The sequence below is a fragment of the Elephas maximus genome, chromosome 9 (assembly GCF_024166365.1).
Source record: "Elephas maximus indicus isolate mEleMax1 chromosome 9, mEleMax1 primary haplotype, whole genome shotgun sequence".
NCBI classification, from domain to species: domain Eukaryota; kingdom Metazoa; phylum Chordata; class Mammalia; order Proboscidea; family Elephantidae; genus Elephas; species Elephas maximus.
The window spans coordinates 78991660-79092648 of NC_064827.1; the positions used below are offsets into that span (position 1 = coordinate 78991660).

Below are 100989 nucleotides of genomic sequence, written 5' to 3' on the forward strand. Positions count from 1 at the left end.
GTAGTCCCTTACTCAGGGGTTCACCCAGGCACTGCTGATCACTAACTAGTACAGCCCAGAGAGAGGGCCACCTATTTCAGGCAGTATGTATCAAAATCTACATGTCCATCATCTGTGTCCTTTGACCCTCCACTCTGGGAGTGGACCCTGCGCACATTGTGCAAGGTTGAGCAGCACAGTGGTTGGGAGTGTGGCTTAGAGCGCCCTGCTTGGATTCAAGTCCAGCTTTGCCACCTACTAGCTGTGTGGCCTTGGCACATTACTGACCCACTCACTGCCTCTGGAAAATGGGGAGAAGAGCAACCTCATAGGGTTGTAAAGATGAAAAAAGTTTGTTCTTATAATTACTAGGCTATTCATTACATGGAAACCCTGGTGGCGTAGTGGTTAAGTGCTAAGGCTGCTAACCACAGTGGGGCAGTTCTACTCTATCCTATGGGTCGCTATGAGTAGGAATCGACTCGAGGGCAGTGGGTTTGTTTGTTTGTTTTTGGAAACCAAAAACTCAAAGAAGAAACTAGTGTACAGGACTAATAGCTCACATGAAACATGGCCTTGTTTATCCCAAGACCAGAAGAACTAGATGGTGCCCCACTACCACTAACAACTGTTCTGACCAGGGACACGATAGATGGTCTTGGATAGAATGGGAGAAAAATGTAGAACAAACCTCAAATTCCTAAAAAAGCCCAGACTTGCTGGACCGGTAGAGACTAGAGGATCGCCCAAGACTATGGTCCTAAGATACCCTTTAAACTTGGAGCTGAATCCACTCCCAGAGATCACGTTTCAGCCAAATAATAGATTGGCTCATATAACAAACAGTATCACCCGTGAGTACTGGGCTCCTTTAAATAATCATCTATATGAGACCAACAGTCAATATTTACCCTAAAGCAGATGAGAAGGGCAGGGCGAGGTGGGGGTGGGGAAGGGACCAGGGAACCAAGATTAATGGAAACAGAACAACCAGAATGGAAATAATGAAAATGCTGACACATTCTGAAAAATGTAACCAATGTCACTGAACAATAAGTGTAGAAATTGTTATATGGGAATCTAATTTGCTGTGTAAGCTTTCACCAAAATACAATTAAAAAAAAAAGTAAAATGAAATAATAAAAAAAAGATAGGTGACTGGTTAAGTAAACAAACACACAGTCCTGCCAAAGTGCACTGTGAGGCTGTTCAAACTAGTGATGTCAATCAGTATGCACCCAAAGGAAAAGGTGCCCAGGATATTTAAATGAACAAAACAAGTGAAAACCACATCTCGTATAACCACTTTGGAAAACAAAGTTATAAAAATGTGTATTCCAGTCCTGGGTATATTCTCCGGAGAAATTCTTACAAACGTACACAACGCTGTTCATAGCAGCATTGCTTGAGTTAATACAAAGCTGGAAACAGCCCAAACAGCCATCAACGGGAGAATGATTTTACATTGTGGTACATTCCCATTATGGAATATTATACAGCAGAGGATATTGAATGAGTTATAATATAATTACATGTGATTACCGGAATGACACTTAGAAACTTGAGGAGTAAAAAAAAAGAAAAAAAACAAGACAAATAAAACCACACAATACGTTGTTTAACCATATAGCTGGTGGTAGACAATTATGATACATACAGCCTTTCGTATGTAGCACAGTATTTAAAAAAGAAAGGTGAAAAAGGAGAAAAGATAAATAAAAATAAGGAGGTACCTTCTAGCCTATCATAGTAATTCTACCACCTGTCTGTCAGTTTCTCGTACTGCGGTGGCTTACATGTTGCTGTGATGCTGGAAGCTATGCCACTAGGATTTCAGATACCAGCAGGGTCACCCATGGTGGGCAGGGTTCAGCAGAGCTTCCAGAGCTTCCAGACTAAGACAGAGTAGGAAAAAAGACCTGGAGATTTACTTCTGAAAATTAGCCAATGAAAACCTTACAGGTTACAACAGAATATTGTCCAATATTGTGCTGGAAGAGAGCCCCCTAGGTTGGAAGGCACTGCAGAATAGCCAATGGACTCAAACATACCAATGATCATGAAGATGGCACAGGACCGGGTGACATTTCATTCTGTTCCCATAAGATTGCCATGAGTTGGAGCTGACATGATGGCAACTAACATCATCATAGTGACTAAAGTGTTAATTGTGGTTATTTCTGGACTAATGGGACTTTGGTCCATTCTTTTTTCTTTTGACTTAACTGTATTTTTCAAAAGTTTTAAGACAACGAACATACAATGTTTTAAATATTTAAAAACTTAGCTTTAATTTATAAAAAATGAACTGCATATATAGCATGACTCATTTTTTTGTTGTTGCTGTTTATTTTAAAATAAAACTATCTATGCATATATGTTTGCAAAAGCACACAAAAGGTGTCCAGAAGAATCCATGGAACCATTGGCACTACCTCCCCTAAAGGGTAGAGTTGGCCTGGGAGAGGTGGGTACTACTTCCACTTTTTGTTTTATAAACATCCAGGTTGTTTGCTTTGTACTAACTTGGTAATTTAACACTATTTTGTTTTTAATTAAAAGTCAGCAGCCGCCAAGGTCCAGCCTCCAGGCTGTGAAGACACTACCCTACTGCGCAGTCTGGGGCCCCAAGCGTGGATGTGAGGCCTCTCGCCCACCCCCTGGTGTCCAGATCCATCACTTCCTGAGACTCAGCCCCCACCCCACCCGCCTTGGGCAGCCTGACCTTGACAGAATACCATTGAGCTGGGGCAGGGCAGCAGGCTAGAAACCCGATGAACTTGGCTGCTGTGGGCACAGAGCAGGGAAGTCTCTTGCTCAAGGTCACAGGCTGAGTTGGAGGCTACACCAGGGATGCAAGTGTCCTGTCTCCAGCCCTGGCCCCTGTCCCAGGCCAGGGGTGCAGACTCCCTGAACGGGAGGGCTCACCAGCCCAGCCCAGGCTCACTCCAGGAGTTTCTGCTTTTTTAGGACTGGCTTCCCTTCCTGGGCCCCAAGAACAATAACCACCACCTTGATAAAAATAAGGGTAAGAAAAATAGTAGCTCCCATTTTTGGGGCACTTGCTTCTATGCCAAATGCTTTGCAAAGATACCTCATTGAATCCTTCAAATAACCTGAGATGGGTACTATTGTTACCCCCACTTTCCAGAGGGAGAAACTGAGGCTCAGAGAGCACACAGGTGGCTAGTGACAGAGCTGGGATTCCACCCAGCCTGTTTAATTAACCATAGGGCTGTTCTGTTCCAAGGTCCTAGGCCTGTTAATGGGTGTGCCCACGGCGGGACTGCCCATGCCAACACCAGGACGGTCATGGATGGGTGGCTGTGCCCAGTCCTGGCACTACTCCCTCACTTCGGTGTGATGGATCACTTCTGTATGGCCTTTCTTGCCATGGTCTTGTAACTCCCACCAAATGATTGGGTGAACCTATGCAAATAAGGTGTTTGTGACCCACCGAGGGGATCGAACAGTTTGTTAATAATACAAATAAGGTGCATGGCACCCTTGTGGGGGTGGGACCATGCAAATAAGGTGTATGGAACCCTAACGAGGGGATCAGTCAGTTTTACCATCCTGCTAGGCTTATAAGAGAGCCACTCCCAGAGTAGAGAGGGGACCTAACCACCACCAAGAAAGAAGAGCTAGGAGTGGAGCTCATCCTTTGAACCCAGGATCCCTGTGCTGAGAACCTCCTAGACCCAGGAGACAGAAAGTTGTAACAAAGGAGATGGTTTGAGATGGTGAGAAACTGCAGTAGAGAAATGGTGGCAGCAGCAACAGGTGACCAGGATGAGACGGTGCAGTGGGCTTCTTGGCCCACAGAGCAAGGCGGTTACAGTGGATGTGCTGACCCAGGGAGCAAGAAAGTTGAGCACCTTGAGGCAGGAGGCTTCCTGGTGGAGTAAGTTGCCCCCAGGCACTTGTCTGTCAACAGAGCTAGGAAGCTAATGGCCTCCGGGTGGAGGCTTACCTGTGGAATGGGGTGCCTCCCGGCACTTACTGGTGGAGCTAAAGAGCTTTGTCACCCTTGCCTCAGCAGGGCAGAGGCCGGGCCAAGGAGCTGAGGGCCAGAAAGAGGTCTGCCTGCCCGCATGGCTGAGAACAGGCTGTCCCAATCAAAAACCTGTATCCTGAATTGTAACCTGTTACTTCTCTAATAAACCCCATAGCTCTAAGTACAGTTTGTGAGTTCTGTGTGGCCATTGCAATGAATCACTGAACCCAGAAGAAAAGTAGAGAGTGCCGTGGGAGGGACAGCTGATGTCAAAATTGGTAAAAAAAAAGGACGGAAGAGGTATGTCTGACCTCCGCCTCATAGCAGTCTGCCTGGCGCTGTTGATCTTGAGTCTCCTTTCCCCTTGTGAAGTTAGGTTAGGAGGTCTAACTCCCTGCCACCTGAGCGAAGCAGGGTCCCCTCCACCCGCGGAATCCCTAGTCCATGATCTGAGTGAGCTAGCCTCTGCTCCAGTCCTTCCCAGGGGTCCTGGGTGTGACCACCCTTTCTGCCCCTTAGTGAACCTTCTTTGCACTGTTACGATTTTTCCCTTCCACCAAGCCCTGGAAAGAACCCTTAGACACCTCACCTGCTGCCACCCCAGCTCCCAATTTACAGAAACTGAAACCAAGGCCCAGAGGGGACACAGGACTTGCCCAAGACTCCCCAGCAGGTCCCGGACAGAGTTGGGATGGGGGTCAGCCTGGGGATTCCTGCCTCTCTGCCTCTGGGCAGAGGAGCCCAGGGAGAGCAGCTAGCAGGTAAGGGTACTAACACAGTAGGTCCTCCATAAGCATAAACCCCCAAGACCTGAGCGCTCTCTTGGCAGAGGTACAAGGGACCCGGAACCAGGAAGTGCCTGGCTCTTCATGGACAGAGGCTGGAATACTCAGACTGACCTAGGCGACAGCCTGGGACCAGCAAGCCATCTTGCTTGGGCCTGCCAGATGGGGCCTGGGGTCCACAGAGGACACCAGTGCTCCAGTATCCAGAAGGCCTAAATTTTCTTTCCCCACCTGGTGATTAGGTTTGAGCATGAATAACTAGCTCCCAGCCTTGCTTAAGGCCCTTCTGAATAAACCGTTAAGACCCCTCTAAGGAGCCCTGGTGGCACGATGGTGAAAGCACTCAGCTGCTAACCAAAAGGTCAAACCCACCAGCTTCTCCATAGGAGGAAGATGTGGTGGTCTGCTTCCTTATGATTTTAGCCTTGGAAACCCTAAGGGGAAGTTCTACTCTATCCTGTAGGATTGCTATAAGTCGGAACCGACTTGACGGCAATGGTAAGACACCTCCAGGCTGAGAGGGTCACCTGGCTTCCCCTCCAGCCTCTGGTCCCCACAGATGGGAGGCAGTGAGGTGATCGCCAGCAGACCAGGGCACGGACAGGGAAACAGAGGCCCAAAAAGGGGCTGTATGACAAGGTGTTGCCCCAACTCCTCAGGGCTGGTCAGGAGGCTCCTGTACCCACTCACCTCACGGCAGCCACTGAGCGAGAAGCAGCAGCAGAAGAGAGGGGTCCTCAGTTTGCTCATAGGGAGAGCCCTTTGTAAGCCCCTAACTAGTCACCAGGCCAGTCCGCGGTCACTTGCATCTGCCTGGAGGAAGTGACTGGAGGATCACTGCTGCTCGGTCACCACCCCAGTAAGACATTATTTGGCCAACCCAGCAATAAACCCCACCCTCAGGCAGGGCCAGGACAGAGGCACCTCTGTGTGGTGGGCCTAAAGGCGGGGCCGGCATTTCCCAGGGGACGGAGGGGTAAAGGAGCCCTGGTGGCGCAGTGGTTAAGAGCTCGGCTGCTAAACAAAAGGTCAGAAGTTCGAATCCACCAGCCACTCCCTGGAAACCCTATGGGACAGCTCTACTCTGTCCTGTGTTGTTGTTGTTGTTGTTAGGTGCCATGAAGCCAGTTCTGACTCAGGGAAGTGATCCTATGCACAACAGAACGAAATGCCACCCGGTCCTGCGCCACCCTCATAATTGTTGTTATGCTTGAGACTATTGTTGCAGCCACTGTGTCAATCCATCTCGTTGAGGGTCTTCCTTATTTTCGCTATCCCTCTACTTTACCAAGCGTGACGACCTTCTTCAGTGACTCGTCCCACCTGATAACAGGTCCTATAGAGTTGCTGTAAGTTGGAATCAAACGGACGGCATCAGATTTGGAGGTAGAAAAGGAGACAGTCTCCAGCAAGGAGGTTGAGTTTGAATCTCATCAGGACCAGCAGATCCTTGGCCTTGGAGGTTGAGGATGCTTCTGCAACCAGGGAGGCAACTGATGTGGGGGCGGGAGATCTTCCTACCCATCTGTCACCAGATAAGGAAGGGCCAGTGGAAGGTGATCCCATATATAGCAAGTCTACCCCCTGTCATTTTGTCATACCATGGTGGCTTGTGTGTTGCTGTGATACGGTAAGCTATGCTACCAATATTTCAAATACCAGCAGGGACACGCATCATGGCAGGTTTCAGCGGAGGCTAAGACAGACTAGGAAGAATGGCATGGTGATCTACTTCCAAAAATTTGCCAATGAAAACCCTACGGATTGCAACAAAATACTGTTCAATATAGTGCTGGAAGATAAGCCTCCTAGGCTGGAAGGCACTCAAAATACGCACTGGTCACAACCACAACGATGAACTCAAACATACTAACAATAGTGAAGATGGAACAGGACCAGGCAACGTTTCTTTCTATTACGTGGGGTTGCCATGATTGGGCAGCAACTAACAACCACACATCAAGTGTCAACTATGTTCTAAGCCCTGGGGCCAGGCACTTTACATGTGCCATCTCTCTGAACTCCTACAATTCCAAGAGGTAGGGACTATTTTAAAACCTTTTATAGATGACGAAAATGAGGCACAGAGAACCACAGCACGAAATGGAGCCAGAATGAGGCCAGGTCTGACTCCAGAGAGCTCCCTCTGAGCCTGGAAGTTATCCCTGCCTACCCCCACCCAGCTGCCAGATTGCACCCCACCCTTACCTCTACGCACCACATGCTCCTAGGCCCTGGCTGCTACTGCTGGGCCAGCATACGCAGTTAGGCTGCCAGCCTGCTCCCTCCCACCGCAGCGCTCCCTGCTCCTTAGCTCAGGGCTCTCCTCCCTCCTTCCTAAGAGCCTTCTGGGTCTCCTGGCCCTGGGTAGGGAGAGGCAGGGCACAAAAGGCAGTGCTGTGGGCCAGATGCCAGGTTGCCAGCCTCTGCTTGGAAGGCTGGGGTGGGAGGGGAATGTAGCGAGTCACCCAGAGCCCCGTGCACAACTCACTATGTAATTTGCAGGGCCCAGCGCAAAAGGAAAATGTGAAGCCCTTGTTAAGAAATTAAGAGTTTCAGGAAAGGCAATACACAATATGGGGGAAGTCAGTAAAGCATGACTGAGGCAAGAGGGAAAAAAAAAAAAAGAAATTAAGAATCTGAGGTCAGCCACCACACAGCATTAAACTAATGGGGGGCCCTCCTGAGTGTGGGAGGTAACTCCACAGTTCACACAGCCATGACGTGGGCCTGACCCCTGGAGCTGGGAGCTAGAACCCTAAGGCTCCAGCCCATATGACAGCCTGAGGCCTTGCAGCCCTATTCCTTCATTAGTCTCCAGGTGAAGGAAGGAAGGAAGGAAGACGAAGGCAGGGAGGGAAGAAAAGAGGAAAGTAGAGAAGAAGGGAGGGACAGAAGGAAAGAAGGAACAGTTACTATCCTGACCCTTGTGAGCTCTTTCAGAGCCCCTGGTGCAGAACCCAGGCGCTTAACGCTCTGCTCTCAGACAGACCTGGGACTGCTCCTGGCTCAACCACTCAGTGGCTGACTTCACCTAGTAGTTTCAACTCATCTGTAAAATGGAGCAAACTACCAGTCACCCTGGCTTGCCCAAGGTGGCTGTGCGCCCTCCCTAACTCCTAACAGGTAGGTGTTAGGTTTTCCCACTTCACAGGTACAGAAACTGAAACTCAGAGAAGGAAACCCTCAACCTGAGGTCCATGCTGGGAGCCCAACCCAAGCAGGGCTTGGAACTGGTTTGTTACGGTTTGTACCCCTGCTAAGAATTTGCCTTTCCACCCTAGATATACTGAATCCAAATCTACATTTAAACAACTCAAAAGATGAGACAGGGACCTTAGAGGGACAGTCAGTTTCTATTAATGGGGGAAGGAACAATTTGAAAAAGGAGAGTGAGAATGGTTGCACACCTTGAAAAATGCAATCAATGTTAATGAATTGTACATGTAGAGATTGTTGAAATGGTGTATGTTCTGTGTGCATATTTTCAACAACAAAAAATAAATTATTAAAAAAAAAGCGCCCAGAAGCCCCGCTGGTCACCAGCCTGGGGAGAGGACCATAAGCCTCAGCCTGGCCTCAAGTCAACAGGTTACGGGATTGCGGCAGGGAGGGGAGCCTCAACCCCCACCCCAGACACATGACCACACAGAGGCAGGTATGAGAAAATCATTTACCCGTACACTCTTGAGATGACCCTGGCAGTCACATTTCAAAGGCCCCTTTGCTCAACAAACTCTAAGCAAGCTCTCGGCCGCCCCAACCAGGGCACTGGCAGCAGGACAACCAGCTTGTGAGGTGTGGCACCAAAGGTGGGTGGGGGCAGAGAGGAAGGACCAGGGCTGGTGCAAGGTCGAAGGTCATGATGCTGGTGAGTGGGGGCCATCAGCCCCAGAGGCAAAGGCCACTTGACAAACCTGGAGGTGCTATGAACCCCAAAATGAAGATTCAGATCACTCAGGGGGCTGGGAGGGGAAGAGGGTGCAAAGGCCAGCATGGCTCCCTTCAACTCCCTCTAAAGTTGTGAAGCTAGAGATGGCTCCAAGAGTCTCCAGTGTTGGGCAGGAAGGGACCCTCTGTCTGCCCTGCATCTGGCAGGAGGTAGGATCCATAAATTAAAAGTTTTTGGTGGAGTGTGGTGGCTTCAATGGAATGGAGGCCTGATGAAGGCATGGTGACCAGCAGGGCTATTGGGCCCGCCAAGATGGGTGGGCGAAAACGATGGGCCTCTTCTTGGCCCAGCGGGAGAAAATGGCCTTCTCGGTGATGAAGCGGTGGGCGCTGCGGGGCGCCCGCTCGTGCGCCAGGTACATCTGACACTCGTCCAACCGGCCCTTCTCAAAGTAGTGGTAAGGCACCGAGGGGCGGCTCTCCTCTCTGCAGGGTGGGAACAGAGCTGAGGGAGTCAGGCACCAGATCCCACCCACCTCTCCCCAGACCCCATCCCCGAACCTGACCACCCCTCAACAGGTACTCTGGGCCCACAGTGCGTGGTGCCTGGGCCTGGGGGAGGCGAGGACAGGTAGGGGAGGAGCAAGCAGCCTACAGATCCAAAAGAACAGAGTTCGAGCCCCAGCTCTGCCTCTTGCAAGCTGGATGACTCTGGGCAGAAGATGTACTCCCTGTGAGCCCCAATAGTCCATCTGCAAAATGGGGATGGTGATAACCTGCTTCCAGGGTGAGTGTGTAAGTCAAAAAGATGAGAAATGCAAAGCACCTTGCTGGTGAGGGAGCCCCTCACGCCCACAGCACGGAGTGGCCAGCCCTGCACACCCACCTATCTATCAGACCATGCATGCCAGCCGTCTGGCCAGCACCATGCAGCGGTACACAGGCTCCTGCCATCACACCCACATGCTCAACAAACAAGTTCCAGAAAGAACAGAGGGTAAAAACATGGGACATTTTCTGAACTTGTTAGTTACAATAATATTGAAGTATAATAATGTAACAATATTACAATAATTTGAACTAGTCTGAAATATAATGAAATTAAGTGATATTTAAAAGGATAATAGCAAATATTAATAGACAGTATTTAGTGTAAATATTAAAAAGGAACAATAATATTAAAAGTCATAACTTACAAGTAATCTATAACTGATAAATATATAGGTCCCGGTGCTGGTGCTGTGCCAAGCACTTTGGTAGATTATTCATTGTCTAATAAATGTTTCGAGAGGTCCCTGGATGGTAGAAACAGTTAAGGTGGGCAGCTTCTAACCAAAAGGCTGGAGGTTGAGTCCACCCAGAGGTACCTTGGAAAAAAGCCCTGGCGATCTACTTCTGAAAAATCAGCCACTGGAAACCCCAGGAGCACAGTTCTACTCTGACACACATAGGGTCGCCATGAGTTGGAATCAACTGGTTAAATGTTTCGACAACCTTCTAAGGAAGGTGCTATTCTTTTCTCTATTTTACATATGAGGAAATTGAGGCTCAGAGGGTGGGTGATCAGACCAAGATCACACACGGCAGAGCTGGGATTGGTATCTGAGCCTGTTCCAGAGGCTGAGCTCTTTCCTGCTGCCCCAGGCCCCACACCCTGGCCGCCCGCCGGGAAGCCCACATAGCCTGCACCCCCAAAGCTCCTTGCTCCTGCAGCTTGAGGCCCAGGCTGGGGCCCCCGGTCCTGACCACCCTGCCCCCTCTCCTGGCCAGCCAGCCTGACCTGCAGTAGCTGTCGCTGACCATTCCGTAGACCACAATCTCCTCGCACAGCTCCAGGGCGAGGATCATGGTGAACCAGCCGGTGCTGAGAAAGGAGCCTGATTGCCTCCTGCAGGAGAGGGCACACTGTCAGCCGCCCATACAACACGGAGCAAGGGCCCTGCCTCAGCTCACTCAAGACCCAGGGTCACTCACCTTGACCTCTATGGAAGGGACCCTGAGGAAGCTGGGAGGGGGCAGAGTCAGCCCAAGGCCACCAACAGGCAAGAGTTGAAGCTGGAAGCAAACCAAGGTCTGTTCAACTCCTCCCCACCCAAGCAGGGCTTAAGCCAAGCTATGCCTTCAGTGAACCCCCAGGATGATGGGTATGGGGGCCCTGGCCACACCCTCTCCACATCAAAGGGATGGGCTAGCCAGGCAGAGCTTCTCTGAGGAGGTGACATTTCATCCAGACCTCAACGGCAAAAAAGAACCAGCCATGGAAAGATGTGGGGGAAAAACATTCCAGGCAAAGGGAATGGCATGTACAGAGGCCCACAGGTGGGGACAAGCAGGGTCATCGGAGGAAGCCCCAATGGCCAGTATGGCTGAAGCAGAGTGAGTGAAAGGGGGACAAGGTCCCAGGGCCAGGCAGGGCCCAATCATGCAGGGCTTGTAGGCTAGGGGAGGGGGAGCAAGGGGAGTCCACGCTTTATTCTCCAAGTGATGAGAAGCTGCTGTAGGTCTGAGGGCAGCTGGAGGAGCTCAGTCTGCAGGGACAAGAGCAGCAACTGGGTGACCAGAGAGGGAACTGCTGCAGGGGCATGGAGAGACTCAAGAGCCACTAGGATGACTACAGTGACAGGTGATGGAACAAGGGGAGTCAGGGGCAAAGTCCAGGTTTTTGGCTGAAAACCTGGAAACTGACCATTCTATCTCCTGAGCTGAGGAGGCTGAGGGAGGAGCAGGTGTGTGGAAGAGGGGGATGATGGGAGTTACGAGTGTTCTTTGGGGTGTGAAATAAAGTGAAATCCTGAGTGCAGAGCACTTAACCCAGTGCCTGGAGCATGAAGAAGGCTGCTATTATTGTTACTTCCATGATCTGGAAGGGACATCAGATATCAAGAGCATCCCCTCGTGTTCTCTGACACCCCCCCGCCCCCACCAATCATATGCCCACAGGCTGAATATCCCATGCCGCCATTTGGGATTCAAGATCTGTGCGATAACTTCGTGAATGACAGCTGCTCAGTCTCCTGCTCTCCAAGAGAGGGCAGGACCACACCGCCTCCATTACAGCTGTCCCCCAAGCCCAGATTCTTTGCTACACAAGAAGCTTCTGGAGAAGGCTGGGCCCCAGCTGCCCCAGACTCACCGGTTCTTGCCTGTCTCGTCCTGGAAGACCTGGTCACAGTATGCCATCATGCGCTCGGTGAAGGTGTACACCTGCAGGCCTGGGTACATCTGGGTGAGCTGCAGCAGCGTGCGGTAGGTGCGGCCACCAAGCACCCGGTCCATATGCCTGCCCTGGCCCCACACCACGTAGAGCGTGTCTCGGGCCTGCTGAAAGTAGTGTGAGTAATTGCGCAGGAGCAGCGGCACGCTCGTGTGCGAGATCACACGCAGGGTGCTGCGCCGGCCCACATCCGCCTCGAAGCCCACTGTGGGCGCCTGGTTCATGCGCAGCACGCACTCGGCTCCGTCGATCTCTATGCCCAGGCCTGAGCCCAGCATCTGGCCAGAGCTGGACACCACTGCACAGCTGCGGCAGGGTTCCCGGACCAGTGGCTGCAGGGAGTGGTAGAGAGAGATACATGGACACATAGCTTCCACCCACCTGCCCCTCCACCCAGGAACACCAACTGACTCCCTGAATCCTCATTATCAGCTCTAAGTATTGTTATCAACTAATTTTCCAAACAAGAAAATGGAGACTGGGCAGGTAGACTGACTTTCCCAAAGTCATGCTGATATCAAGATAAGATTCCATACTCAGAGCCTATGCTTCCTCATCAGCCATGTTCCGTGCCCTTGTCTGTTGCTGTCTCCTGGAGTGGACACTGAGGCCCTACCAGTACTCATGGGTTCCTGATGAGGGTTACATGAGCAAATATGTATAAAGTACTCAGAACAGTGCCTGGCATAGAACGGATGTCATAAAAGTGTTTACTAAGTAAGCATGAACCTCAGCTCCTCAGAACCACCCACAGGTCACTACTTTCCCAGCCCAAGCCCACCCACTCTGTGCTCAGTTTATAAGCAGAGCAGCGTCTTCAGTGCCTACAACAGGGTTGGAAACCTCTAGTTCTGAGCTTGAATACTGACTCTGCCTCTTCCTAGCCGTGTGCTCTGGGACAAGTCACTTTGCCTCTCTGAGCCTCAATTCCCTCATATGTAAAGTGGGGATGAAAGCAGCAACTCCTTGATCAGGTTGCGAGGATTAAATAAAAAATGCCTGAAGGGTCAACAGCACAGACCTAGGGTACAGTGAGGGCCACCACCCCTCCCCCCTCATTATTCCCTGAGAAGCAGAAACAGGGTCAGCGAGCCTCGACTATCCACTGGGGGTGAGTGGTCAGGGCTCCCAGGGAAAGACTTGCTCCCATCTCATGTCCCCATAGTCTTTTGGGGGAACGTGGGTTTAAGGAGGCCCCATAAAGGATGTGGGGACATTAATCCAATTAATAAAAGAATCACTGTCACATCCCACTCAGGGACATTTCATATCTGACCTAATGTTGATTTAAGGACATGTAGGCCCTGGTAGCAAAAAGGTTAGGCACTCGGCTGCTAACTGGAAGGTTGGTGGTTCCAACCCACTCAGCAGCTCCACAGGAGAAAGGACTTGACAATCTGTTCCCATAAAGATTAAAAAAAAAAATTGCAGCCTAGGAAATCCCACAGGGCAGTTCTACGCTGTCATATAGGGTCGCTATGAGTTGGACTCTACTCAACGGCACCTAACAACAGGCCCATTTTCCGCGCTCCAGCAATAAAGAACAAGACTTCCTCACCCTGCCCTCAGTTTGAGCCTGTCCTGACAACTGAGGGTCACCACCAGCCCCCAAGAGGTGTTCTGCTTGTACTTCACAAGGCCTTTAAATTTTATAATTAGTTACCAACTATAAAATTGGTCCTGACGTTCAAAACCTAGATTTCCATCTTCTCTTTAAAAAAAAAACAGAGGATCTGGTCATCCCAAGCCCTCATTCCCATGAGGCCCCGAGCATCTGAGATGAATATCAGCCGTCCCCACGGTAGATGGGACAGGGTCCACCCAGTCTACCGAGCTGTGCTTCCCACCTGACCAGTCCTGTGGACACTGGAGTTTGTACCTCCCCCACCCCGCTGATTTGTTTCTTCATCGATTATTTATACAGCACCTGTTCTGAACACTGTATAAGAATTACCCAGTTGAATCTTCACAGCACCTCTATAGAGGCAGGAACCATAATGAACTGAGATGCAGAGGGATGAAAACCCAAAATACATCTCCTCCCTCTGAGCCATTCAACTCAGACTGGGAGCTTTCTGCACTGTGTGTCCACATGGGATGCCTCTGAGGGCGCTCACTGAATAAACCCATTATGTGGGGCTGCTGAAATCAGCGTGAGGGAGTAAAGTGCTCCCTACCAGGCAGGGCAGAGCAAGTATGGAGAGGTGGGTGCCATGAGGCCAGGAGCCATATCTGAGTCGTCACCGCTAGGTCCAGTATCCCTATCTCCCCATGAGACAGAGAACTCTGGGGTTGAATGTGGCTTTTATCTATGTCATCTTTCTATCCCCAGCAGCTTGCAGCATACGGCCCGATACATCGCAGGTGCCACACACTTGCCTGTTGAATGCATAGATTACGTGTGTAGACAGACAAATCTAAAGATGCGGAGAAGGGCACATATCACACCACGATATGACTGTCTGTCTCCCCCACTAGGCTGGGAATTCCAAGCAGGCAGCCATGCTGTCTGACCCCCTTTTCATCCCCAGCCCCCAGCTGAGAGCAGCCAGGCAACATTTGTTAAGGACCTTGAGGCTCAGAGAAGTGAAGTGACAGCCAAGGTCACAGAGCTGGTAAGCCAAGGAGCCATGCCTAGGGTCTGGGTCTGCCTGGCACAAGCCTGGCTCTGATAGTCCCCCAGAGCTGGAGGATGAACAGCGCCCTTGACCAGGCCTGCCCCCAACACATTCCCTGGCTGACTCACCTTCCCATCTGGCACACTGCTATATCCACTGAAGTGCAGGGGTCCCGGCACGGTAGGCCTGGAGCCGGTGGGGAGGTGGGGTTCCAGGCAGGTGGCCAGGCAGAGGGGCAGGCAGGCCCAGCCACACATTAGGATGTAGACAGCGGAGAAGACCAAGGAGCACAGGACGACGAGAAGGAGCCGACCCTGGGGGAGACAGCAGTCATGGCTAGTCCTCGGGGATCCTAGAAGCCTTGGCAGTGCGCTGCACCCCAGCCTCCTGAGTCCAGACCCCAGCTCAGCAGAATCCACGGCCTCTGTTTACCTGGCCTTACTCTGGGCTGCCAAGGTCTGGGCACATGAGGCCCAGGAGATCAGCTCCATCATTTTCCCGAGTTCTGGATAAGGAAACAGACTTGGGGTGAGGTGTGTGGTTAGGCCACAAAATAAGGAAGTGGCAGCATGAGGCCCCAAATTCAGGCTGCAGAGCCCATGCTCTTAACTCAAAGCCTGGGTGTGTTGTGCACCCCTGAGTGTGACTCTCCTCCTCTCTGGGCCTATCCCCTCCTCCACTAAGTGAGGGCAAAATCACCACAGTGCAGACTTACTGTGAGAATGGTGGTTGTCTTAGTTACCTAGTGCTGCTATAACAGAAATATCACAAATGGGTGGCTTTAACAAACAGAAATTTATTTTCTCATAGTTTAGGAGGCTAGAAGTCTGAAATCAGGAGAAAGCTTTCTCTCCCTGTTGCCCCTGGAGGAAAGTCCTTGTCTCTTCAGCTTGTTTCCTGATTCCTAGGAGATATTCCTGTGGGTTGGGCATCAATCATCCCCCACTTCTGCTTCTTTTGCTTGCTTATTTAATCTCTTTTAAAAGAGGCTGACTGGAGACACATCCTACACTAATCCGTCTCATTAACATAACAAAAACGACCCATCCTCAAATGGGATTATAACCACAGGCATAAAGTTTAGGATTTACAGCACATATTTTGCAGGGACACAATTCAATCCATAACATTGCACCCTTTGGCCCTCAAAAATTCATGTCCTTGCTACACGTACAACACATTCATCCAATTACATCATCCCCAAAGCCTTAAATCAACTCTAAATTCAAATTCTATAAAAAAAAAAATTCTATACTGGGGAAAAATTCCTCTTTATCTGTGAACCTATGAAATCTAGAATACAAATTAGTGCTTCCAAAGTACAATGGTGGAACAGGTACAAGGTAGATATTTCCAGTAGGAATAGGAGAGAGAGGAGGGAAAGAAGGCACAGGCTTAATCTCTTTATCAAAAGATTATGTAGAAACAACCTACATGCCCATCAACAGATGGAAAAACAAACTGTGGTACCAACACAATGGAATACTACTCAACAATAAAGAATAATGATGAATCCTTGAAACATCTCCCAACGTGGATGAATTTGGAGGACATTATGCTGAGTGAAATAAGCAATCACGGAAGGACAAATATCGTATGAGACCGCTATTATAAAAAGTCAAGAATAGGTTTACACACAGAAAGAAACATTCTTTGATGATTACCAGGGATGGGAGGGGGAGAGAGGGAGAATCACTAACTAGGTAGTACACAAGTGTTAATTCTGGTGAAGGGAAAGGCAGTACACAATATGGGGGAAGTCAGCACGAGGTGACCAAGGCAAAGGAAGACACTGGGAGGTACGCAAGAATAAAGGGCAACTGTGGTAAATGCCCTGCTGGCACGGTGGTTAATTATTTGGGCTGCTAACCGAAAGGCTGGTAGTTCACATCCACCAGCTGCTCCTTAGAAACCCTATGGGGCAGTTCTACTCTGCCCTATAGGGTCGCTATGAATCGGAATTGACTCGATGGCAACAGGTTTGGGTCATGGTAAATGCTGTAACACATACAACCCTGCAACAACAGTACAATAGTACAAACAATAACTTGGAAGTAGATACATAAGCTAGTATGTATCCTGAATAGGTGAGGTGGGCCCTACAGAAGTACACCCATGTACGTATATAGGTGCAATTGTTGATATTTCTACATATGTATCTGTAAATGCTGCATGTATACGCATATATATTACAGAGCATATAAGGGGCACAGTTATACAAACTACTTAGACATCAGGATTGAACTACTGGACACGAAGGCTACAGACCACTCTCAGGGGACATCTAGGTCACCTGGCAAAACATAGTTCATAAAGATAATGTTCTACATTCTAGCCTTCTCTGGGGTCTTAAAAGCCTGCCAGTAGCCATCTAAGAAGTAACTTTCGGTCTCTTTCTGCCTAGAGCAAAGGAGAATGAAGAAAACGAAAGACTCAAGGGAGCAATTAGTCCAAAGGACTAATGGCCCACATGAACCACAGCCTCCACTAGACTGAGACCAGAAGAACACTAGCCTGAAACCAGGAGAACTGGATGGTGCCTGGCTACCGCTACCGACCACTCTGACCAGGTCCACAATAGAAGGTTACAGTTCAAATGGATAAAAAACGCAGAACAAAATTCAAACTAAAAAAAAAAAAAAGACCAGACTTATAAACACTCCCCGAGGCCACCTTTCAGCCAAATAATAGACAGGGCTAGAGAATAAACAATAACAGCCACGAAGAATGTGCTTCTTAGAACAATCAACTATACAAGACCAAAAGGGCACATCTGCCCCAAACTAAAAGTAAGAAGACATGGAGGGACAGGGAGACCCGACTTATGCAAACAGGAAACTCAGACAGGAAATGGGGAGTGCTGACACAATGCAACCAAGATCATGAAACAATCCGCCTAAGAATTATTAACTGGAAAATTAATTTGCTACATAAACTTTCACCTAAAGCACAATAAGATGCGAATTAAAAAAAAAAAAAAAAAGATTACGTAGCTATGTCCTTGGTCTGTAGAACGGAATTTTCCAAATCTTGAAGTTCTGTTTCATTTTTGCACAGTTCATTTTTAAGTCCATTTTTTTCCTCTTGCATTTTACTATAAGCAGCAAGGAAATACCATGTGGCACCTTTAAGATCTTGCTTAGAAATCTCACCAGTCAGATACTCAAGTTCATCACTTACAAGTTCTACCTTCCACCAAACATTTGAACATAATTCAGACAAGTTCTTCGCCACTGCATAAAAAGCTTTGCCCTTCTTCCATTGTCCAAACACGTTCATCATTTTCTTTTAAAGCCTCACCAGAAGCATATTTAACGTACACATTTCTAGCAACATTCTGTGGCTGGCGCCCTATGTATTCCCTAAGACAAAACTTTCTTTATAGTTCTCCTCACTTCCTTTTGAGGTCTCATCAGAACTGTCTTTGACACCCATAATTCTACCAACAGTCTTTTCAAAGCAACCTAGGCTTTTTTTTTACTATTAGGTTCTTTAAAACTCTTTCACCCTCTACCCATTACCCAATTCCAAAACCACTTCCACAGCTGAGGTATCTGTTACAGCAGCACCCCACTCGCTGGTACCAAATTCTGTCTTGGTTACCTAGTGCTGCTATAACAGAAATACCACAAATGGATGGCTTTAACAAACGGAAATTTATTTTCTCACAGTTTAGGAGGAAAGTAGTCCGAATTAGGGTGCCGGCTCTAGGGGAAGGCTTTCTCTCTCCGTTGGCTCCTGGAGGAAGGTCCTTGTCTCTCCAGCTTGTTTCCTAGTTCCTTGGAGATCTCCACGTGGCTTGGCATCAATCTCGCCCCATCTCTGCTTCTTTCTCTTGCATGTTTAATCTCTTTTTATATCTCAAGAGATTGACTCAAAACATACCCTACACTAATCCTGTTCACTAACAAAACAAAGACAACTCATTGTCAAATGGCTTTACAACCACAGGCATAGAGGTTAAGACTTACAATGCATTTTAGGGGGACACAATTCAATCCGTAACAGTGGTGAAAATGCTCAGTATACTGTAAAGCGCAGTGCACATCCGGTCAAGGGAGCAGCATGTCCAAAGATCTACCAGCTCCTTCAGTGTGGGCCCCCTCACACTTACCCCACCCCCCCAGCCAACTCGGTGTTGTCCCCTTAGTCGGTGATGATGATCTGGGTCAGCTGCTCGGTTGAGGAAAGAGGATGGTGGAAGAAATGCCAGGGAAACATCATTCAAGAAATGGTTCCAATAATTGAAAAGCTGTTGCTCAAAGGCCCCTGCCTCCAGAAACCATGTGCCAAAGGCTGTTTGAACCAGGAAGCCCTCCTACCCTGGGGCTGGCCCTGTTGGCCAATTTAGGGAATGCCCTCCATCAACCGTATGAGGAGGAGGGGCCACCTGGTGGGGAACAGCACCCTGGGTGGGCTGGCATGCCCCGGTCACCACCACGTATGCCTCTCTGGGCTCTATGTTTCTCCCAAGACTGTCCAAGGCACAGGTCCTTAAGCAATCCCTCAGAAACCACCTAGCAGCTGGTTGGTGCTCTATGAAAATCAGAGGTGGGAAAGCAACCCCCACCTTAGGCACACCCTGCCAGAGGCCCACCCTTTTCTGCCATAAGCCACATCAGCTTCTAAAAATAAGTCCCTTCCGTGTGTGGCCAGCTGTGCAGGGGGAGGGAGTTCAGGCCCTGGGGCTTCAGGCCCCCGGCCTATGAGGAACCCAGAGACCTCGGCTCAGGCAGTCAGGGTTGACTCCCCCCTTCCCCCAACACCCAGGGCTTGCTCCCACCTCGACCAGGGGCCCCTGAGTAAAGACAGGAGCAGCTGCATCACTGAACTCTCAGGCCATATCCAGCTCCCATGGTCACCTCGCCTGGGTGACCTGGGGAACGCACACAGGTGATGGGTACTATCACCCCCATTTTATGCGGGGTAGGGCACTGAAGCCAGAGAGGGGACACCACTTGCCTGGGACCACAGAGCCAGCCAGTGCAGGGCTCGGCTGTGAAGGCCAGTCCAGCTTTATCTGTTCAAGAGGGAAAGGCTATGGGGGGACATTCAGTCCTGGATGGCAGAGGCTACTGAGGCTGCTCGGTTTGAAGGCGTCCCCGAGTCCCCTGCGAGCCCTGCTCTTCTGCCACTTACCGGAGCCTTCATGCTGCTGCTACCGCTCAGCAACCCAGGGGCTGCCGTCTCCAAGGCTCGGGACGGAAAGAGATGGTAGCCGGGCACCTGCCAAGACCCAAAGACTCAGAGCCCAGGCGGGGGAGGGGAGGCCAGGTCCCAGCCTATCCGGAAAACTAAGACAGGGGAGAGTTGAGGCCAGAGTCCAACGCAGGCGGCGCCTCGGAATGAAATGCCTCAGAGCCCCCAAACAGCCGGCAGCACCGCCCCCATCCTAAAAGGGCTGGAATCGGCGACCTTTAGACCACTCGCCAACCCGACCCCCATTGTGCAGATGGGGAAAGAGAGGCAGAGAAGGAGAACCCTCAGCTCAAGGTCATACATCAAGTCTGGGGCAAACAAAGCCAGGAACGAGGGCGCCGGACTCCCACGCCATCCCTCCTAACCCCCTACCCGCGGGATGCGAGGAGAGGCCTGGGGCGGGGCGGGACTTCTAACCCCGCCCCCCCAAACTCCCCCGGCCAGGAGCTAACCAGGCAAGTAGGTTGGGGTTCGCCTGTTGTCGACGATTCGCTGCTTGGAGCTCCATGACCCGCAGGCCGGGCGGGCCAGGCTGGAAGCCGTAGCCCCTGGGCGGAGGCGGCGCTGCGGCCACAGCGTCGGGAGACCGAAAGCCGAACCAGTGCTGCCTGGGTCTGTGGCCCGCTCCGCGAGGCTGGGGCGGAGCCTGTACGCCTGAAAGCAGTTCAGCTACAGCTTGGTTTGCGCGGCTGGGGGCAGGACGTGCGTGGCTGGCGGCAAGGCCTCCAGGCTGGAGGCGGGCCCTGCAGGTCGGGGGCGGGTGCTCCAGCACCTCCCTGTTTTTGGCCTTCCGCTATTTCTCCCTGGGGGACTGCGGAGGAAAGTGTTGGAAGGTGTTGGGGCCGCGGCCCAGTAGCTGTCAGGCCATCAGTACTTGAGTTTCTCCATCTCAGAAATCGGGGGCTGGGTAGAGAAATCAAGCAGTGGCTTGGCATTAGGCAAGGTCCCTGGGTGGCCTAAAAGGTTCGCCTTCGACTACTGACTTCAAGGTCAGCAGTTCAAACCCACGCAGTAGTGGTGCAGAAGAAAGGCCTGCTGATCTGCTCCCATGATTACAGCCAAGAGAAGCCTGTGGGGCAGGTCTGCTCTGTCACACACAGCAGCCCAGAGGCTGCCGTCTCCAGGGTCGCTGTGAGTAGAAACCAAGTGGAGGACGTTTCTTTTTGTTTTTTAAGTGGGCATAATAATAGCATCTGCCCCATAGGAGGAGCAGCTTGTGGCAGTCCGGATTCAAACCCTGGTCAGGGCTCTTAACTACCTGCTTTCACCTCCCAAAGGCCGTTTGCCAGAGTGTCCACAAAATCCACACCAGTCCAGACCAGGGCCCTGGCAAATGCTGAAATGTGTCCCATTCGAAGGCTCAGACAGGGTCCCTCAGGGATCTCAAACTCAGTGCCTTCAGGGACCAGGCTGGTAGCAGAAAGAATTGAAAAGCATAGATGTAGGGCAATAGGGAGGGGTGGGTCCGATGGTGAAGTGGGGAGCACATACCCCACCTAAAAGGTTTTTTTAACAGAATGCTGTATGGACCAGAGAAGCTCATCCAACTACCCCTGCCACACCCACCTCCCTCTGCAGGGCCCTGGCCTGGGAAACCAGGCTACATCCATTCAAGTCTCACCTAATCTGCACCCGCTCTCATTTCAAACTCCATTTTCCTTTTTTTTTTTTGCAGAGGCTTAGGTATGGGCACAATGCTAGAGCACCCATCCATGGCTCGGCAGCCTTCCAAGGCTCCCCTGCTCCAGGTCCAAAGCCAAACCCTCCAGCCCAGTGTCCAGGCTGCGCTCTTCTCCCCACCCTGTGCAAAGCAGGGGAGGGGCCCTGCTGCAGCAAACTTGCTCCTGGGGCCTCCTTTGAACACAAACCCTCCACGTCCTCTGAGCCCCAGCCTGGTGCACCTCAGAGGCAGTGGTCCAAGCTCACGCTTTGTCTGTGACTCATCACTCACACAAGGCAAGACAGACAGTGGGTCCCCAAGCCAGGGTCCCTCTAGCCTCATCCAAGTTCTCATCCTTCAAATTTCTCTCCTTATAGGCTAAGCCCCAAGGGGACAACAGATTCATTCATCATCCACAATGGCTGGTAAGGTGATGATTCTTTTCCCAGAGAAAAAACTCCTTCCTTGCTAGGGTCACTCGAAGACAAGAGCATGCCAAAATGGCCTGGTCTCCCAGAGCAGATGACAATCATACATCCACAGTAGAACCGAGTGGGAAGACCTGCAGCCCCAGACAAAGCCCACACTTCAACAACTATTGGCTTCTACTCATCTGGAGCAAGCAAAAGAGAATGAAGGAAACCAAAGACTCAAAGAAGAAACTAGTCCACAGGACTAATAGCCCACACAAACCACAGCTTTTCTAACCTGAGACCAGAAGAACTAGATGGTGCTTGACTACCACTATGGACCATTCTAACCAGAGATATGATAGAAAGTCCTGGATAGAATGGGAGAAAAATGTAGAACAAAACTCAAATTCCTGAAAAAGGCTAGACCTACTGGACTGACAGAGACTAGAGGAACTCACAAGATTATTGCCCTAAGCTCTTCTTTGAATTTGGAACTGAAGCCACTCCTGGAGATCACCTTTTAATCCAAATAATAGATTGGCCTATAAAGTAAACAATATTGCCAGTGAGTAATGTGCTGCCTTAAACAATCAAATATATGAGACCAAATGGTCAACATTTTTCCAAAAGCAAAGATGAGACGGCAAGGAGAGGAAGGGAAGCTAGATCAATGGAAACAGAACAAAATGGAAATAATGAGAATGCTGAGACATTGTGAAAATTGTAACCAATGTCATGGAATAATTTGCATAAAATGTTAAATGTAAACCTAACTTGTGTAAAATTTCACCTAAAATACAAAAAAAAAAAAAAAAGCCTGCACTTCTTACTCCAGCATACAAAGCCCTGTAAAGTCTGAGCCCTGCCTTCCTCTCCATCACCTTCCACCCATCTTGGCTGCCCTTCTGACCTCTGAAGCACACTGAATTCATTCCCACCCCAGGACCTTTGTTCTTTCTGTTTACCTGGACAGCTCTACTCACATGTCTTGCTCCTCCTTGTCATTCAGCTGTCAGCTCAAATGTCATCTCCTTCAAGAGGCTCTTGCCAACTACCCTGTCCAACACTACATCCTCCATTTATTTTCTTCATTGCATTTGTCAACCTGCGTATTCATTGGTTTCCTTGTTTATGATCCACCCACCACTAGACTCTAAGTTCCACATGGTAAAAAGCAGACCAGACATGTTCTCACGGGCACCTCCAATACCTGCACAGTGCCTGGCACACACAAGGTGCTAGGTAATGTCTGTTGAATGAAGGATTTAGGAAAGTCAGAAGTCCTATGCCCATGAGGTCTTGGATAAGTCATTTCCCTTTCTAGCCTCAGGCTCTGCCTAGTCCCACTGCTAGAGAGGCAAAGGGGGGAGACAGGCCTGAGTCATCCCCGTCTATGAGAACAGGACTCTGGGGCTCTGACTCAGCCTGTCCAATCCAGACCACAGGGACATCTGAGGCCCCACCCAAGTCCCTGCCTTGAGGCACAGCCACCCCTGAGTTTCCATGGAACCTACCACGCAGAGTGATGAGCTTAATGCACTTGGTGTTTCAACTTCCTGCTGCGCCAGAACAAGAAATTTTCCCTTTTGTTGTGTCAGCTCAGAGAGGTTAATTGCCCAAGGTCACCCAGACAATAGGAAATCCCAGCAGCCTACAGCATAAGCCTTCCCTCTCCGCCCCCTTACCCATCAGCCATTTTTCTTTGGGGGTAACTCAAGGCCAATGGCATGGCAGCATTTGGTATGACTAAGTGGCTTTCCCAAGTTTCTGAGTTGTCCAGTCCGGGGCGAGGGGGCAGCTCTCAGCTGACACAGCCCCCACCCACACCACACTGTCCCCTCCCACTCTGCACACTGGCCGCAGTGAAATTCTTTCTCTCCAATGCCACGCTTTCTCTCACCCCAGGCATTGGCTCTGCCCTCAACCTGGAACCCTCCCAGGGATGTCTGACTCTTCTGGTCTCAGTTTACAGATGAGAGCCCCTTTCCCCAACACCACCCAGCAAAGCTTCATGAGGCATTGTCATGCCAGGTTGTTTTCATCACTGTCACCCCAGATAACGAGTTCTGAGAAGGTGGAGTCTGTCCATCTTGTTCAACAACATGTCGCATTGCCCTGCAGAGGGCCCGCCATGTGACAGGTGTTCAATATATATTTAATGAGCTAATGAGGTTCGTTTTCATCCTTTCCATTTTACAGATTAGAACAGTGATGCACAGAGAGGTTTAGCACCTTGCCCTGGTCACACAGCCGGGCCTCAGAGCAGCTTTGGAGGAAGAGCCCACTTGGGTGTGGTCAGACTAGATGGGGTCAGAGGCTGGGCTGGAGTTCCCTGGAGAAGGGGAAAATGAGTAATCAGGGCCTTCGCAGGCACTTCATGCTTATACTCCCTGTGATATCTGTTGGCCAGGGCACTTGGTCTGACCACCAACTCCTGCCCCATTTCACACATGAGAAAAGTGAGGCTCCCAGCTCCTCTGGGTTCAGTGTCCCCTGCACAGAGTTGGGGCAGATCGGAGGGTGAGACCAGTAGCTCTCACTTAAGATCAAGGGGACTCTAACAGAACGCTCCCCAGAACCCCAAGACTCTCTCCACCCCCACTACGCTACCTTCTCCCCGCTGCATTCCTAGAGCTGGAGTGAAGTGAGCCATTCAATAGGGGGGATTGATCCGGGGCAGGGGGGCAGGAGGCCTGGGTTCTTGGTTGGCTTGCAGCTTATCCACGGGTAAGCCCCTTAAAGTCTCTGGGCCTCAGTTTCCCCATCTGGACAAGGAGTTTGGAGCCTCTGGCCTCCCCTCTTCCCCAGAGCATGAGGACAGGGTTTGGGGAGCTGGTGGTTAAGAATACAGGCTCCTGAATTCAAAAGGCCTGGCTGGGTTCAAGTCCTGGCTCCAGCATTTATTGCTGAATGATCTTGCTCAGGTTCTTCAGCCCCGAGCCTCCATTTCATGGTCTGTAAAAAGAGAATAATAATAGCATTTTTTGAGGATTAAATGAGCTAGTGTAGGGGAGTTCTTGGCACAATGCCTGGCACAGCATCACCATCAAATGGGGTGGTGTTGTTATAGTATTAGTTAGGGGATGCTGCTCTCTGGTGGCCATCAGGAGGGAGGGACAGCAGGCAAGGCGAGCCAGCCCTGCTGCCCGCCCTGGCTGGAATCAGCGCTCCTGGCTTGCTCCCATTGTCCAGATAGGGAGAGTGTGGCCGGGCTCTGGTCACTCAGTGTGCGCCTCTACCCACTGACAGAGACGACGGGCGTAGCGAGTTGGGCTGACGGTGGAGAAGGTCCGTCCTGGGTAGCGCAGCGTCTTCCACAGGTGCTCCAGCCGCTTGCGGAGCCCGTAGACTGTGGCAAGGTCCACGAGGCCCAGAAAATAGCGTTGCTCAGGCCCGTCTAGTATGTGTAGGGCGTTGGGGGCGTCAGGCAGCAGCCGGCGATTCTGGGCTCTCAGCTCCTCTGGGCTCGGTGTCCCCTGCACAGACCTGGGGGCAGACCAGAGGGTGAAGCTGCCGCCTCCTCTAGGTGGCCTCAACCAATTGTAAGCCTGGCCAGGCTGCCTCTGGGCGGCGCTCTGGGCTGACCCTGCTTTTGAGTCACTCATTCACACACCAGATACTGGAGGCTGATGGTCTAGAACTTCACTGTGCAATGCGTGCCACTAGTTACATGTCACCATTGAGCACTTGAAATGTGGCGAGTCCCTACTGAGATGTACGGTGTAAACACACCGGAATTTCAAAGATAGTATGGAAAAAGAATGTAGAATATCTCATAAATTTTTATATTGATTACATGTTGAAATGATAAAATTTCAGCTATGTTGGTTAAATAATATATTATTAAAATTAACATTATCTTTTAGAAAATAAGGATACTAAACCCACTGCTGTCAAATTGATTCTGACTCATAGCAACCTTAGACAACAGGGTAGAACTGCCCCATTGGGTTTACCAAGGAGCACCTGGTGGATTTGAACTGCTGACCTTTTGGTTAGCAGCCATAGCTCTTAACCACTACTCCACTAGGGTTTCTGAAGGCTACTAGAAAATTTGAAATTACATGCGTGGCTCACATTATATTCTATTGGGTAGAATTGAGCTAGAGCATTTGGGTCATGGAGACTGTAGTCTGCACGTATGTGCCAGGTGAGTTTGAGTAAGTCGGTTATTTGGGTATTTCCTAAACTTCTGTTCAGGATCATCCAACCCTCCCTGTAGCAGAGCCGAAGCCTTAAAAACAAAGTCCAACCCCAGTCTGAAGATGTTTCATGTCTTTTCGCCTCAAAACATATCATAAATCAGAAGATGCATTTGGCCAGACCTCCAGGCCCAGCTGGAAGCAGGTTAAATCCCCTAACTTGTCCTCCAGTGGTGAGTGGCTGAGGGGCTTTATTCCTGCTCTACTTGGGTGGTGCAAATGGGTTGCACTTGACTACTAACCAAAAGGCTGGAGGTTCTAACTCACTCAGCAGTGCTGCAGAAAAATTGTCTGACGATCTACTTCCATAGGAATAATTCGTTGCTGTTGAGTCGATTCCAATTCATGGTGACTCCATGAGTTACAAAGTAGAATTTCTCCACAGAATTTTCTTGGCGGTAATCTTTATGGAAGCAGACTGCTGGGCCTTCCTCCTGTAGCACTGCTGGGTGGGTTCAAGCTGCAGCCTTTAGGTAAGTAGTCTAGCGCAAACTGTTCACATCACCAAGGCACTTTTGTGTGTGTGTGCATGTAAGATTACAGCCATTGAAAACCCTATGGAGTGCAGTTCTACTCAAACACATGGGGTCACCGTGAGTCAGAATCGACTTGAAGGCAAGGTCTTTACCCAGGTCTTGGGGGAAAATAGGCCAATGAGAGACAAACCCTCCCAAGCACCAACCAATGAAAACCCAGTGATCTGAGGGCCTGAGAGGAGGGGCAGAACCCTGGTAGTCTGCCCTGCAGGTGTTAACCAGCTAGCTGCTGGCAGATACGGGGCAGAGTTATTCTGAGCGAGGGGCTGGGAACTCTGGCGGAGATGGGGCTAGAGCAGTGGCTATTTACCAATATGTTCCAATATATTAACAACCACCATGTGTGAATCAGTGCCTACAGGTCAAATGATGACTCTGACCTAAGCCCCAGCCTGAGGGTAGAGGGTAGGAGAGAAGCTGACTTAGCTTGGATGGACAGACTTGGTTCTGCCCCCTGTGGATGGCATTCTAGTACCCCACTAGAAAGTGCCCAGCCCAGTCCCAGGCTACATGGAGCCATTATTCTAGATTCTACCTAGGCCTCACCCATCCCAAGGTCTTCCTCAGGGGGTTGGGGTAGGGTGCGGATGGAGAGCTGGGTGAGTGGACCTCACCTTTCAATTCTTTTGTCCACCCACCTGATAAATGGGATTCTTTCCTTTAAAGTGTCTGCCTTAACTCCTATGTAATTCTGTTCAACCACCAGGGCAGACCTTGGAGAACTGAAATCCAAGTAACATACTAACATGAGTGATAACATAAGCAACTTCACTTCCTATCTCTGAATCTCAGTTTTCACATCTCTAAAATGAGAATGGGCCCACCATCTCAATGATGCTCGTGGTCAGCCTGAAAAGAGGGATAGTTAAAACTACAAAGATGAGAACAACACAGTGACAACCTCGCGGTCCTAGAAGTTGCATGACTGTGTTAAAGGACAAGGGCTCTTTCTAAAGTTCCAAAAGGTCTAGTGGCTCCACATCCCCTGCTAAAAAGTGGGCTGATTCTTCAAATCAGCACCAAAATCCTTGTCCACTGAACCTCTCTTGTCCTGTCTCCTGCTGTGGCCCACCTGTGCCCACTGTCCTCAACAGCCAGGCTTTTCCAGCTCAACACTGTTCACACACACACGGACTCACATGTACACACAAGTGCTCTGCACTTTCCAGCCTTCAAGTCTTTGCCTATGCTGTTCCCCACACAAGGAAGGCACTCCCTCCCCACCTCACCAGTTGTCCTTCCCATGATCTCATCACCTCATTCTTGCCTCTGCCCCAGGGGGGCCCACCTGGCCATGCGGAAGACGAGACTGCTGCCCAGGCCCCTCTCATCCTCGTGGAGACCCTGGAAGGCCATCAGGAGGCTGTAATCCAGCACATTGAGCTCCCGGAGGAAGGCGGTGTCCAGTTCCATCTGGCGGAGGAACCAGCTCCGCTGGGACCCTGCCAGAGCAGCAATGCCCCCACCTGAGTGCCCATTACTTGCCAGGCACAGTACTGAGGGCTTCACATGCATCTGCCCCAGTAGGGCAGGTGTCATTATTGTCCCCATTTCACAGATGAAGAAACTCATCTATAATCTGCCTCAGTTGCCGAGCTAGTAAGTCATGGAACTAGGATTAGAGCCCTGTTCTTCCTGACTCTAGAATCTAGGCTCTTGACCACTAGGGCAGAGGGCAGAGCAAGGAACACCCTTCTAAAGGCTCACCCAGGTCGATGGTCTTGCCCTGAAAGTTGAGGTCCTTCAGCACCAGGACGACAGAGCTGCCCTCGGGGGCTGGCTCCACCCAGCGGCTCACCTCGCAGCCCTTGATGTCATACCTGAGTGTGGGTTGGAATTCAGCTACAGACTTTGAGACACACAGGGAACCTCACAAGGAAATAATAAACAAGAGCTTCTGCTGGGTGACTGTTCACAAATACACTAAACCCATTACATACATCAGTTCTAATCTTCAGCACGACCCCATTCTATTATTGAGTCCATGTTAGACACGAAGAAACTGAGGCTCAGAGGGTTTCTCTGACTTGCCCAAGCCACTAAGGGGCAGAACAGAGATTCAAACACAGGCCTTTGGAAGGCAGCCCAGGCTTTATCCCTGCCTTTCAGCACCCTATCATCCTTGGGGGTGTCCCAGACACAAGGGATCCATCGGGAGTGCTTGAGGGAAGCCGATGGTGAGGGGCAGGCACTAATGGGGAAGTTGTGGGCAGAGGCAGGGCTGGGAGACAGAGCCGACAACGTGCAGTCAAGACAGGCTGGATTCGAATCCCCACTTCCTCGCTTATTAGCTGTGTGGCTCTCCTCTTCCTCAGTTTCCCATCTATAAAATGGGGATGGTAAAAACCCTACGGGGCAGTTCTCCTCTTTTCTTATAGTAGATGGCACACCACTACCACCACAACACATCTCACTCAGAGTTGTTACGGAAGTAAAGGAGATAATGAATGTAAATGGCTAAACAGTGCCTAGCATACTGAGCGTTCAAGAGATGCTTGCCATGGGCATCCTTGTCTGATTCACCAGGAAACGGTGAGAACATCCCTTCCCCTCCTTGGGCCTCAGTTTTGCCGTCTCTCGAGTGCGTGTGGGTGCGTCAGATGGCACGTCCAGAGTGGGGCGGTGCCCTGTAGGCGGGGTTCCCGCCAGACTCACCTTTTTCGGAGACTCACCTCTCGGAGATACGGCCGGCCGGGTAGAAGACGCTCTGCATGATGATGAAGTATTTCTGGGGGCCGGGGTGGGGAGTGAGGGAGGCCAGGATCTCATCCTCCAGCTGCCCCCCTCCCCGGCCCGGACCCTCGCCTCGGCCTCACCCACCTTCTTCCCCTGCGCCACTCGCAGGCTGTGCACTCCTGGAGGAGAGAGGGCCGGGTGAAGTGTCCCAAACCCCACAATCCCTGGTTCACCCCTCCCCAGTGCCAGCTCCAAGCCACGCCTCCTTGAGGACTGCCCCATCGCAAGCCCGCCCTTCCAGACCCAGTCTCCAGACCCCTCCCTCAGCCCGGGTCCGAAGAGCATCAAGACGTTTCCCCAAGGGCGCTTCGCCCTCCAGGGCCCCACCTCCTGGCCTGGCCCGCCCACAGATCCTGCCCTATTCCGAGCCCTTCCCTTCGGGCCCCGCCTCCAGATCGGGCCTTCAGGGAGCCTCCCTCTGTGAGGGTCCTGGGTCCGCCCCCAGATCCCCCTCCAGACCACGCCCGTTCCCCCAAATTCGTCCCGCCTCCAGGGGCCCCTCCTTCAGGCCTGGCCCCACACACCAACCGCGCCTCCCCCGATACTCCGCCTTCTAGGACACGCCCCCTACCGAACTCGGTCCTCCGCAGACCAGACCCGGCTCTGATCCCGCCAGTCTCTAGCCTCGGGACTGCCCCACTCCCTGGCTACCTACCCCCCTTAACCTCTCCTGACCCCCTAACCCTCGTCCCGGGTTTCCGGATCCCGGGCCGGCCGTACCTAGCAACCGTGCGAGTAGCGAGTGCGGGTGCCGCTGCAGGTGCCGCATGTATCGGGGCAGGTGGGCGAGCAGCGCCTGCACTTCCTGGCGCCGTTGTGTCTTCAGGAAAAAGCGCTGGTCATGGCTAGGGGGCGGGAGGGAGGGGACACCGCCCAGGCCGAGCTGGAGCGGCCCCCACCGTGCACCTCCTCCCACCTGTCTGTCTTCCTGCCCAAGGCTGGGAGAATCTATCTTGCCACCGCCTCCTCCTAGACCCCTCGCCCTCAGTCTCTCCAGTTCCCTTCTGACCTCCATCTGGCCTTGACCCTCTCTGACTCCGTAATGCTGTTTCTCTTCCCAAGGAGTCTTCCCCCACCCTTCAGAAAACTGCCATCCGCCCGCCACCCTTGCTGCCTGCTCACGACAGGAAGAAGCTGGCCTTGCTCTTGGAGGTGCTGAGAAACTGCAGGTAGGGGCCGCCAGGGCCCAGAGCAGCCTGATAGTCCTCCTCAGCCAGGCCTAGAGAGCGGCGCAGCCTGGTGAAGGCCGGGCCCGCCAGGGTGCCCAGCTCGAAGCCCTGTGGGGGAGGGAGAGCAGCCACAAGAGCACCCACAAGGGCCAGGTGTGTGCAGGTAGCCCTGGTCCAGAGGGTCAGGGTGACCACACCCTTCCTGCAAGACCCTAAGGCAAGCCATCTCTCCAGCTGCATAGATGGGGAAACTGAGAAGGAGAGAGGGGAAAGGCAGGTACACGCCCCCTCCACGCAAGAGTCTTGGGCTTCTTACCTCATGAACCTGGGTCAGGACTTCTGAAAAATCCTCCTCGCTGGGCGGCCCCTGCAGGGAAGGATGGAGGGGCAAGTCTCAGGCCACAATTACCTGCCCCAGGACCTCGGAGGGTCTGGCCAGACAGGAAGCAGCCGAGCATGCACCTGGCCTTACTCCCTCCCTCCAAATCAGCAAAAAGGTCCACTCTGGGGGTACCTGAGATGGGCAGACAGGCTGCTGGTCTTTCCAGGGCCTGGATGTGTCTCACCCAGCACATACCCCCAGACACCAAGTTGGCCAAGTAAAGCCAGATGCCACCCCTGTATAAGGATATGGCCCTGAAGCCAAGGGACCTGCCTGGGAGGGGTAGGGTCAGAGAAGCCTTCCTTGGGGAAGGCTTCTAAGCTGAAGCTGGGGGGACCTCTAAGCTGAAATCTGAAGAGTGATAGAGAGAAGGGGGCAGGGTGCTCATGCCAGTAGGAACAGTGTTGGTGGTCACCAGGAAGGGGAGGAAGGTTCTAATGGCTGAAGAGGGTAAGACAGGGATGGAGTGTGAGTGAGGCTGGACAGTTGGCCCTTGAGCTCAACTAGCAGAATCTTGAGCCTATGCTGAGGAGCCAGGATTCCATCCCAAGGGCACTGGGGAGCTATGGAAGCTTTTCAACAGGTGATGAGGTTTATAGGGCTCCCTGTGGTCCCCACACTCTCCCTGGACCTCCAGATCCCTGTGCCAGGTATGTAGTCATGCTGTGTACTTGTGCACACACATATAGACAACACACACTCACCCAGGCCTGCTCAGCTGCTGAACTTGCATTTGGGTGACACTTTCTGCTGAGCCAGCCTGGCCCCAGCCTGAGCTCCAGGGAGGAGGGGTGAAGCAGGCAGGGTAGGGGTGGGTCCCTTCTTAACCATACACCCTGGTAGGGATGGGAGGGCCTCAGAGACCAAGGAGTACACAACCCACCCCCATTATACAGAGGGAGACAGGAGGCCCAGAAAGGGGCAGAGGCTCACTTAGAGTCACATGGCAACCACCTGGGTCAGGAGTTTCTTCACAAGTCCAAACACACTCTGAGATTTCCAGCTTCCTGGCCTGAACTCCCACCCCAGAATGCCCCTCTCTACGTGTACGCAGGATGGCGCAGACCGGCAGTGTTTCATTCCGTTGTACATAGGGTGGCTGTGAGTTGAAACCGATTTGACAGCACCTAACAACAACAACAACATGTACCTGGCTCTGTCCCCTCTTCTTAATAGCTCTCTCTCTGATCCTCAGCCCCGTGGTATTAGCAGGACGGCGCATCCATCAGAGCTGTGGGTTGCATGGGACAGACTGTTCACTCACCGTGGGTGGGTGGTCCATGGCGACCTGGGTGGCAGCCCACAGCCCTGCCTGCATCATGCACATTAACCCGTGCAGCTCATGGCCTGGGCTGATTTCAAACAGGCCCAGACGTGACTGCTTGTCTCTCAAGCGCCAGAGGAGGCCACGGCGGCTGGAGCTTGAGGCAGCAGCTGCTCTGCGTCCAGCTTCTGGGGAGCAGGCCAGGACCTGGTGGAAGGAGGTACAGGAAGCAAGACCCAGGCTTTGGACAGCCCAGGTTCAAATCCCACCTCCACTACTCATGAGCCTTCCCCTCATCTCTGTCTGCCTCAGTCTCCTCAGCTGTAAAATACAGATAATGCTGGTGCCAAACTGATAAGGTGTTTCCAGGGGCTGCACAGTGCCTGGCATGCAGTCAGAACCCAAAACAGAGTGATGGTTATTACCATTAGTATTATTATCAGTAGGTAGAGTTCTGCAGTCAAAGACTGGCCTCTCACCAGCTGTATGACCTTAGGTAAGTCATTTAACCTTTCTGTGCCTCATTTTCTCATCTGTAAAATGGGGATTCTAAAAACTCCTTCGAGGCAGGTATTACAACTGTTGTTACTGTTGAGTTTGAGCTCTTTGCACGGGAACCTTAGATAATAGGAGCTGTGATGCTGGTGGCTTAGTCATCTATTCCACTCGTCTGTGCTGAGTTGCTAGTGTGGGCCAGGCTCAGAGCCGAGGGTCAGCACCAGGCTGAGTTCATACCAACTGACCCATTAGTAGTAGTGGTCACCCAGCACGTGCCCAGCACTGTCTGCAAGCTCGACCTCCTAACAGCCCTCTAAGGGAGGGGCTTTTATTACCATCTCCATTTTCCCAGTGAGGAAATTGAGGAAGTTATCGGGGGCTACCTGTCAGAGCCCCTCCTCGATACCTGCGGCCCACAATGGGGCGTGTCCTAGACCTCACCCAGTGCAGGGCCCCTCCCTGGTTCGGATAGGGGGAGTGTCCGCCCCGCTATGGATGGGGTGGGCCGGCGCCTGCCCCCGAACCCTTCCCTCTCCTTTCTCTTTCGGGTCAGCACCTACCTCGCGTGGCCCCGGGCTCGGCGCAGCCATCGCCCGCGCAGCAGCTTCCCGGGCTCTGACCGCGTCCCCTCTGCCCCGCTGCAGGAGCCAAGCCCCGCCCCTGTTTCCGGGCTGACCAATCGCGTGGTGTCCGTCACGGCTGCACCCAATCCGCGCGGGGGGCGCCGGCGAAAACCTGCGGGTCCCGCCCCCGGGGCTGCAGCATCCTTCGGACCGCGGTCCAAGGTGGGGCGGGGCCGCCGGGCGTTGGCCCGAGCCCTCCCCAGGTAGGGAGGACCCTGGCTTCTCTGGGGTGCGGACCCGGCTCTCCGGGGCTGCACATCCACTCCCATCCACCCACACTGGCGTGAAATCCCCACGACTCACTTTCGGGTGAGAAAACTAAGGTCCAGAGAGAGGAGCGACCCAGGTGACACAGGAAGCCAGGGGCGTGCATTCATTCAACACGTATTTTTGGAACGCTCACTACGGGTCAGGGGCAGTCTGGGCCCCGGGGGGATTCAGTGGTGAGCGAGAGGGAGGGGCACAGTTGCCAGAGTGATCTTTTAAAAGCATAAATCAGATGATGTCACTCTCCTGCTTAAAGTCTGCAGTGGCTTCCCACGCACCGCACTGGAACAAAATCCAAACCTCTGCCGCGGTCCAGGCCCTGCGTGATGTGGCCCTGCCCACTCTCCAGCCCCGTCTCACACCACACTCCTACACCCTGCACCCAGCTCCGTATTTCTTAGACTCCAAACTCTTTCTCACTTCGGGACTTTTACTTTCGTTGTTCTGTTTGAAATCCTTTTCCTCAGACTTTGATTCCTTCTTGTCACCTCCTCAGAAAGAGTCCTGGACACTCGCTCTTTTTTTTTTAACTGCAGTAAAATATATTTAACGAAACATTTCCCATTTCGACCACTTTTAAGTGTACAATTTAGTGACATAAATTTTATTCAAAGAGCCTGGGTGGTGCGAGTGGTTTGCCATTGGTTGCCATTGGTTTGAACCACCCACCCACCGACCCAGTGGCTCCACCGACTAAAGGCCTGACCAACTGCTTCCATAAAGGTGACAACTAAGAAAACCCTATGGAGCAGTTCTACTCTGCAGCAAATGGGCTCACCATGATTAGGGGACCAACTTGAGGGCAGCCAACCCCCACAAATTACATTCATCCTGTTGTGTAACCACCACTATTCATTTTCAAATGTTTTTCATCCCCCTAAACAGAAACTTAGTACCCTTTAAGTGATAACTCCCCATCCCCACCCCAGTACCTGGTAACCACTAACAAACTTTTGTCTTTATGCATTTGTCTATTCTAAGTATTTCACATAAGTGAGGTGTCTTAGTCATCTAGTGCTGCTACAACAGAAATATCACAAGTGGATGGCTTTAACAAAGAGAAATTTATTTTCTCAGTCTGGTAGGCTAGAAGTCCAAATTCAGAGTGTCAGCTCCAGGGGAAGGCTTTCTCTCTCTGTTGGCTCTGGAGGAAGGCCCTTGTTGTCAACCTTCCCCTGTACTGGGAGCTTCTCTGCACAGGGACCCCAAGCCCAAAGGACGCGCTATGCTCCTGGTGCTTTTTTCTTGGTGGTATGAGGTCCCCCTATCTCTCTGCTCACTTCTCTCTTTTATGTCTCAGAAGAGATTGGCTCAAGACACAATCCAATCCTGTAGATTGAGTTCTGCCTCATTAACATAACTGCCGCCTATCCCACCTCATTAACATCGTAGAGGTAGGATTTACAACACACAGAAAAATCACATCACAAAATGGAGGACAACCACACAATACTGGGAATTGTAGCCTAGCCAAGTTGACACATATTTTGGGGGGACACAATTCAATCCATGACATGGGGCCATACAGTGTTTGTTCTTTTGTGTCTGACTTATTTTGTTCAGCATAACGTTTTCAATGCTGACTCATGTCATAGCATGTATCACAGCTTCATTTCTCTTTATGGCTGAATAACATTCCTTTGTCTGGATATAACACGTTTTGTTTATCCATTCATCTATTGATGGATATTTGGGTTGTTTTCATCATTTAACTACTGAATAATGCTGCAATGAACATTGGTGTATAAGAATCTGCCATTGTTTGGGCTTCTGCCTTCAATTCTTTTGGGTATATACCTAGAGATTGCTGGGTCATATGGTAATTGTTTAACTTTTTGAGGAAGTGACAAACTTTTTCACAGCAGCTGCACCATTTTACATTCCCACCATCAGTGAATGAGGCCAGCTCTCATTCCTGTCACATCACTTTGTTTTATTGTCATAACCCTTACACTGTCAGAGATTGTTTTATTTCATCTCTCCCCTGGAATGTGAGGGCCATGAGGGCAGGAACCACATCTGTCTCGTTTCCTGGCTCAATACCGAGCACAAAACTGTTGCTTAATAAGTACACACTGAATGAATGAATGAGCAGGATATGCAAAGGAGCACATTGAGTTCCAGGAAACCAACATCCTGTATGGCTGGAGTGAAGAAGAGAGAGCAAGCAGGGCCTTCCTTGTAGGTGTGGTAAAGAAGGGTATGGGAACCCAGAGATGTATTATGTCTTAATTATTTAGTGCTGGTATAAAAGAAATACCACAAGTGGGTGGCTTTAACAAGCAGAAATTTATTTTCTCAAAGTTTAGGAGCCTAGAAGTCAGAATTCACGGTGCTGGCTCTAGGGGAAGCTTTTCTCTCTGCTGGCTCTGGAGGAAGGTCCTTGTCTCTTCTGAGCTTCTGCTCCTGGGCCATCTTCATGTGGCTTGTCATCTCTCTTCCCCCATCTCTGTCCTCCTCCCTTGTTTAATCTCTATCTCAAAACAGATTGACTCAAAATAGACCCTACACTAATCCTGTCTTATCAACGTAACAAAGACAACCCATTCCCAAATGGGATTAAAACCACAGAGAGATTAGGATTTACAACACGTATTTTTTGGGTACATAATTCAATCCATGGAAACCCTGGTGGTGTAGTGGTTAAGTGCTACAGCTGCTAACCAAAAGGTCAGCAGTTTGAATCCACTAGGCACTCCTTGGAAACTACGGGGCAGTTCTACTCTGTCCTATAGGGTCGCTATGAGTCGGAATCGACTCGAAGGCAATGGGTTAATTCAATCCATAACACACTGTAAGTGTGATGTGAGAAAAACGTTCAAAAGTATTTTAAAAAGTCCACATTGGCTGTTGTGCATGGTCAGATTGGAAGAGACCAGCATAGCAACGGACAGCAGTGGGGAAGCCATCAGTGATTCAGGGTAGAGAATAGTGGCTTTGCACTAGGGAGGTGGCTGTGGGCTGGGGCGGGGTTGAAAAAAGGGGAGGGAGAACTAACAGGATTTGGGGGGTCGTGTGGATGTGGGAAACCAGGGTCAGGGTGATGCTGATCACATGATGGGGTGGGGCATGACAGGAGAAACAGATTTGGGGGGCAAGTCTGTGAATTTACCTCATGACAGGAAAAATATGAGGTGCCACTGAAGGAGACAACCCATGAGGATGTCAGGTTGGCATCTGGGTGCATGTTTAGAACAAGCCCCAGCACTTGATAAGGTCACCGAGGGAGCGTGAGTGAGGTCTGCAACTGAGCCCTGAGGACCCCAGGATCTCATGGCAGAACTGATGGGAATGAGTGAGAGAGGCAGAAAGCAGAGAACGGGGCATCATAGACAGTATAAGGGCATTAGAGGGTGGATGGGAGGATGTCACAGGGATGTTCCAAATGTGGCAAAGGGGTCAAGGAAACGCCGTTTGGATTTAAAGGCCGGACATCACTATTTGCACTAGGTGCAGCCTTCCTGGGTGATGGATGCCGAGAGCAATGGGAGGTGAGGAAATGCAAGCTGCAGATGTGGACACCCTTTTGCGAAGTTTGTCTGTGAAGGGGAAGAATAAGAAGATACTTGAGAATTACTGGATTGATGGAGGGTTCCTTACGTAGGTATGTTCATGAAACAATGGGAGGATCCTGCTGAGAGGCAGAAGTTGTGCCCATGAGTAGGGGATACCTGGTGACATGAGGTTCCTGATATAGCAGTCTGATGGGATAGGTCCCAAAGCCCAGGTGGGCAGCTCTGTCTGGGAATGGAGGACAGAGAAGGTGGAAGAGGTAAGGGGAGGTAAAGTACGTCTGCAACTGGACTCTTTTCTCAGTGATGAGGGAGACCAGGTCCTCCACTAACTGGAGGAAGAGTGAATGTCTGAGGCTTGAGGTGGTAAGAGTCTGCTCTAGGCACTCTGAAAGATAGGACTGTCCAGAGCTGCATAGTGGAACTGCTGGCAGGGCTGAAGGGGGCTGTGTCAGATCAGTCAACCTAAACACAGTGGAGCCAGCCCTGATCTCATTGAGCAGTTCTTGCTGCTCAGGGCCATGCTGGGTGCTGGCAATAGATGATGGGCTTGGGCTTTTAGGGGACTGGCCAGAGGCTCCCTGGAATGCTAGGGTCTGCCAGCTGAGGAGCCAAGGGAAGGTACAGTGGAGGCTGATATGGTCTGTGGTTGATTCCTGTGCCAGGGCCCCCACCTGGCCATCTGGTGGGTAGAAGCCCAGAGCTCCTCCTCCAAGCACTTATGCCAACTCCCCTGCACTGAGTCCCCAGCTGTGAGCTCTACCAGGCCAGAACCAGTCCCTGCTCTTCCTTGTATCTGGCACAGGGCTGGTACAGAGGAGGCACCTGAGGTACCCTCACTGCATGAACCAGGGTCTTCTGACCTGAGGCCAATGCAGGGGCCAGCTCCGAGCTCCTCTCCAGTCCTCATGGCCAGCTCCCTTGTTCAAGAGTGGCACAAAGACAAACACATGATCAATGTTTATTGTTAAACTCTCCCGCATAGGCCAGCACTGGGGCCGGGGGGCTGGACCTCCATGAAGAGTGGTCAGTCTGGGGGTCCAGTGTGGCCACCCTAATGTGCCCTGATCCCTGGCAATGATCCCAGGGTCTGTCAGCACTTCCCCTAGGCTTTCCAGGTCCAGAAGTCCTTGTAGGGCCTGGGGCTGTGTCAGACTTGAGAAAGCTGCCTCTGTAGAGAAGCAGGACATGGTGGGGAAAGATCGCGTGCTCCCTCAGAGCCCGTTAAGTCCAACATCAGCATGTGACAGGAGGGAAACTGCAGCAAAAGGGTATAACCCAGAAGAAAATGTAACAGGGGGTATGAAGGTGAGGTGGAAAGGATCAGCATCTTTCAGGTCCTGGGGCAGAAGTAGGTGAGAAGGAGACTTCCAGGTACTCCTCCCTCCTGGCTTCTGGAAGGGTGAACAGGGGAGGAGCAGGGGCTCTGGTCAGTCAGGGGTGAGTCCTGAACAGCTCCATCCCATGGGCATGACTGCAGGGCAGCCAGGCTTGAGGGGCCTTAGTACCTGGACCAGTCCTACTGACTCCCACCCTTGGTCCCTGTCCTGGTGGGAAGCAGAAAAGGGACTGACAGCTTCATCCCCTGCCGGGACTTCACTGAGCCTTCTTGGCCACCTTCTTGTTCTTCACCATCACGAAGGTGATGAACACTCCTGGAACATACAGACCACACAAACTAGGTAAGATCTGGGCTCAGGGCTGCTGGAAGGCCAGGGAAGGACATGGCATGGTGCAGCAACCCACACGCAGGGCCATGCATCTACCCTACCACCCTCCAGGCCACCTGATCATCTTTCTAGTCATTCTACTCATTTATCAAGCCACGAATCTACTCACAAACACCAAAGGAGTCCCTACCACATGCAAGACACTGTGTTTGGTGTTTGAAATTCCATCTATGCATTTACACATTCAATCAATCCCCTGTCCACCTGCCTAACCACCCACCGATCTGCCCACTCCACATCCATCGTCCATGCACCCATCTATCCTATCATCCACTCAATTGCTGACTCATCCAAACCACTTTCGTGAGTCCCAACTCAGTGGCAAACCCTGTGTCAGGTGCTGTGGACAAAGAAATGACTAAGACATAGTTTCAGCTCTTAGAAAGCCCCCAAGACTAAACCACAGGAGATAGAGAGGTGCAAGAACTACAAACCAGGGTAACGAGAGGGTAAGAGGTAACTGAGGTGTGAGCAGAGTTACGGGAGTGGTGGTGGTAGGAAAAAGGCAGACATCTCACTGGAGTCCTATGAGCTTGAGGCATTGGGTAAACCAGAGGAGTCACCACTGATTTCCATCCTTGAAATGGAAACAGGACAACCCCAGGGAAAGACCTGGGGACAATAAGCCTCAAGTAGATCTACAGCAAACGCCAAAGTGTGGAAGTATTTTCGGGGATGAGAGAAGGTCGTGGGGGCCCTCCAGACAGTCATGCCGAGGGTTGAGAGAGTGATGACTTACCTACAAAGAGGAGCAGTAGGAGGCCCACGGCCAACGGGATGGCGACAGCATAGGCTCGGGGCAGGAAATACTTGTGGATGACATGTTGGCTGTCAATGAATGGCTGGCACCAAGGGCAGAGCTCTGGTGAGCATAGTTCACCTTGCCTAGTCTCCCTCAGCCCCCTAAGCCCAAATATCCTACCTCCTCTGTCCAAGGGGCTGACCCCATTCAGGGCATCAAGACAGCATTTGCTTTTAAGATGGTGGCATTGCGTGTCTTGATATGTTTCCTTCATTCGTTTAATGATTGTTTACTGGGTACTCGTTTGGTGGGCTAATGCCCACCCAAGCCACCCGCCCTGGGTTGGTGCTGGGCACCTGCCCTAGGGCACTTACAGCCTTACAGGGGCAAGAAGTACATAAGGAATCCTGATTCTCAACCTCAGTTCCAAGATCTTTACTAACATCTTTCTTTGAAGGATATGAGGTTCTACAAGATTTTGCCTTCCAAATACACTACAATTTCTAAGCAATAACTGCTAAATTTTCCCATAAGAAAGAAAAAAAAAATCCCAAAAGCCCGCACAAAATTCATTAGCAGTAGCTGTGTCCAGGAGCTAGCAGGATAAACAGAAAGACTAGAATTCCCATCAAAGGCAAAGCAATTCAGGAACAGGGCTTTACAGTGTAGTGGTTAAGCACACGACCTTGGGCTAAACCTTTTCCCTGAACCCCAGCTTCCTCACCTATAAAAAAGGAACACCACTAGCATCTTTTTATAATGGAGTTCTCGGGATTAAGTGAGGTAAAGGCAGGTGAAACACCTAGCACAGTATCTGGCACACAGTAGCTTCTTAAACGTTGTTAGGGACGGTGTTAGGGACGGGAGTAGGTGCATAGAGGGTGGGGGAGACGTACCAAGATGATCACCCAGACGGTGTAGTAGGTGAAGATGATCAGGCTAACAGCGACGAGAACGAGTCCCACCACCTGGTCTGTTCCCGTGGCCTGGAGGAAACGAAGGGCTCAGATAACAACCCTGACTCGCCATTTAGGCGCGCGGGGGCGTGGAGCGGGAGCGTCGCAGCCTGATTATGCTCTAAATTTCCCGTTCATTCAACAAACGTATTGAGGGCCAACTATGGAGTCAGTTTCCAGGCTGGGCAAGGGGTACCGGGCCTCGGCGTTTTCATCCGTACAATGGGCCAGCGGAAAGGAAATTTCGGTTCCGAGTGCCGAAGACCCAGCTCCTAAGCGGAAGCACCACCAGCCCCTAAATGCCCTCAACAGGCCGCACTCTGCCCCAAACTCACCATTACCCGATACGTTCCGACGCCGGAGCAGCAAGCCACTTCCGGTTCCGGGACTTTTTTTGCTTTGACCCGCGAGGCACGCCGGGAGTCGTAGTCCTCAGGCAGGCCCAAGACCACGTTACCTAAGACAGGCAGGCACCGCCTCCCCTTTGCATGTCGGGAAATGAAGTTTCTCAAGGGCAATGTGGGGAAGATTGTTCCCCGAAGGCCTCTAGGGAAATAGGACAGAGTTGGGGACCCAGACTGCCTGGCCCTCTAGGCCTCAGTCTTGTCGCGTTCGCCCCAGGAACCTAGCTTATTCCTATACATTGCAAAGACCCAAAATCAGAGCAGGATGGGCTGGGGGTCGGAAGTCCCATTTTTCAGAGGTCGAAAGTGAGGCTCAGAAACGGGCAGAGACCTGCTGGAGGTCACAATTCAAGGAATGGTGAAACTGAGACCAGAATCCGGTGTCGCTTCCCGGTCCCTATCATGCCTCCTGAAGGAAAGGGTACAGAGTAAGGCAGGAGCCTTTGATAACTGGGAAAAATCCCACAGCAAGTGTGGTCAGGAACCAAGCAAGAGATAACATCTTAGAGCTTGTATTTCCTCTTTGAGGCAGGACAATAAGCCTCGAGAGCTGGTTTAAGCTCGTTCGAGAGACCTAGAGTTAACTTTGGCTCATTAAGTGCCTTGTATATATTAACTTTCCCACCCTTAGAAGGGGTTTAACTGCTATTTTCTAAACACAAATTCAAAGAAGTTGTATGTTAACACTTATTGTGCCTGCGTGGCATGATTTAGAATGTTGCTGATGTATTTACATGATCTCCCTGTTTGTAAACTCTATAAAAGTGACCTCCTTAAACCTTTTTTTTTAAACCTTATCCTTGAACAGCCTTGGAAGCACCAGCCCTTGGGTGTTCCTTTCCTTGCGGAAGGAAATAAAGCTGCCTTTCTAATCTTCCACCTCAGCCTCCAAACCTGGGGTTTTCACCAGCTACAAGAGAGTGTTCACTGCTGAGTCTGCGGTGCGAGGAAGGGAGGCTGATTTGAATCCGCAGAGATGTGGGAGATTTCAATTGGTAGATAAGGGGAGCCTGGCTTAGGGATAGGTCCTACTTCCCTGGCGACCTGTCCTGTGTCCCTCTTCACTGCGGGCTGGGCCAGGGGCCCCTCCCTCCCTTCACCAGGGTGTTGCAGCAGCCCAGACACATTGGACTGGCCAGGAGATGGCAGGGCTGCCACCTCCCCCCCACCCTACACGCTTTGGAGGCCTTTTCATTTGAGAACAAAGGGTGGTTGGGCCAGATCATCTTTGACATCTCCCCACAGCTCACAGGGCCAGCAGCTCCTCATCCATTAGGCCTCACTGGGGAGTCCCCAGGGAAGTGGCTTTGGCATCGGGAAGCAGGGGCTCCCTCCTGTCTCCCCGTTTTAATTGGCTAAGGTGTTGGTCTGGCCCACTGTGAGCTCCCTGAGGGTAAGGCCTATGGTCACTGCTGTATCCAGAATGGGGCTTGGCACACATCAATCAACTAGCTTTAAGACTCTGATTTTTTAGATCCTGGAATGCTAGAAGGTACAACAACTGGGCACTCCAGGCCTCCTTGATGGGTTACGTGGAGGCCCTGGGCCTGCTGTTTCCCCTTCAAGGAGGAAGCAGCCAAGTCTGAGCCTGGCATGGTTTGCTCCTGCCAGCAGCATTTATCTCCTTGAGTCATGTGAGCTCATTTCTGACTATGGGGGTTACCCACCCCCCCGCCAAAAAAAAAAAGCTTATAGAACAGTTCCCTTCAATCTCAGGACTGATTTTGGGCTTGGCTGGAAGCCAAGTTTTCCCTCCCTGAGTGTGCCTGACAGAGGAAAGGGCTGAGAATTAGCATTAGGGCTTAATGGGGCCATGAGTTGGGGTAGCCCTGAGGAGGGGGGCTAATGTTGGCCTAGGGCTAGGGGCCAGGCTGGGGAACATGGTCCCTTCTGGCCTGTCCAAAGCCACTAGGCTTTCCATCATTTCTGAGCTCATTAAAGGCCAGGGCAACCTACCTTTCCCAGAGCTTGGCCAGGCTGCCCAGTTCTGTGTGACTCTGGAGTCAGGTAAACGGGGAGAGAGGCCCAAGGCCTAGCATGGAGACTACTCTGGCCTGGGGCTAGAGAGGCTGGGAACCTGCCCAGCACCTCCCACAGGTTAGGCTGTATACTTCCTTTCTCATAATACACAACCCCATTTTGCAGCTGAGAAAACTGAGTTATTTGCCCTCAGCCACACTCATTACAGGCAACCTGACTGCTGGGGAGGTCCACAGAGCAGTGGTTAGAACTTGGGCTCTTAAGTCAGAGACAAATTCAAATCCAGGACCTGCCACTTAGTAGCTGTGCGAGCTTAGCAAGTAATGACCCTTCTGGGCTTTGGTTTCCTCACTCAGATTTGGAATAATAAAGGTGGTGATAATGACTGTAGCCAAGACTTGGAGAACCCTGACCACGGACATCTTCCCCAGCCCCCAGAACATCACCTCACTCACACATCTGGGCTTCCTTCTGATGCTGTCTTTGACCCCAAAGTCAATGTGGTAAAGTAACAAGTAAAAAACAACATGCCATACCAAAACAAAAACCACAATATTTATTTTTTTCCCTTGAAACCAAGACACTGATACTAGACTGATTTCCCCTTCAAATGTTTTCTACAATAGAAGCTGGGACAGAGATACAAACACAGTCCGCTGAATTCGGGGGCGGTGGTGGCAGCATTCTGTTAGAAAGGAGAGGAATAAAAAACAAACAAACAAAAAAACCTTGCCTCACCACTCAACTCCCTAAGAGAAAACGTGGACATTTTCCACCCTGGTAGATCATATCATGTGGTCAGTTTGTGGGGTGACCAGAAATCACCCTAAAAAATACTGTAGACCTTTATTTTCTTTAAAACTCCTAGTAAAAATATTAAAACTGTCCTTGAAGAAGATTCCAAACTGGCATTGCATAGACCAATTCCTTTCCAAAAATATCTCTAATATATCTATCTCTATATAGAATTTGAAGTCCAGGAGCTGTACACACCTGGTGGGGATTCACTGAGCTCGAGGAGGCCAGAGGGCCGAGGAAAGGGCTCCCATGTGGGGCCGAGGCCAGGGCTCCTGGCCTCTGGCTCCAGCCAGTGTTAATTTGGTTGTGGCCGAATTCTCAGCTAGTCCAATTCTCCTGCCCAGGGCCTGGCACTGGAAGAGTGTGGCCTGGCTCTATTTCCTTCTTGGGTGACTGCTGAGCTCAGACCTCACCTAGGGCAGGGCTGGAGTTCCTGGTTTGGAGGAGTCTCCCCAACAGTGCTAAAGCCAACAGTTTTGTGCCCGAAACCCCAGAACTTTAAACCAGACCCCAAAACACCCTGAATGCACCTCCTACCTCCCTGGGCTGAGGTCACACAAACACAGAAGGAGGATGACACTCCCCCACCTTCTGGGGGTCACCCCATTTGGAGACAGCACCACCAGCTTCCTTTTAAAGTGCCAGGCATCTGCGGGGCAGGAAGGGACCCTCAGAGCTGACTAGAGCTCCATCCTGCCTTGGCAGGCACCTTCTAACATTCATTTTCTACAAAAAGACTTAGGTGATTAAAAAAATCATAAAACAGTAAAAACAAAATCAAACCTAAAAATGCTCTGGTCCCAATGCCAGCCAGGTTCCGGGACCAAGAACCCCAACTCTTGCTAGCAGGGGCAGATGAGAAGCTGGGTAAGGTGACCTCCCAGCCTGGGGAGGAACCCCACCTACCCATACCAGAGAACCAGCCTGTGCCCTTCCCCACATCTAGACGCCCAGCCCTGCTGAGACCCAGCCAGCAGGCAGAGCAGAGCACAGAACCTCCTACCCCTAACCTGGGGGAGGAGAAAATACCAAACTGTGAAGTCAAAAAAAGAAAAAAACAAAAAACAGAGAGAGAAAAGAAATGAAAAGGAAGTTACAGAACTAAACACCAGCCTGCTGGGTTTATACAAAATGAATGAAATTTAAAAGAGGGGTGGGGTGGGGGTCCAGGGACTGGCTAGTAGCCAGAATCCACCTTTAAGCAAGTAACAAGGACCAGGGAAGGAAAAGTGCTGAGAGCAGAGGCTTGGGGCGGGGGAAATGGAGAGGGAGGGGGGCCAGACTGTCCCCCACTGGAGAGATGTCTCTTACAGGACTTCATTTGTGCCTGGCCCAGAAGTAGGGGATGCTTTCAGAGGAGGGTTGAGTCTTTTCTGGCCAGGAACCCAGCTCCGGGCCAGCCCAGTCACAGCCCACCTGTCTCTTCAGTGTTGGCCCTAGCCTGGGCCAGCTGACCCTGAGGGCAGAGAAAGGGGGCTCTGCTTGCCAAGTCCAGCCTAGCCAAGCCCCCAACCTCCCAGGCCCTGGGGGGCACCTTTCCTGGCCTTCCTACATGAAACCCAGCTGCTCAGGATCCAGCCCTGGCAGAGGGGAAACCCCTTGACGTTCAGACCTTTCTCAGCACAGGTCCCAGGCCTGAGCTGTGGCTAACTGGAGGGAGGAGAGGCAGTGCCACGTTCCAGCCGGGCTGTGATGCCTGGGCCTCTGACTGCACAGCAGGCAGAGGCCAGGGATCCTTGGGACAGGACCAGGGAAGGGGTGGCAGGAGGCAGGGGGGCTGTGTTGGGGACAAGCATGTGCAAAGTGCAGACTGCTAGGGCAGCAGCAGAACATTCGATGGGGTGAAGTGTGGGTGGGGTGTGAGGTCTTGGTTCCCAGGAGGAGGCCGCCAGCAGGTCCCCCAGGATAGAAGGAAGGGATAGCTGAAGCACTAAGCAGTCAGAGGGTCACGGTGGCAGGATTCTGGGGATGGACTGGCTCCCCAAGGGCAAGGGGGCAATGGAGCCAGGCCCTGCCAGGGTGGCTGTAGCCAGTGTTCCTGGAGTGGGTGGAGAGGCAGGGAAGAGGCCTCCCAGCTACAAGCAGCCTCCTCATATTTAAGGGCTGCTGCTTGTCCCTGGCCAAGGGGGTCCAGTCAGTCTCCAGTGGAGACAGTCCTGCTCTTTGTCTTGGCCACCTGCTGCAAGGGCCTACTTGTCCTGCCCTCTAGTGGTTCAGAGGAGAATATTCACAGTGGTGCCTGGGCTCCAGGGGGCCAGAAGGGTCCCAGAATGGAGGGGAGGACCATGGAATGATGCTTTGGGGACATGTGGGGCTGGAGTACATGGAAGAGGCACAGATGAGATGTGGCCCAGATGGGGATCTGAAGGGGAATGTCCTTCGTGGGATGACATGAATCTGGATGTCCACGAAGGCAGGGCCCTTCTCCAGTCTGGACACCTGCTCCTCAATGGCTTTCGATCACGACTGGCTCGTAGACCCCAGAGGAGACCCTGCAGGGGAGAGACAGGTCAGCTCCACCTCCTCACTGTTCCATGTACCCAGCGCCCCTCTGGGCCAAGCCCAGACAGGTACTTTATAAGCAGGTCCTGCTAACCAGCACTGTTTTGCAGAGGGGGAAATTAAGGCTCAGAGATGTTAAATCATTGGCTCAAGGTGACACATATTGTGAGTATCAGAGTCAAGACTAGCTGCCAGGTCGTCTATGGGACCACAGAGTTGGCACAGGCTCTGTTCCCAAGCTCTTCCTGGACACCAGTGACATACACGTGGGTGTGCCATTCCCGTCCTCACAACAACTCTGTCAGACAGGGACCGTATCATCGTCCCATTTGACAGATGAAGAAATCAAGGCTCAGAGGGGTTCTGAGGTTTGCCAAGAGGCCAGTGGAAGGCAGTGGGGGAGGGGGAGGCCTGACCTTTAGCCAGCTCTTCTTCCCTCTGAGGCCAGCCCCGTCCGTGGCATTACGGACACCTGGGGTTCAGCATCCAGCTCCACTATCGCCTTTCTGCCCACCAGATTGGTTTCTTCCCTCCCCTGAACTACAGCTCCCTCATCTTCGCGGAGATGTTCATAAACCTCCAAGGAGGCCCCCTCCTTCCTGTTTTCTTGTTGCCCAGCCCACCTAGGGCAGCCCAGGAGGCCAGCTGGGGGATGGGAGCAGCAATTTCAAGCCTCAGCAAGGAGGTGTCAGCAGAACAGCAGCAGAGGGCAGGTCCTGGAACCCTGGGCTACCCAGTCAAGTCTCTTGCCTCCTCTGGGCCTAGATTTTCTCACCAGGCCAACTAAAACATGTGGGAAAATCCTTGGCACACTCTGTAGGTGGGAAGCTCCTCCACTCACTTCCAACATTGCTTGCTTGGATATTCATTCATTCATCATTCATTCATTCACTCATTTATTCGGTAAGCCAAAGATCTAGTGAGCTAGGTGCATGGTAAACATGCTCTAAATGAATAGATGATAGTGAAAGAATATAAACTACAGAGTTGAAGGAAAAGTTTGATCCTACTGCCCCCTCATCTTGAGCATCCTGAGGGCAGAGATCTGGGCTGCTCGTTGCTATATCCCAGCACTTAGTACAGTGCCTGGTGTAGAACTGGTGCTCAATAAGTATTTGTCCAATAAATAAATAAATCATCATGATGTTTTTAGGGGTTCCCACATCCAGGAGGAAGAGGAGGAAAAACGGGGTCCAAAATAAACATGTATGCCATGCTGTATGCCAAGCCTTTTGCCAAATACCTTCCAAGGGTTACCCTTGGAACTCTCACAGCCAACCCTGCGGTGTGCTCCCTGTGCCGGGTTCCAGGTGAGATGGGTGCTGTCCACACCATGTGACAGATTGGGAAACTGAGGCTCAAAGAGAAGTGACTTGCCCAAGGTCACACTTCAGTGACAGAGTAGGCATTCAAGCCAGGTCAGGTGGCCTGCAGAGACCTTGCTTTTACACCACACTCCAGGGCTGTCCTGATGACCGCCCCCCGCGCCACCCAACCTTCACCCCCTACCTGTTGGCCAGCTGGATGCCACTCAGTGTGGTAGAGCCATCGCGGCTCACGAACAGCCGTAGGTTGCTGTCTGTGGGGACATGGGGAAGGATGGAGGCTCAGCTGGGGCAGGGGCAGCTGGGGAGCTCCTAGAGCAAGCAGCACTGCCCCCAGCCCACCCAGTGTGGGCAGCCAGCTCACCCTCAGTGTTGCTGCCCTCTGTGAAGTCCTGGCTCTGCATGATCTTTTCCACGATGTCGTCTGCGTCAATTCGCGTGTCATCTACCCAGGTCGGGTGGCTCTCCATCGAGTCCTTCTTCCGCCTGGGTTGGGGCAGAGCAGAGGCACGACAGTCAGAGCAATAACAGGTACAACAGAAATACTACTAGCTAGCATCTACAGCTCTTAGAATGTTCTAAGCACATGTCATGCTGTATTCACTTAGCCCTTACAGCAATCCAGGGATGTTGGTGCTGACTTTACAGATGAGGACACGGAGGCTCTAAGAGGTAAGTAACCTGCCCAAGGTCACACAGTGTGTATGTGGTGGACTCAACCCACTCTATCTGGTCTGACAGACCATACTCTTTTTTTTTTTATTGTGCTTTAAGTGAAAGTTTACAGTTCAAGTCAGTTTCTCATACAAATTCTTATACACACATTGTTATGTGACTGTGACCCTGGTTGCTCTCCCTACAATGTGACAGCACATTCCTTCTCTCTACCCTGAATTTCCTGTGTCCTTTCAAGCAGCTCCTGTCCCCCTCTGCCTTCTCTTCTCACCTCCAGACAGGAGCTACTCACAGTCTATGTGTCTACTTCAGCTAAGACGCACACTCCTCACCAGTATCATTTTCTGTCTTATAGTCCAGTCTAATCTTGGTCTGAAGAGTTGGCTTTGGTAATGGTTTCACTTTTGGGCTAAAAGAGGGTTCAGGGACCTAGACCTCTGGGGTCCATCCAGTCTCAGTCAGACCATTAAGTCTGGTCTTTTTACTTGAATTTGAGGTCTGCATCCCACTTTTCTCCTGCTCCATCAGGGATTCTCTGTTATGTTCCCTGTCAGGGCAGTCATTGGTGGTAGCCGGGCACCATCTAGTTCTTCCGGCGTCAGGCTGGTGGAGTCTCTGACTTACATGGCCCTTTCTGACAGACCATGCTCTTGACTACTACACTAAGCTGCTAACAACAACCATTAACTGAGCATGTGCTATAAGCCAGGCATAGAGCTATGACTTTTATGAACATCAGCTGGTTGAACCATCACTATTCAACCCTCTGAGGTGGGGACAGTATTATTCCCATGTTACAGGTGATGAAGTGGAGGCTCAGAGAGCCATCAGGAGTCAAGATTTCCAGCCCTCTGCATCATACTGCTCCTGGAGGTCAGAGCCCTCCTGGGGCCCTTAGCCCTTGCACCAAGCCCTGCCTGATGAGCTGTGGCTCTGGCCAGGCCTCACTGGAGGGGAATGCTCTCTCCACGGAGTACTGAGCAGTGGGGCTCACCGAAAGGAGCGGTCTGACAGATGTGGGGGCCGGGGTGGCCTTGGCGGCTTCTCGGGGGGCCGGTGTTCCCGCTCACTGCCCTCAGGGCCCTCCACAGTCATGCTGAGGCCGCCAGAGGCGCTGCTGCTAGTGGATGTGTTGCGGCGGTGCGTCAGGTCCGAGAGGCTGGAGGAGCGTGAGTGCTCCGTGCTGTAGCCTGGTGGGCAGTCAAGGGGGTGGTTCATTACTGGGGGGACTCTCAGGACTGTGAAAGGCCACTGGTTGGTGCCAGGTGGACACTTACCGGAGATCTTGGACTGCTGGCTGGCATAGCTGGAGTTGCGGGAGTGGCCGGAATGGAACACCTCCTCAGGGCTGGACAGGTTCTGGTCCGGCTCCTCTGGCACCCCTGGAAGGCAGGGAGGGGCAGGTGGTGGAGGGGGTTACTCACTGGTATCCACCCTGGCCCTTCTTCACACAAGTCTTACTCAGCCTCCTACAGTTGGTGGCTATGGGGGACATCTGTATTTCCATTTTACAGACTAAAAAAGTGAGGTTCAGAGAGAAGAAACCTGCCCTGACCCACAGTTCACCATGTGAACCCAGGCTTGTTCATGCTACAAATATCTGTCGGGGAGCTCCCCCATGCGGGGTGCTCTGCTGGGTGCTGTGAACAGGAGTCAGGGTAGACTGCCTCAGAGGCTATGGCAGAGAAGAGGAATGCTGAACAAAAAATGACCCACAATTAACCACAGCTGAGGTGAGTGGTGCAGAGCATGGGTATTGGGAGCTAAGTGCATATTAGGGGGTCATGGAAGGCTTCTCAGGATGCGGGGGAGGGAGTGAGCCAGATAAGGCATCAGGGAAAGGGCTCTCCAAGCAGATGGCACAGCACAAGCAAAGGCTCTGAGGCTTGAATGGACTTGGGTAAGTATAGATGGAATAGAGTGAAAAAAGGTGAGGGAATGGGCTGGGAGATGGGAGTGGACTGGCCCCAAACAGCCTATCAGCCAGGGCACACAGTCTTGTCCCAAGTCACCCATAAGTCCAGCTTCAAAACAAACCTTCCTGACACTCCCCAGCAGAAGGCACAAGGGAACTAGGAATCAGACAACAGTCACCGCCTATTGCTCATTGAAGCTTCCCCTGGGTGGGACCCATCCAGAGCTCTGAGCCTGCCACCAGCCCAGGACAGGAAGGAAGGACTCCTCTACCTCCCCTACAGAGAGGAGCACACCCAGGCAACGGGCTAGACCTGGGCCTGTTTGTGACCCTACCAGAAGCCATGTGGCTTTTCAAGTTTCTAACAGGTCCTCTGCCTGGGGGGGTAGGGGCGCCAGCTGCAGCGAAGAGTGGGGGCTCAAGTCCCACCCTGTCTAGAAGGGGCACCTCTTCTACTATTCCTAAATGCACCATCTATGCTGGGTGACAGGTCCCCAGCTCTCTCCTCTGGGGGTCCCACCCTGAAGTTGGAGAACACTGGCACTGGGAAGCCCCCATTCCCACATTCAACCTCCAGGCTGTGGTGGATAGCTCTGGACCCAGCCTTTTGCCACCCTGACTGGGTCTGCAGGAAAGGTGGGAGTGGAGGAAAACTGGGCCCTTGAGGTGAGAGGGTCCCTCACTGCTCCGCGCCTCTAGGGGCAGAAACACCCAAAATATGTCTGCTGCACGCCTGTGCCCTGAGCCCGCTAATTGCTCCTGTGGCACAAATCAGGGCCGCTATGTGCCACTTTGCTCACTAATCAGCTTGGACTGGTCTACCTCCCAGCTCTGAGCTCACCCTGCATTAGGTACAGAGGGGCCCGGCAGACACTTGTGGGGAGGCCAGCGCCTCCTCTCCTGGCAGCACCTCCTCCTAATTGCCATGCTGGCTCCTGTGGGGATTGAGGCTCCCTCTCATTTTTCACAACAATATTAGTAATAGTGGCAATTTAATAAAAATACAGCGCCAGGAAATACACACCAAGTGCTTATTATGTGGCAGGCATGGCATGTGCGTTTGCTTAGTTAATCCCCAATGCAACCTAGGATGTAGTTATTATTAAAATCTGGTGCCATCAAGTCAATTTCAACTCATAGCAACCCTACAGGACAGAGGAGAACTGCTCCATAGGGCTTCCAAGGAGTGGGTGGTGGATTTGAACTGCCGACCTCTTGGCTAGTAGCCGAACTCTTAATCACTGTGCACTATTACTGATTCCCATTCTACTGGAGGTCATTGAGACTAGAGGCGAAACAGCTGCCTGACAATATGCAGCATGTGGGAGAGGCATTCACTCCACATCTCTCTGCCAGGAACACTGCATCCCCAGATGTCAGCCCAAATACCGCCCAGACACTGCCTCTCCCACCTTCTGTACCTGCGTATGAGGGCAGGGATACCATGTTAGTGTAGGTGCAGCTGTGACCCTGGGACTAAACATAGCACTTAACACACAAGAGGTGCTCAGAAAACAGCTCCCAAATGGAAGCATGGGTGAATGGAGACGCCTCTCCACTATCTCCCTCTCTTCAACGAGTCTCTGGGACCTGGAGACACTGTGGTGGTAAAAGTCTTCAGCCACCGGGAGGGGTAAGGTAGATGGGGAATGGTACCTGAGCTAAGGATGGTGGGCCTGGCCTTGGTGGGCCGGGACCCTGTGAGGGAGTTGGTGCTGCTGCCGCCGCCGCTGCTGCTGGTCCCACCACCCTTACATGTCAGCTGCAGGGAAGAATCCTGGCCCGGGATGGAGATGGACTTGGCAGTGGACGGTGGCCTGGGAGGACAGATGGGCATGATGAGAATACCCCACCCCTCGGGCTGGACAAAAACAGGGGAACCCAAGAGCCTGGTGGAGGGAAGAATCTTTGTCACTCCCCACCCCCAGTGCCCAGGATGGAGCTCCTCCCCACCCGCGACGGCCCACACTGGCACTCACGGCCCACACTGGCACTCACGTCTTGAAGCAGGGGTCTCCAGAGAGCAGGAACATACCAATGGTGACCTATGGGGAAGGGGGAGAAATCAGCCAGCCCATCTCCACCCATACCCAGCCCAGGCATCGTGGCCTCCCTACAGCCTCCACGGCTTCAGAAGGGTCTGGGGTTTAATCCTGTTTCTGGGGGGCTCTAGCGAAGCTACCTAACCTTACTGAGCTCATTTCCTCATCTGGAGGGTGGAGATGAGCCTAGTGCCTGCCTCGTGGAGTAGTTCATTTGCCTGGCTCAGCGTCTGGCGCCGAGTGAGTGTGCAGCAAAAGCTAGCTACTTTTAGTTTAAACTATGAGGACACTGTGAGCTCCTTGAAATTGCCAGGAAATTCGTGCTTACTACATGCCAGTAGCAGCACACACATTTGCTTAGTTAATCCCCAAAGCAACCAGGAAGTAGTTACTATTACTGATCCCATTTTACAGAGCTGGCCACTGAGACTTGAGGGGAAATGGCCAGCCCAAGGGCACGAAGCACATGGGAGAGCAAGAGCACGTTCACTCTCTGACCTCAGTGCCCAGCCTGCCGCCCTCCGAGTGAGTAGGGGGAGGGGGGCTCATAAAGCTCCACAGGTGACAGGAGGGTTCCCTGAGCCCAATGTGGGTGGCAGGGGTGGAGGGGGGCACTCAGAGTCCAACTCGGTGGGAAGGGGCTCAGTGAAAGTTTGTTGAATAAAAAGTCAAGCAGGAGGCCATTAGAAATTTAACATTTGCCTGGACATTTTCACGATGGCCCCAACATAGCAAGGTTTCGGTCCCAAAGTTTGGGCTGAGACTGAGCAACACACAGAGGGTGGCAGGGTGGGGAAGAGGTGCTCTGATCCCAGGGCCACCACTGACAAAAATGGTGACCACTGGATTGAGGCTTTTTATGGGCGATCTCATTTTGGCCCTGGGAGCAGCCTACAAAGTTGGTGATAGCCCCAGGCTGTAGACCAGGAAACTGAGACATACAGAAGGGAAGCCACTGTCCAAGAAGCTAGGAGATGCAGGAGCTGGTCTTGAACCCAAGGCCACATGACCCCCAGGTCCCCTTGATATGGCTTGATGAGGGTACATGGGACCACTGTGGGTAAGGCTCAAAGGGCCTAACTCTCACCACAGTCATCCCCAACCTTTGGTCTCTGGTGCCTCTGGTTCCCTCTGAAAAGGGTTCAGGAGGCCCAGAGCCCCTGCCCACCACCCCCTGCCCAGCTCTCTCTGGGTTCAACATGCTCCTGCTGGGCCAGGTCCCAGATGAATTGTTAGGACAAGACTTGTTTTCTCAGCCAGATGGAAGGGTGTGGGGATGGAGGAAGCAGTGTGCTCGCAGCAGAAGCCCAGACCTCTCTGCTTCCAGGAGGCCAAAGAGGTGGCTGCCTGGGGGTAAGGACCTCCCCCAGCACCAGAAACCCACACGTGGCCGGCCAGGGCAGGTGGCATCTGGGCCCTCAGAGCAGCCGCCCACAGTTCACACAGGTTCTTCCACCCGCTGATACTCCACCTGTTATCTCAGGCCACCTCAGTGAGGTCATGTGGGGCAGTGGTTAGAAGCTGGACTGCAAAGTCAAACGTTGGGGGGTCAAGTCCTAGCTCTACTTGTGACCCCAGGTGAATTACTTAACTTCTGTGCCTCAACTCCCTCCTGTGCAAAATTGGACTAATAATAGACACCACACCTCATGGGCTGTTTGTTGTCAGGGGATCATGAGATAAGAGATGCAAGCACTTAGTACGACACTTATTTCATTGAAAGCGCTCACCTAACCATTAAGGAAACTGTCTGGGTCCAACCCTGGCCCCCAATTATGGATGGGGGACGCTGAGGCCAGTGGCCAGGCCAGGCCTCTGATGGTGGTTTCCTGACCCCTGGGCCCATATCTTCCCACTGGGTCTTCGTCCGGTCTCATTTCCAGGTTCTGTGCCCACCTCCCACTCCTGCTCCTTGGTGGGAAGGAGCCAGAAGAGGCAGGAGGGCCCCTGGGTACCTTGAGGATGGAGTTGTCCTGGCGAGTGTTCTTTGTGTCATATCCTTCCAGCAGGCAGCAGCGTACCGTGGAGCCCGAGCCCGCAAACTCAGCCAGGTTCAAGTCAGCAAAGCCCAGCTGGGAGAAGAGGAAGGTGGGGGAAGGAGTGTGTTGGAGGCTTCAGGGAGTGTGGGCTCGAGGCTGGCAGACCCAGCCAGAAGGGTTAACTTGGCAGAGGTGGGGGAGGGACAGGAGGGGAGGGGCAGACAAAGCCCCTGGGCCCGCCCCAGAGCCCCGACTGTTGCATAATCAGGGCCCAAGAACAGAGGCCCGGGTAGGCAGCACCACACCAACGTGGCAAAGCCAGGAGCTCACATCCCTGAGCTGCACAAAGCACCCTTTGTGCCTCGTCCCAGAGTGCACCAGGGCCAGTGTGCCAGAGATGAAAGGACATTGTTGTTGTGACACAGACACATTGTTCCCTGGGAAACAAGGCTGTGCTGTCGGGAGCTGCCAGACAAGTGAGCAGGGGAGGAGAGAAGGCCTGTGGGAACTTGGCAGCAGAGTGGAGTGATGAGACACCCCTACCCCTGGGGGGCCCAAGGAGGAGGGGAAGGGGCACTTTACAGGGCAGGTGGGAACCCCACGGAAGGCTGTGGCCCACAAGTTCCCCTGGCGGAGGCCTGGTGTGAGGGGGCTGGCAGGCAGAGTCCAAGATCTGGATGGGCCCTTGAGGCTAGCTAGCTCAGTGGAACTCTGGGATCCAAGGAGGGGAACTCTGGGCTGCTCTTCTGAAGCTGTGTCCAAGAGGGGTTGGGGAGGGAAGTGGGACTAAGTAGGAGAATAGGCCAGGAGCTAAGAAGTACTCTTAGATCGAAGCCAAGTCTGGTTGGACATGAAGGGAAAAATGAAGTTGAGGTGAGTGTGTAGCAGGCTTGGGGGCTGTGAGCGCAACCCAACCAACCAGGGACATTTACTGAGCACCTGCTGCGTGCTGGTCTCTACTGCAGGGTTTAAGGACACACACTCCAGAATCACAATCAGAGACTTGGGTTCAGATCCTGGCCTCACCATTAACTAAGAGTGACCCCTGTTTTACAGATAAGCAAACTAAGGTTCAGGGACGGGAAGTGATTTGCCCAGGACCACCAGCTTTAACCAATAGAGCCAGGGCTAAACTCAGGCCTGACCAGTGCCAAGTCCCACTACCTCTCTAGGTCTTGTTTTCTCTTCTGTATAATCGGAATAAAGCCTATAGTGAAGATTCAATTTAGATGCTCTGAGGGAAGGGGCCTAGCAGTGGCTGACACGTGCTAGGTGCTTCATAAATGTTTTCTGGGTGGAGGTGGGATGTTCCAGCTGTTTGCTGATTGTTTCTTTCCTAGTTGGACAGCTGTCCTCACCCATGAGGCAATAGGAGGGGAAATTTCCATTCTGACAGTACCATCCCCAGCCTGGCTCTAGCCACCCTGTCCTCTCTTTGGAGAGGGCCATCAGTACTCATGGCCAGGGCAGAGTGCACAGTACAGCCCGCTGAGCTTCCTGAGCTCTGGTCAGTGGGCGCACCACACCCTGTGCAGCAACACCCTCAGGCCTTCAGTGCAGGGTGAGAGCTGAGGCTGAGGCGAAGGCATTTCCCCCTCCCAACTGACTGAGACCACCCTCCTGCTGGGCTATCTTCCTGGGAGCTGTAGAGAATGCTCCAAGAGTCCCCATGGAGAGGGACTTAGGGTACAGCCTCAGGTGAATCTTCCAGAGCCATCTTCCTGATGTAGGGATGAACTGTCTGTTGGTACAGTGAAAACCTGGCAACAACCTAGATGCCCAAGAAGTGGGGACTGGCTGAGTCAGCCCAGCCACACAATGGGATACTCTGCCGCTGTTAGAAAGTGTAAGGACATTTGTCTGTGTTGACATGAAAAGATGCCCTGACGTATGGGTAGGTAAAAGCCCAGGCTGCAGAATCATTTAGAATGAATCCTATTTGTATATAAGAAATCATAGTGGGTGTGATGTACACAAATATTTATGTAGGGTGATCGTTTTGTATTTCTCTAATCATATGTATGTTTTACTCCCTGTTCTGTATATTTCATGATAATTTTTTTTTCCCCCTAAAAAGGTCCGGAAAGACCCTAACCAATCCCAGTGGTAAGGTCTGGAGAAGAGGCCTACAGTGGGGTCAGGTGAGTGGTGGAAACCATCCCCTTTTCATCACAGAAACTTTTACATCATCTGTGTTGCAACAAAGCCATGCTGCCTTGATAATAAGTGCAAAACTACCAATAAAGACATTTCTAAAAAAAATAATCCATCCCATGTAGGGCTGAGTGTCTCCTGTTTGGGGAAGAAAAGGGGGCTGGAAGTTCTTCCAGGAGCTTCTCTCATGCCTGTCCCCTCCCACCCCATCGCATTCCATCATTCCACCCCTTCACACAGCCCCGCTTACCTTAGAATAAGCCTTCCCGCCTTTCAGTTCCTGCACAGGGAGAGAAGACACAAGCGGTGGGTGACCAGGGAATCCAAGGGGCTTCGTGGGACCATCCCATTTTCCCCTGGGGGGGGCCTGAAGCCACCAGATCAATGCCCCTTACCCTGTCCCTTGGCCCCAGGCCTGTGGCCTCCCCCCTGCCCCTGTGGGCCCCAGACTCACCTTGCGCACAGACACGCGGAAGATGCAAGGGTCCAGCAGGCCGGTGGCTGGGTTGGCACTCATCTTACACACGAAGGTGAACCTCTTCCGCCATCGCACACAGTTCTCTTGCACTTCCTCCCTGTGGGTCAGGTGGGGACACGTGAGCACAGGCACGCATGTGCGTACACATGCATGGGCACGCAGGTCAACGCTGCCAAAGGGACCCCACATCAGCAACAGGGCTTGCCTCTGGGGATGGGATGTGAAGGGCCTACTGCCAGAAGGCGAAGGGAGGGGGCTCTCACGTCCACTTCATGTCACAAAGTGACTTAATTTTCACAATAAGAATGTGCATGTGGAATTGTTAAAGTAAAAAACACAAGGAAGGGTGAAGTCATGCTGGGGGCAGCTGATCTTTTCCTCAGAGAACTAATTGACAAGCTGTTTGCATGCTCTGGGCCTAGTCAGCAGAACCTTCCTGTACCCGTGCGCTGCCCTCCCCCCAACCTTGCTCTGTGGCCTTTGGCAACTCCTTCACTGCTGCCGTTACTTGCCACCAGCCAGGCTCCTGTGGGCCATCTCCTGTGTCCCTCACAACTAACTTCCCAGGAGGGACTATTGTCAGCCCATTTTATAGATTAGGAGACCAAGGCTAAGTAAACAGCCCAGCTCTGCCTGACTCCAGAGCTCCCTTCTTCACCAGCAATAACAACAATGGCAACGATAATTACAGCCGCTAACACTCATACGGTCTTACTATGTGCTGGCCACTGAGCAAAGCATTTTACGGATGCTGGCAGTCAATGATGACTGCGCCAAGCGCTGGAGATACATGATCACAGTGAAGCCTTCCAACAACTCCCAAGGGCAGCTTCCATCATAATTCGATTCCTTAGTCAATGAAACCAGAAGCTCTGAGGGCTAAGAGTCTCACCCAAGGTATACTACTGGTAAGAGGCATAACAGGGATTTGAACTCAAGCAGCCTGGCTCTGAGTGCCACACCAGAGCTGAGACACCAATTCAGGGCTCTCAGCTTCCCTTACACTAACTGGGGGCCTGGCCTTTCAGTCCCTCACATTCCTCCTGGGGCTGGGGAGCATGACTGAGCTGAATAAATCAGTACCCTTTTAACAGGGAGATGCTTTGTGCCCCTGCAGTGGGTGGGAGCCAGTGGGAGCAGTTCATCCAAGCCTCTCCCAGCTGCTGTGGGGGCCTTGGCAGGATCTGGGGGTGGCGGCAGCACGCGGCAGAGATGGGCTCTGTGCCCTGCGCAACTCTCAGCCTCCCGCAACCCGCCCGTCAGAACCGGTGCTCAGGGAAGAGTGGGGGTAGCGTGAGAAACATTATCTCCAGCCTCACCCCACCTAACCAGAACGGCCAAGGGAACAGCTGAGGAAATGGCCTCGCCACACCCTAGGTGACCTGAGGGGCACGGGTTGTCAGATTGGGGTCTGAGAGTAGAGGTCCACAGCCGAGCATCTCCTGAACATCGGTTTGTTTGCTTCTCACAGCAACCTCCTAAGGTAGCTCTATTCCACCTCCTTCTAAAGCTGGGGGCGCTGACACGCCAACAGAAAGCCACTCTCCAAAGATCACACCTCAAGTAAGTGACAGAGCAGGGCTTGAAACCAGAACTTTCCAACTTCAGAGCCAGAGCACTCAGCCACAGAGCCCAGGAAAGCCTGGCATGAAAACTACAGGTGTTGTGAGTTAGCAGTGCCCTGCCATGCATCCCCCCACTCATCTATACCTGAGTGCCAGGTATGTGCTAGGTAATGGGCTACTGCAGGGGACTTTACTCACAGACTGACATTTCACAGTTACTCCCAGTGAAGACTCAGTGTCACCAGGACAGGGTAGGTGGAAGAGGTGAGTCAAGGGCGGTGACAGCTGCAGGGAGAGGACATTCAAGCTCAGGCCCAAATGAAGAGTGAGCAGCTGCCAGGTCAGAGACAGTTCCAGGCAGAGGAAACAGCATGAGTAAGGGGCATGCTCTCCATTCTATTGGGGAATGTTTCCTTGGCTGATGAAAGCCCTAAGGCTAGTAGTCTTCTACAAGGAATCCCTCCGGTCAACCCTCTCCTGGTTCCATGAGGTTTTGAGGATGGGACCAAAGCTTATCCCATGTACTTGAAAGGGCTATGATGTGGGACACTGGGACATGGGTCAGGCAGACCTGGGTGGACAGCCCTCATACTCACTGTTTGACTTAGACTGGGGCTTGCCCTCTCTCCATCCCCATCTGTAAAATGGGCACACCACCCACTTCCTCATGGGCCCTGAGAGCGCTCAGGGAAGTTGAGCCCCACAAAGTGCCTGGCCTTATGAGGAAGGCTCCTGTGAGACATGTTTCATCTGATGAAGATGCTGAAGATGCTGGGACCACAGGGGGACTCAGTCACCACAATGCTCCAACCTTTTTAGAAGGATAAGCTCCAGCAAATCCCTATAACCCCAAGACTGGGGACAAGCAAAAAAGTCAGGACCAGAGATGAGGGGGCGGTGAGTACCTAACTCACCCAGCAGGCATGGATGGATACTCTCATGGATGGATGCCACAAGAGGAGTGGGAGCCCTGGGGTGGGGGGTGTCGCCTGACCCTAGTCATGCCAGCTTCACTCATTCATTCAAAAAACTGAGCATCATCTGTGTGGCCAGCCATGTTCTATGCACTGGGAACACAGCAGTGAACAGCTTACATTCTGGCGGGAGGAGAAGGACGAGGACTAAACAAAGCAGAAAAATACATGGGAGTGGAAAGGAAAAAGTAAAACTATCTTTATTTGCTAATGACATGATCCTGTATGTAGAAAATACTAAGGAACCCACTAAAAATTATTAGAATAAATGACTTCAGCATGTTTGTAGGATAAAAGATTAATATACAAATAGCAACTGTATTTCTATACACTAGCAATGAACAATCCAAAATGAAATTAAGAAAACAATTCCATTTATGATAGCATGAGAAAGGATTAAATATGTAGGAATAAATTTAACAAAAATGGTATAAAATTTATACTCTGAAAACTACAAAACATGTTGAAAGAAATTAAAAATGATCTAAATAAATGGAAAGACATTCCATGTTCATGAATCATAAGACTTAATATTGTTACAATAACAATACTCCCAAATTGATCCACAGTTTCAACGTAATCTCTATCAGAATCCCAGCTGGCTTCTTTGTAGAAACTGACAAGCTAATCCTAAAATTCACATGGAAATTCAACGCACCAGAACAGCCATAGCAATCTTGAAAAAAGAACAAAGTTAAAAAATTCATACTTCTTGATTCAAAACTTACTATGAACTTAAAATAATCAAAACAGTATTGTTCTGGCATAAGGATGATATAGTGAACAATGGAATAGAACTGAGAGTCCAGAAATAAACCCTTACATTTATAGTCAATGGATTTTCAACAAGAAGGCCAAAATAATCCCATGGGGGAAAGAATAGCCTTTTCAATAAATAGTGTTGGGACAGCTGGATATTCACATGAAAAAAAATGAAATGGTACTCCTACCTCACACCATATACAAAAATTAACTCAAAATGGATCACAGACCTAAATGTAAGAAAACACAGGGGTAATTCTTTGTGACCTTGGATTAGGCAACAGTTACTAAGGACACCAAAAACACAAGAGACAAGAGAAAAATCTGAAGCTCATCAACATTAAAAACTTTTGTGCTTACAAGGACACCATAAAGAAAGTGAAAAGACAATTCACAGAATGAAAATACCTGCAAATCACATCTATGACAAGAGACATATCTAGAATGTCTAAGAAACCGTTACAACTCAATAATAAAAAGACAAACAACCCAATTAGAAAAATGGGTGAAGGACCTGAATAGACATTTGTCCAAAGAGGATATATAAATAGCCAGTAAGCACATGACAAGATGTTCAACATCATTAGTCACCAGGGAATGCAAATCAAAACTACAGTGAGATATCACTTCACACCCACTAATATGGCTATAATCAAAACACAGGTAATAAGTGTTGGTGAGGATGTAGAGAAATTAGAACCTTCAGACACTGCTGGTAGGAATGCAAAATGATGCAGCTGCTTTGGAAAACGGTTTGGCGGTTACTCGACAGGGTACAGGGCGCCAAGCAATTCCACTCCTAGGTATCTACCCAAGAAAAATAAAAACAGAGCCATTATTCATAATTAAAAAAAGTGGAAACGACTCAATGCTTACCAACTAATGAATGGATAAATAAAGTCTATCCATATATTACTTGGCAACAAAAGGAAATGAAGCACTGACATATGCTACAATACAGACGATAAACCTTGAAAACTTTGTGCTAAGTGAAAGAAGCCACACAAAAAAAATCATATATTGCATGATTCCATTTATACGAACTGTCCAAAACAGGCAAATCCATAGAGACAGAGAGCAGATTAGTATTTGCCAGGGGCTTAAGAGTTGGGAGGGGGGATTAGGAGGGAATTAGGAATGACTGCTAATGGGTACAAACCTTCTTCCTGGGGTGATGAAAATGTTCTAAAATTGTGGTGATGGTTGCACAACTCTATACGAAAACCACTGAACTGTATACTTCAAATTGGTAAACTGTACGGTATATGACTTCTATCTCAATAAAGCTGTTAACAACAACAAAAAAATGCATGGTAGGCCAGATGGTGATAAAGAAAAAGGGAGAAAACAGAGCAGAGAAAGCAGGTCAGAAGGGCTGGGCAGAGATCAGGAGATAGGGCTGCTACTTTAGGTGATGTACAGGGAGAGCCAGCAAGGCAGTAAAATCTGATCAAGGCCTGGAATGAAGTGAAGGTGTAAGCTATGCAAAGACCTGGGGGAAGAGCTGTTCAGGGGAGGTAATAGCAAGTGCAAAGGCCCTGAGGTAGAAACATGCTTGGTAAATGAAAAACAGCACAGAGGCCAGTGGCTGACAGGGAGAGAGCTTGGGGAGCAGAGGGGTGAGGCTGGCAAGAGAGCAGGGGGTCAGGTCACACCAGACCTCGAGGGATATGTTGAGGACTTTGGATCTTATTCTGACAGTGGGTATGTCTTGTCATCATGGATTCTGGCTTTGGGCAAGGGTCAAGAGCAGCCTCAGGGGAGGTGGGTAGAGAGGGCTGAGAGAGCAAGAAATGCTTCCCAAGCAGAGGCCCAAGCCTGAAAGGGGGAAAGTGCTAGGGGGTGGCCATGTCTCCCTTACGAACCCTCAGACCCTCTATTCCATCCCTGCCAGTGAGTTGGAAGTAGCTGCTGGAGACCTGAGGAGGAAGCTTGCTGTGCTGGGCGTGTTGAAACACCCAGAGGAATTAGGATTAGTGTCTGGCAACAAAAGCCGATATATCAAATTGTGGGTTTTTCTCCCTTCGCGTTTGAGAGTCTACTGTGGGAATGCCTGTCCAGGAAGCCCGCAGGCCACTCGCTCCTCTGGTTTCTGTCGGCACTCCCAGGCTCAGGTAACAGGCCTCTTCCTCCTCTCCTTTTGGGGGAAGGAAGGTGAGTGGGAGCAGGACTCACGGGATCTGAGCAGAGCCTCCCTCTTGTTTCCATAAGGGCTGTAGACACACACCAATTAAATGCCACCACTCCCACAGGAAGAAGCTAACAGCCCCACCTCACCTCACCCCTAGGAGTCACCACAAGGGTAAAATAAACACCATAGCAGGGGCCAGTTTCTGAGGGGCCTACTGTGTTGCCACCTGGAATTCTTCAACAATGTTTAAATGTGTTATCATAGCTCACTTTATGGATGAGGAAAGTGGGTTCAGCAAGCTGCAGAACTCACCTGAAGCCTCAGGGCTGTGAGCAGCAGAGCCAGATCTCCAGCCCAGGCCCGAGTGACAGAGCCCAAGAAGGCCCAGCCAGGACTTAGCCCTGCAGCTGTCTCCAGGGCCCACAAAGCCTCCCCATCTAGACCAAGGACCCCTCCGGAGGGAGGGCACTGGGCACCCCCAGTCAGGTGGTATGAGCTCCCAAGCACATAAAAGGGGCAATGGGGGAGATGATTGAAGGCTCGGGGTGGGGGGCTGTGGTCATAAAAATGAACCTCTCTTCCTCCCTCTAGCCACAGGAATGAACATGGGGCTGGGCGTCAGCCAGGTCACTCAAAACCTGTTTGAGTAAATCTTAAGACTTGACTAACACAAAAATCTTTTATTAAGCACATATTGTGTGACAGGAGGAACCACTGGTAGCGTAGTGATTAAGTGCTAAGGCTGCTAACCGAAGGATCGGCAGTGTGAATCCGCCAGGCGCTCCTTGGAGACTATGGGGCAGTTCTACTCTGTCCTATAGGGTTGCTGTGAGTTGGAATCGACTCCAAGGCACTGGGTTTGGTTTGGTTTTTTGATGTGACAGGAAGAAACCTTGGTGGTGTAGTGCTACGGCTGGTAACTAAAAGGTTGGGAGTTTGAATCCACAGGCGTTCCCTTGAAACTCTACAGGGCAGTTCTACTCTGTCCTATAGGATTGTTATGAGTCGGACTCGACTCAGCAGCAATGGGTTTATGTGATAGGAAGGAGCCCTGGTGGTGCAGTGGTTAAGTGCTTGGCTATAAACCAAAAGGTCAGTGGTTCAAACCCACCAGTCACTCCTCAGGAGAAAGATGTGGCAGCCTGCTTCTGTAAAGATTTACAGACTTGAAAACCCTATGAGGCAGTTTTCTGTCCTATAGGGTCACTATGAATTGGCATCGACTCAACAACAACGGGTATGTGCCAGGCACTGCTGAAAGCCTGACATGTTTAACAAAGAGCAAGGAGGCTAGTGTGGCTGGAGCAAAGTGAGCAAGGGGAAATGGTGGGAAGTGAGACTGGAGAGGAAACCTTGGTCTCAAATTTACAAAGATTCTCAGAAGGAAGAAGGGGCCTTGTGGACGTGCTGGCAATCGCTGGCGTCCACATGTGCGGGAGTGAGTGGCTATGGCTGTGTTTACAGTCATGGAGAGTGGGGACAATTCGAATGTGCAACAAGAGGAGACTGCTCAAGTCAGCAACAGGCTGGCAGGTTCCAAGAAAAACTGGGGGTTGGGGGGGTGCCTGTGCTCACCGATAGGAAAAGATGGCCTCATCCCACCTGCAGGAAAAGCAAGATACAGAAAAGTATCTATAATATGCCCCATCAAAAAAAAAAAAAATCCACTATCTAAATGTGCGCACAGAAAAAAACTGGAGGTGTTCACCTCACCTTGCTAAGTCACTAGGACCCCCTCTGGCCACTGGACTGTCAGAGATTAGAGATGGGCAGGAAAGGGGAAAGAAAGAAGAAAGCCGTGGAGGGGGATGGGGTATTGTGTATCTTTTTAGAAATGACAGTTATCAATTATAACTTTTTTCAAAAAGCACGTCTGGGATAAAACAACTCATTTAGGAGTCCTCAAAGTTGCAACCAAGTCAGAGGCCAAAGAGCCACTCTGGGGAATAACTCCTGGGAATAGCAGAGACCCACAAAAGCACTGCAAGACCCCTGAAGAGTGTCTAGAATCCCAAACGCTGAGAACCCCCAATGCTGGCCATGACCTTGGTCTGCAGGCTCTGGAGGGCGCCCAGCACATGTTCCCCAGTGACAGGGGAAAGGCTGCAAGCCTCCTCCAGTCTTGGAAAGAGGGAGTGTGTGAAAAGTTAAAACAAATGAGCAGCTATGAAGAAAAATTACAAATCAAATGTTTATTAAGAAAACACACTGGATAAGCAAAGCTTTATTGAAGAACAAGAACAAAGTAGGAAGCCTCACGCTCCCCTATCTCAGAACCTACTACACTGCTACAGTAAGTCAGAACAGCCTGATACTGGTACAACAACAGACACATAGACCAATGGGACAGAACTGAGAACCCAGAAGTACATCATCCACCTATGCACAGTTGATCTTCCACAAAGGGTCAAAGTTCATTAAATGGGGAAGAGAAAGTCTCTTTAACAAATGGTACTGGCAAAACTGGATATCCATTTGCAGAAAAATTAAACAAGATCCATACCTCACACCCTACACAGAAACTAACTCAAAATGGATCACAGGCCTAAATGTAAAACTTAAGACTATAAAGATCATGGAAGAAAAAATGGGGACAATGTTAAACCGAAAAAAAAAAAAAAAAAAAAAAAAAAAACCATTGCTGTTGAGTTGATTCCAACTCATGGAGACCCTATGGGACAGAGTAGAACTGCCCCATAGGGTTTCCAAGGAGCATCTGGTAGATTCGAACTGCTGACCTTTTGGTTGGCAGCTGAGCTCTTAACCACTGCGTCACCAGGGCCCCAGGACAATGTTAAGGGTCCTAATATATTGCATGAGTAGAATACCAAACATAGCTAAAAAATGCACAAACAGCAGAAGATAAGCTAGGGTAACTGGGGTCTCTTAAAAATTAAACACTTACATTCATCAAAAGACTTTACCAAAAGGTAAAAAGAGAACCTATTGACTGGGAAAAACTTTTTGGCTATGACATATCCTATAAGGGTCCAATCTCTAAAATTTACAGAAAACTTCAACATCTCAACAACAAGAAAAAACAACCCAATTAAAAAATGGGCAAAGGACATGAACAGACACTTCGCTGAAGAAGGCACTCAGGCAGCTAACAAACACATGAAGAGATGCTTGTGATCATTAGCCATTGTTCTTGTTGTTTGCTGTTGAGTCCATTCTGACTCAAAGCAACCCCACAGGACAGAGGAGAACTGCCCCATAGGGTTTCCAAGGAGCAGCTGGTAGATTTCAATTGCCGATCTTCTGGTTAGCAGTCAAGCTTTTTAACTACTGCACCACCAGCCATTAGAGAGATGCAAATCAAAACCACAACGATATATTATCTTTCCCAGCAACGATGGTACCAATCAACAAAACGGAAAATGACAAATGCTGGCAAGGTTGTGGGTAGAATGAAACTCTTATACACTGCTGGTGGGAATGTAAAATGGTACAACTGCTATGGAAAATGTGGAGCTCTGGTGGTGTAGTGGTTAAAAGCTCAGACACTAACCAAAAGGTCAGCAGTTCAAATCTACCAGGTGCTCCTTGGAAACCCTATGCGGCAGTTCTACTCTGTCCTATAGGGTCGCTATGAGTCCGAATCAACTTTATGGTAATGGGTTTGGTTTGGCTTTGGTACTATGGAAAACAGTACAGTGCTTCCTTAAAAAGCTAGAAATAGAAATACCATATGATCCAGCAATCCCACTCCTAAGTATCTACCCCAGAGAAATGAGAGCTGTGAGAAGAATAGACATATGCACACCTATGTTCATTGCAGCATTATTCACAATAGAAAAAAGATGGAAACAACCAACCTAAGTGCTCATCAACGGATGAATAGGTAAGCTGTGGGACACACAATGGAATACTACGCAACAATAAATGATGATGAATCTGCGAAACATCTCACAACATGGATGAATCTGGAGGACATTATGCTGAGTGAAGTAAGTCAATCACAAAAGGACAAATATTGTATGAGACCACTATTATAAACAGTTAAGAAAAAGTTTATACACAGAAAGAAACATTTTTTGATGGTTACCGAGGATGGGAGAGGCAGGGAGGGAAAATCACTAACTGGAGAGTAGACACATGTTAACTTTGGTGAAAGGAAAGGCAGTACACTATATGGGGTAAGTAGCACAACATGACCAAGGCAAGGGAAGACACTGAAAGATATGCAAGAATAAAAAGCAATGATGGTAAATACTACAACATATATAATCCTGCAACAAAAGTAATTTTTGTTAGGTGCCATTGAGTCAGTTCTGACTCACAGTGACCCTATGTACAACAGAATGAAACACGGCTCGGTCCTGCGCCATCCTCACAACTGTTGTTATGCTTGAGCCCATGGTAGCAGCCACTGTGCCAATCTATCTTGTTTAAGGTCTCCCTCTTTTTCATTGACCCTCACTTTACCAAGCATGATGTCCTTCCCCAGGGACTGGTCCTTCCTGATAATATGTCCAAAGTATGTGAGACGTAGTCTCACTATCCTTGTTTCTGCAGAGCATTCTGGTTGTATTTCTTCCAAAGACAGATTTGTTTTTTCTTTCAGCAGTCCCTGGTATTTTCAACATTCTTGGCTAAGAGTGATAACAATTTATGAGCAGATACATAGGTAGATATGTATGCTGAATAGGTGTAGGAGTGTGTATGGGAGTACACATGAGTGCATATATAGATTTGGTTGTGGGTTTTTTTTTATATTTCTACATACATATTCGTATGTGCCATATGTATATTCATATATATAATAGAGCACACAGGGAGCACTCTCACATAAACATCCTAGACATAACCAAACACCACGCAGGGCTGAGTTACTGGGCTTGAAGGCTAAGGACCATAGTCTTGGGGGACATCTAGGTCAACTGACATAACGTAGCTCATAAGACAATGTCCTACAGCCTACTTAGGTGAGTAGCAAGTGGGGTCTTAAAAGCTTGCAAGCACCCATCTAAGATATAACTGTTGGTCTCTTTTCGTATGGAGCAAAGCAGAATGAAGAAAACCAAAGACTCAAGGAAACAATTAGTCCAAAGGACTAATGGACCACAGGAACCACAACCTCCACTAGTCTGAGACCAGAAGAACTAGATAGTGCCTGGCTACCGCTACCGACCACTCTGACCAGGATCACAACAGAAGGTCCCAATTAGAGTGGGAAAAAAAATGTAGAACAAAATTCAAATTCATAAAAAAGACCTGATTTATTGGTCTCAGGGAGACTGGAGGAACCCCTGAGACTATGGCCCTCAGCACCCTTCTAACTTGGAACTGAAGCCATTCCCGGAGATCACCTTTTAACCAAATAATACACAGGTCTATAAAATAAACAGTAACACCTGTGAAGAAAGTGCTCCTTAGAACAGCCATGTCTATGAGACCAAAAGGGCAACACCTGCCCAAAAGCAAAGATGAGAAGGCAAGAAGGGGCAGGAAAACCAGATGAATGGAAATGGGGAACTCAGGGTGGTAATGGGGAGAATGCTGACACACTGCAGGACTGCAACCAATGTCACAGAACAATCTGTGTATAAAACTATCGAATGGGAAACTAATTTGCTCTGTAAACCTTCAACTATGGCACAGTAAGAAATTTTGAAAAAAGGAAAGAAAATGCAAGGCTGGGCGGCCCCCCTACTTGCCCTGACACTGTGGCTCACGACTGGGATAGAGAACTAAAACAAAAAATGACAAAGCCAAGGCCCAGAGGGCCTTACCATGGAGGCCCAGGGCCTTGGACTCCGAGCCTGAGTAGCTTGTTCCATTTCCACATTGATGTGAGGAGACAATGGCAAGAAGGAAGGAGGGAGGCCTGGCTAAGGTGGGGGTGAGGGGTCACCAGCGCTATTTTCTTTGTTTCTGTCCTCAAGTTGTTTCCATAATTGAAACTTATACTGCAAAGTGAGAAAAGAGTGTGAAGTTATGAGGGCTGGTCAAAAGCAAAAAGGATTTGAACCTCCATCTACCTGATTCAGGCCTGGGCCACACTTGTCCCGAAGCATTGACGAGTTGCCCTGTGGGGTGTGCAGGACTGCAGGAGGGACTGGGTGTCCCCATGGAAAGAAAGAACAACGCCCTGGCTCTCCCCAGCCTGGGGTTTCAGGGTGCGATTCTCCAGATCCAGGCTGCTGGGGACAGGTAATTACAGAGACTGGGTTTTCTGGGCGGCTTCAGGGGAGTTTCATTTTTAGCTTTAAGATATACAATTAGACGTCTAAACCCCAGAGGAAGGGCAAAGGATGGTGGTGGGGTGAGCCCTCCACCCACCACAGATCACAGCAGCAGAATTCAGCTATTTCTGGGCTGTCCTGAAATAGAATGGCATGCCCCCACCAGGCTAGTGTCCTCAGCCCACAGAACTCCCCTGACCCCGGGAAGGCGAGATGAGTGACCTGACCGCCCTGTGGCCCATCCCTGGTGACCACGCAGGGTGGTGTGGGGAGACGCAGGGACCTGGACTCAAAGCCTGACTGGGGCCTCTATCATGCACCCACAAAGGCTTACTGTGGGTACCAGCTCCGCACCACGTCCCGTGCTGGGTGTAGAGACACAACGTGAGCACATCTGAGCACACCTCCCTTGAGAAACCCCTGGCTGAGCGGGGAGGCAGACATTACACAACAAAGTCATGACAATTGCCACCAACGTCAAGAAGCAGAAAGGAGTCAGAAGTGTATTGAGCAGAGCAGGGGTCTGAACTGGTCTCAGAGCAGGAGTCAGAGAAGGTTCTGGGGACAATGAAGTCAGAGGTAGAACCTTGAGACTAAGAGTGGTTGGTTGGGTGACGATTCGGGTAGAAGGATGTTCCAGGCAGTGGGAACAGCTCAGGGAAGACCCAGAAGAAAGGAGATGGCACCCAGGAGGAGGTGAGAAAAGACCAGGATGGCAGAAGCAGGCCGGTGCAGGCCAGGGGCTGCTTCAGTGGCCCAGGGGAAGCCCCATCTCAGTGAGTCCTGACTTCTTCGTCTGTAAAAGTACACAGTGCCCATCACATGGGGTGGTTGGGATGACTACAGGATGCCGTGTTCAGGCTCTTTTCTCCACTGTCCTGCGCAGCCAGAGGAGGCAGAAGATGCAAAGATTTCTGCCAATACAGTAAGTGTGCAGATTGGCATCTGCCCCATCGCTCTCAGGGGACCAAGGCATGCAGCTGGCTACAACGGGGACCCCACATGGAGACCCCTGAATGATTGTGGCTCCCATGCAGATGTCACCACTGTGTCCCCAGAGCCCAGGACACAGCTGGCCTAGAGCAGGACCCTGGCCCTGGTCCGACCCTGGCACCTGCTCTGGAACACTCAGGCTCATCTTTAATCAACAACGAGAACAGTTTCCACTCACTGAGTGTGTTCTACGGGCCACATGTTTTATGTACATGACCAACTAAATCTGACTCCAAGCCTATGAGGTATGTGCCATTATCATTCCCATTTTGCAGATGAAGAACTGAGGCCCACAGAGGGGACCGGACAGGCCCAAGGTCACAGATCAGGACTCGATGCTGAGCCAAGGTGGTCTGGTACCAGGCAATACCTTCACCTCTACACTCCACTCCCTTCCCCACCCTGGCTCCCCTCAAACACAGGAAGTGGAGACCTGGGAGGAGGGAAACGCTTTCTTCCCAGGCTCTCAGCACCTGAAGACTGCTGAAAAGGCCTTGAAGGTCATGAAGGATGCCAGGCCAGGCTGAACTGAGCCACCGTCCTCAGCTTCTCAGACAGGGAAACTCGGGGCCTCCAGCAGTTTCTGTGATTCCCGGAAATCGACTTGCTGTCACATCCCCAGCACCTGGCCCACACCTGATCCAATGTTACTGCCCATTACGTGCAACAAGATCTCACAGTCTTGGAGCTCCTGGGACTCCAGTATGCAGGTGACGACAAGGGCCAGAGCCACAGGAGCTATCCCCTGGCCACAGGCTACCCGTGGCCCCCAGAATGTCAGGGTCCTTGCTGACAGGGACTAAATGGACCAGTCGGGACCTCTCCCCAGAGTTGTCACAGGAGCAGCAAAACAGAGAAGAGGTAACTGTGGAATCAGTGGGACAGAGCCCAGCCCAGCCCAGACCCTGTGACAGGACCATGGGACAGAGCTCCAGCATGAGCCCACATCCACCCTCAGCCCTTCACCTTCCCAACTCCCCAATGCCAAGTACTCTGTCCGTACATCTGTCTTGTTCATCACTGCATGCCCAGCACGGAGCCCTGACAGGGAGCAGTGTTCAATCCGTGACAGAAGCCATGGGCAGAAAGGGTGGTGGCGAGGCCCTCCAGGACAGGGGTTCTCAGATTTGAGCAAACATTAAAAAGCTAGCTTGTCAAAAATGCAGATTCCCAGGCACTGCCAGGACTACAGACTCAGGACAGGGTTTCCAACCTCAGCATCACTGATGTCATCACCACGGGGGCTGCCCTGTGTATAGTGTTTAGCAGCGTCCTGCCAGTAGCACAACTCCAGTTGTAACAACCAAAAATGTTTCCAGCCATTGCCAAATGTCCCCATGGGGGAACAAATCACCCCCACTTGAGAACCACCACTGGGGGCCTTGGTCTAGCCGTTCTGAACAAGATCCCAGGTGATTTGGATGCAGGGAGCTGGGCACCCTGCAAAGAGCAAGGCTTTATTACATGAACCTTCCCCCAACCCCCAAAGGAGAAAAGATACATGGGGCCATCCCGCCCCTGGCTGGTAGCACAGTGGGAGCCCCTCCACCATACACACTCTGTCTCGGCGGCCCCTGGAGCCTGCACCTCTTCAGCCACGTCAGCTCTGTGACGGCCTGTCTCTCAGTCCTTGGCCTGGTTCCCGGGGAAGCAAGCGGGCGCAGTGATGTAAGCAAGGTTCCTGGCTGATGAAACCCAGCCCAGGCCCAGGCTGGGAGAGGCCAGAGTCTAATAAGGAAACAATTTAAATCGACAACATCTGCCTGTGCTTCCCCAAAGAGGAGTACGGCCGCCTGGGCCGGGGGGGGCCCACTCCGGGGACCAGTCATAAGGGCCTCCATCCCGGCAACACAGCCAACGTGGCAGTCCGGCAGTGTCTGGCTCCTGCCAGGAATTCAGGGCCTTGCACAGGGGAAGCAACTTGTTACAGTTCTGGCATGGCCAGGCCCCTCCTCCCACGATGAGGCAGCAAGAAGTTCCTAGAAGCCAAACCATTCTGTTCCTGATACTGGAGAGCTCAGAGGAGCCACCCCAGCTGCCCCGACACCCCTTCTTTGTTTCCTGCTGTGAGCCCCGAGGGTGGCCTGGGCTTGGCAGATGGGCTGGGAGTAGTGGTTGGCATCAGCTAGTGACCTGCTGATGTAGGGAGTTGGTGGACAGCATGCTGGAAGCTTCAGAAACTCCAAGACGGAAAAGGCACTGGCCAGGTCACTCAAAGACTCAGGGTTAGGAGGAAGGGTTCTGGACCCAGATATGCCTGGGTTTGAATCCTGCTGCTCCCTAGCCAGTGCTCTTCAAAACCCCACTGAGGGCAGGCGCCGGCATCCCTGTTCTACAAACACATTGCAGCCTCTCTGCTATGGCTTCTGCACCCAAGAGTAAGGTTAGGCAGGTGACTCCAGCTTCCCTACTGCCTGTGGAACACCTGTGAATGCTATTCTCAGTTGATGCCCGTGGGTCACTCCCTCTTGCTCTTACAGCCCAAGAGGAGAGCAGGCCATTGAAGGGATCCAAAGTAAATGTTGGCTTCAGACAAAGTTTAGACAGGCCCATAAAACAAAACAAGACTAAATGGGCACACGAGCCCAGGGGCAAGGACAAGAGGCAGGAGGGGACAGGAAAGCTGGTAATGGGGAACCCAAGGTCGAGAAAGGGAGAGTGTTGACATGTCATGGGGTTGGCAGCCAATGTCACAAAACAATATGAACTGTTTAATTAGTAACTAATTTGCTCTGTAAACCTTCATCTAAAGTACAATAAAAAACAAAGTAAACGTTGGCTTTGACCAAGCACTGGGTGCAACCCCATGCACCTGTGTGAAGGTGCCGCCACCCCCCCAACACGGGCCCGCGTGGCTCCTGTTTCCCACATACCTTCCCCTGTGCCGGGTGCTTCTCAAGGATTTACCCCCCACAGGCAGATTACCATCCACTCCACAGCTGGGGAAACTGACACTTGGTGAGTCCAGGCACTTGCTGCAGGTCACATGGGAGGTGAGGGTGGTTGTACCCCCCAGGCCCCACCTCAGAGTCCACTCCCCACCCCTACCCTGCAGGATCCTCGAGAAAATCTACCAAGGCAGTATGCCGTTTTCAGGGGGTTGTGGCCTCAGGGCGAGTTTGTCACACCGGTGACCCTGGACCCTTCGCTTTGTGGGATGACTCTTCACCAAGAGTCTCAATGACAGAAGAGGTGGCCAAACCCGTCAGGACCTGCTGCTAGTGGGGACCAAGCCAGGTCAAGCTCGGGTCAGAGGGAGACGTGGAAATACACTTCCCAAAAGGCAGACATTGTGAAAGTTTATAATGTTGGCTTCCTGCCTCCTGAGTACTTACTATGGATCAGGCGCTGAGCCGAGAGCTTGACCTCTGGGAATCCACACCCCAGTCCTGGGAGATGGGTACTACTTTCCCCATGTCACAGGAAAAGAAACTAAGGCACAGAACAGGAAAATCACCTGCCCAAGGTCTCACAGCTGGGAAAGGGCAAGGCCATGATTTGACCCCATGACTGTCTGAACCCAGAGCCCCAAACTGGGCACCCATGCTGGGCCTGGGTCAGACTGGTTGATCCAGGAATTCAGAGAAAGAAGTCACAGTTGGCATCATGCTGTGCTGCCATCGCAGCTTCCCCTCCCAGGGCCCACACCTACAGAACACAGAGCTTCAGGGTTGGCTCTGCTCAGGAAATTTGCCTTCTTGCGCCTGCAAGCCTCTCAGCAGGCCCACTCGCAAGTCACAGGAGGCACAGAGGCCGGGGTTCAAAGCTCAGCTCTGCCCCACTGGATGCTTGACCTCTTTGGGCCTGAATGACTCCTGGGGTTGCTGTGAGGGCCCAATGAGAGGAGAAGGCCTGGCACATACAGGTCGGGCACTCAATTAGACTGAGTGGAGGACAAGGACCAGATGCTCAGGAATCACTGGAGAGTGACTTGAGTGTCCATCTGAGATGGATGGTCCAGTAGGAAGCCAGGTATGCAAAGTCCCTAATTGAGCCCCCCACCCAGGACCACGGATCAGGGTATTTCCACAGGCCTTGAACCTGTCCGGGACACTCTGGCAGGGATGCCCAGGGCAGTGGGCAGACAGGTGGCTCAGGCGTGCCCAGGCTGCTCCTGGCTGACTCACACCCAGGTAGTGTTTGATCCACCAGAGGAGGAAGGGAAGAGAGAGGAGGGAACAAGCCCCATTCCTGGGACCTGGTTCCTCAAATGGCTGAACTTGAGTTACGGAGGTGTCCCTGTCCTCTAAGGCCCTAGTGTCCATCCATATCATCCTGAGGGCACGTCTACCCCTTCCAGCAGACTGGACAAATTACTTCCTCTTGGGGCCTCAGTGTGAGGTATGGTGAAATGGAACAAGGCTCCCATCCCCCAGAAAACGCAGGGCCTGGAGGCAGGGCCTTGTCTCGCTCACTGCTGTATCCCCAGTCCCAAGGAGGGCACCTGGTACAGTGGATGCTCAGTAAGAGTCTGATGACTAAGTTAGTGCTCATCACACCCCTGTGCCCAACAAGGGCTGTGTCTAAGCCTTCTTGTACTGACATCTCTGCCTCCAGGGAAAGGAAGGGCCTCCCAGCCATGGGTGGGCTGCATGTTCTCTATCTCTACAGAGTCCAAGAGGTCAGGAGTCATCTCTGGAACTGCCACCCAGGTGTTCCTCCTGATCCACACAGCGTTCCTTGAGGCTCCCTGCCTGGACTTCTGAGGTGCTAAACAGGGACCACTTTGCCAGAGTTACAGCTCCTCATGGGCCTGGTGCAGGCTCAGACCTGTTTTTCCGGCCATCTTCAGCGACTGCCCAAGATTCCAACCACAGGAGGAAGGGCTCAGGGTCAGGAGGGACCATGAGGCCCTGACTCACTATCTTCCCCTCCTCCTGAGACACCTGACTCCTCTGAGGACTCACTGACTGACCTGGGCAATCACTGCCTCTGCCTTGTACTTACTCCGCACAGGTTCACTGAGTACTTACTATGAGCCAGGCCTGCATGGGAAAGAAGGACATCCTAACATGCCTGCACCCACACTGTGCATGGCCATCCTTGCTCAGGTCTCTGCTGTAACCCTTAGGAAGTTCTAGAGCCCAGGGCCACTTGTCATTCAGGGAGAGCAAAGGCCAGTCCTCAAAGAGAGTTCAAGGCCAGAGCAGACAGTAGGCTAATGCTTCCCTTCCCCTGCTGTACTCACAGCAATTCTCTGCAAGATGGATGAGTCTAATGTCTCCCCTACTCATGGGCACTGAAGGCAGGGACTTGTCTTGTCTTTGCTGGGCCCAGGGCAGTGTTCTGGTTCTAGTTATAAATGTTTCCTGAATGAATGAACAAGGGAAGAGAGAAAAGAAACAACTAAAGGGAGAGAAGAGGAAACATGGGTCTTTCTTCTCTCCTCCCACTCCTGGATCCCCTCCAGTAACTACCCTGGATTAATACCAATCACTGCCAGCCTCTCCTGAGCACTCACTTAGGCCAGAGGCTTGTTGGGTATAAAATGGGTTTAATTCATTTACTCCAAGCACCAAGAAGGAGCTTATTGCCCCATTTCACAGATGAAGAAACCAAGGCTCAGAGAGATCGCATGGTCTGGCAGCCTCAGGAGCTCTTCTGAATCACTAACCCCACAGCCCAGCAGTCTCAGCTGGAATTTGCAATAGGCAGAAGGAAAGTCCCCAGCCAGAGAAGACTGCTGGTAGAAGCCAAGATGAATTATTGCCTTGAAAACAGGAATGATGCTTATCAGGTCAGGATGGCTCAGGAGAAGACCTGAGGACCTTCCAGGCTTCCAGGGGCTATAGAAGGTTCCACATTTTTGTCTGAAGGACTCTGGCTCCCAGACACCACCCAAAGGTGTGGGGAGTCTCAAGGTTTGTTTTTGGCAGAGATGTGCACACATCAGTATGCAGCTCAACAGATTCTCATGGTGAACATATTATGTAGCCATTCCCCAAGAAACAGAATATTGTCCTCAGCTGCGTGAAGTCAGCCCCCCGACTCACGGCAACCCTATGCCTAAAGGGATGAGACCACTGTGATCCATAGAGTTTTTCATTGGCTGATTTTTGGGAAGTCGATCACCAGGCCTTTCTCCTTGTCCATCTTAGTCCAGAAGCGCTGCTGAAACCTGGTCTGCATCATAGCAACCCACAAGCCTCCACTGACAGATGGGTGGTGGTTATGCATGAGGTACACTGGCCAGGACCTGAACCTGGGTCTCCCACATGGAAGGTGTGAAATCTACCACTGAACCATCAACATTCCAGGCCCCAGAAGCCCCCTTCCAGTCATGACCTCCTCCTTGACAAAGAGAACACCAGCCTGACTTGTGTCATGATATTTGTTTTTATCAGGAACTTTACATAATAAATAACATCATACAGCGCACTCTTCTCTGGCTTCTTTCACTCAATGTTATGTTTGTGAGATTCATCCTTGCTGTCATGAGTAACAGCGGCTTGTTCATTCTCACTGCCATGTAGCATGCCTCGAGTTTTTGTTTTTAATCATTCCATGAAGACAGAGGTGGGATACCACCCCTCTCAGCTGCTAGCCATCTCCTCTTCTGCAAACTGGAGCCTCAGTGGTCAACATCATCACTGCTGTAGGGGGTTCTAAAACACAAACCTGACTCTATTCCTCCCCAGGATAAGGTCCAGGCCAGCCCACCCCATCCCTACCTCAGCACTCTGTCCCTGCTCTTCCTCTGGTCTGAGCTGCTCTTCTCCCACCCTCCACCAGCTTACCCTACTCACCTCCTCAGGGCCCGCCACCACAGCAATGAACACAAGCAAAACCAGACTGAGGGAAGATTCGATTCATAGGCCTGGTCCACTGGAGGGGGCTCTGAGTCCCCAGGGCCTAGCACTGGCCTCACACATAACAGGTAGCAGAGTGGTAGTGGGGAACTGCCAGTGTGCTGCCCCACACATCTGCGAAGAACCTGTCTCTCTCAGAGGGGAAGTGGTGGGGAGGTGAGAGCACCTCGCATGTGAAGAGCACTCAGGCTTCCGCCTCCCCAAGCACAGAGCTGCCCCTTCTCCCCAGCATCGCCTGCTCCCTTGGCAGGCTTTAGTTTGTTTTGAGCCACTAGGTGCCTGGCTCTGTGCTGAGCACTTTACTGCCTGATCTCTGGTCATCATCACCCCCATCTGATGGAGGGGGACACTGAGGCAGACAGGGCAAGCCCCTTGGCCACGGGCACAGAGCAAACTGGCAAGGTCCAAATGCAGAGCGCGGTCAGGCCACAGCTCCCTCCTCCCCCTATGCTGCTATGACCATCCCCTGCCAAGCAGTCCACCAACAAAGCCTATCGGTGCTGCTAGCTGCCTCTCAACTGCAGCCTCTGAGCCCATGGTGGTGCCCAGCTGCCCGGTGTGCGGGTAAGAGCTGTTCCTGATACGCACTGGCACCACAGGGCACAGGGGTGGGGAGGAGTGGGGTCCCAGCAGCTGACGGTCTAGCACCATCAGCACCCATACTGGTTCTGAGCCAGGGGAGGAAAGTCCCAACCTTAGGCCGGCACTGATCTGCAGCAGGAAGCCCCAAGACAACGAAGGTCACTTCTGCTGCCAAGGGCCCACAGTCTGGGGAAGGAGCTAGAGACATGGCTGGGAATTGCAGTGCTTCGAGATGAGGGCCCATAGGGGGTGAACAAGCCCAAAAGAGGCCAGAGAGGGCTTGTCAGAAGAGGTGGCTTCTGGGCTGCGCAGGATTTCAACCAGGTGAAGAAGTGGGGGAAGGGATCTTAAGGAAAAAGTAACTGCACGACCAAAGGCACAAAACTAGAAGAGTAAGAGGAGGTCACAGAAGCAGAGATGAGGACCAGGAGGGGCAGGGGACTCCCACCCACTGAGGGGCCCTGGCTTTCTGACCCACTCCCCTACCCCCTTAGCAGGTTGCCAGCCAGTGGCCCCCATCTAGTCTAGGGAGCTGTCATCTGCTGCCAGAGTGGGTCCCAGAGATGGCTTGCCCACTCCTGCAGGCAGAAGCTTTTCCAGGCTGGCCAGACCAGCCCAGCCCAGCCAACCCAGTAGAAAGCTCAAGACCTCAACAGGATGTAGCTGAGTACCCCATCGCTGCAGGTTCAAGTCAATGGGGGCAAGAGGACGTGGACATCACTGGGGACCCTGAGCTCCAACCCTGGCTCCTAAAACACCAGGTGTGCTCTTCGTTCACATCTACCCCTGTGGAGGGCAGAGAGCCCAGTGCAGGAAGTGCCCTCTCCCTGCAGCACCCAGAAGAATCATAAAACAGAGTCAGCGCTTTAGTCCTGGCTCACAGGGAAGTGCCAGCTCCCACAGAGGGGCAACTGAGGCGCACCATCCGGCCCACCGCTGCGACTCTGCCCCAGGACCGGAGAACAACCGTAGCATGTATGGTGTGTCTGCCACGTGCCAGGAGCTGAGCTGGACGTCTGACAGGCATTATCTCATTGCCTCCCCCCAAAATGCTACGAGGCAGGCCCCAGCAGCCTCATTTCATAGGGAAGGTCACTGAGGCTTAGGAGCTAAATCCCTTGCCCAAGGTGGCACAATAGTGAGTGGCAGAGGCAAGACCAGAGTGTCAATGTGCATTGCCACTGTCTCCCTCTGCCTGAACAAACCCACTCTTCCCTCAGAGCATCCATGTGGGGCTCCTTCTTCCCAACCACTGAAAGGGGTCAGCAGAAGGGGGCTGTGGCCTGGCCACTCCCAGCTGACAGCTGGGCAGGGCAGGAGGGTGGGTGGCTGCGGGCCTGCACACTAGAGCTGTTCTAAGCCCTGGGGGCCGAGAGAGGCTCAGAGTAAAGACCACCACAGGCCCCAAGCAAACACTAAGACCGGGCAGCTTCAGGCCACACCAAGGCCTCCTGCAGCACAGTCTGACTTCACGGGCAACCAGCAGGTCTAGGGAGTGGCTGACCTCAGACCACAGAGCACATCTGGGCATCTGGGGGCAGGTGCACCCTCCCCACAATCCAAAGCACTTGCCAGGCAAGGTGACTAATGAGGAGAGACACACTCCCCTGTCCCACCCAACCTTGAGTTCCAGGTCTCTTTGTAAGCAAATTTGATGTCTCCATCCTGCTTAAACCTTTCCATGGCTCCCTGGTGACATGAAGATAAATCTCAACTCTTTACTGTGATTGCTGAGGGTATTACTGCCCATCCCCAGAAGCAGGGTAAGCAGCCATAGGGTTACCACACGTCGGTCACCAGACTGCACATACCAAGTGCCCAGGCTCCCAAGCCCATGAGAAGACATGCTAGCAGCTCTTCTAGGACCAAGGAAGCGCTGTCTGAATGCAAATCACGACCTCCAGGTACTGAGCGAGCAGGGTTCAAAGGTGCTGAGGGACAGTCTCTTAGTCACCCCAGGCCAAACAGGGCCTGCAGGCTTGGTTGCTGCTAAGGGTCCCTGGCCACAGCAGCTCCCAGGAGAGAGCCAGAAGCGAGGAACAGGCCTTGGAGAATAACCTTGGCTTCATGGAGCCAGATCACCTCAGGTCAGGGCTGCTGGCAGTTGCCAGGTTGGCGGGCAGGCAGAAAAGGCTGCCAAGGCAGCACCTGCCAATGGTGTGGCCAACTGGCATCAAAGGCCAGGTCCAAGAAGCATACACCAAGGCCAGGCACAGGCTGGGCGGCTCCAGGTCTCGCCACGGCCACCAGCAGCATGGTCTGATCTTGCAGGGAGCCAGTAACTGGCCTGTTGCCACAGCCTCACCGCCCAGGGTGGCCTCTGAGGCCTCACAGCCTCGCCCTGCCCACTTCTCCTGCCAGCAGGACTTCTTTCCACAAGCCACCTTGCCTCCTCAGGCATTCCCATGGGATGCCTCCCATAGAGGCCTCCAGGGGACCAGGTTTGGCCAAGTGAAACAAGGGAAATTGGTATGGGTGGGGACCCAAAGATATGCAGTGGGATCAAGAGGAGGTGAGAGCAAGCCGGCCTGCCTGAGGAGGCAGCTGTATGGTCCTTGCAGCCTAAGGCTGCCATGTGGCACCAGCACCAAGACTTCCAACTTAAAATAAATGCAAACTCTGGATTTTTATGTGATCCAAAACCTTTAGAGGTCAACAAAACCCTGGCTACATTTGGTCACTGAGCACTCTCTGAATGTCCATTTCCCAACATCTACTACTGCTCAGCATGGTGCCAGCACTTCAGAACAAGGAAACCAACCTGCCTACTTGGCTTTCCAAAACTCTTTCCAGTTTGCCCACTCCCCTCTCTCTCCCTGCCACCACCCACCCAGGCCAGGCCAGCACTGCCCACGCAACTGACTCCATATGTCCCTCACTGAGTACAGGTCAGGCCCTGTTGCATCTTCCCCTGGCAGCCAAGAACCACCGTTCTAATTGTCAAACCTGTCCAAATCGCTTGTCTGCCCCTCAGCAGGACCCCCAAGGCCATGAATGGTCCTGCCTAGCCTGGCCACCCTCCATCTTCATTTACTCCAGCCTCTCCTATATACTAACCACACCAGCCCCTTGGCAGGGGACCACTGGGACCAACTGTCTCCTCCTCCTCCCTCTCTACATTCTCAGCCTCCAAAGCCCAGGTCATACAACACTTGCTCTGTGAAGGAAAATGATGTCTTCTTCTCCTCAGTGGTCCCAGTGCACGTTTACGTGCTTCCCTCGCCCCGCTCAGGCCTGAGGGACAGAACCATGTGTCCATCTCCTCACTAAGATATGTCTGAGAGCAGGCCTCCTAGTATGGTGGCTTCAAGTGGGATTCCACAGCTTTTTCCAAGGAGGGAGGGAGCGGGGCTCAGAGAAGTAGAGGCCCTGGCCAAGCCTATGGTGTGTATGGAAAGATCATTTTACTAGCATCCCAGGGCTGGGCCCAGGTGCAGAGCCGACCTGTCCAAAGCCTTCTTCATGCCCAAGGAATCCCAAACATCCCTCAGAGGCCTCTCATCCTGGCTGGCATGATGCCAGGCACACAGAAGGTAGGTAGTATACCTGTAGTTGAGAGCAGGTACACACTCCTTCAACAGGTAACCAAACAAAAAACCAAACCCACTGCCGTCGAGTCGATTCCGACTCATAGCGACCCTATAGGACAGAGTAAAACTGCCCCACAGAGTTTCCAAGGAGCACCTGGTGGATTTAACTGCCGACCTCTTGGTTAGCAGCCGTAGCACCTAACCACTATGCCGCCAGGGTTTCCACAGGTAGTTCCCCAAAAATCACAGTGAAAAGCCAACTGAGGATTCAAAGTTACCAAAGAAAAAAAGGGGGAGGGAGGCTGCATCAAGTCACAAACTCAGCTTTTTGGACAGCCTGACACACAAGAACAGAGCAAGAGGAGTCACCTGAAGGGCCCCTCCTCTCCTGGGCCAGACTGCCCCCTTCATACAAAGAGGGGTACTAAGGCACAGGGGACAGAGGTCAGGGCCAGCTCAGAGTCTACCCAGCTGTACCATTAGCTCCTCCTATGAATTGACCCTGGGCCAGTCATTCTCTGCCCTGGGCCTTAGTTTCTCTATATGTTGGCTCAGAGAATACTCTGTTTGTCTTCTCCAGAGAGGACTCACTGCGAGTTGAGTCTGCTCCTCCCTCATGTTTCCATCCCCTGGCACTACCAGCCACGTGCACGGGGCAGCCACAGGACCGGTGCCAGCTTGAAGCAGAGACCTCTTGGGAATTTTGGGATTATTTCTGTCTGAAGACTGCCTTGGACAGGGTGGCTGGAGACTGCAGGCCTGTCTCCTGCCCCACCCTGGTAAGACCAGGGCCTGGCCCATCACTTCCCAACTAGCCAGACTTGGCTGGGGCTCCTGCATCTCTCCTGGGAACCCTGGGGAAAGCCTGGCAGATGCCATTTGGATGCACCGGCCTGGTAGGGTTCCAGGGCAGGGATCTGACAAGTGCCCATTGTAGCCTGGTGCCAGCTCATGCCTGGCCCCAAGTCCATGGCAGTGACTCTAGTCCCACCCCCACCTTATGGCCCTGGGGATCCTTTTCCTTGGATCTCAAAAGTCCTGGCTCGGTGCCTCCAAACTATCCAAACCTGGTCTTTCTGTACCATTCAACTCACTGAAAAGAACATCTGGGGGATGTCATGGGGGTCTGTAGCTACTTCTAACACTCTGCCACCAAGGCAACAAGGGACTTTGGACTGGACTTGCCCAAATTTAAATCATATCCCCATGACTCCCTAGCTGTATGACATGGGCCTAGCCACTTTAGCTCTCTGGACCCCAGTTTCCTCATCTATAAATGGAGATAATGCCATCAGCTCATGGGGCTATTGAGGACTCAAGGGATCACACATTTGAGGTGCTCAGCAAGCCCCTGGTGTACAGCAAATGCACAATCAAAAGTGGTTCAAACGCTTAGGAATAAATCTAACCAGGGACGTGACGGACTCATACAATGAAAACTATAAAACACTGCTGAAGGAGATTAAAGAAGACTTAAATGGAAAGATGTTCCACGTCCATAGAATAGAAGACTTAATATCGTTAAGATACCAATACTTCCCAAAGCAATCTACAGATTCAAGGCAATCCTGATAAAAATTCTAACAGCCTTCTTTACAGAACTAGAAAAACCAATTGTCAATCCTCAGCTTTATATGGAATGCCAAGAGGCCCTGAATAGCTAAAACAATGAGAGAGAACAAAGTAGGAGGACTCACAGTTCCTGATTTTAAAACATACTATACAGCTACAGGAATCAAAACCGCCTGGTATTGGTGTAACAACAGTCACATAGACCAATGAAATAGAATTGAAAGTCCAGAAACAAACCCACACATCTATGGTCAACTGACTTTTGACAAGGGTAATAAGTCTATTTGATGAGGAAAGAAGGGTCTCTTCAATAAATGGTGCTGGGAAAATTGGGTTTCCACATGCAGAAAAATGAAACAGGATCCATGTCACACCATGCACAAATTCAAGATGGATTAAGGACCTAAATTTGTAAACTAAATCCATAAAATTCTTAGAAGAACACGTAAGGGCAACACTGCCAAGCCTAGCTTTCAGCAATGGATTATTTACTACAATAACAAAAGCACAAACAGCAAAAGACAAAATAAATAAATGGGATCTTATAAAAATTAAAAACCTTTATTCATCAAAAAACTTTACCAAAAAGTGAAAAGACAAGCTACGAACTGGGAGAATATCTTCGGAAATCATATCTCTAACAAGAATCTAATAACCAAAATACATATAAAACTTCCACAACTTAACAAAAAGATAAATAACCCAATCATAAAATGGGTAAAGGACCTGAGTAGACATTTCACCAAAGAGGACATTCAAATGGACACTAAACACATGAAAAGATGCTCAGTATCATTAACCATCAGAGAGATGCAAATCAAAACCACAATGAGATACCATAAGATAAACAAAACAAATAAACAGAAAATAACAAATGTTGGTGAAGATGTGGGGAAATCGGAACATTTATCCATTGCTGGTAGGAATGCAAAATGGTACAGCCGTTGTGGAAACCAGCGTGCTGGTTCCTCAAAAAAACTAAAAATAGAACTAGCATACCCAAACCCAAAAAATGGGTTTGGGTATGCTAGTTCGATTTTTAGCATATGACCCAGCAATTCCACTCCTAGGTATATACCCAAAAGACTTGAAAGCAGATACTCAGAGACTTGTCCACCAATGTTCACTGCAGCACTACTCACAATAGCCAAAAGGTGGAAACAACCTAAATGCCCATCTGCAGAAGAATGGATAAACAAAATGCAGTACATACATACAATGAAATACTACTCAGCCAGCAGGAGAAATGAAGTCTTGATATATTATTCTATGGTATGGATGGAGCTTGAAGACATTATGCTGACTGAAATAACCCAATCACAAAAGGACAAATATGTACCTCACTTGTATAAAAAAGACAAGAAAACGCAAATATACAGAGACCAAAGTTTATTAGTGGTTAGCAGGGGTAGGAAGAAGAGGGAAGTAGGGGGTTAACAGTGATGGAAAAAACACTAATTAAGGGTAGGGTTGCACAGCTGATTATTGTAATTGCTGTCAAAAAGCTGTACACCTGTAAAAAGTTGAATTGGCAAAAGTTGTGCAATAAATACATTTACAACAATAACACACACACACATAAGAAAAGAGTAGCTGCTGAGGCTGCTAATGTAGAGCTAAACACCTCATGGGATTTAGTTTCTTAGTTTGGAGGTTCAGGGTCATGGTTTCACGGGACATCACAGTTAATTGGCCTAATAATATGTTTAGCGCTTCTGTTCTACCTCCTATTTTGTTGCACAGTGCCTAGGGTCTTAAAAGCTTGCAAGCAGCCATCCAAGGCACAACAATTGATCTCTACTCACCTGGAGCAACAGAGGAAGAAGGAGAGTCAGGAATAGGAGGAGGATATGGGATGTGAGGCTAACTGCCTCCATGAATAACTGCCTCTTTTGCCATGAGACCAAAACTGGATGGTGCCCAGCCACCATTACTCAACACTCTGATCAAAGAGTCCATAGATGAATTTTGATCAAAAGGGGGTAAGTGCAGAACAGAATTTCAAATTCTCATGGGCTCTAGACTTTCTGGAGCTGTGGAAGGTGGATGAACTCCTGAAACTATTGCTCTGAGATAATCTTGAAACCTTAAACCAAAAATATCCCCTGAAGTCATATTAAAACTGATAACTAGTAAATAGGTCTGCCTCCAGCATTATCAGTTGGAATCAACTCAATGGCAATGGGCTTGGTTTTTTGGTTTGAGCATTTTGCTCTTTTAAGAACTATCTATACAGGATCAAATTGACAACAGCAACTCTAAAGACTAGATAGGAACCTTAGGAGGCAGTGAGTTTGTTAGTGAGGGAGAAGCAATTCAGAAAAGGGTGAGAATAGTTGCACAACTTGAAGAATGTAATCAATGTTACTAAATTATACATGTAGAAACTGTTGGTGTATTTTTGCTGTGCATATTCTCAACAACAAAATAAAATTTAGAGGAAAAAAAGGTGTTTCAAGATGTAATGATAAATCATTCTTTTTCTCATTCTGCCATTTACCAGCTGGGTGACCTTCAGCGTGTGGCTTCACCTCTCTGGCCTCAGTGGCCTTCTGGATGGCTGAGAGGATTAACAGAAATATCATTTTCAAACCCCCCAGCACAGCACCTGGCACGAAGTACAGGCACTCAAAATATGCTGACTGTGAGGATGATTATTCATAATGAGGCCTTAGAAAGATGAGGCTGAAGAAGAGCCCAAAGTACCACCTGTTCTACCTGCTCAAATTGGGTCAGGTCGGAGCTGTGTACCCAGCAGCTGTCACGGAACCCAAAACGGAAACACTCCAGCTAGGTGGGTGGTGCTGCAGGGGGGGGACCAGGCTCACTCTGACACCACCCATGCTGCTACCACTGGGTCTCTGGGCCATCTTGGGGGTCTCTGGGTAGGGGGGAATATGCCACTGGATATGGCCCTGACACTACCCCAATTCAACAACAATAGGGCACTGGCTATTTGGAGAGATGGGCTGTGACGCAGGGCTTCTACGCTACAGGCCAGGCTGGGGTATGGTGAAGGCAAGGCAAGAACCCAAAAACCACCCTCTCTTGGGTTAAGTCCCACACCCCAGGAAAAGCCAAACCAGCACAAAACTAACTTTAGGTCCCAATGTCACTGTAGGCTCTCTCAGCAAACAGGTACCCAGCACCCTCTAAGCGCCCAGCCTTGGAGGCCTCAACATTAGCTCTTTCCTCCTCAGCCTCACTCAGGTTTCACCCAGGATGAGGGCTGGGAGAGGCTGTTTGGGCTCAGCCAGTTCGAGGAATCTGTGTCTCCTTGCCAACAGAGAAGAAGGGGAGGCAGAGGTGAAATCTGAATGCTGTGGGCCAAGGCCTGGAACTTTCCAGACTTTCCCAGATACAGAAGCAGGTTTAGGGTGGACGGAAAGTCCTATAGGTAGGGGAACAGAGGCTCCAGGGCCTAGGAGATCAGGCAAAAACTCAGTCTGGAGCTTGATATTAATTCCTTGGTGGTATCCAAGACCCTGCCCCTCAACACACATGCAGGCCCCCTGCAGAATCTACCTGGTCACTCTAAGATACGGAAGGAGCTGGGGCCTGGGACTTACTACCCATAGTAACCTCAACTGCTGCAGTACTTTACCTGGTATGTGGTATATATGGTATCCCCTGCTTTTCAAAAGTTTGCTTTATGCCACTTTGCTTTTACAAAAGACCTACGTTAGTACGTGTTTTTGCTAATGAAAAGAAATCCAAAGAGGATTTTCACTTTTACAAGAAAAGGTGAAAAGCGGAAATAGCGTTCAGCATTTGTTTTGTACCAGCACACACCCAGAGCAGTGAGAGTGGGGTTGCCAAGCTCCTTCTCCAGGAACTACACTCAGCATCTCATCATCAAGCTGCCATAGCTTTGAACTGTGTCTGCAAGCCTCTCTGTTTTGTCTCAATTTATTTTGTGCATCTGTTAGCAAGATGTGTCCAAAGGTATCAGAAAAGCCTAAGAGAGATCATAAGGGTTTTATGTGTTACTTGGTATGATTTGGCAGGTTATTTTTTGGGTCTTGGGAACATTCAAAAAATTTTCTCATATAAATCATCGGTAATTGCTTCTTCACTTTACACCATTTTGGCTTACGAAAGATTTCATAGAACTGCTCTACTTTCAGTTAGTGGAGGAAACCTGTATTATCCACTCCCCATCACAAGCCTAGGGAGGGTCTGATTTCCCCATTTTACAGAAAAGGAGACTGAGACTCAGAGGCAGAACAGGGTAGTGGTTAAAAGCACACCCTGAGTTTGAATGAATCTGGGCTCCAACATATCAACTCAGGCAAGTCGCTCCCTCTCAGAGCCTCGGTGTCCATTTCTGTAAAATGAGGATAATAATCTCACTCTCCCCTCCCCACCTCTGCTCCATGGCACAGTCACGGGGTTAAATGAGAAGTACTTATAAAATGGGGAACACAGCACCCATAAATGCTGGCTCTTAGAATCAGAGAGGCTAGGTAATTTGCCCAAGGTCACACAGCCAGTGAATGGCAGACTATAGGCCCTAGCTCCGGACACAGCCTTAGGCCCGTTTGGGTGGCTGCAGACAGCCGGCTTCCCAAGCAACTGAGGACGGTCCCTGCCCCCACTGAGAAGGGCAGGCTGTCCGAATTCCTCAGATAAGTGGCTCCCAGCAGAGCGGGGAGCCTCCAGGCCTCAGCAGCGGCCAGAGCACACAGAAAGGGCGTCCTATCCTGCCCACACAGAGATTCCCAAACTTGGAGTAGGCTACACACTTCTTTCCCTTCCTCCAGCAGTGCATTCAACCTCCGGATTCATCCAACAGGTCCCCAAACAGGCCAAGTTAGATTGTCAACTGCCACCTGCAAGGTTCCTGGCAAGCCACTTCTTCCTCCCTCTGGGCCTTGGTTTCCAGGTCTACAGCACACACCCTCACCCTTGAACAGTGAGCCAGCTCTGACTAACTGAACTCACAAGGAAGCCTGAAGGAGCAAAGGGACATACCAGGGAAGAGAACTAGCATGTCCCAGGCATTGGACCAGGCTCTGCATTGCATTATCTTTCACTGAAACTTCAGAGCTCTCTGAGAAGGGACTTGTATTAGGCCTGTTTTCCAGAAGAGGAAACTGAGGCCCAGAGAGTGATTGAACCAGGATTTGAACTCCCATCTGTTAGATTCCAAGGGTCTCTCCTGAGCAGGCCAGAACTAGGTTGGGGGGGAGGGGACCCAACCAGCTGGGCATAGTCCAGGAACTCTGTCACCTTCAGCAATAAGCTGGGCAGCTGGACCTGCCAGGATGGGGAGGGACACAAAACCCAACTGGAAAGAGCCTCTTTCAGAGCAGACAGCAGCCTCCTGTACAAGGATATTTGCAATGCAAAGTAGCCCAGCTCTAGCCAGAAAGGGACTCAGTGGGGACTCAAACCCAGTGCCATCCGGTGGATTCCGACTCATAGCGGCTCTATAGGACAGAGCAGACCTGCCCCATAGAGTTTCCAGGGAGCGCCTGGCGGATTCGAACTGCCGTCCCTTTGGTTAGCAGCTGTAGCATTTAACCACTACGCCACATTAAACCAAAAAAAAAAAAAAAAAAAAAACCCACTGCCATCGAGTCGATTCCAACTCATAGCGGCCCTATAAGGCAGAATAGAACTGCCGCATAGAGTTTCCAAGGAGCACCTGGCAGATTCGAACTGCTGACCTTTTGGTTAGCAGCCATAACACCTAACCACTATGCCACTATGCCACATTGGGAGGGCCAAAATCCAGTCACCTCCCTCCAGCCACCCAAGGCCTTCCCAGCCACTGGGGAGTGCTGGGAAACCTGCGGCTGGTGAAGGCTCTAAATCATATGACATCTCAAGTGGCCAGCTGGGGTGCAAGGGCAAGTGGGGGGGCTGTTCCAGGTGGCATCCCTCCCCCTACCATCCTCTGAAGGCACAAACTCCATTGGGCTCATTGGGCAAGTCTGTAGAATAGGTCTACTGAGGGCTGCATGCAGGGCCCCAAGCGCGGGCTGAAAGAATAGACCCCCCAGATATCCAGCCGGTCACCTGCAGCCCGGCACCCTGCCCGCTTCTTCAGGCCCAAGCCTCCCAATCGGCCAGTCCAGCATTGTGCAATCCCTTGAAGACACACATACACAATCCACAGGACTCTCCCTGGCCCCCAAAGGGGCCCTTTCACTCTTGCCAAGTGGATGTGTTTCGCTCATCACTCCCCTCCCCTCCAGGCACCAGGCTTCCACAGGGGCCACAACCACCCCCAGCTCCTACCTTGACGACAAGCTGACAAAATCCCCGCCATCCAGCAGCCGGACCTTGCAGAAGAGGACCCCGTTCACGAAGGGGACCGCAGTCAGCTCTTCCAGGGTAAAAGTGGTTTGGAATTTGAATTTCTTCTTTTTCATCAAGAAAGCCATGGGCGAGTTCCCTGAGTCTGAAGCCCCGAAGGCCAAGGAAAAAAAGGGGGCAGAAATCCCCAGGATTCCTTTCCCTACACCACACCCCCTCCTCAAAACACTAGAGCAGGATCCCGCCCAAAAGGTGGCGGAGGCGGCAGAACGGGTGGGGGTCTGAGTGTCCAGTCCAGTTCGCGGGTCAGCTGGCTTCACCCGCGGGGGGCCGGAGCTCGGAGGGGCTCGGAGCGGCCGGGGGCTTCACCGGCATGTAAACAGCGGGGCATGGCCCAGTAGGCAAGAGCAGGGGTGACTGGCGGTGCGCGAGCGGCCGCGCTGGCGGGCAGCATCCCGAGCCGCGGTCCCCGGGGAGCTCACGCCGCGCGACCAGGCGCGGCGGGCGGACCGGTGAGACTGAAAGCGACTGGGAGACCGGCGAGGCTGAGGGCTGAGGGCGGCCCCGCCCCCGCCCCGTTGGCGGCCGGGGGAGGCACCCTCGCCGCGCACACGCCCCCGCACCTGGATGCCAGGCGGCCTGCGCAGGTGAGTGCAGGGGTAAGCTGAGAGCACCCCCAGGGGGCGGCCGGGAGCTCGGGGGAGGGCCTCTCCAGGAGACACGTCGGGGGCGCTCCGGACCGGGGTCTCCGGTCCGGAGTCCGCGCTCAGGCCGGGAACGTCCGGTCGTCAGCCTCCTCCGGGCGGGCCCCGGGCCCGGCCCTGGGCAGCGGGGACGCTGCCTCCTACTCGGTCCTGGATCCCGCGCTGGGGGCCCTGGCGGAGCTGAGGCACCTCTCCGGCCCGGCCGGTGGCGCTCACCTCGCCCGCCGCCTCTGCCCAGCACCCCGTGAGCAGCAGCGCTGCCGCCTGCGCCCCCGACGTCGCTGCCGCTGCCCGCCCAAGCCCGACGCTGCGCGGCGCCGCTGCGAGAATGCCGAGGCCCTGCGCGGCCGCCCGCGGAGCCGCCGCTGAGCGCGGGAGGGGCGGGGCGCCGGCGGCCCAGCCTGCCCGTGATTGGGCGGCCCGGCGGGGCGGGAGCGGAGCAGCGTCCCTGTTTCCGATTGGTGGATGGCGGCGTGAGGCGGGACTCGCGGGAGACAGAGGCGGCTAAGAGCCTTGTGATTGGTGTGCTGCACAGCTGGGTCCGCCTCCTCCGCTGGGGCGGGGCGGAGGGAAAAGAAGAGGGGCCCCGGGAAGGCTGTGGGAGGTCGCGGGGCGGGGAGCTGGGTCTGCTTGGGCAGGGAGGAAAGCGCGAGTAGAAGAAAAGAAGAAACAATGAGGAGGAGAAACGGTATGAAAACTATCGCTGGAACGGCCTTCCAGTATTCCTGCAGATTTCAGGCCCAGAAGATAGTCCCATTTTTTCAGAAAACTGACTTGCAGAGGGGTAACCGGGACTGGACCCAAGTCTTTCGTCTCCAAATCTTAACTTTAGAGCACTGAAAAGTGTCTGAATAGGCTTCACCGAGGTGACACAACCTTGTGACCCAGCTTCTTTCATCCCAAGCTGTTATCCAAGCCTTTTACTGTCGTTTAGTTTCTTGCCTAGTTATAGCTTGTTTCCCTGACTGGATTACCTAGTTGCTCTGGAGGCAGGGACTGCTTCCAGAGCCTCGTATCTCCTGACACAAAGAAGGCACTCGACGTACTGTATAGTTCATTCATGCAGGTCCCAAATGTTTAGCGGGTAATCTGCTCTGAACCAGGCTCTGGGACTTAACATGAGCGCCATGGGCCTGCCCTCTCCAGGCTCAAGATAGAGAAACAGATGAGGACACAGGCAGTTGTAAATCTGATGGATAAGAGCTGTAATACTGGACATGCAGTAGTCTAGAAAGAAGTATAGCCACAGTGCTCCTTGGAAGGGAGGATGGTGAGATTTCATCTCATGTACTTCGCACATGTTATCAGAAGGGACCAGTTCTTGGAGAAGGACGTCATGCTTGGTAAAGTATTGGGTCAGCGAAAAAGGGGAAGACCCTCGAGAAGATGGACTGACAGTGGATGCAACAATGGGCTCAAACATAGCAACGATTGTGAGGATGGTGCAGGACAGGACAGTGTTTCTGTTGTACATAGGGTTGCTATGAGTCAGAACCCACTCGAAGGCACCTAACAACAACAGGGGAGCTCAAAGGAGGGACCTGAGGGGGAGACAGGGTGCTCAGAGAGAAGGCTTCTCACATAAGGTGATGCAGGCCACCTGCAGGATGCATGTAGGATCCAGGCAGAGAGCTGCATGTACAGAGGTCTGGTGGCCAGAGAGAACGGAGTGCCTACAGAAAGTTCCAAGTCCCAAATGGCTGCATTGTGATTTTAGAGAGAGGCAAGATATGAGACTAGAAAAGCCAGCAGCAGCCGTATCCTACAGAGCCCTTGTAGACCAGAGTGAAGAGTTTAGATTTTCCCAAGGGCACTGGGGGGCTACTAACAGGTTTTAAGCAGGTCAGTAACATGTCAGATTTGCTTTTCATTGTAAGAAGCTTTCTCTGGCTATAGGTAGTGTGGAGAGGAGATGGGAAACAGATACGGGAGTGAGGGACCAGATGTGGTGATCCAGGCAAGAGATGATGATAGAATTTCAGTACTGGGGGGAGAACGGGACAATGGATCTGAGAAGCATTCAGGAGGCAGATTAGGCTGAATTTAGGGATGAGTTAGGTCTGGACATGTAACCAAGGACTCAAGTTTCTAATTTCTTCCCATGTTCCCCTTTCAGCTTTCCTAGGCATAAAATGAGTGGTGATCCGTGCTTCTCTCAGTTTCTCCCATCATTTAGAAAACACAACCCAATGGGAGAAAAATGATAATAGCAACTCCCAGTGCTACTATTTATTCCCATTTACAGAAAGGGAAATTGACGCCTGAAGAGTTTAAATCACTTCACTAAGGTCTTGACCCTGGAGTGCAGTTTCTAGAGTGCTAAGCTTTTTTTTTTTAAGCTGTGCGCCCACTCTTACCCTCTCTGAGCCTGCTCCATGGGGGTAGAGCCTGTGGCTTCTCACCCCAGGGAAGATTTCAGAAGAAGGAACCAGCCAACGATGTCCTGAGGCCTGACTGATTCCTGGGCTGTGACCATGAATAACCTCTGGCTGCCCCAACAGGAAGCAGAGTGGGCCTGACTACCAGACTTAGCACGGGTTGGGCATTTATCTCCCTGCAGCCTGTGGGCTGGGAACCCAGGAAGTTTCTCTTGCCTTCGCTTCTCAGTGAGGGAGGAGTGGTGCCAGGGCAAGATGCTGGATTTGGGGTGAGACAGGCCTGAGTTAGAATTCTGGCTCTGCTGCAATGGGCAGTGTAGCTTTGGTTTGGAATATTGAGGCTCGGAGGGGGGTCATTATGGTATGATTGGGACCATTTCCCCTGGAGCCAGTAGACCTGGGTTCTAAGTCCAGCTGGCACACTATTGACTGCCTATGTCACACAAACTTTATCCATCTCTAAACCATAGTTAACCCTGTAAAATGGGAATAACAATACTACTCTTTCTAGAGTTTTGTGAGGACTTCGGGATGCTGTTCCTGTGAAAAGCTCAGGCCTGGAGGGACACAGGAATCTGAGCAGGAAACTCCAGCCCAGCACTTCCACTTCCCCCAGCAGCCCAAATTCCCAAGCCTGGCATGTCCTACCTTCTTGAGACGCTAGACAGACATAAGGGCTCCTTTAGCCTTGACCATGATTTTGAATAATTATTACCATTGCTCAACAAGGGGTCAGCTCTTCCTCTGAAACATGTCCTCAGAAATGTGCCCCTCTTCTCTCCCTTTTGCTCTGTCTCCACTCTGGTCTGAGCCACCAGAGTCTCCTGCTGGGATGGCTGTAACAGCCTCCTTACCTGTTTGCCTCCTTCTGTTTTTGCCCCCTGACAATCCAGTCTCTGCACAGCAGCCACAGCGAGGTGAGAGTGCCATGGAAGGGACGGTTGGTGTCAGAATTGGTAAAAAGGGGAGAATGAGGAAGCATGTGTGACCTCTGCCTATAGGAATCAGCCTAGGGCTGTTGATCTTTTTTATTTTTATTTTTTATTGTACTTTAGATGAAGGTTTACAGAACACAGTAGTTTCTCATCAAACAATTAGTACACACATTGTTCTGTGACATTGGTTAACAACCCCACAACATATCCACACTCTCCCTTCTCAGCCCTGGGATCCCTATTACCAGCTTTCCTGTTCCCTCCTGCCTTCCAGTCCCTGCGCCAGGGCTGGTGCACCCCTTCAGTCTTGTTTTGTTCCATGGGCTTATTCAGTCTTTGGCTGAAGGGTGAGCCTCAGGGGTGGCCACATTACTAAGCTGAAAGTGTGTCCGGGGGCCGTACTCTCAGGGTTTCTCCAGTCTCTGTCAGGCCAGCAAGTCTGGTCTTTCTTTTTGAGTTAGAATTTTGTTCTACATTTTTCTCCAGCTCTGCCAGGGACCCTTTATTGTGATCCCTGTCAGAGCAATCAGTGGTGGTAGCTGGGCACCATCTAGTTGTACTGGACTCAGTCTGGCGGAGACCATGGTAGATGTGGTCCGTTAGTCCTTTGGATTAATCTTTCCCTTGTGTCTTTAGTTTTCTTCATTCTTCCTTGCTCCCGAAGGGATGAGACCAGTGAAGTATCCTAGATGGCCGCTCATAGGCTTTTAAGACCCCAGATGCTTCTCACCAAAGTAGAATATAGAACATATTCTTTATAAACTATTTTATGCCATTTGAGCCAGATGTTCCCTGAGATCATGGTCCCTAGGGCTGTTGATCTTGATTCACCTTCCTCCTCTTGAAGTTCAAGAAGGTCAGACACCACTACCGCCACACCATTTTTACGTGGCTATACTGTGAATCCATCTCATTGAAAGTTTCTCTCATTTTTGCGGACCCTCTACTTTACCAAACATGAAAAAGTTGATTCCAACTCATGGCGACCCCATGTATGGCAGAGTTGAACTGTGCTTCACAGGGTTTTCAATGGCCAATTTTTTGGAAGTAGATCACCAGACCTTTCTTCTGAGGTGCCTCTGAGTAGGCCTGAATTTCCAGCCTTTCAGTTAGCAGCCAAGCGTGTTAACCATTTGTTGGTGTTGTTAGGTGCCGTCAAGTCGGTTCCGACCCATAGCGACCCCATGCACAACAGAACGAAACACTGCCCGGTCCTGCGCCATCCTTACAATCGTCGTTATGCTTGAGCTCATTCTTGCAGCCACTGTGTCAGTCCACCTCGTTGAGGGTCTTCCTCTTTTCTGCTGACCCTCTACTCTGCCAAGCATGATGTCCTTCTCCAGGGACTGATCCCTCCTGACAACATGTCCAAAGCATGTAAGACACAGTCTCGCCATCCTTGCCTCTAAGGAGCGTTCTGGCCGCACTTCTTCCAAGACAGATTTGTCCGTTCTTTCAGCAGTCCATGGTATATTCAATATTCTTCGCCAACACCACAATTCAAAGGCGTCAACTCTTCTTCGATCTTCCTTATTCACTGTCCAGCTTTCACATGCATATGATGTGATTGAAAATACCATGGCTTGGGTCAGGCGCACCTTAGTCTTCAGGGTGACATCTTTGCTCTTCAATACTTTTGAAGAGGTCCTTTGTAGCAGATTTGCCCAGTGCAATGCGTCTTTTGATTTCTTGACTGCTGCTTCCATGGCTGTTGTTTCTCAAGCTGAAAGAACTGAAGAAAAAATTCAAGCCTCGAGTTGCAATAGTGAAGGATTCCATGGGGAAAATATTAAATGACACACGAAGCATCAAAAGAAGATGGAAGGAATACACAGAGTCATTATACCAAAAATAATTAGTCGATATTCAACCATTTCAAGAGGTGGCATATGATCAGGAACCAATGGTACTGAAGGAAGAAGTCCAAGCTGCTCTGAAGGCGTTGGTGAAAAACAAGTCTCCAGGAATTGATGGAATATCAATTGAGATGTTTCAACAAACAGATGCAGCGCCAGAGGTGCTCACTCGTCTATGCCAAGAAATATGGAAGACAGCTTCCTGGCTAGCTGACTGGAAGATATCCATATTTATGCCTATTCCCAAGAAAGATGATCCAACCAAATGTGGAAATTATAGAACAATATCATTAATATCACACACAAGCAAAATTCTGCTGAAGATCATTCAAAAACGGCCACAGCAGTATAACGACAGGGAACTGCCAGAAATTCATGCCGATTTCAGAAGAGGATGTGGATATCATTGCTGATGTCAGGTGGATCCTGGCTGAAAACAGAGAATACCAGAAGGATGTTTACCTGTGTTTTATTGACTATGCAAAGGCATTCGACTGTGTGGATCGTAACAAACTATGGATAACACTGAAGAATGGGGATTCCAGAACACTTAATTGTGCTCGTGAGGAACCTTTACATAGATCAAGAGGCAGTTGTTCAGACAGAACAAGGGGATACTGATTGGTTTAAAGTCAGGAAAGGTGTGCGTCAGGGTTGTATTCTTTCACCATACCTATTTAATCTGCATGCTGAACAAATAATCTGAGAAGCTGGACTATAAGAAGAGGAACGGGGCACCAGGATTGGAGGAATACTCATTAACAACCTGCGTTACGCAGATTCCACAACCTTGCTTGCTGAAAGTGAAGAGGACTTGAAGCACTTACTAATGAAGATCAAAGACCACAGCCTTCAGTATGGATTGCACATCAACATAAAGAAAACAAAAATCCTCACAACTGGGCCAATGGGCAACATCATGATAAACGGAGAAAAGATTGAAGTTGTCAAGGGTTTTTTTTTGTTGTTGTTAACCATTTATACCACCCAAAAAACCAAAAACCAAACCACTGCTGTCAAGTCTGTTCCAACTCATAGAGACCCTATGGGACAAAGTAAAACTGCCCCCACAGGGTCTCCAAGGCTGTCATCTTTATGGAAGCAGACTACCACATCTTTCTCCTGTGGAGCAGCTGGTGGGTTCGAACTGCTGACTTCCAGTTAGCAGCCAAGCACTTAACCACTGTGCACCAACCAACAGAGTTGAATAAACATTTGTCAAATGAAGAGCGGCATCACCAATGGGATGCTGTGCAGTTGTTGAGGAGGATGAGGAAGACGTGGGTGTGCTGAGGTGGGAGACATCCACCCTACAGTGGGAAAGCAAGTCATAGAGAAGTATGTAAAGGACAAGTTTATTTTTGTGAAGAAAAAGTGATATGTTTATGCATACACAGAGAAGAATCTCGAAGGATACATCCTAAACTGTTACCAGAAGCTTCCTCTGAAGAGAGGATTTGGAGGGAGATTTTCAATTTCTTTTAATGAATATTCTTGGGTATTTTTTGGTTTTTATAATAGGAGAGTAAGTTTTATAATTTAACAATATAATTATAAGGGTTTTATAAACAAAAGCCCTTCCATGCTTCTCTGTCACCTTCTGGATAATAGCCGAGGTTTTTAGCCTCGCATTCAGGCCTCTCCAGAAGCAACTGCTTAACCTCTCCTGCCTGCCTCCCTTGGCCTCCTGCAGCCTTGCTCAAAAATGCCAGGCTCCCTGCACCCAACTGGTGACCCCTATTCAAATGTCAGGCTTTAGCTCAAGTATTCCCCACCCTGCCCTATCTCCCCAACATCAGGTATGATGTCCACTCCCCGCTCTGTGCCCCACATTGCTAAACCCGTGTGCGCAGAGAAAATGAGGGCTTGGCCTTCTGTTTTCCATCTCCCCAGGGCCTAGCCTAATACCTGGTACATACTTGGCACTCATTGGAAGAAAGGAAAGAAGGGAAGAAGGAACAGAGGGAGGGAAGAAGAAAAGAAGGAAGGGGAGAGAGAAAGGGAAAGAAATAGAAAGGGGAAACTGAGGTAAGATGGAGAAAGTTACTTGCTGAGGGCAGCTGCCCAACTGGACCGCTCTCTGTCACCCGACACCTATGCTGCTGTGCCACGCCAAGCTGCCTTTCTAGCCTTGCTTGCCAAGGGCAGTTGGTGCTGATTCACTGATGACTGGGCTCCAGTTATATGCAGAACTGGAATGGCAGCCATGACACTGCAGCAGCTGACCAAGGGCGTATCAATTTGTGCTGGGCTCCTTCCTAATATCTGAGCCAGTCACACAAGAAGATAAAGGCTCCAAAGAACTCGCCCACAGTGATCTGTCCTGCTTAAGCCTCCCACGGCCAAGTACACAAGTCTGCCTGTTGATCGGCCAACTCCGCCTTTTCCAACCCAAGCCTGACCATCACTCATGGAGGGTAGTCATGGTTTAGAACACGAGATCTAGAGTCAGGCAGCCCTGGGTTCCTGCCCAGGGATTACTGAGTCAAAGGGTATTTGCATGTTGAGAGATGCTGCCAAATTGCCTTTAAAAGGGCATTTATACACCCACCAAGAGTATAAGAAAGCACCTATTCACTGCACTTTCTCCATTTTTACCAACCTGTTGGAAAAAAAAAAAAAAAAGCGCTATCTTATTTTGATTGCATTTCTTTCATTAGTGCTTCTTTATATGTTTTTTGGCAATTTCTTCTGTAAATTGCCTGTCCATATCTACTGTCTATTTTTTAATTGTGGTAGTTATCTTTTTGTCATTTATTTATAATAGCTAATTACATATTATGAATATCAACCTCTGTTTCGCTGAGTCAGAATCGACTCAGCGGCACTGGGTTTGGTTTTTTTATATTAAAGTAAGTTTTTCTTCTGCTTAATCAAGTGTCTTTGGGCTTTTGTCTTCCTGACTATCAGATGCCCCTTACCAAGCCCCAGCTAAGAGATACGAGCCAACCTATCTCTCGAGTTCTATGGAGACAGTACTGAGCTCCTGACTATGGAAGTCAGGAACTCAGGTTTTGAGTTTCACACATACCACTGACGTACTGTGTGACTTTTGACCAGACCCTGGCTTCTCTTTCCCTAATTGTTAAATAAGAGCATTGGATTAAATGGTCTCTGAGGACCTATCCACCTCTATGGTCTAGACCAGCACTGTTCAAAAGAGCTTTCTGCATGGATAGACATGTTCCATATGGTTAACTACTAGCCACATGTGGCTACTGAGCACCTGAAATGCAGCTGGTGCGAGGAACTGAAATTTAAATTTCAATTAAATTTAAAATCTTAATAGCCACATGTGCCTAATAACTAGCATACGTCTAGATGGTCTAGATCCCCCCACTTCTGAGCTAGCTATAATAATAAAAAAAAAAAAAAACCATTGCCATCGAGTCGATTCTGACTCATAGTGACCCTATAGGACAGAGTAGAACTGCCCCATAGAGTTTCCAAGGAGCGCCTGGTGAATTCGAACTGCCAACATTTTGGTTAGCAGCTATAGCACTTAACCACTACACCACTGGGGTTTCCCTAGGTATAATACAGAGTTATAATTAAGGCAGGGGCTCGAGAGTCCCTGTGTGACTTTGGGCAGGTCGTGTCATCTCTCTGAGCCTCAGTTTCCCCATCTGTCCAGTGGGGCCCACAGCAGTCCCCGCCTCCTAGGGTTGTTGGACAGATTTGATTAGGAGTGTGTATGAAGGCCAAGGCCCAATGCCTGACCTGACATTATACAAAACCAGCCCAGATTCCCAGGCTGAAATATGAGAGTTTGTTTACCCCATTTACATGGGGTCCAGAGACCTGCAAGTGTTTGTTCAGTTTCCCCCTTTGACTTCCAGGCCAGCTTTACTTTCTTAAACTAGGACTTTGGTTCCAGCATGCCTTCGGCCGAGCACTCCAAGTCACTGCAAGGCAAAGTCCAATCCCTTCAGCCTATGTTCCGGGCTGCTGAGAGGTAGCCCTGGCCTTGTAGTCCTGTCATTAGTACCGCCCACAGGTCAGCTATCCTCTGCCTGTATCTGTCTCCTACCCCAGCCTTCCAAGGTCTGATGAACACTTCGTTCATTCACTGATTTTTCATCCACAAGTATTTGTCCCACCATCTGCTCTGGGACTGGGGTTGCTGTGATGGACATGCAGACGTAACCCAAATAAGGTCAGCTGTGATATACATGGTGGGTGGGGCGTTCACGGAACAGTAGGAACACCTGGGGGGACTGACTTGGGATGTGGCCAAGATAGGCTTCAAGAAAGTAGCATGCAAACCCAAGCCTGACAAATGGGTCAAGTCAGCAGAAGAGAAGGGAGTTGGGAGTTGGTGGAGAGGACAGTCTGAGCTGGACCACAGCAGGAAAGTGTAGGAGCCCAGGAGATGCAACAGGCTAGAAAATAGGCCAACGCGACTCCACAGGAAAGTCATGTTAATGATGATGTACTTTATCCTAAGGGTAATGGGGAGCCATGGAAGGTATTAGAGAAGGGACAATGGGATTATACAGGCTAGTTCCCCACATGACCTCTGCCTCCCTGGGATTCAGGAATTTAACCCCCTCAGCTTTTCCTTCTCTGCCTACACCTAGGCCCCAGAATGCTTCATGAGGCCTTTCCTCTCCCTAAAATGAACTGGGTTCAAATCCCAGCCCAGCCACTCCCCAGCTCTGTTGCTCCAAGCAAGTCATTAAACTCTTTGACCCCCAGTCTCCTCAGCTGTGAAATGGAGATAATGACACCTTCTTTGCACAGTTACGTAAGTTAATGAAGGAAAAGTACCCGGCACAGAGCAGCTTAGGAAATGGAGTTCAGTTGAATCCCTCTGTGCAGGATCAAACCAAAGCCATGCAGGGACCAGACAGGGCTTCCCAAAGGACAGGCAGAAATCCTATTTCTGAGAAGTGGCCCTTTAGTCAGGCTGGCCCCGATGGGGGTAGAGGGAAGGGTTGGCTGAGGCCTCTCTTGGGCAGTCTGACAAGGTGCTTGGCCACCTCCAGAGGACACCTCTTCAGAGACCACCTGGTCTTCTGAACCTTCTCAAACCCCCACCCAGTGGGGCCAAGAGTCAGCCAGTGGGTACTGAGCTTACATAACTGGCAGGAGTCTGACAACTTTCACCCAGTAATCAAGGCCCTGTGTGCTAAGAAGGGGTGTTCCTGGGTCACCTCCCTTCTGTCTTTGATAGAGGAAAAAAACGGCAGCCCTTTAGCCTTGCTGAGCTCAGCTTAGTTGCTAAATTCTTAGTCACAGTCTCTGATGTTACTGTCAACAGCAGCTATTGTTCCTAAATGTGAAAATTATCATGGGTGCCATTTAGGAAAGAGGCATTGGGGTGAAGGGTGGCAACAAGGATGGGACATCAAACCAGGGTATGAGTCCTAGCCTCCTCTACCTGTTAGCTCTGTGACCTGGAGCCAGTCGCTTAGAGTCCCCGAGCCTCAGTTTTTACAGCTGTAAAGTGGGTTTGGTGGCCATACTTACCTCATGAATCTCTTTTAAGGATTTGACAAGGCAGTATTGTATATAAAGGACTTTGCGGAGGACCCAGCACACAGGAAACACGCTCATCGAATGTGTGCTGTTAACATCACACCATGTCCTATAACCTGCCTTTTCTACTCAACAGTTCATTGAGAATCTCTTCCTAGTGACAAAGAACTTAACATTTGTAGGGGTTTCCCCATGAACCCAAACTCAGGGGTGGAAGCAGGGAACTCTAGATTCTAGCCTCCTGTTGGCCTTGGTGTCAGCCCTCAATTCCCACTTGTGGAACCACAGGCGAGGAAGGTAGGGTGGGAAGGCTGCTCTCTGATTCTGTATTTCAGACCCCAAGGCCCTTCACCTCACCTTTTCCTTCCTCCTTCTTTCAGCAAACATCACCCAGAGTTCAAATCCTAGCTCTGCCACTTTTTGGCTGTGTGATCTTGTACAAGTTAGTTTATTTCTTGATCTCTAAAACGAGAATACTCATACTACCTATTTCACAAGGTTGTTATGAATATTGAATGGTAACAAAAAAAAAACAATGGTATTGAACGGTAGATATTTATAAAGTGCTTAGGATAGTGCCTGTTTGATTAAAATAAAACATTGAGTGCCCACTACATGCCAGGCACTGTTGTAGACACTGGGGCTATAAAAGTGAACAATCAGACAAGCCTTGTCCTCAGTGAGCTTTTGTTGGTGGGGAGGGGTAGAAAGTCAACACTTCGGGGTGAAGCCCCAAGGCAGAATGGCATTGGCAGTTTTCCCTCTAGGGAGTTGGCTTTGAAGAAGGCATTGGCTCTCCCTTTTCTTTTTCTCCAAATAACAACAGATTTTGTGTATTAATCTTGTGCTGTGAGCCAGGCCCTGGGCTAAACACTGTGCTTCTAAAATCACCTCAAAGGCCCACAACAACCTGTGGGTGGGTACCATCCTTATCCCCATTTCACAGATGAGGAGATAAAGGCACAGTGAGGTTATATCCACTACCTCTACCCACCTAGCCTGGCATATTACAGTGGTCCAGTGAGTGAATGTTGAATGAACACTACTGAAGCTAACCTTTTCATGGGGTAACCCTTCAACCAGGAGTTGGAGCTCTTGAGCTCCTGAAGGGCATATGCCTTGTGGCCACCATACTGGGCTCATCACCCTGGCTGTGTGATATCCCGATATCGCCCCTCCTCTTTTTTTTTTTTCTCTGTCACACCTAACGCTTTACTGAATGCTTAGCAGATGCCCCAAGCACTGATCTAGAGTTTTCTGCGTATAAACTGTTTTTAATCCTTATGACAATCCCATAAAGTATGTCCCATTCCACAGGTGTGGAAACTGAGGCACACATGGGTAGTCAACCACGGAGCTGACTTCAGATCCAAGCAATGAACTCTTAACTGCTGTGTGATTGAGACATTCTTCTTCTTTTTTACTGTGTTTCTGATTTTGAAAGTAACACATGATCATCATTTACAGATTCAAGCTTTGTGTGATTTTATACTGTAGAAAGTGAAAGCCTAAAAAGTAAAAGTCCCCCAGAATGGCCCTACCCAGAGATAAATGGTGTTAACGGTGGGCTGTAGATGCCTCAGATGGTCTTTTTCAAAGCTAGCAGTAATTTTTTTTAAAGGAAAAATGGAATAGTACAA

At 50.9% G+C, this 100989-nt stretch overlaps 4 protein-coding genes across 5 annotated transcripts; all 4 read right to left on the reverse strand.

Annotated features, from left to right (window-relative positions):
- Positions 1 to 8420: 8420 nt before the first annotated feature.
- ST6GALNAC4 (ST6 N-acetylgalactosaminide alpha-2,6-sialyltransferase 4) lies at positions 8421 to 20835 on the reverse strand. 2 transcript variants are annotated; one of them, XM_049895968.1, is made up of 6 exons: positions 20136 to 20835; positions 19624 to 19710; positions 14613 to 14798; positions 11786 to 12198; positions 10433 to 10540; positions 8421 to 9138 (listed from the first exon to the last, which is right to left on the reverse strand). In XM_049895968.1, the coding sequence occupies exons 2-6, from the start codon at positions 19633 to 19635 to the stop codon at positions 8949 to 8951; spliced, it is 909 nt and encodes a 302-aa protein (XP_049751925.1). In that variant the 5' UTR covers positions 19636 to 19710; positions 20136 to 20835; the 3' UTR covers positions 8421 to 8948. The 2 variants fall into 2 exon arrangements, with proteins under 2 accessions (XP_049751925.1, XP_049751926.1); XM_049895969.1 differs by lacking the exon at positions 20136 to 20835 and adding an exon at positions 14917 to 14989 and having other exon boundaries at positions 19624 to 20129.
- Positions 20836 to 22550: 1715 nt separating this feature from the next.
- On the reverse strand, positions 22551 to 33175 carry PIP5KL1 (phosphatidylinositol-4-phosphate 5-kinase like 1). Its single transcript, XM_049895970.1, has 10 exons — positions 33104 to 33175; positions 32046 to 32252; positions 30716 to 30766; positions 30353 to 30507; positions 29951 to 30075; positions 29315 to 29349; positions 29167 to 29201; positions 28202 to 28314; positions 27783 to 27936; positions 22551 to 25242 (listed from the first exon to the last, which is right to left on the reverse strand). The coding sequence occupies exons 1-10, from the start codon at positions 33131 to 33133 to the stop codon at positions 24975 to 24977; spliced, it is 1173 nt and encodes a 390-aa protein (XP_049751927.1). The 5' UTR covers positions 33134 to 33175; the 3' UTR covers positions 22551 to 24974.
- Positions 33176 to 37778: 4603 nt separating this feature from the next.
- On the reverse strand, positions 37779 to 41026 carry DPM2 (dolichyl-phosphate mannosyltransferase subunit 2, regulatory). The gene is made up of 4 exons (XM_049895494.1): positions 40709 to 41026; positions 40314 to 40403; positions 39415 to 39517; positions 37779 to 38600 (listed from the first exon to the last, which is right to left on the reverse strand). The coding sequence occupies exons 1-4, from the start codon at positions 40709 to 40711 to the stop codon at positions 38542 to 38544; spliced, it is 255 nt and encodes an 84-aa protein (XP_049751451.1). The 5' UTR covers positions 40712 to 41026; the 3' UTR covers positions 37779 to 38541.
- A 2266-nt stretch (positions 41027 to 43292) lies between these two features.
- Positions 43293 to 88127, reverse strand: EEIG1 (estrogen-induced osteoclastogenesis regulator 1). Its single transcript, XM_049895493.1, has 11 exons — positions 87978 to 88127; positions 56602 to 56722; positions 56398 to 56427; positions 53970 to 54086; positions 51971 to 52017; positions 51629 to 51789; positions 49335 to 49439; positions 49052 to 49247; positions 47747 to 47868; positions 47567 to 47636; positions 43293 to 46047 (listed from the first exon to the last, which is right to left on the reverse strand). Exons 1-11 carry the CDS (start codon positions 88121 to 88123, stop codon positions 46002 to 46004), a joined length of 1161 nt encoding a protein of 386 aa, XP_049751450.1. The 5' UTR covers positions 88124 to 88127; the 3' UTR covers positions 43293 to 46001.
- Between the last annotated feature and the right edge of the window lie 12862 nt (positions 88128 to 100989).

Bases quoted from the DNA above. Each gene is read 5' to 3' on its own strand.
- PIP5KL1 (XM_049895970.1), bottom strand. From the start codon at position 33,133: ATGGCTGCGCCGAGCCCGGGGCCACGCGAG. The intron at 30,508-30,715 runs GTAAGAAGCCCA...CCTCCCCCACAG, and splicing joins TCCTGACCCAGGTTCATGAG to GGCTTCGAGCTGGGCACCCT. The intron at 27,937-28,201 runs GTGAGCCTTTAG...CTGCTCTGGCAG, and splicing joins GGGCAAGACCATCGACCTGG to GGTCCCAGCGGAGCTGGTTC.
- ST6GALNAC4 (XM_049895968.1), bottom strand. The intron at 12,199-14,612 runs GTGAGTCAGCCA...CACTCCCTGCAG, and splicing joins GCAGTGTGCCAGATGGGAAG to CCACTGGTCCGGGAACCCTG. The intron at 10,541-11,785 runs GTGAGTCTGGGG...CCTCTCCTGCAG, and splicing joins GACGAGACAGGCAAGAACCG to GAGGCAATCAGGCTCCTTTC.
- EEIG1 (XM_049895493.1), bottom strand. From the start codon at position 88,123: ATGGCTTTCTTGATGAAAAAGAAGAAATTCAAATTCCAAACCACTTTT. The intron at 51,790-51,970 runs GTGAGTGCCAGT...CTGTCCTCCCAG, and splicing joins GGAGACCCCTGCTTCAAGAC to GCCACCGTCCACTGCCAAGT. The intron at 49,248-49,334 runs GTAAGTGTCCAC...ACTGCCCACCAG, and splicing joins CCAGCAGTCCAAGATCTCCG to GCTACAGCACGGAGCACTCA.
- DPM2 (XM_049895494.1), bottom strand. The intron at 39,518-40,313 runs GTACGTCTCCCC...CCTTGGTGCCAG, and splicing joins CCGTCTGGGTGATCATCTTG to CCATTCATTGACAGCCAACA. The intron at 38,601-39,414 runs GTAAGTCATCAC...TGTATGTTCCAG, and splicing joins CCTACTGCTCCTCTTTGTAG to GAGTGTTCATCACCTTCGTG.